Source organism: Narcine bancroftii, chromosome 5, assembly GCF_036971445.1.
Source record: "Narcine bancroftii isolate sNarBan1 chromosome 5, sNarBan1.hap1, whole genome shotgun sequence".
In the NCBI taxonomy this organism is placed as follows: Eukaryota; Metazoa; Chordata; class Chondrichthyes; order Torpediniformes; family Narcinidae; genus Narcine; species Narcine bancroftii.
In genome coordinates, this window is record NC_091473.1 from 172,435,893 (window position 1) to 172,580,071 (window position 144,179).

Genomic DNA, 144,179 nt, shown 5'->3' on the forward strand with positions numbered 1-144,179 from the left:
ACTTATAGTGGCCTATCTGACGGCACTACCTTTCGCAAGTGGCAATGAATGACATTGGAGACAGTATAATCAGGAATCAGTACCTTTTTTGTGCTTAACCACACCTTTTATAGTTCCCTCTGTGCATTTCACGCTGAGCCTTCTGGGATGTGGTAATGACGTCACTTTTCAGCCTCGGGTGCCGGGTGCCATAAAAAGCATGGGGGTCTTATTTGCGCACTTTTCCTAATTGCTGGTGCCTGACCTACAGCTGGAGGACTGGGACGTCATTGGAGGCGATGTGCTCTGGTAATGCGCTTGCTAAACTGTTGTGGCTGCACACAATTCTGCTGTTGTTCGTGTGGGGCTCCCGCTACACCACCCCCCCCCCCGAGAATCGTGGCTGCCAGACTCAGGTTCCTGCTGGTAGTTCAGCCTGGGGTGTCCTCTGGGACGTTTCAGTGGTGACGAGATCAGTCTTGTAAGGTCAGTGTGTGCCGGTTTCAGTCGTTCAATTGTGAAGATACACTCTTGGCCCCCTATGTTCAATGTAAATACCACACCTTCTCGCCTGATTACCCAAAAGAACCCCTCATATGGGTATTGAAATGCTGAGCCTTTCTGACCTTTCCTAACCATCACGAATTCTGCAGTCATTAGGTCGTGTGGCACCTGATGTTTGGAGCTCCCGATAAAAACCTTGGGATAGGGTTGTTTTGCCCTACTGCTATCTCTCACAAGACAAAAAATATTCAAGTCAGCTGTCTGATTTATGTCATTACCGAAATGTATGTCACCTGGAATGGATAGTGGAGTTCCATAGATCATCTCAGCGGTCGAAACTGGTAATCCTTCCTTTGCTTCTTTACGAATTCCCAATAGCACCCACGGTAATTTGTCCATCCAGTTTGGCCCCTGCAGTCTCGCCTTCAGTGCCGAAGTTAAATCCCTATGGAACCCTTCCACAAGTCCATTTGACTGAGGATGATAGGCAGTTGTGTGGTGTAATTTACTTCCACAGAAGTTTGAAATTGGTGTCCACAGGTGGGAAGTAAACTGTGTACCTCTATCTGAAGTGATGTGACTAGGTACACCAAATCGTGCAACCCAATTAAAAAAAGGTCCGTGCACATATCTCTGTGTCAGCTGCGTGCATAGGGATTGCTTCTGGCCAACGACTAAAATGGTGAATAACAGTAAATAAATCTCATCCCCTGACAGACCGGCAAAGGTCCAACTACATTCATGTGGACGTGCTGAAATTTTGCATCCACTGTGGAGAATCTTTCAGGTGGTACACACGTGTATCTGTGAATTTTAGCCTTTTGGCACTGAAGGCAAGTTTTGGCACACAGGGTGACATCGCTCTTTACACTGTGCCACACATAATGATTTGACACTAGTTTAACGGAAGATCTAATGGAAGGATGCAAAAGATTATGTATATCATCGAAGATCTTCCTGCACTAGCTAACCAGTAGAATAGGTCTAGGGTGTCCTGTGGAAATGTCGCAGTGTGGGACCGCTTGCCTCAGTAGAGATTTCCTCAACCTTGAGACTTATAATGGCGGTTTTGTAGGATTGTACCTTCTCATCCCGCTGCTGGTCTTCCACCAACAGTGCTGTGTCGATTCCACCTTGGACTGCGGAGATGGTTGGTCTCGATAGGGCATCTGCCACTGGATTGGAAAAAAAACGGCAACCTACCGAATGTCAGTAGTGAACTCAGAGATGAATGACAATTGACATTGCTGCCTCGCAGACCATGGGTCAGATATCATACTCATGGCCTGCACAAGGGGTTTATGATCAGTAAAGGCCGTAAACACTCGACCCTCCAGCATGTATCTGAAATGGCGCACCGCCAAATACAATGACAGTAATTCTCGGTCGAATGCACTATACCTCATCTCTGTAGGTCAAAAATGTCTGCTATAAAATGTAAGTGGCATCCATTGTCCTTTTACATGTTGTTACAACACTGCACCAATTGCATGGTCAGGTGCTTCGTGATCTGGGTGGGCAAGACTTGCCGCAGATGCCAAAGAATCCTTGGTTTTTTCAAAAAGCCATGTCCGCTTCCTCATCCCAATGCAATAAATTTGATCTTTTTCTATTTAATTGGTCAAACAGTGGGTGCATCACAGCTGCTGCTTCTCTAATGAAATGATGGTAAAAGGTAACCATTCCTACGAATCGTTGCAAATCCTTCAGAGTAAGAGGCCAGGGAAAATTGCGTATGGCAATCACTTTGTCTGCAACGGTATAGTTCCAGAACGAGAAGTCCTGTGGCTGAGAAAATCAATTGCAGCTGTACCGAATTGGCATTTTGCGGGGTTGACTGAAAGGCCAAAATCCTGTAATCTAGCGAACAGGAGACGGAGGTGTCATTTATGCGATTCCTCATCGGGGCTCGCTATGAGGATGTCATCCAAATATACGAAGGTTCCTTCTAAGTCCCTAGTGACAACGTCCATCAATCTTTGAAATGTCTGGGCTGCGTTCTTCAAACCAAACAGCATTCTGATAAATTCAAAGAGACCAAAGGGGGTTATAATAGCCGTCTTTGGAATATCCTCAGAGTGAACTGGAATCTGATAGTATCCCTTTACTAAATCTACTTTGGAAAATATAGTAGTGTTAACCAACCGTGCTGAGAAATCCTGAATATGAGGGATTGGATAGCGGTTGGGGATGGTTATATCATTCAAACACCTGTAGTCCCCACATGGCCACCAACCACCACAGCTTTTAGGCACCATGTGAAGGGGTGAAGCCCATAGACCTTTGGACCTGCATACCACTCCTAATTCCTCAATTACTGTGAATTCTGCTCTTGCAATTGTAAGGTTGCCTTTTGGAAGCCTACGAGCCCTAGCATAAACAGGTGGACCAGTTATATCAATATAATGATATACACCATGCCGGAGCTTACTTTCCTGAAAATTAGTCATCAACATTCCCGGGAACTCTTTAAATATCGAGGCGTATGCATTCTGCTGAATCGCCTGAACTCTTACCAGTTAGAAAGAATGACGCATTTTTTTAAAGGGAAAACTTTGGAAGTTAGCCATGTTTATCAGACAGCATTATGTATATCAACCAGGAGACTATGCTCTCTCAAAAATTCCACGCCTTACAGGGGAAAACCTACTGAGGTCACCAGGCATTTCGAGTAGAATACCGCTGAACCTGTATGTATCGTGACCTTCCTCATTCTCAAAGTAGGAATCGTGGTATCATTAACTGCTGAAAGCGGTGGAGTACGTGCACCTTGTGCCAACTCAAACTGTGTTGGGGGAACAATACTTTTTTTTTAAACTTTATTTAAAATTTTATGACATGAATAAAATAAAAATTACATTTAAAGAAATAATAAAAAATAAGATAATAAAAATTAGAATACTACATCATTAAACTACACAAATTAACCCCCCCCCCAATAATTATAACACAACATTGATCATCTAATTTAAAATTAGTCCAACCCTCCCCCCCAAAATAAAGAGTTAACAATGTTGTAAATAAAATAGAAAAAACCCCACTTACAAAAAAAAGGATAAAACTTAATAACAAAAAAATTACTAACAACAAAAAAAAATCAATACTAAAATAATACCCTTAAACATATATTTAAATCAAACATAATACATGTATTTAACAAATGAAATCCACTTTACAACTAAGTTCAAATATTAAAATCATATATCAACCACATATGTGATACAAAAAATCATAATTAATAATACATAAATACAGAATTTCCATTAATACCAAGTTTCCTTTATAATTCATTGAGAGAACAAAAACATCCCTTAGAAAAACAATCAGATAAACTTTTTATTCCCTTCCCCTCCCCTTATATAAAAAAAGAAAAAAAAGAAAAAAGTTCAAACTCTTATAAAATTCTCCATATTCTTCATTTATAACATCTTCAAAATTCTCTATCGAAATTAACTTAATGTTATTAAACTCTTCTCCCTCAATGTATTTGTACTTAATTTTCTTCTTTTTCTTCTTATCACCTTTCCCCTCACCTTCCTCTTCATCTAATTCAACATCCTCAATTTTTGACTTATTATCTTCTGTGACATCATCCTCTTAAAAAAGAAAGAAAAAAGAGAGAAAAAAACCCCAAAAAAAGAAAAAAAGGAGAGAAAAAAAACCTCCTAATTCCCTCTCAATTATAATCAGAAAACAAAGAGTTTAAAAAAATTATTTATTTTAAAAAAATAATTAAAAAAACCTTCACTTCTTAACCCAAAAATTAAAAAGAAAAAAAAAAGGTTGGAGGTCACAACTACCTCCTCCTGTTTAAACCGCCCAAAGGGGTAACTCCCCCAAAATATTGGGTGTGAGATAACTCACAGGTAGCTGATGACTTCTGGAAACTAGTGCCCACCCAGTTCCCTCTCCCAACTCCCATTTCATTAAACTATCATCATTATTTAAACTATTTAAACTCTTCTCAAAATAAAAGATAAAAGATTTATTTTTTTTAAATCAACGTTACCACTTCGGTCACCATTGCTTCCATTTCTTTTAAAAAACTGGATCCCACCTTACATCTCTACTCTCTTTGGAGACCTTGAAGGATGACATCGTTCCTGAAACTGCATGATTGGTAGAGACTGAGCAAAGTCCATAACCTCTTTAGGATTGTCAAAGAACTTTGGCTAATTTCCATCCTAAAAAATCTTCAGTACCGCAGAATACCTGAATGTTGCCTTGTGTCTTTTTTTCCACAACCGTTTTTCCACAGAATTAAATTCGCGTCGTTTAAACTTAATTTCTTGACTCAAATCTTGATAGAAGAAAACAGGATTATTCTGAACCATCAAAGGAGATTTATTTTGCTGGGCATTTCTAATAGCCGTACGTAAAATTGTCTCTCTGTCACAATAGTTTAAACAATGGATCAAAACAGATCTTGGATTCTGTCCTGAAAAAGATTTTCTTCTTAAAACTCTATAAGCACGTTCCAGTATTAAGCCTTCAGGGAATTTATCCTGTCCTAACACTCGTGGAATCCATTCAGTAAAAATTTTTCTTGGATCTGGTCCTTCTATGCCTCTGGCAAACCAACAATTTTCACGTTGTTCCGTCTAGATTGATTCTCCAAATAATCAACCTTTTTTGCTAAATTTTTATTTTGGATCTGCAATGTTTCAATTATTCTATTTTCATCTTGCAGTTGATCCTGTGCATCGACTAAACCTTGATCACACATTTCAAATCTTTCAATGGTTTCAAGCTTAAAAGCTCCATTAATGACTTCCGCCATCGTCTTAATCTTGGAAATAAACAGGTTCACAAAATTAGCTAAGTGACTCGATACAGAATATATCTTATCTTCAAGATCCTTAACAGACATTTCAACAGAAGTAGATTCAGGCATAATGGGGTCTTGCAGTTCCTTAGAGACCACGGGATCTTCTGTCCCTTCCCTTAATTTAGTATCTTTTCTAGCAGTTTGACTTTGTATAAAAATCCCTCTCAAAGTTCCCCCAGCAATGCCAGGAGACTGAAGATCAGGGTTATCTTTAAGCCAAATCTCTTTAATCATCTTCACTGAATCGATGTCTGGAAAAACCGTTGTAATTGAAGATGCATTTTGCAGCGCCACCACTGTAGCAGTCAAATGACAACTCTTTAACTCTCCAGCTGGTGGCGCCCCAGCTGATTCAACTGTCAAAGTCTCAGCAACAACACCCACATTGGCCACCTTGCGAAACACGCACCCGTCCAGCCCCTTGTTCTGAAAGCTGTTGAATGCGACCTTCAGAGAGCCTCACCGGCTTAAAACGAAGCTTCAATGCTGAACTCTGCACGTCCTTATCTGGATCCATTCTACGCTGAGTCCTGGCTTCTTGTAAACAAGTAGGCTCAGACAATTTCGGAAAATGTAGTTTTTTAACAGTCTGTTGATGTTTTCTTTTACCCTTTTTTTTTGCATATAAACCATTAGGCACTAATCCAACACCTTATTATTTATAAACTTTTAAAAGAACTTTAACGGGCACTTAAAGACAAAACAATAAATCAGAGTCAGGAGAGGTCTGGAAGGCACGTCTGTTCCCTACACCATCTTGCCACGCCCCAGGGGAACAATACTGAACTCAGCCCCTGTATCTATCAAATAATCCACCCCCCAAAATCACGTCATGTAAATAAAGTAGACCTTGTTCCGTGCCAACCGCTGAGGTCACAAACGGCAGTTGGCAGGTCCATTTCCCTGATGTGGTGGTGGACCTTGGTAAGTGCAAGGTCTCTTTCATCTATAGGCAAAGCGACCCCATCGGTGATGATAAAAACAGTATCCAGAACTTTTGTTTCCTTGATCAGGACGTGGTCTCTGTACTGCCACACATGCCAGTGGTCTTGGCATTTCAGGGGGCTCGGACAACTCAGGCTGCACCTGCAATCTTTTAGCCTGTGGAAGGCCATAAAGTCAGTCGGCTTCTCTTGCTACCAAATGCAGCTCTGCAAAACTCATGTGCGCCACTCCCGCCACCACATGCACTGGTAATTTCGATAAAAACAGTGCCTCGCAAAGAAAGCAATCCGTATGGCCTGCGGCTAGTGATACCAGCTCTTGCATTAACTGGGATGGACTATGGTTCCCCCAGTTCTTGCATATTCAAAATCCTTAAAGCCCGTTCATGACGAGAAAGCTCAAATGTTTCCAGCAAAAAATTCCAGAATTTAGTATACTTCTGGTCCACTGGTGGGTTATTGATGAATTAACTCACCCTTGCTGCAGTCGCAGTGTCTAATGCACTCACAACGTGCCAATATCTTGTGTCCTCAAATGTAACATTCCGAAGCACAATATGGCTGATCCAACCAGAATGGAGGCAGGCGAACTGGTACTGCATTAATTACTACCGGTGCTGCAGTCAGCAAGGCTGCGTCGACCTCCACCTTCAAAGTCGTCAGTTGCTCATTCATGTCCGACATGTGGGACTCAGTGTAGCTGAGGCCCGTCGGGGTCACCAAATTATGTAGTGGTCTATCTGACAGCACCTCCTTACGCAAGTGGCAATAAATGACACTGGAGACAGTAGAGTCAGGAATCAGTCCCTTTATTGTGCTTAACCACAGTTTTTCTAGTTCCCTCTGTGCGTTTCACGCTGAGCCTTCTGGGATGTGGTAGTGACATCACTTTCTAGCCTTGAAAAAGTGGGGCTCTTATTCGCGCGCTTTTCCTAATTGCTGGTGCCTGGTTTGTAGCTGGAGGACTGGGGCGTCGTTGGAGGCGATGCGCTCAGGTAATGCGCTTGTTAAATTGCTGTGGCTGCGCGCGATTCTGTTGTTGGCGTGGGGCTCCCGCTACACTCTCCTTATATTCTTCAAGCACCTCATCTATTCCGTGCTGTCTATACCTGTTGTAGACTTCCCTCTTCCCAATATCCTTTGAAAACCAAGGTTCACTATTTTTTTTATCCTTTCCTTTAATCCTCACAGGGACATTCCGACTCTGTTCCCTCAAAATTTCCCCTTTGAATATCCTCCATTTATCAGTTACATCCTTCCCTGAAAATAAATGACCCCAATCCACCTCCTCTAAATCCTTTCACATCTCTTTAAAATTAGCCTTGTTCCAATCAAGAATCTCAACCTTAGGCCCATTATTAACCTAAAACTAATAGTATTATGATCATTAGACCCAATGTGTTCCCCAGCACAAACCTCTGTCACCTGACCTATGTCATTCCCTAATAGTTGATCCAATACTGCCTGCTCTCTCGTCAATTCTTCTATGTATTGATTTAGAAAACTTTCCTGAACACATTTGACAAACTCCAACCTATCCAGCCCTTTTACAGTATGGGCTTCCCAGTCAATGTGTGGAAAGTTATAATCTCCTATAATCACCACCGTATCTTTATTACACATCTATGCTATCTCTTTAAAATTTGCTCCTCTAATTCCATCTGTCAATTACATCCCTATAAGTGTTTTCATGCCTTTCCCATTGCTCACTTCCACCCAAATAGCCTCACTGGATGAGCCCTCCAATCTATTCTGCCATAGCACCACTGTAATGTTTTCTCTACCAAGCAATGCATCTCCTCCATCTTTTACCTCCCTGTTCTATCACGCCTAAAACAACAGAATCCTGGAATATTTCGCTGCCAATCATGCCCCTCCTGCAACCAAGTTTCACTGATGGCTACAATATCATATTTCCATGTGTCAATCCATGCTCTAAGCTCATCCCCCTTTCTTACAATACTTGTTGCATTTGAAATATATACATTTGAGAGGATGTCCCCCACATACACCCCTTTGATTACTATCTACTTTTACCTCCCTGCCCCCCCCCACCCAAACCTTCATTAAGTTTAACATTTTGGTTCCTCTCTCCTTTCAAATCTAGGTGTTCTTCTACCCTATTCCCTGCACTATTCTGATTCCCACCCCCTGCCAAACTCGTTTAAACCCTCCCCAACAGCTCTAGCAAACTGCCCAACAGGATATTGAACCCCCACCAGTTCAAGTGCAACTTGTCTCTTTTGTACAGGACAGACCTTCCCTGGACAAGATCCCAATGATCCACAAATATGAACCCCTGACCCCTGCACCAACTCTTTAGCCACACATTCATTCCTGCTCCTACCCTCTCTAGTGTGTGGCATGGGCAGCAATCCCAAGATTACCACCCTTGAGGTCCTGCTTTTTAACTTCTTTCCTAACTCCATATATTCTTTCTTCAGGACCTCATCCCCACTTCTGTCTATGTCATTGGTCCACAGGTGGACCATGACATCTGGTTGCTCACTCTTCCCCTCCAGAGGTAACATGACAACTGGGAGCCCCGATCTTCTCCAACAAAACTCCTATCTGCTCCCCTAACCAGTGAGTTCCCAATTACAAGAGCTTTCCTCTTTCCCCCCTTCCCTTCTGATCCGAGGGGTCATCCCCTGTGCCAGAGACCTGACCACTGCGACTTGTCCCTGGTAAGTCGTTCTCCCCAACAGTATCTAAAACAGCATACTTATATTGAGGGGAATGGCCGCAGGGGTACTCTGCACTGTCTTTCTCCCTCCCTTCCCTTGTTTGCGAGAGAGATAGAATTTAAGAGCAGGGAGTTTATGCTGCAACTCCACAAGGTACTGGTGAGACCATATCTAGAGTACTGCAAGCAGTTCAGGTCTCCTTACTTGAGACTGGACACAGTGCAGAGGGGGTTTGCCATGTTGATTCCACAGATAAAGGGGTTAGCCTATGAGGAGAGATTGAGTCTTCTGGGACTGCACTCGCTGGAATTTAGAAGAATGAGGAGAATTTATAGAAACATATAAAATTCTGAAAGGCATAAATAAGATAGAGGTAGGTACATGATTTCCATTGCTGGGGGAGACAGCCTCAAGATCCAGGGTAGTAGATTTAGGACAGAGATGAGGAGGAACTGCTTTTCCCAGAGGGCGGTGAATCTGTAGAATTTGCAGTGGAGGCCACCTCAGTACATATATTTAAGACAAGGTTGGATAAATTTTTACATAGTAAAGGGAAAGGGCAAGTAGGTGGAGATAAGTTTATCATCAGATCAGCCATGATCTCATTGAATGGTGAAGGAGGCTTGATGAGCCAGACGGCCGACAACTGCTCCTATTCCTTATCTTCTTGTTCAGGAAAGACACTAACCCCTGCAGGTTAGGTATAGAAAAGCCATTCACAAAGGGCACCGCACGGCCACCCTGGGGGCCACAGCGCATTTAAGGGGGCTCATGGACTGAAATCATAAAATGATTTTTAAGTAGTCAGTAGAAGTACAGAAGAAACCAACTAAACTTGACTACTTCACAGGGACGGGGGCCCATAAACTGAGCGAGACCTAAGGGGGCCACAGCCAAAGAATGGCTGATTAGAATATAGATCCTTGAGTAAGTATGCTTTGTCTTTCAACATCACAAATGATCTGGTAATTCAGCCCAAGTTTCCTATCTGATATCATTTTCTTTCATTCTCTTCGTGCCCATAAATCTGTCAACCTCCACAGTCGTCAAAGATAAAGTGTTCAGTCCTCTGGGTGTTTCTTCTCAGTCTAAAAGAACCAGTCCTTTTTCCAGAAAAAAACACCCTCTACTTCGAGAAACTGCAACCAAAGAATCGTGTATGTTCCATTGAGATCATTCATCAGTCTTTTAAACAGCAAGCTATTTTTTTCAATCTTCCTTCATAAATTAAACCCATTATCTCAGAAATGAATGAAGCAGTTCCATGTCTTTCACTTACCCCAGCTCAGAAGAACCAAATTCAGCTCCAACAAATAAGCTCCTCTGTCATTCAGGCATCAACCCAATACAAGTTGTCCTCACCAATGGTATCCAGTGGCAGCTATGACCTGGCCATTTGCCATTCCATATCTTCAAGCCACTGAAAAACAAGCTCCACTGCAAAAAAAATAAAAACAGGAAATGATGTAGCCCCATGTAACAAAAGGACTTGGATCTAAAATGACAATAATTTCTCCTTTTATCATTGCTAACCTGCTGCATCTGCAGGTTTTTGGACTCTCACTTGAGAAGAATGTTGGACTGTTTTGATAATCCATCCCAAAAAAGAGTTCACGGATAAAGAAAATGATCCATTCATCACTCGCCATCCAGACACTCTGCTCTCTGGTTTGGAAGGCTGGAAGCTTGTTCACGAGCATCAAGTTATTACAAAGTTAAAACACAAAAGCTTTTGCTGAACATGGCTGCATGAAGATGAGACTCTCTTAACTGGCTGGGTCAAAACAAATGGAATTAAAAAGGAGTGTGGGAAACGGAAACTTGGTGAATTAAAAAAGGAGGACAAGGAATTAACTGTTCCGTAAGCTTAAAAGGAGTGTGGAAAATGGACTCAGTAAGAAAAAAGTGTGGGAAATTGAGGGCCAATGAGTTCTAAGAAGCATGGGAAAACCACTCTGCTGTTTAAACAACTATTTGGTTTAAACAAAGGACTGCATTTTTAAAAAAAAATGGTTGTCAGCGTATGTAATTTAATAATGGTAGTATTTTAATTCTGGATGTTGAGTTAATATAATAAATAGAGGCTGGGCAGGGTCGCCCAGAGCCATGGACTACATGTGGCTGCATCCCACTGGAAACCTGAGCTGCTTCACACATCATGGACCTCACAGATGCTGAAAGTGTCATCAGCTGAAGGAGCTCAAGGTTTGGATTTTGGAGCCTGAGCAACAGTTGATGGCACCAATCATGAGGCTGAGGTTCATGGAATGGGGAGAGATATAGGAGTTGAAACCCCAGGCAAGTTCCAGACTTGGCTACTAAGAAGGGCTAGAGGAGATAATAGCAATGTGAAGGAGGCAAGGCAGGGGATCATTGTCCCAAATGTAACTTTATGGCTTATGGCATCCATGCACCAAGGAATTGGGATGGAGAAGGAAAGATCTGATTGATCAATTAGACTAATTTTACAATAAGTTGTAAGGTAGGCTATAGATAAATGCAACTACATTCTGGGTGTAATAGAATGGAAGGAGAGGGAAATATTAATACAGGGAGACACATGCAGTGATTCATATGAGGAATTCAAAAGGCATAAATAGTCCCATAACAAACTGATTTTGGGAGGATTTATGAGAAATACATCTGGTCCAGCACCAAAACCTTTTCAGAAGCGTGGCCCTTAAGGGAGAGTGGTATGCATATTAATGAAATGAAACAAACCCAGAGGACTATTAGGATCAGACCGTGTTGGAGCAAATGGCTTTGTGAAAATATTTTATCCATCAATGCTTCTAGAAGGGGTGTGAACGTCTGTGCTCTGCTGAACTGGCAAGGGAAGAGGTGTATAGGTCTGGGAGGATAATGCAGGAAAGGGAGCATATTGACCTGGAGATAATAGCAGAAAAACCTGTTGAGGTCCTCACAAGCTGGAGAGGGCTGTGTTTGCTTGGAGTAAACCTGACCGTAGACTCCACAGAGGCAATGGAATTACCCGAAAAAAAGTCAGAGGGAATCTTACAGTTTCTCATGAATGACTGGGTTTTATGACTTTTGGCAAACCATGCATGTTCAGCAGATGGTATGTTAAAAATACATACGAATGACTAAAAATGATGATTGTTAAGAATCATATTTAGATTACTGTGTACAGTTCTGGTTGCTGTAATATAGGAAGGGTGAGAGTGTAGAGGGGATACACCAGGATGTTGCCTGGAATAGTGGACTGTAGTTATATGGAGAGATTGGATTGAATAGGATGATTAGTTCTCATAGGAACCAAAGGGTGACTTTATAAAAGTTTATAACATTATGAGGGACATAAGGAGAGCAAGACAGGGGAGTCTATCACTTGACAGCACAGATTTAAGGTAAGGGGAGAGAAATTTAAAGGAATTTTGAAGGTTAACTATTTCATATAGAGAGTGCTGAACATTTGGAACAAGCTACTGGAGAAGGTGTAGACAGAAACAATTACATGTCTATGTAGCATTTGGCCAAGTTCTTATCTAGGAAGTGCATAGAGAAAAATGGGGCTGTAGTGCTGTGTATAAGCCTGCCCTCTGCTGGACATCATGGCACCCAAGTCATGATGTTACCCCTCCGTAACCATGTTAGTCGATGATATTAAAGAATGAGAAAGCACTATGTCTCCAAGTCCTAATTGCGTAAGTGCATACACAACGGTGGCGATGAGGAATGAAATGTACCTTATGCATGGTCCATGCACCAACCAGGGGAAGGAAGCAAAAGGATAAAGGTAAAAGGTGACTACCTAACGAGCTCCACGAGTTCCTGCCAAAAGATCAAAGTGAAAGCGCGCCAAGATGGCGAATGGAAAGTTTGGAGAATTCAACGAAGGAGATGAAAGTTGAGCTAATTACATAGAATGGTTTAACCACTACTGCGTAGCCCATAATATTAAAGAAGCCCTGGTAAACCAAAAATGTTACTTCTTCCTCAGTATATTAGGCAGCAAAACTTTTGATCTCCTTAAAACCTTGCTGTCCCCAGAGGACCCAGGGAAAGACATACGCCAATTTATGCACAGTACTGGGGAACCTCTGAAGCCCCAGACCACCATTTATGGCAGAGATCCAATGATTCTATGAAAGGAAACAAATGCCAGGGGAGGCAGTAAGTGAATGCCTGGCAGCGTTGCATAAACTGTCCAAGCACTGTCACTTCAAACAGTTTCTGACCCAAACACTTCGAGACAGACTGGTGATGGGGTTGGCAGATCACCAGGCAAAGCAGAAATGACTGGCAATGGATGACAAAGTAACTCTCGAGATCGCTTATAGAACTGCCTGCAGCTCAGCGATGGCAGATAAAAATTTGGATGTGGGCCAACAAGACCTTCTGGTCACGAGATTTTCCTGCCAACAGTGGGAAGTACAACCATCGCCCAGAAAACCGTTTCTTCAAAAATTCCAAATGCCACCGCTGCAATAAAAAAAGGACATATTAAAGCGAGATGACCAATTAAAGAAACAGTAAAAAGCAGGTGAACTTCAAATTGTGATAAGCGCCCAGTTGAAGTCAAAGCACTGGCAGAGAGAGAGAGTGAGAGAGCAGCCCTAGCAATGAGCATAGCAACAGCTCTGAAGACAAAACAACAGCTGCAATCTTGCACATCCAAGATACACGAGAAAAGCGCAGCAATTTATGTTCAGCTGAAACTAAAGAATGAACCTCTGAAAATGGAGCTCCACACAGGCGCTGAAATGTCCCTAATGTCATTACATTTAAAGCAACACTTGCTACCACACCTTCCAGTGAAAACAACTGGAGTAATACTGAGATCTGTTATGGGAGACAAAATCAAAGTATTTGGAAAATGTTCAGTCGAGGTACAATACAAGCAACAACAACCAAAACCATCATCTCTCTACATCATAGATACCCAGGGACCAACACTTTTCAGAAGAAACTGGCTACAACACATTCCCCTAGACTGGCTGGAAATTGGTTCAATACTAAATGTAAACCATGAAGGCAACACTCAGCCAGAACTCAACCAAATCCTCAACGACCATGCTGTGGTTTTCCATCAAGGGGTTCAAGCCAAACTGCAATTAAAAGAGAATGTGGAACCAAAGTTCATCAAAGCCAGAACAGTTTCATTTGCAATGAAAGGAAAACTTGAAGGTGAATTAAATAGACTAAAAGATTAATGCATATTAAAACCAATAGAATATGGTGATTGGGCAGTGCCCATTGTACCCGTACAGAAAGCAAATGGTGAGATTCGCATTTGCATGGATAGGATTTTCCACTGAGAGTGGGAGAGATTCAAACAAGAGGGCTCGGATTGAGAGTAAAAGGGGAAAAGTTTAAGAGAAACATGAGGGGGAATTTCTTCACACAGAGGGTGGTGGGGGTATGGAATGAACATCTGGCAAAGGTGGTAGAAGCGAGATCGATGTTAATATTCAAGGAAAAATTGGATAGGTATATGGACAGGAGAGGTATGGGGGGGTATGGTCTGAATGGGACTAGGTGGGAGAAGTTGTTCAGAATGCACTAGAAGGGCCAAACTGACCTGTTCCTGCGCTTTAATTGGTTATAGAGTTAAATCAACAAGTAGCAGCATTAATTTGTGGGTGTTTGTGAGAACTTGATGTGCTCTTATATTTCCAGTAAATGTTTAAACTCTTCTAAGGTGACAAAAAGAGCTATGTAAATGCATATCTTTTTGTTTGTAATTTTTGTGTCTTTTTACTTTTAGTATTCTTTTCTCTCTATAACCTGAATCTAAAGTTTGTTTAGACATAATCTGATGTTTATATTGTTTTGATATCTGGCAAATTTAGACCTGATAGTGTACTTCATATTGATTCTACATGAATTTGTCATCAGGAACAATTAAGATTGTTTGGTTACACTGATCAACATTACATTCATGAATGAAGAATCCGAGATATGTCCTGGTGGAGAAAGTAGCACACAACTGAGACAACATATTCATAAAATGTGGGAGAGAAGATATTATTTCGCTCTGGAAACAGTGAAGTAAACTAAGGAGCGCAAATTACAACTCCCAAAGAGATATAGGAATGAATAATGTCGCTACCTGCTGCAGAAAACACTGCTAATCAACTGGAAGCAGGTCAGGAATCAGCTCCAGAACAAGAAGGCTAGTTGGTGACAAAAGCAGAGAAAGTGTTTTGCAGGCAGTCAGATTGTGCAGCATTGATGCTGATTCTGCTTATGGTTTTGTCCCATTCGACCTAAAAAATATACCATACTACCTGTGTAGATATGTTGGTCATGCTATCACATACAGGCAGCAGTCAAATCCAATGATACCATAGTCAGATAAAAGTCAATCCTTGTACTCCAGTTCAGAGTACAGACAGGTCTAATTGTACCAGTTATCTGTAACAAACGGTTTAGTTGACATTTTATACTACACAAGCAGTTATCAGTTGACTCCAATTATGTGATTAGATTACAGTCAATTTTAAATTCATCACACACTCAGTGTGGTTAGCTCCCAGCACACAAATGAATGTTGAGTCCAAATGTGTCATACAATCAAAATCAATGAGCTTCAGATGCACGGTACAGTTATCAGCTACATTGAAGCAAATCAGACAACAGTTGACTCTGAGTATTGTTACGGAGTCCTCTGTAACCAGCAGCAATAGATATGCACCACAACACAGGGTTACTTCAACAAAAGTTGTTTTTAATTATATTTGAACAAGAAAATAGAATTGAACTTTAACTTATTACTTAACCTATTTACTTAACCTACCTAACTACTTAATCCCCCCCCCTCCAACACTAAGTGCAGGTGTGTGTAATGTATATTTAAGGTTAGAAAAGTTCTTTGGTTCACAGTCCAATCTCACTGGTTGCAGGCAATTCTTGTATGTACACAGACGTTAGCATTAATAAAGTTCACCACTCTTTGGTGCTTAACAGGCAAATGATTATCACTCAGAAGGTGGTTTTCAGAGAGAGATTCCTTTTCCAGGACATCCGCAACTGATTCCTTCTCAATCAGTCTTGTTGACGAATCTTGCCCCCTTCAGGATTCTCCAGATGATCCTCTTTCTTTCAGGTCACCTTTCAGACAGCCAGTCTTCTCCTTTGACCAGGCAGCCTTCCAAAGTTTGCCAGCCTGTCCTTCTGGAACTGATTTCTGTCTCCTCTCTCTCTGTTTCACTCTCTCCCTCTCTGAGAGCAAAACTCTTCTCCCCTGCCTGCAAAGATCACATGCTCTCCTAGGCAAGCTGCTGTCGATATTTTGTTGCCTCCTGCAAAAAAGCATTCTGCAAAAGTCCTGCAAATATTCTGTGTTTTAAAATGTGTGTGTACAAGCTGCTCTATCAATTCCTCCCAAATCACCTCTAAATACTCTGTCACAGTATATTACCCAATCAAGCTACAGTTGACCTCAAGTATATCACACAATTATCTTTTGACACCAAGTATACCTTACAGATTACAGTTCACATTAAATATTTTACATCAGACTACTGTCTATGAAATTACAATACAGACTGCAGGCAAAATGACAGATATTTCACACATATGACATACAACTCCCAAAATGGGCCACATGAATTATAGGAGACATCAAATGTTCTACACACATCATGGTTGACTATTTCAAATATGCTATGCAGGCTACACTTAAACATAAAATATATCACACAATCAAATTAGAATGCAACAGATAGACTACAGTTGACACCAATTCTGAATACAAATCAAACTAACTACGGTTGCTGCAATTATTCTACACTGACAAAATATTCATCCAAGTATGTCATTTTCGAGTATACCACAAAAGTGTGTGTGTGTGTGTGTGTGTGTGTGTGTGTATAGTGTGTGTGTATATAGTGTGTGTGTGTGTGTGTGTGTGTGTGTATATAGTGTGTGTATATAGTGTGTGTGTGTGTGTGTGTGTATAGTGTGTGTGTATAGTGTGTGTGTATATAGTGTGTGTGTGTGTGTGTGTGTGTGTGCACACGCACACACTCACACATCATCAGTATAGCCAATATACTTATATCACACTGTTCATGAATTTAAATATACCTCATAATCAGACAATTCGATCACAGTCAACTCAAAATACACCACACAATCTATTACAAACTATTTCCAAGCACAGCACACTATCAGGCTGCAGTCAAGTCTGGCATATCACATAATTAAACAAATACATCATGGAGACTCGTCAATTTCAAATATAGAATGTAATCGGAAATCAGTCACACCAGCACCTCCCAGCTGCACCAGTCTCAAATATTAATCTTTTTAGAAATATGCTTTATCTTATCGAAATATTTTAAACACCTTTTAGATTTTGAATTCTTTGTTTGAAGGAGCTATCTCTGAGCTATCATCACCTTAAGTCTCAGCTTACCTCTGGTTCTTACTCCTTCAGCAATCCTGCAACCTACAGTCTCGGAACAGCAAGTAGAAAGAAGTACAGGTAATTGGGGAGGTCACAGTATTTATGTGTGTTTAATTCTTTCTTTACTGTCAGAGGAGAATGATTATTGCACTTACATCCACTGTGATGAAATGCTTTGAGAGGTTGGTCATGGCCAGAATTAACATGTACCTAAGTAAAGGTCTGGGCCCACTGCAACTTGAGTACCATCATAATCGCTCCATAACAGATGATTAGACTGCAACGCTATACACTGAATGTGGCGTACACTCCGGGTAAGCTAATGTACACAGCAGACATGTTGTCTCGAGCTGTTGACACAAGAGAGCCGGCAAACACCAAAATGGATGAAGACGTGAAGGCCTTTCTGGACATGATGACAAGTGCACTGCCCATATCAGATGGCAAAATGGAGCTCAGAAAGTCAGAGACAAATAAAGATGAAACACTGAGACAACTGAGCAAAAACACCTCAGATGGATGGCCCAACATGAAGCAGGACTGCTCACCTGACGTTTCAGAGCACTGGAACTGCAGGGCGGAACTATCAGTGGTTGAAGACATCATCTACAAAGGAAGTAAAATCTTAATTCCAAAGAGTCTGAGAAAAGAGATGCTAAAAAGGATCCATGGAGGACATCTCGGAATCGAAAAGTGTAAGAAAAGGTGATGTACTGGCCAAGAATCAACAATGATATAACAAATGAAGTGTCAAACTGTGCAATATGCCAGAAATATCAAGCAAGCAATACTACAGAACCACTAAAGCCACACCCAGCACCACACAGACCTTACCAGAAGGTAGGCGCTGACCTATTGGAATGTCAAGGGAAGGACTATCTTGTAGTCACAGACTATTACTCCCTGTATCCAGAGGTGTGTAGACTGAATACCACCACTGCAGATGCTGTAATAACAGGTATGAAAGCCATATTCTCCAGACATGGTGTGGCAAGTGAGGTCTTCACGGCCCCAGGTTTGCAATTTAAAGTTCCGACATTTTGCCAAAGAGTGGGACTTTGTGCACACCACGTCAAGTCCTCATTTTCCATTGTCCAATGATCTAGTGGAAAAAATTAGTACAGACAGTGAAAAGACTGATGATCAAGGCAAAAGACAGTGGAACGGACATCTACGAGAGCATGCTAGTATACTGCACCACACTGCTCGATTGTGGTTTTTCTCCAGCACAACTCCTTATGGGATGGAGGCCAAGATCAAATCTAACCATTCAGGAGAACCTTCTAAAAACAAAAGAGGGGGAGAAAGTGAGGAAGTTCAAAGAACAATTCAGATTCAAGGACAATCAATTAGGAGATCATCAAGACACGTGAATCCTCCTAGGAGACTCACTGAGCAAATTTAAAGACTCCTGTTTTAGAATGAAGTAGAGCGATCTTCTTCGATCTTCAAGTTTTAGTGTCTGTAAAGGTGAACACACAAAACAAGTTTTAAAAATGTTAACAATGTTGATAATAATCAAAATGTAAGTTCTTGGTGTTAAAGTTAAAATTGCAGAGTTATAAAAAGAAAACCTGTTAGTTAAAAGTAAGTTTCTTTTGTTTTGAGAAAGGGAGATGTAATGACAACTAGCAATGCCTTACTGTTTGATTAGACTTGGCTGCCACCAGGGGCTGACATTGAATCTGTAATGGAGACTTGCAGCCTCATGGTGCTGTTCATATCAAGTTTAAAGTGAAGAACCTTTTCCTTCATCCATGTGTTGTCTTAAGAACTCGCACATACAAGATGAAACATTCATTATGACCCATCGCCCTCTATTCTGTTGACAAATTTAATGTTTAGCAGATAGAAAAATTCCATCACTGTTAAACATTGAGCATGTACATCATGAACCAAACATGAATATTTAAGCATTTGAAATAAAAATTGTTGAAGTTACTAAATGTTTTGAAATGACAGGTGATTGCTTCTTTAAGTTTTGCTCCAAGATAAGTTTAGCCAGGTCCTTGTGGAGAATGTTGAAATTTCAGCCTGGAATGAAGCATTCACTTCATCAAGTTGTTCTAACTTAAGTGTATTGATATCGCTCAATACAATTCTTGTCTTTAATGTCCAGCAGAGGGCAGCATTGCCTCATACAAACGTCCCCACTGCCCCCCCCCCCACCCCAAATGCTGCAAACATTTAGAAGGGCAGACAGTATCCGTGAACAGAAAACATAGTTATTGTTTCAAGTGAAAGGCCCTTCTTTCTGAGCGTTTTCAGCATTTGGTTGTTTTATTTCACATCTCTTGCATCTGCAGCTGTTTGATTTTTATTCATTCCTTCTGATGATTACGCTGGATAATGAAGATTTTGCTTCTTGAACACTATCGGGTGTATTTACGGATTTTGGGCTGCAGATCATGAAAAGCTCCTTATATTTAAAAATTTTAATTTTTTTTAGACGGAAAGCATGGTAACAGGCCCTATCGGCCCACAAGCCTTTGCCACCCAATTACACCTACAACCCCGGAATGTTTTGAAGGGTGAGAGGAAACTGGAGCCCCTAGGGGAAACCCACACAGACACAGGAAGAATGTACAAACTCCTTACATAGAGCACGGGATCGAATCCCAGTCCTGATCACTGGCACTGTAACAGCATTGTGATAACTGCTAAGTGCCGCCCAAGAATAAAAAAAATTCTATAAGGTACTGTTTTTAGATATAAACTATTATTGTGATTTCTTGTCATATTTTAAGTCTACTTCAAGCAGACAAAGCCATGAAATGAAACATGTCATTGCAAATTTTTGCACTTAGACATCTTCCCTGCTGATCTTGGTGCAGTCAGTGACAAACATGGTGACAGGTTTCACCAGGACATTGCGACCATGGAAAAGTGGTATTAGGGCAACTGGAATCCATCAATGCTGGCTGACTATTGTTGGACACTGACACAAGAGGCATCAGATGCTGAGTACGAATGAAAATTAGTGGCAAAACAGGTTTAGGTCAGTTGAACTGACAAAATGTGACAGCATCATAATGTGGTTAAACATGCTAAATTCAATAAAAGTTAATTTAATGTTTCTCCAACTTCCTACGTGATGCAGTAAATCTGAAATTATCTTTGTGTTCAGCTTGAAGTTGTCTGTCATCATCCCTAGTTTTTTTCAGGAAGCAAAACCCTTTGACAAAAAAATTTGTTGTCCAGTGTTATATCAAATTCTTGAAAAGTTTGACTCAAGGGAAAAAATGTCGAGGTGTACTATTATTTCTGCTAGTCATGTAACCCAGACCTGCATTAATAATACTCTTCATATTAGCCAGCACCTGTATGGGAAAAGTTTCAAGTTGTTATTACCTCTCATCAAAGAGGTTAAAAAGAGATGAAGAAATGCTTAAGTGGGATGGACAGCTAAAGTGATAAGCAAATGGAAGCTCAGTGGTGCCCCTTGACTAAACTGAACACTTCACTACAATGTGACAACCCAATCTGCATTCGGTTTACCCAGTGTAGAGGAATCTGAACCATGAACATTGAATTCAATATGCTAAGTGGAAGAGGTGCAAGCGATTTGAAGTTTCACTGGGAGTGTTTGGATCCTTGGAGGGTTGGAAGTGATACAAAGGCAGATGTTGCATCTCCTGTTGGCAACACAGTAAGGTGTGGGGAGAAGGCCCATGGATTCTGAGGGAGATGGAGCATTCTAGAGAGAAAGGCAAGGAGGGGAAAGGGAGATAAATGTGGTCATGGCATCATGCTGGAGGTGTTGGAAACCAAATGGGATTGGAAGGTGAGGAGATGGAGGCCCCTGCTCTTTGTGGGAGGGGAAGGGGGTAACGGTAACACAAGAAATGCTATTGATGCTTGCAGTATTGGTTGGTTCAGTTTTACAGTTCAGTGATGAGCTGGGTTTGGGGTCGATCTTATTGGAAGGGGAGATGGAGAGAGATTTAATCAAGGGGGCATAAAATGATGAGATGTGTTAACATGGTGAGCAGATGCACCCATCTCCCTGAAAATAAAGATCAATAACCAGGAGGCATGAATTTAATGTAAGACATGGAAAAATTCAAGGGAGCTGAAGAAAATAAGTGAACGTGATCTTGAACTCTCTATGACCTCAAGAAACAGTAAAACACAATGAAAACTCAGTATTCTTAACTAAATTTATAAAAGATGTGTTGCATACAAAAGTCAATCAATCATTAATACACTTCCTCAGAACCCATCATTCCCAGAGCTCTGGTGCCATTACACAGCACTGCCCCAGTGGCTCTTGAAGGTTGGTGATGGGGGAATAACTTTTAGAAATTGTGACGTTACAGTGTTCCACCTGGTAAAGGTGATATCAGAGTAGACAGGCTAATAGGTAGCAAAGGTCCTGGCTGAGTGTGGGGGCTGATGGCAAGGATACAGAACTGACCCCTGTAAAGTCCACATCTCGCTCCCGCGATGCCTTGTGGAATGGTGTGCCAACGCCCATGCTGTTGTTGCTACCCTGCCTTGGCATCAGCAACCTCTCTTCCGATCCAACAGCTCTCCCCTAGTCAAAGTCCTAAAATCTGGATTGCTCGGGGACTGGGCCGGTCTGGATTTTTGGATTTTCCGGATTCTTGGGCAGTAACTATAAAATTCAAATTCAAGGAGAATAAACAGGTAAATTTTGATAGTTTATTAACAAAAAATATTTTATGTAAAAATATAGAGTACAATAAAAATTTCTTACATTTCTGTGTGGTTGCTTGTTGCCGCCATGCATCTGTGGCACTTATGTGTACAAGAAATTCAGATTCTCAGGGGGGCCAGAGAAGTTTTTGAGAAGTCCAGATTTTCTGGTAGTCCAGATTTATGGCATCCGAATTTTTGGACTCTCACTGTATAAACTATGTGTAAGGAGTAAAGCAACAATGAAGGGAGGGGCCATTCTTCTCCTATTTCCGGAGGAGAGAGAAGGGAGGAGGACTGGGGATGCGGATACTGTTATCTTCTGTGGTTCAGGCTCTCTCCATCTCCGGGATATGCAGACATATAGAAGGACAAAATTCTTTTCATTTCCCCGCCTGCACAGAGATCGCCAGTGCTGTCCAAATCCTTCGAGCCCCCCCCCCCCACTCTCTCTCTCTCTCTCTCTCTCTCTCTCTCTCTCTCTCTCTCTCTCTATCATTCCATTCTTTCAGATCAGACCACAGTCTCCTTACCTGTAGGAGGATATACAGTAAAGGTCCTAAAATCCGGACTGCTCAGGGATTGGGTCAGTCTGGATTTTCAGATTATCCGGACTCTTGGGCAGTACTTTTAAAATTTAAGGAGGAATAAAGAAAAGATGAACATTTGTTAGTTTATTCATTAGCAAATACAGGATGCTTCATTTATCAAAACAAGCAGTTGTAAAGAAAAAGTAAGTCAACACGACAAAAATATAAACAAAAAGTTTCACTGCAAAAAAAACATAGAATGTTTGAAGTTATGTTCAAACACAAGCATTTTAAAAGAAAAATACAGTGTACAAATGAATGTATTTGTGATAAGATGACGTGTTTTAAGTGTGGACGCTTGTTGCCGCTGGGCATCAGTGGCGCTTTCACACGCCCGCCTGCACACAAAAGCCCTTTAAATTAAAAAAGTTTGAGAGTCCGGATTCTCGGTTGATCTGGATTTCTGGCATCCGGATTTTTGACTTTTACTAAACCGCAGGGAGAGCTGTGAACATTCTGCAGACTTTGTTCTGGTATATGAGGAGAGATTGAGTTGGCTACGTCTCTATCCTTTAGAATCTGTGGTGATCCTATTGAAAGAGGGTTGACAGGGTAGATGCCCTAAGGAAGTGCCTGGAGTTTCCCACCAATCTGAGGAATCTAGAACTGGGGAAATCACAGTCTCAAGACCAGAGGTAGGCTATTTAGCTTCACTCAGAGTGGAATTCTCAGCCTTAGAAACCGTGGAGGCTCAGTAATAGGTCAATTTTAAAAATAATATTAAAGTAATCGAGGGATGTGGGTCTCGGGCAAGAGAACGGTGTTGAGGTAGAAGATCCGTCATGATCTCACTGGAGGGCAGAGAAGGCTCCAGGGGCCAAATTGCCAACTCCTACCCCAAATTCTTATGTTACTATGATGTCCCTCCATAGCTTTCAATGGAATTATCTGCAGGTGGATTCCAATGCAATCTCAGCATAGCTAACATCACAGGCAGCCTGCATGGGTTTCAACAGCACGGGTTTCAAGCTTGCCCCAGTTTTAGGAGTCCCAATCTTGTCCTTCACTGGAGTGCTAGTACCTATTTAAAATCCTTTGCCTTGACCACCAGGGGGTGCTGTTAGCTCAAACTCAAAGACTGCTCCGAGTCGTGGGAGGATTTTACCCATGATCAGTAGCACTTACTTATGATTGCCATGATCACAGAGAGGACAATCAGCGAATGAATACATCACATTGCTTTTTATTTCTAAAATCGATTTATCGTATATACGCATGTGGATGAATTTTTAGGGTAAAATTTGCAGAATCCACTATGATGTGTGCATTACTTTTAACCGTGGTAATTCCCTGTGTCATTTGGGGCTTTGAGAGCTTGGATGACTGGCTGAGGTCTATAGGGCTTTAACCCAGCCACAGCAAAGGTGCAGGAAATATAGTGGTGGAACAGATGAGGGTTGCAAATAGGGATCCTTGCTTCTCTTGTCAGGCAACTGAGGCATCGGGAGGTCAGACGGGTGAGTGGCCGGGCGTCGGGAGCTCGGATGGATGCGTGGCCAGGGCCTAGGGGAGAGTCCATGGTCAGGGCATCGGGAATGCAGATGGATGGGCAGTCAAGACTGGGTGGCGAGTCTGCAGTTGGGGCATTGTGTGCCCGGATGGGCAGGCGGCCAAGGCCTGGGCGAGAGATGGTGGCCGGGGCATTGGGAGCTCGGAAAGGTGGGCGGCCAGGGCCTGGGTGAGAGATAGTGATCGGGGGCATTGGGAGTTTGGATGGGTGGGCAGCTGGGTCATCGGGAGCTCAAATGGGCAGGTAACCAGGAGAGTCCATGTTTGGGGCATCAGGTGGTTAGATGGGAGGGCGGCCAGGGCCTGGGTAAGAGTCGGCAGTTGGGGCATCGGGAGCTCAGATGGGCAGGCAGCTGGGGCTGTGAGTCTGTGGTCAGGCAGCCTGGGCCAAAAATAGGTCGACTTTTACACGTGATGTAGGGAAATACCAGATTTTAGGGCCAATAATAGGTTGACTTTTACATGAGATCAACTATCACAGGCATGGATACGGTAAATCAATTTAATGGATGAATAAAATAGCAAACGAAAACCGGCCCTCTAAATCAATGTTGTGGTTTTGACTTGCCTTAAACCTGTAACCAGGTGCTGTGTTGGGAATGCAGTTCAAAGGAAACTGCTCCATTTACAAATGGGAAAAGCTGAAAGGCCATTTACTATTGCAGTTTTTGTTTGTGTCTAACTGAGCAAAGCTGCTGTTGTCAGAAACTCCCAAGGTCAAAAAAAGGTTTTAATTGTGTTAAATAATCTTCCCTCCCCCCCCCCCAAAAAAAGGCATTCTCTGATTTAATAGTTCAACCAACCAGTAGAATCATCATCTGAGTTGATTGTTCCACAAATAAGATATTTATTCAAACATGCACTTCAACTGGTAACAGGGGGCCAAACCGATAAATCAGTGGAAGAAAATTTCTCCTGACATTCAGTCCATTTTTTACCGTAACATTCTTAAAACTATATTGATTCATAAGTGTATTTTCTAAAATATACTGGTGTTGCTGCTATTCAATGAAACACCCTGTAAAAACAGTTTGATCTCCTCAGCTTTGTTTGCAGAGTTCCCGTTCCACTCCACATTAGCAACAATAGAAATGGGAAGTGAAGGCACAGAAGGGATGAGTAATTATATAGGATATCATTCAAAATAGAAACTGAGTAGAGGCCAGCAACTGGTGTCAGTATCCCTGACCCAAGAAGGAAACATAGAATTGGGATTTGCTTTCCTGCTTTCGATCCAACAAATTATCTTAAAAAGTGGTTGCATGTAAGACATGCCGGTCTGGATTTTTGGATTTTTGTTGTACCACAACTACCACTTGGATACTCCATGACAAAAATGGAAAATAGGCACTAACCCTCAGAGAGCAAATATGGAGGATTGAGTGCATCAAAGGATTGAAAGAAAGAGAGGGGAAACTTGGAGAAAGATATTTGGAAAAGGAATTGCAGAGAATGAGAGGTGGAGAGGGATGCCTGCTCTTCGTGGGACACAGGTTAGCCAAGAGGCACAATGATCTGGAAGATAGGTGTCTACTCTAGGCAGTAATAGAAGGGGCACATCCAGGATTGTAGCTGAATAATCTGCCAAAACACTTTGTAAGAGTTAGAACTGAAGTCGATTACTTGAATAAGGTACAGGAGAATTTCATGGAACCACCCTTTTAGTTTGGTCTCAGCATGTGGGAGTGATTGTCAAGTGATCACCCCCCACCCTCTCTCACTTTCCCTCTCTGGACATTAATGGACCCAATCATACACATGTGGTCACACTAGATGCTGCTTAGTAATTTTAATTCCCAGACCTCACTCTATTGGAGAATAAGTTATCTGGTTGCCCCTGGTTTTTCCGTCCATTCTCACAGATCTATATGGGAGAGCTCTGGGTAGAGTGTGTAGATCCCCAACCCTGGAGATAATGCAAGGGAACATAGACCAGAATCCCAAAAAAGTTTCGGCTTTGGTACCTTTCATCTCTGCCTTCTATGGCTTAATATTTAATGCAGAAAAAGCCTCAGTTGCCTGACAAGAGAAGCAAGGATCCCTATTTTCAACTCCCTCATCTGTTCCACCACTATATTTCCTGCACCTTTGCTGGTGATGGGTTAAAGCCCTATAGACCTCTAACCAACAACACCACAGAAACACTGAAGTGGTTGAAGTTGCTGCCCACTGCCTCTAAATGCTGACCCTGTCAGTTATGGTCACATCTCACGAATAAGTAAAAGAAGATGCTTCTGCTTTTTTAAATCAACCAGTTCATCCTCAGAATATTGGTGCATAAACTCTTTAGACCAGTGTGCTGGCTGGTCATCTCAATCATTACCTTAGCTCCACTGTTAACATTAGAAATAGAGTTATTTACTGATGGGAGTTCTTATACCAAAGTGTACCTCACTTAGTTCCTCGACTGTAATATCTTTAACTATCTTGCAGGGAAAAAGATGCAGGAGCTGTTCATACAAACCCTCCGAGGTGTGTGTGTGTGTGTGTGTGTGTGTGTGTGTGTGTGTGTGTGTGTGTGTGTGTGTGTGTGTGTGTGTGTGTGTGTGTGTGTGTGTGTGTGTGTGTGTGTGTGTGTGTGTGTGTGATGCTGTTTTGTCTGGTTATACTTATATATCCAGATGATAATAAATTTGAACTTAACCTATCCTCTGCCATTATAACCCTTTTACTCCTTACCTCCCTAATTAATGGATTTTTCCTGAAATTATTGCTTTATTTAGGAGGTTACATCGAAGTTAGTTATTTGAACATTAGAGTGTAATGTTATTGCAGTAACTTTCTTATTTTACATCTTAAAGTAACTTCCTGGACCTCTAACAATTATTGTTCCAGTGGATTGTTCCAGTGGATTATTGTTTCATGGATTACAATTCAAAGTTACCATATTTTCCTGCCACATTGCTGCCTTTTGCTATCTGCAGCGTCTTTCCCATTGACAGATGAGGAATTGGTATTTCATATTTCATCCAGCGAGACACAGCCACAAATAAAGCTGCATAAAGCCAGGATACAAATGTAATAATTCTTTCTCAGTCAACAGAGTTGCAGTGGGATTGCCCAGTAAGTGTGGCTTTTGTTTCCTGAAAAAGATAGGAAAGAGGTCTCCACCTCGAGAAGAAGCCACTCTATGACATACAAGTCTGAGGGAGCTGATAACATCCTATTAGTAGTTTTTGGGATGTCCATCAGCTGAAAGATAGGCTAATAAAGGGAAGCTTGACCCTTGCCTTGAGAACTCCTTGTCAGCATGCCAGAAGGAAATGACATAAGTGGCAGAATGCTGACCTACAAATATACAGGGAGTTTGCTGCATTTGAGTGAATACGGAAGGGCTGGGTTTGGAAGATGAATCGCTGAAACAATAATTGTCAGGAAGAACCTTGACAGGGTGGATCGGCTACGATATCTGGCTTTCCAAGGTAACAATGAATACTGTTAAATAAAGTGGCAATAGATCTAGTGTCTGAAGTGTCAAGACATGGTTGATTACAAATATTATGATAACAACACAGGCCTTGGTCGGGTTATTGATTGAATTGAGAACTGAACTACAGACAGTTATCCATGTAACCTGAGAACAAGCAACTTGAAAAATACTGCTCAGATTTAATGTCACTGCCAATTTATTTTTTAATATTCCTAAAAACAAATGTTGGATTCTACACTGTCAGATTTAAATATTGACGTCATGGTTATTGATGAAACTTTCTAGCCTGATGTGAATTCTTGACAGCAAGTAACCCACTAGTGACTTTGTTGATCTTTATTGCTTGTTTTACCTAAGCAAAAATACTCCCAGATTGAGTGGTTTTAAGATGTCTGAAGCAAACTTAAACATTTTTTACAGAACATATACAGTACTTACAAGGAATGAAACAATATTGTAGGCCTTAGTCGAATGATAAAATATCATGAAAGTTAAGAACACCTAAGCTATAAAATGTAACAACAATATTTTAAGTCTATTTTAACAAGATGGATTGAAGAAGAAATTGTATTTTTTTTCTATCAAATTGAGAAGGCAAATTTTGTTTAATCTCTAATACCTAAAATTTATAAAGTCAGAGTTTTACAGCAAGGAAACAGGTCTTGCATCCCATCTTGTCTGTGGCGACCATTTTGTCGACCTGAGCTAGTCCCTTTAGCCTGTAATTCACCCAACCTTTCGTAAAAATGTATCTGTTCAAATATCTTTTAAACATTTGCAGTTATACCTGCCTACCTGTATCACCACTTTTATGGAATTATGTATCAGTATTCTCCACCCCCGCCAAGTCTCTCTGTTTTGCAAGTTGTCTGAGTCAAGTTCCATTAGCCATTAACTTGACCCATTTTTCCAGTTCACCTATACCCTGTTGTAATCTCAGATAACTTTCTTCACTGTCTACAGATTTCTGTGTCATCCACAGATTTACGAACCATGTTCACAACATTGTCATTCAAGTTGTTAATATACAGATAATAAACAACAGTGAACCCAGCACCAAACACTGTGGCACTCCACTGGCCTTCGTCACAACCTTTCACGACCACCTTTTGACTCCTATCATCCTCCCAATTCTAATCTGCGCTGTTGTGCCCCAGATATATAGCAACACTCCAAGACACAATCCAAGCTCAAGTTCTTTATTTAAATAGCATTTTTTCAATTTGCATTTACCAAACCAAAGCAATTAATTGAAACTAGAACAACTATTTACAGAACAATAGATTAAAACATTATAAATAGACAACAATTGCAGTGAACAGAGCAACATTGTCGAAGGTTAGAATCATATAAAGGGTTTCAGACTTTCTTTGGCTTGGCTTCGCGGACGAAGATTTATGGAAGGGTATGTCCACGTCTGCTGCAGGCTTGTTGGTGACTGACAAGTCTGATGCGGGACAGGCAGGCACGGTTGCAGCGGTTGCAAGGGAAAATTGGTTGGTTGGGGTTGGGTGTTGGGTTTTTCCTCCTTTGTCTTTTGTCAGTGAGGTGGGCTCTGCAGTCTTCTTCAAAGGAGGTTGCTGCCCGCCGAACTGTGAGGCGCCAAAATGCACGGTTTGAGGCGAGATCAGCCCTCTGGCGGTGGTCAATGTGGCAGGCACCAAGAGATTTCTTTAGGCAGTCCTTGTCCCTCTTCTTTGGTGCAACTCTGTCACGGTGGCCAGTGGAGAACTCGCCATATAACACGATCTTGGGAAGGCGATGGTCCTCCATTCTGGAGACGTGACCTAACCAGCGCAGTTTGATCTTCAGCAGCATGGATTCGATGCTGTCGGCCTCTGCCATCTCGAGTACTTCGATGTTAGGGATGAAGTCGCTCCAATGAATGTTGAGGATGGAGCGGAGACAACGCTGGTGGAAGCGTTCTAGGAGCCGTAGGTGATGCCGGTGAGGACCCATGATTCGGAGCTGAACAGGCGTGTGGGTATGACAATGGCTCTGTACACGCTGATCTTTGTGTGTTTCTTCAGGTGGTTGTTTTTCCAGACTCTTTTGTGTAGTCTTCCAAAGGCGCTATTTGCTTTGGCGAGTCTGTTGTCTATCTCTTTGTCGATCCTTGCATCAGATGAAATGGTGCAGCCGAGGTAGGTAAACTGGTTGACCGTTTTGAGTTCAGTGTGCCCGATGGAGATGTGGGGGGACTGGTGGTCATGGTGTGGAGCTGGCTGATGGAGGACCTCAATTTTCTTCAGGCTGACTTCCAGGCCAAATATTTTGGCAGTTTCCGCAAAACAGGACATCATGCACTGGAGAGCTGGCTCTGAATGGGCAACTAAAGCGGCATCGTCTGCAAAGAGTAGTTCACGGATAAGTTGCTCTTGTGTCTTGCTGTGAGCTTGCAGCACCTCAGGTTGAAGAGAGTGCCATCCGTGCGGTACCAGATGTAAACACCATCTTCATTGTTGAGACTTTAAACGCTAACGAAAGCAGGAACGTTTTTAACCTGGATTTAAAGCAGTTGAGGGATGGGATTAGTTTAATGGTCAGGAGAATGCTGTTCCATAGTTTGGGGGCCACATTCTCGTCTCTCCTTTGTGTACGTTTAGTGCGTGGAACACCCAGGTGTCCCGCGGAAGCTGACCTGAGCTACTTGGGAGTGGAGTAGGGAGTAGGCAGATCGGAGATATAGGGAGGGCGGGGGAAAGATTGTTGATGGACTTGTATATAAATAGCAGCAGCTTGGTCGATTCTACCTTGTCCCCATCAGTTTGTATTTAAATGGACTACAGAAATATAATGTACCAATTTTGAAACATTTATTAGAAATTTGGACTAAAAGGAATTTATTAATAGGATCAAAAGGTAGTTTATCAGTTCAAACCCCAATATATCAAAATAAATTGATTCCTTTTTCATTGAATAATAGAATTTTAGAAGATTGGTGGATTAAAGGAATAAAAAGATTGCAGGATTGTTTTGAAGTTAAATTTTTATCATTTAATCATCTTAAAGAGAAATTTGGGATTTTAGAGAATTCTCTGTTTATTATCAAATTAGGGCATTAATGAAAGATAATTTTGAAAGAGAAATGAAAATTTCTAAGTTAACTAAATTTGAATTTATCGTTTCATATTTTTCAGATAAAGGTTTTATATCAGAAATGTCTGTATTATTACAAGATACAATGGTTAAAAATATTAGATACATCTAGGATGAAATTGGAGCAGGATTAAAGTTGTGAGATGAGTCAGGTGGATCGGGAAAATATGTGTTATGATGGGTTGACTAAATTAATTAATGTAAGATATCGTATGATGAATTATAATTTTTTGCATCAGTTATATTTAACCCCTGAAAAATTGAAAAAAATATGGATTTAGTCATTCAGATTTGTGTTTTAGGTGTGGATTGTGTGTTGGAACATTTCTACATTCTGTTTGGTTTTGTGATAAAGTTCATCCTTTCTGATTTAAAATTAGGAATTTCCTTCAAAATTTGTTTAAAATTCAATTTCCTTTAGATTCAAAAATGTTTTTGTTAGGTTATTTTACTCTGTTAGTGGACTTGGGGTTGGATAAGTTTCAGACAGCGTTTATTCGTTTAACATTGAGAGTTGCTCGTAAATGTATTGCTATGTCTTGGAAAGATGAAGCGGAGTTAAATGTAGTTCGATGGCATAGTGAGTTGAAGTTGTGTATCTATATGGAGAAAATAACATATAATTTACATAATTTTGATTTTTTTTGTTAAGATGTGGACTCCTTATATGAAGAATATGACTTTAGTAATATTGTAAATTACTGAATGTTTTTGTTTATTTTTAGTGCTTCCCTTGAGGGATCTGTTGTGAGAGGAGATGGGTTTGTTTTACTGTTTTATTATTAGACTACTTATTCTGTAAAAGTCTGTTTATTTTTATTGAAAAAATACTAAATAAAGTTTTTAAAAAAAGCTTGGTCGATTCTGAGCCACAAAGACAACCACTAGAGGGTGGCCAGAATTGCAGTGAATATGGCCCTTCTTCTTGGCACTTGTCAGGACACTAGCCATAGCATTCTGAACTGATTGGAGGTGGGTTAGGGAGGACTGGCTAACCCCAGTATATAGAGAGTTAGTGTAGTCCAGACGTGAGAAGATAAGGGCATGAATAACCCTTTAAAGGTCTTTGAGAGAGAGATACAGATTAATTTTAACAAATCCACTTCACTGATTGCTTAACTCTGACAATCTCATCATCCATATCTTCTGCTTCAGTATTAGTTTTTAACTTCAATTTTGGTAATTTAAAGTAACCACACAGTAATAGGCCCTTCTGGCCGAAGAGTCCCCGCCACTCAAATGCACCCGTGTGACCATTAACCTACTAATCCTATATGTCTTTGGAATGTGGGAAGAAACTGGAGAAGCCAAAAAAATCCCACGGCAAACGTGCAAACTTCTTACAGACAGCGCCAGATGTAATAGCATTGCACTAACCACTACAGGAATCGTGCCACCCAGAGTCAGAGAACCATTTTAAACCACTATTCAAAGTAGCACAACATATCTTCAAAAGTGAGTCCCGAAAAACAATTTTCTATTCTTTTGATCCCTTTTCTCTCCCATTTTCTAAAGGAAAGGATATCTATTGTGAAAGGGATTAGTTGATTTTGCGACAATATTAATTTTGGTAGTTGATAATTTGTTTTATTCCTTTCTATGTGAACTTTCTTCCAAATGTTAAGCAGATGGTGCAGTACTGGTGAATTCCTATGTTGCACCAGCTTTTCATCCCACTTATATAGTATATGTTCAGGTACCTTCTCCCCTATTTTATCTAGCTCTAATCTGGTCCAATCTGGTTTTTCCCTTGTTTGATAAAAATCTGATAGGTATCTTAATTGTGCTGCTCTATAATAATTCTTAAAGTTTGGTAGCTGTAAGCCCCCTTGTCTGTTAATTTATCTAGCGCTATCCTCAGTTTCCCCCCTTTCCATAAGAATTTCCCTATTATTTTCTTTAGCTCCTTGAAGAATTTCTCTGTAATTGGTAATGATTGGAATAGGTATTGTATCCTTGGGAAAATATTCATTTTAATGCAATTTACCCTTCCTATCAGTGTTAGTGGTAAGTCTTTCCAATGTTCTAAGTCGTCTTGTAATTTCTTCATTAATGGCTGATAATTTAGTTTGTATAGATGGCCTAGATTATTATCTAGTCTAAAACCTACGTATTGGATTGCTTGTGTTTGCCATCTAAATGGTGATTATTTCTTAAACTTTGTGAAATCTTCTTCTAAGTAATATAAGAAGTAAAGATCTTAGACTCGATTTGGATGGAGCACAAAAAAGATTTATTATGATAGCCTTAGCTGTAGCAAAAAAATGTATTATGTCAACCTGGAAATTAGAAGATAGCCTGAGAATACAGCAATGGTACATAGAAATGAATAAATGTATTCCATTGGAAAAAATAACATTTTTCTTTTTTTTTCTTTTTTCTTCTTTGGCTTGGCTTCGCGGACGAAGATTTATGGAGGGGGTAAAAAGTCCACGTCAGCTGCAGGCTCGTTTGTGGCTGACCAGTCCGATGCGGGACAGGCAGACACGATTGCAGCGGTTGCAAGGGAAAATTGGTTGGTTGGGGTTGGGTGTTGGGTTTTTCCTCCTTTGCCTTTTGTCAGTGAGGTGGGCTCTGCGGTCTTCTTCAAAGGAGGCTGCTGCCCGCCAAACTGTGAGGCGCCAAGATGCACGGTTTGAGGCGTTATCAGCCCACTGGCGGTGGTCAATGTGGCAGGCACCAAGAGATTTCTTTAGGCAGTCCTTGTACCTTTTCTTTGGTGCACCTCTGTCACGGTGGCCAGTGGAGAGCTCGCCATATAATACGATCTTGGGAAGGCGATGGTCCTCCATTCTGGAGACGTGACCCATCCAGCGCAGCTGGATCTTCAGCAGCGTGGACTCGATGCTGTCGACCTCTGCCATCTCGAGTACCTCGACGTTAGGGGTGTGAGCGCTCCAATGGATGTTGAGGATGGAGCGGAGACAACGCTGGTGGAAGCGTTCTAGGAGCCGTAGGTGGTGCCGGTAGAGGACCCATGATTCGGAGCCGAACAGGAGTGTGGGTATGACAACGGCTCTGTATACGCTTATCTTTGTGAGGTTTTTCAGTTGGTTGTTTTTCCAGACTCTTTTGTGTAGTCTTCCAAAGGCGCTATTTGCCTTGGCGAGTCTGTATAATTTAAGAAATAACATCACAGTATTCGAACAAATTTGGGAATCGTACATAGAACACAACAGAGAAGTCCTACCGTGGACCTCCACCACCTAAAATGACAGAAGGAGAAGAAGTGTGTAAAAGTAGATGATGTAAATTTCTTGTTTATTTTCATTGTGTGATGACATTGTTTAATGGGTTTAATGTATCATATATGTTGAATGTTGAGTGGGTGGGGAGGGGCGGTGAAGGAGGGAGGGAAGGGAGGGGGGAAAAGGGGAGAAAATGACATTGTGTATATTCAAGAGGGAAATGTTTGTGTGTATTTTGGTCAGTATGGTTCATAGTGTGAAAAATAAAAAAAATTTTAAAAAAAGTGAGTCCAAGGATACACAGCGTAGGAGCATGGCAAAGCAGCCAGGAAAGAAAATGAAAGTTGTGTAATGTAGCCAGGTGAAAAATTTTGTGAAATATATTTTACATATGTCCATATAATTGCAATGGCTGCAACATCACCCTTAGGTGCTTTCAGACCCTATTTCTGACTAAGAACATTTTCTGCTCCATTTCATTGTCTTCACTGCCAAGCAGGGGAAGAGTGTTCAGAGGATGCAAGTGCCTTGGGTACACCTTCACTGGCCATGAACTACGGGATGATGCAAAGACCCAGGTTACAAGCTCAATTATCATTGCTACTCAAAACATGTGATAATTGGACAACTTATAGAGATCACCCGAAGTTTAGAAACCAGGTATCGTTCCAGAACAGTACAGGCCCTTCAGCCCACAATGTAGTGGCAACCTGTGGAAACCTACACCAAGGTAATCTCATTTTTCCCTACCTCACACCCATAACCTATTTTTCTTGCTTTCAGGTACCTATCTAAGAGTTTTTGTACCAGCCTCCAGCACCACCCTCAACCATACAGTCCAGGAATCCACCACTCTCTGAATAAAAATTGTACAACTGACACCTCCCCTGAATTTGCCTCCACTCACTTTAAATTGACATCCTCTAGTATTTGGGACTGTTTCCCCAGGAAAAAAAGTGCTGCCCGTCCACCTTTCTAAGCCACTCATTAAGTCACTTTTTATCCTTTGTCACTCCAAGAGAAAACCCCAGCTCTGCCAACCTTAGTTCGTATGACATATTCTCCAATCCAGGCAACACCTTGGTAAATCTCTTCACCCTCTCCAAAGCAGCTACATCCTTCCTGTAATGACGTGCATTCTAGTCAATTCACTCTCGTCAGGGCCATCACATCTTTCCCAGAGTATTCCAGTAATGTCAAACCAATACTTCATACAGTAAATGGCTGGACTCTTATAAGCATTAGAGTGATGCCAGTTACTGTATAAAACCTTACCTGCCAATTAAATGCTGCTAACAAAAATTTTCTCCTTATTTTGAGTTTGCCCTAATAAGTTCTCAGGGCCATTCTCACCCACTGGATATTCAGCAGGAATCTCATTTATATTATTATGGGTTACATTGTATTTTATATGAAATATGAATCTCTGTCTTTAAAAGAGATAGATTGTGGGGGGTTCAGTGTAGGTCACTTCCCAAACAGATACACTTCACATCTCATTTAAAATGCAAGACCTGAAACCAGACATTTAGGCACCACTGGCTTTGCAAAAGACAATGGAATTGCTTTGGAAGAAACTTCAGAAGTTGGTTGCAAATGGAACAAAGTCCGTGCTCAAGTGCTGATAAAGATCTTTCAAAGATTGGGTTTGGAGCCTTGGGAGGGGTTCTGGTTTTTACAGAGAGAGAGAGAGAGAGAGAGAGAGAGAAGAAAGCAGGATTCTTCTCAGAGAGGGAGTGGTCAGTTCTGCCATAGCTTTTGAGGCTGCAGCATGGCAAGCTGGCAGGCTTGCCAAAAACCCAATTTTTAAGCCGGGCTGTGAGTTTTGAGATCAGCCTGTAGTCCTTGCAAGAGGAAATGGCTGGCTAGAGTGTTTCTCCTGAAATAAGGGAAACAAGAGGAACTCTGTGGTGAAATGGAAGAAGAGGTTATCGTTTGGAAAATCCATGATGCAAGTTTCTTCGGCAAGACACTGAAGTGGCTGCTTGGAGGAAATCAGTTTGTGAGTGTTCAACAAGCAACAGATCTCTCTTTGAAACCAACGAGAACCTTCCTGAGTGGTAACCATTTACCTTTAAGCACCAGAGCCTGGTGAAAATGCACAAATGTTAAATTCTGTTGTGACAGAGTATTTAGAGGTGGTTTGGGAGGAATTGTTAGAGCAGCTTGCACACACACTTTTAAAACACAGGATTTGCAGGACTTTTGCAGAATGCTTTTTGCAAAAGAGTAACAAAGTATGGACACACAGCTTGCCTGGGAGAGCATGTGATTTTTGCAGGCAGGGACAGAACAGCTTTGCTCTCAGAGAGGGAGGGAGTGAGAGAGAAAGAGTCACAGAAATCAGTTCCAGAGGGTCAAGCTGGCAAACTTTGGAAGGCTGCCTGGTCAAAGGAGAAGATTGGCTGTCTGAAAGGTGACCTGAAAGAAAGATAATCATCTGGAGAACCCTGAAGGGGGCAAGTTCCATCAACAAGACGGATTGAGAAGGAATCAGTTGCAGATGTCCCGGAAAAGGAATCTCTTTCTGAAAACCAGCAAGAACCCTCCTGAGTGGTAACCATTTGCCTGTTAAATACCAAAGCCTGGTGAACTTTGTTAATGCTAACATCTGTGCACAGTACAAGAAATGCCTGCAACCCGTGAGATTGGACTGTGATCTAAAGAACTTTCCTCATCTTAAATATACAATCACACACACCTGCGCTTAGTATTGGAGGGGGAATTAAGTGGGTTAGGTAGGTTAAGTAATAAGTTAAAGTTTAATTCTGTTTACTTGTTCAATTATAATTAAAAACTACTTTTGTTTAAGTAACCCTGTGTTGTGGTGCATATCTATTGCTGCTGGATTTTGGGGTCCTCTGGACTCCGTAACACTGTGCACAGTATATGAATTGCCTGATACAGTGAACTTGGAGAAACGAGAAGTGAATGATTGGACTATTAAAGCAAAGAACTTTCCTGAACACATACACAAGCACTTAGAATTAGAAGGGAGTTAAGATAGGTTAATAGTAATAAGTTAAAGTTTGATCCTGTTTTTAAGTTTAAAGAAAATTAAAAGCTACTTTTGTTTAAGTAACCATTTATCTTGGTGAATTTCTACTGATGCTGGGTTTTGGGGTCCTCTGGGCTCGTAACAATACCAATAGTGCTATGTTGTATGGTCCCAACAGATTTAATGTTGTTTCAATAATGAGTTCGAGTCCTTCACTCTGAATGACTGTAACTGAAGCATTTGACGAACTGGATTCACTCTCCTCGTCTCAGAACCCAACATTTTCCCTCTTGCCTCTTTCCTACCCTTTGATCGGGTCATTCCATAACTTTGCACACTCCACTTTCATTCCACAACATCCTACTTCCACAGTCATGGAAACAAAACACATATTTCAACATTTCTCTTTTGTTTTGAAAAAATTTACATTTATGCCCACGACACAAACCTTATCAGAAATTCAACTGCTGATCGTAAATTAGTGCCCACTGCTGATCGTGAATTAGTGCCCACTGCACCTTAATAGTGTGTTCAAACCTGCTTCTGAATTCCTAGTGCTCATGATAGATTGACACCTGCAACTGCTCAGACGTGGATGGCGTCCAACATCATGCAATGCATATTTGGAAACCTCATTAACTTCACGTCTATGCACGGTCTGCAAACAGCCAGACCATGCACACAGAGCTGGCCTTCACACTGCATGGGATAGCTGCTTCAGAGATACTTAAAAGTGAACCATTTGAAATGGTCCCAACCTGTGGGGTATCCAATAGACAATAGGCTATTTGACCTTTCTAGCCAGGACCTCCATTCCCTGCGATTATGGCTAATCATCCACAATCAGTGCCCCGTTCCTGCCTTCTCCTCATATCCCTCGACTCCGCTATCTTTAAGAGCTCTATCTAACTCCTTCTTGAAAGCATCCAGAAAATTGGCCTCCACTGCCTTCTGAGGCAGAGCATTCCACTGATCCGCAACTCTCTGGGTGAAAAAGTTCTTCCTCAACTCCGTTCTAAATGGCCTACCCCTTATTCTTAAACGGTGGCCTCAGGTTCAGGACTCCCCAACATCGGGAAAATGTTTCCTGCCTCTAGTGTGTCCAATCTCTTAATAATCTTGTATGTTTCAATCAGATCCCCTTTCACTGTTCTAAATTCCAAAGTGTACAAGCCATGTCACTCCAATCTTTCAACATTTGACAGTCCCACCATCCCGGGAATTAACCTCATGAACCTACGCTGCACTCCCTCAATAGCAAGAATGTCCTTCCGCTTTGCATGGGTTCCCTTTTAGACAAATGACCTCTGGCAATGTCTTTCCCTTGGATCCTACCACTGCATGCCAGCCAAAGTCTTCCACACTACTTCTTGACCTTGATTTTGATTATCCCAGCTTCACCTCTGTCTCGTGTAACCACATTCCAACTACCCCATTCCTTGATCTGATTCTCTGCTCCCCCTACAAAATATATAACCTTCTTCCCCAGTTCTCTCTCCAGCACAACACTTGTGCAGACATTCCTGTATCCACTGAACTTCCGCCTTGTGCTCAACAATGGCCCAGAAGAGAAAAAAACCTTGACCATGTGTAATGGAGGAAGGCACGTTCTATTAAATACCTTACACTGAATGACATGCACAGGAGGGGTTTGTACTACCAGGCCCTTGCATATAACATGCATGGTCCACTGCCCTTTTAATGTGCCTTTTTTGGTGAGGAAGAATTTCTGATTTATTACATTGTCATGGTCAGAAAAGTATTTTTATATTTCAAAAATTAAAGGTGCAAGAATCAATCTGGCTGCCGGCAAACACAGTGCCTCGTGTGAAGCCCAATCGCCACTATCCCATTCAAACTCTTCTTCCCCAGAGCTCTCGTCCAATGAGAGCGAGGGCTCCCCTGCACGGCAACGCCTGACGTCATGGAGACGCCAAACCCGGAAGGGGCAGCTCACCCTTGCAACCATGGTGTTGGCCTGCCTCTCGCCTCCGTGCGGAACACTCGACCCAGCCTTGGTCCCGACTGTGGCAACCGCTGATGCTGCTGCCGCCACAGCCACCCCCGCGGCCAACCAGGTACTCACCCTAGCGTCCATCGCTGATGACCGCCGGGGCCCGACCGCCGCGACCAACGACCTACCCACCGCCAATCGCGAGCAACTACAAACCCCACTACTTACCTTTCATCCACTGACGCAGCCTCAACAGCACTTCCGGGAGGTCCTCCAACCTGCTCCTCCAGCGTTGACTACGTCATCCCGTTGTGTGACGTCATCCCGTTGTGTGACGTCATCCCGTTGTGTGACGTCATCCCGTTGCGTGATGTCATCCCGTTGTGTGACGTCATCCCGTTGCGTGACATCATCACGCAAAACTCCCCTGTCAAGTGCTTCAATAACACTAAACCAGCAATGCTCTCATCCCCTCACTAAAGCAATGGAACTGATTAAAGTGCATGGACACTACCCCAATTGCTTATTTGACTCTGAGTCAACTGACAGTTTTATCCAGCCAGATCTGGCCCTCCGTTGGGGACTTGACATTATCCCCACTACCCAGAGGATCTCATTAGCGACGAGGTCGCACTCGACTGGGATAAAGGGGTATTGCATCGCCACGCTGGAAGTACAGGGCGTTACGGTCACCCACTTCAAATTATTCATCCTTCCCCAATTGTGCGCCCCAGTGTTGCTGGGATTAGACTTTCAGTGTCAGTTCCGAACGGTGTCCCTACACTTTGCGGGACCCCACCCCACCCTCTCGGTCTGCCATCGCCCCACCCCCGAAGCACCCGAGCAACCCGCCCCCGTGTCCCGGGGCCAATCCTGCGGCCTTTCCACACTCCGGATTGCCCCGCCAGCACTCTTCGCAAACCTCACCCCTGGCTGGAAGCCTGTGGCCACCAAAAGTCGGCAATATAGTTACGAAAACAGGCAATTCATTAGGAGTGAGGTGCGTAGATTGCTGGATGAGGGCATTATCGAACCCAGTTCAAGCCCCTGGAGAGCCCAAGTGGTGGTTGTCAAGAACGGGGAAAAACTTCGGATGGTGGTCGACTATAGCCAGACCATTAACCACTTCACGCTCCTGGATGCTAACCCCCTGCCACGCATCACGGATATGGTGAACCAGATCGCCCAATACCGCATATTCTCCACCATAGACCTACGTTCGGCCTACCACCAGCTCCCAATCCGCTGCGAGGACCGACCATTCACGGCCTTTGAAGCGAATGGGCGGCTATATCAATTTCTCAGGGTACCATTCGGGGTCACGAATGGTGTCGCGGTCTTCCAGGGGGAAATGGACCAGATGGTGCACCAGAACGGGCTAACCGCTACCTTCCCGTATCTGGACAATATCACCATCTGCGGCCACGACACGCAGGACCACGATGCCAACCTAGACAAATTTCTTCAAACTGCCCATTGGCTGAACCTGACTTACAATTTGGACAAGTGTGTCTTCCGGACCACACGACTCGCTATTCTAGGTTGCGTGGTGGAGAACGGGATAGTCATGCCAGATCCTGACCGCGTGCATCCCTTAATGGACTTACCCCCCCGCCCCCCCATACCCAGAAAGCACTCAAACGCTGCCTGGGCCTTTTCTCGTATTACCCCCTAATGGGTTCCACACTACGCCGACAAGGCGCGTCCTCTTATCAAGACCACCTCCTTTCTCCTCTCGACTGAAGCCAGAGTGACTTTCGACTGAATCAAATCCAACATCGCCGCTGTGACGCTGCACGCGATCGATGAGTCTGTCCCGTTTCAAGTCGAGAGCGATGCATCCGACTTCGCCCTGGCAGCCACCTTGAACCAAGCCGGTTGGCCTGTAGCCTTCTTCTCCAGTACCCTCTAGGGTCCAGAGAGTAGACACTCCTCAATCGAGAAGGAGGCCCAGGCCATAGTTGAAGCGGTGCATCGTTGGAGACATTACCTCGCTGGGAGGCGCTTTACACTGTTGACTGATCAACGCGCGGTCTCCTTCATGTTCAGCAACACCCAGCATGGTAAGATAAAAAACGACAAAATCGCCAGATGGAGAATAGAACTCTCCACCTTTAACTATGACATCCCGTACCAGCCTGGTAAGCTCAACGACCCGCCTGACGCGCTCTCCAGGGGGACGTGCGGCAGCATACAGATGGACAGACTACAGAAACTCCATGAGGCGCTCTGTCATCCAGGGGTCACTAGGTTTGCCCACTTTGTGAAGGCGCGCAACCTACCCTATATAGTCGAGGAGATCCGCTCCATTACCCGAGCCTGTTCGGTGTGCGCTGAATGCAAGCCCCACTTCTTCCATCCGGATAACTCCCACATTATCAAGGCCACCCGCCCATTCGAGCGTCTTAGCGTAGACTTTAAGGGGCCCCTACCGTCGACCAACCGTAATACCTACATCCTTACGGCCATCGACGAGTACTCCCATTTCCCGTTCGCTGTGCCCTGCCCAGACACCACTGCCACCTCAGTGATACAGGCCCATCACAGTATTTTCGCCATCTTCGGGTACCCCAATTCCATCTACAGTGATAGGGGGTCCTCATTCATGAGCGCAGAGCTGCAACAGTACCTTCTGGAGTGTGGTATCGCTTCAAGCAGGACCACGAGCTATAAGCCACGTAACGGCCAGGTCGAGAGGGAGAATGCCACCATATGGAGAGCGGTTACACTGGCTCTCCGGTCTAAAGGTCTTCCCACCTCTCACTGGCAGGAGGTTCTCACTAGTGCCTTACACTCCATCCGCTCCCTCCTATGTACTGCAACAAATGCCACCCCCCACGAAAGGATGTTCCTTTTCCCGAGGAAATCCAAATCAGGAACCACTGTACCGGCATGGCTCACTGTCCCTGGCCCCGTCCTTTTGCGACGCCACGACCGGCACTCAAAGAACGACCCCTTGGTCGACCGAGTGACTCTACTCCACGCAAACCCACATTACGCCTACATTGAGTTCCCAGACGGGCGGGAGGACACTGTTTCGGTGTAGGACCTAGCTCAGGACGCGGTAGACCCAGCAAACCCCCCAACCCAACTTTCCCCAACTCTTTATTCCCCAGGCCTCGTGCCGCAACAGAAGGACCAACAGCACACCAACGACCCGGGCCACCCTGCCGACAACACGACTGGGGAATTGAGCGACGGAGCAGTCGCACCCGACAAGCCCGCTGGCGACTCCACTCCAGCGACCCCAATCCCAGCATCATGGCGGTCACGCCGGATGGTCAGACCCCCTGACCGCTACAGTCCTTGACCTACCCCTTCCTTTCATTCTCTCCCTCGTTTTTGTTTTTTTTTCCCAGGATCAGTTCTCCAAGAAGGGGTGAATGTGATAGTACAGATCTATCACCAATGTACATAGTGTATATAGTTACTGTATCTAGACTGTGCTTACAGCGATTGGCTGAGAGCTAAGCCACACCTATTGTCTGGGCCTTAAAGGGTTGTGTCCCTAGCCAGGTCGGATCATTCCGGACTGGTCGGCCACCTGTGAAGAGCTCCTGTCTTTTGCTAATAAAAGCCTTGGTTTGGATCAACAAGTCTTTGATTCTTTCAACGAGCTCTACACCTACCAACCTTGTTCATCTGAGGTGGGAAAGAAACCAGAGCAGCTGGAGAAAACGCATGCAGGCCATGGAGAAAATGTACAAATTCCTTACAGGCAACAGCAGGTTCAAACCCAGGTCGCTCACGTTGCAATAGTGTTGTCCTAACCTAACCTTTACTAACCATGCAGCCTTAAATGAGATCCATTTTATACTCCAGTTGACACATTATACTAATCTGACAGTAGTAGCAGGAATCGGCCCTTCGACCTCTTGTGCCCACTGCAACATTCAGTAGAATCGTTGCAGCAAATATCCTCCTCAATATTCTTTCCCCAACTTAATTCACCACAAATTGAATTTTGCTGTCTTGAAAGTAGACTCTCAAGTTTAACTACGTAAAAGAATTGACTACACTTTCAGCAGAACTCACTGATTGTAAAGCATTTGGGGATGTTCCTGAAGATTGTACTAAAGCCACTATATAAACAACAATTATCTCCTTTTAAAAATGCACTTACAATTGTCCCAACTGGTAAGGCATTCTTTGTTCACCAGATATAACTGGCTCCCTATTGTATCTATTCCTGTTTTAGAGCCCTTGACAGGCCAAAGACAGACAGGGGATTACCTGGATTGAAAACATACTGATTTAAACTATTTTAAGTAGACATGTTTTAGGTAATTTTAGGAGAAATAACAGCAAGTAAAAATCAAACTCAAAATCTGGAAGTCACGATGAGCAAATTACACTCAATCGTAAACGTGCCTTATTTAAGATGTGGATCAATCAAATTGTTTTTAATTCAATGAAAATATTCCAGGGGTTAATACAACCATATGAGCTATCGACCAAAATAGAAAAACATGCTTTTCTTAACATGACAAATTATACAAATGTGAAGTCTTTGAGCACTCCCTTTGTCCAACAGTAATTGCTGGTTTTCACTGTTATACTAACTTCTCTCAAGATTTCTTTTGAGGGGAATTGAAATTATTCAAAATCTAATGTGCATGGAACATTATTTAGGTAAAAGAAATGGGAGATGTTAACAGAAGAATTTGGTAGACTCAGATGGATCTGATAGACTTTGGTCTGGAAAGTTTGCGATCTTTTATATTCCAATGATTACTAAATGTCGCACTTTGCAATAATTAACTTCTTAATGGAGTTTGTAGTCACTCAGATTTCTAATACCTACAATCCGTAATGACTTTCAGTGAATGTAACTTGGTATCTTGACCCACCCACAAACATGCTGGTGACTTGCTTTACAAGTCATGGCAGTCAACTGCAGTGAAAACTCAACTGAGAATATAGTTTTTTATTTTAACTTGAGTAAAATTTATTTCTACATAATTCAACACTATTGTCTGCAAACCTTGATGTAACCTATTAATTGCATTAAATGATCAAGTAAAGCAAGTGAAAGCATTCACATTATGTCACAAGATTATCTAATAAAAAATATCTGAGGTTAAATTTTACCTCAGTATAACTAGGCATGCTCAAAAAGTTCCCTTCAGCTAAATGATTGTTTAATATCGACTTTATAGTAGATGATTATTCTCTATCAACTTTTCTGTAACATACCTTTTATTTGTAGTTTCTGGAGACAAAAATAATTCTGACTCATGGGGATTATGGATTAAACTTTAAAAGTTCACAGACAAGCCACATGGGAGAACCTAATGCTTTATTGATGAACAGTGAACAGATCTTTTTTTTTGTTTAAAATCACAGACTTCTACTTCACTGGCTCATAAAGAATTACATTTGTAATTCACACATTTCCCTCCTTAATTTTCTATGCAATGCAATTGATGAAAGACTCAAGCAGGCCCAGGAAAGCAACTGCACTTATATCGTGCCGCTCGTGGAACAAAAATCCCCAGAATCCTTACAAACAAACGAACAAAAAAGAGTGTGGGGAAAGCGATCTTCCAGGTTGAAGAGCTGATTAGTTTGAGGTATTTCGAGGGATGCAAGAGAAATGTTCTTGAGAGCTCTTCAAGGAACAGTATGGGAAAGCAGGAACAGCAATAGACTGGGCATTATGCTCAATAGCATATCCAGAATTGCTGAAGAGTTTGACCTCTTTTGGTGAAGTAGGGTTTGAGATAAAGGAACAGCAATCCATCTTAGATGGTATTGTAGCAGGCGTAAGTGGCAATGCTTACTAAGTTAATGCGGAATGGACTTGTATTATTTGAGATTTTAGTTGGATTGTGAGTGACACCAAAAGAAGCTGCACAAAGCTTTGCTCGGAGACTCCAGAGTGAAGACCTTCTCTGACATTCACAAAAGCCTGGGGGGTCTTTCTATTGTAACCCACACATTGAATAAAAGGACCACAATACATTTGTTGCTATAGTTCAAGGTAATGGCTTCCTGAGGATGATAGAAAGTTGTAGAAACATTTGCAAAATTAGATTTAAATAATTGTACCAATTTTCTTCAACGACATCTAAACATTTATAAAACACTGTTTGTAAAATATATTTACTATTATACTTTCTAAACTAAATATATAGTTTTGATTGCATGAATCTGGCTTAGACAAATGTATCAATGATATCCCAGCCTGCTGGTGCAGAATAGCGGTTAGCGCAATGCCATGACAGCACCAGAGATTGGGACCGGAGTTCAAATCCCGTGCTGTCTGTAAGGAGTTTTACGTTCTCTCCGTGCCTGCATGGGGGCTCTGGTTTCCTCCCACCATTCAAAATCAACCAGGGGTTGTAGATTAATTGGGTGAAATGGGGGGGGGGGCACAGGCTCGTGGGCTAAAATGGCCTGTTACCGTGCTGCATGTCTAAATCTAAATTTAAAAAGCAAGGAACTGACATAACTTGTTTGCTTTTTTTCTTAGAGTTAAATTGTTAAAATAAAGTTAAATTAGTTGAGGGTTTCATAGTCAATGGGTGAGTTACTGTATTAAGCAGAAAATTGTTCTGGGTACACCTTCCCAGAATAGGTCCAGAGTGCTTGCTATTTTTCCTGTCGTCGGTGCTGGTGATGAATAATTAAGTAAAGCCCTACCTGGGCTTCCACAAACTAAATGTAATGGCTTTGGCTACTTCTTATCCAAGGGTAACACATCTTATGGTTGGCAATAAGATTCGTGGTGAGGGGGCCCTGCACCTCAATGCTTTATCTCAGAATACACAGAAATAAAGGTCTATTAGAACTAATCATGTCCTTTCCATTTGGACTGTGATTTATTATGATTAAATCCCATTGTGTAAATATTAAGAAGAGTGCCCTCATAGCACGCACCCCCCCCCACTCCCATCAATAACTGGTATAGAAGACACAACGTGATAAAGCTGTGCACAGTCAGAACTTTTCACATGCAATTTTGAAGTTAGTAGAGTGACGTTCTCTGTTACATACAGCATGGTAACAACCCACAAGTTCATGCTGCCAAATTTACACCCCATTACCCTACACCCCCCCAGTACTTTTTGAATGGTGAGAGGAAACCTGAGCCCCCAGAGAAAAGCCATGCAGGCACGAGAGAACATATAAATTCTTTACAGTGTGAGACTCTTGTGGCAGGCTGCACGAAAGGAAAACATGGGGACAATACTGTTTGGGGCAACACAGCTTTAATCCACTCACATAAATATCTAGTTGGCTGCTAGCTGCTTGCAGCAATGATCCCGGGGAGAGAGAGAGAGCACACGTTCGGGACCTCGGCTTTATACCATGGGCCCTCTGGGCCCACCTGGTGGTCGGATGTCATTAGGCTGGGTGCAGTGTTTCTAGGCCACCTGTTGGCTGAGTGAGGTACTGCAGCATATCATCACAACTCTAACCCCGGTCTGGTCCCAATCGCTGGCACTGCAAAGGCATTGCGGTAACCACTATGCCAGCAATATAGAGTGGACTGGGATTCACTCCAACCTCCTCCCTCTGGGGCCCAAAAATAACCCTGGTTTCCCTCCTAAACCCAGAACCCCTCTGAAGCCTGTTCATGAACCCTACCTGTGTTGTAAGCTAATAAAAGTGTTAGTTCTCTTTCCAGTCGAGTGTGAGATTTTATCTACGCTACAATTTTATTAGCTTACAAGCAAGGATAGAGATGTTACTCAAGCCCAGTATGCTGTTAATAGACCCCCAGTCTGCCGACGTGGCTGAGGAGTTCCAATATTGGCTAGACTGCTTCCAGGCCTACCTGAATGTGACCAGGGACATCTTCCATACAGACGAGCTCCGGAGGTCAGCGCTCATCTCAAGGATAGGGTTAAGGGGTACACAGTCGTCCAAGACTGCCCAACGTACAAGGCCACTGTCGAGGTGCTGAAGGCCAGCTAAATAAAGGCCCCGAATGAAGTCCTAGCAAGGCACCGCCCTACGCTGCCAAAGGCCCGGAGAGTCAATTGACGACTACCTGCTAGCTAAGAAGTGTAGGTATGAGGCCACTTCGGGCCATGTCTGGGAAGATGAACAGATCCGGGACACTCTGGTAGCAGGGGTCTGCTCGAGGTGCGCGAGGCAATGACTGCTTGAGACAGGAAGGAAAGACCTCACTAGCCACGTCGAGCTGGCCAAATAATTGGAACAGGCCAGTCTCAAGAACGACGACCTTGAGGCCAGTGAACTTGTGGTCTTAGGTGAGGACCTCCAAGGACCGGCTGGTCCCGATACAGTGGCCCCCGCTCTAACAGCTGCTGCTTCCCGAGCCCAGGAGTGCCTTTTCTGCGGCAAGGGACAGCCTCCCTGTTCCTGCTGCCTGGCCAAAGACTCTGCGTGTTCCAGCTGCGGGAAGAAGGGACATTTGGCCAGGGTCTGCCACATGAAGGGAGGTCCGGGGAAGTCCATGGCATGTACCGCTCCTGGATCCAATTCCAGCCCCAAGCCATCTGCCTGGACTCACCCGAGATCGCCTGCTGAGCAACCCAATGCCGACAGAAACAGTGCAAAGAGACTCAGCGGCCATCTTGCAGTGGCCTGATTTCGAATTCAGCACCATCATCGTCAGAGGAGGAAGGAGGGCAGCCATTTTGCCGCGCCACGCGGTCGGCACCATCTTACCTGCACAGGTCGACTCAGGACAGAGAGGGCCACTCAACGTAAGAACACGGCATCTCTGGCAATCTGGCATCGTTGGTCCTCAACCAGAACAGACCTCACCAGCTTGATGATGATGGTGAAGGTGAATGGACATTCGACCAAGTGCCTGGTTGGCACAGGCTCCACGGAAAGTTTTATAGACTCATGGACTGTGGAAAAAATAGAACTTAAAAATGTACCCCTCTAATTACTGAATCTTCCTAGCGTCCCGGCCCCATTCAGCAGGTGGACAGAAACATTGTATAGTTTATCTGTCATTTGAAGGGAGTTTTGTAAATTTCACATGTACAATTTAGATGAATTGTGTGCTCCGGTATTGTTGGGTCTGGACTTCCTGTGTCACCTTAAAAGCGTGGCCTTGGAGTTTTCTGGTCCCCTTCCCTTGGTAACAGTTCAGAATGGAGGGCCCTCAAAACCAGGACCCACTTGCAGGCTCTCCACGCTGAACATCCACCACCCCCACCTCTGTTCCTAAACCTGTCTGCCGACTGAAAGCCCATTGCGACCAAGAGCAGGAGGTACAGTGTGGCAGACAGGGAGTTTATAAAGATGGAGGCCCAGCACCTGCTGGAGGAGGGGATCATCTAACCCAGCACCAGCCCATGGAGAGTGCAAGAGGTGGTAGTGAAGGGGGAAAACAAGTCCAGGTTAGTGCCAAACAATTAACAGATACACACTCCTGGACGCATACCCCCTTCCTCATATTTCGGACATGGTGAACGATATCGCGCAGTATCAGGTCTATTCGGCTATCGACCTGAAAGCTGCCTATCACCAGCTGCAAATCCATTCCAAGGACCATCCATACATGGCATTTGAGGATAACGGTCAACTCTATCAGTTCCAGACGGATCCTTTCGGTATCACCATTGGGGTGTCTATTTTCCAGTGGCAGATGGACAGGATGGTGGACGTGTATGGGTTGAAGACTACCTTCCCCTACCTCAACAACATCACCATCTGTGGCCATGGAAAACTATGATGCCAATCTCCAGAGCTTTCTCTACACAGCGAGAGCCCTGAATCTCACCTACAATTCTGACAAGTGTGTATTCAGGACTACATGACTGGCTATCCTTGCCACGTGGTGGAGAATGGCGTCATTGGCCCCGACCCTGATAGGATGCTCCCCCTGTTAAAGCTACCCCTCCCCGGAACCACAAAAAGGCTTTGAGGAGATGCCTGCGGTTTTACCTCATATTATGCCCAGTGGGTCCCTCAATACGCCGTGAAGGTTCGTCCCCTCTTAAAGGCCACCACTTCTCCCCTTTTGGTGGAAGCCCAGATGGCTTTTAATTACCTCCGAAGTTACATTGTGAAAGCTGCCATGCACACGATAGATGAGAATGTACCTTTCCAAATGGAAGGTGACGGTTCGGATGTAGCCCTGGCTGCTACTTTCAATCAGGTGGGCCGGCCAGTTGCCTTTTTCTCACTGACGCTTCAAGGCCATGAGCTCCGGAACCCGTCTGTAGAAAAGGAGGCTCAGGCCAATGTAGAAGCCGTAAGGCACTACCTGGCTGGTAGAATATTTACTCTCCTCGTGGACCAGTGCTCGGTCGCATTCATGTTCAGTAACACCAAAATGGGCAAGATCAAGAATGACAAAATTGCTAGGTGGAGGATTGAACTCTCCACCTACAGATTTGACATCATCGACTGGCCAAGGGCCCTTAAAGCCCTTCCAGATGCCTTGTCCAGGGGATGCTGTGCCTCCGCACACACCGGTCAACTGTGGACCATACACAATGAGCTTTGCCATCCAGGGGTCACCCGCATGGCTCATTTTGTCAAGACCCACAATTTGCCCTACTCAATAGAAGAAGTTAGGGAAATGACCAGGTCATGCCAGGTCTGCACTGAGTGTAAGCCGCACTTTTTTCGCCCTGTGAAAATGCACCTGATTAAATCTTCCAGGCTCTTCAACCGGCTCAGTGTCAATTTTAAGGGGCCGCTCCCCTCCACGAACGGGAACACCTAATTTCTCTCACTCACCGATGAGTACTCCTGTTTCCTGTTCGCCATCCCGTGCCCAGACACGTCTGCCTTGTCCTTTATGACTCTATTTTCACCCTGTTTGGGTATCCCGGCTATATTCATAGTGACTGGGGCTCAGCCTTCATGAGTAACGAGCTGCGTCAGTACCTGTTGGTGAGGGGCATCACATCCAGCAGGACGACCAGTTACAACCCCTGGGGGAACAGGCAGGTTCAAAAAGAAAACTCCATGATCTGGAAGGCTGTCAAACTTGCCCTGAAGCAAAAAGGCCTTCCAGACTCACGCTGGCAGGATATCCTCCCCATCGCGCTCCACTCAATTCAGTAGCTACTCTGCACTACAACCAATGCTACTCCTCATGAGCTCATGTTTACATTTGACAGAAGGTCGGCAATCAGGGACCACACTCCCAGCCTGGCTCACTAGTCCTGGTCCGGTCCTTCCCAAGAAGCATGTGAGGAGAAGTGGAAAGGGTGAAATTACTCCATGCCAACCCCACATACATCTTCATGGAGAACCTGGATGGGAGGGAGGACATTGTCTCCATCAGGGACCTGGCACCTGCCGGAACAGGGGATCCGCTGCTTCAAGTGCGCCACAAGCTACCTAGCTCTTTTTCCCCACCCCTGCTCAGGGCCTCAGGGGATCCGGTTCAGGAGAAGAGTGACCCCCCCCCCCCCATCATTCAACCGGAGCCCCAGCCTACTACCCTTCCATCACAGGAGGACCAGGAGACTCAAGGAGCCCAAGGCTCCCCAGTGCTAAGGTGTTCCACCAGGATCTCCAGACTCCCCCAGACCACTTTAATCTGTAAATAGTTTTGTAAATATTTCTCTTCTGTGTCTATTACTGGCTTCTGATCCTTGTTCTTTTCATCCACAGACCCTTAATTCTGAAGGAAGGGGTGAATATAGTGAACTGGGACTCACTAGAAGTGTATTGTACTGATGACTGGTCCCACCTCCTGGCTCCTCCCCCCAGGGACCCGGATATAAACCTGGTTTTCCACCTAAACCCAGACCCCTCTGAAGCCTGTTTGTGAACCTTACCTGTGTTGTAAGCTAATTAAAGCGCTTGTTCTCCCTCCAGTCAAGTGTGAGCTTTTATCTACGCCACATCGTGCCTCCCTTTATTAAGGCTTGTATGGTCTGATGAATAATTATTGTTCTAGTTTTAATGTATACTTCTCTTATTCCCCCTTGCTTTTCTAAAAATTCTTTAACATGGCTTGGTTTTGGCTAAACATTAATAATTTACATTTCATGGTTTTAGTGCATCACAGATTTGTAGTGAATAGCAGCTAAACAATGACAATAGATTTTTTTTCCTTGCTGACAAGTGAACCAAACAAACTCCAAGATTCAACTTTGGATTTTTACTGAATGAGCCAAGTTTAGGAAGGGTGCAAATTGGGTGTTGTAGCCAGCCTGGGCTCCCTTGGGTGATGGAGGAGTATACCACTATCTACCATTTCTGCTTTGCAATAACAAATGCTTTCACCTTGAAGGAGGGCAGGAATGGATTTCTCCACACGCACAGATTAGGTAATGAAGGAAGAGCAAGCTGATGCCCCTGACGTCCATGGAAATGGCAATAAATGGCTCCCCTCTGGAAAATATACAACATTCACTGGATTTTAAGTGTTCTGACTGAAAAATTCTGACAGCAAAATCTGTGCAACTCAGTCAATTTTCATGTTTTTGATTAGTTAATTTGAATTGAACATCCCTTATATTGAATAAGAATATTCAATGATGAAATCTAGTATTTGATATTCAGTTTGATTTGATTGGGGGGAAAAAATCCATAAGTACTGACCTGGAGCAGCTACAGATTCAAGCTCCCCCTCTGAGACATGGAAAAGGAAAGGTATGTTGGCTTGTTTAAGCAATCCGATTGAAAACGTACCAGCTTCTGTTCATACACCAAAGTGCTGGAGAAACACAGCAGTGTGTCTCCAACACTTTCGTGTATTACACTCCAACCTAGATAGAATCTGCAGATTTTCAGTGAAACCTGATAACATTTTATTGAATTAATGTATTTCACTTTCAGGATCTAGGTATCATTGACAAAACTAGGCCGTCTGACGGTGCCGAACTGCCTTCTGAAACTGCTGCTGTCCTTCTGGCAAAGGCACTTCCTCAATGGTGTTGGGGTGGGAGTTCCAAGGCTTTGACTGAGTCCCTGTGGTGGAGTTCCAAGTCAGAGTGGGCGACCTGGAGGGAAACCTGCAAATGGAGGCGTTCCCTTGCCCCTGAAGCCCTTGTCATGATTGGAATTGGAGGTAACAGAATTGCAAGGTGCTGATAAAAGTAGTCTGGGCAAATAAGTGCAGTGCATTTTGTAACTATTTACAAACCAGAGGTGGACAATCCAGTGATGGTTGGGGGAAATCAGAGGCAAAGAGGGTGAGCAAATTTAACTCTTGGGAGTTACAATCTCAGAGCAACACACTAATGGCATCATGAAGAAAGCACAAAAGCCTGAAATAAGGGAAACAAGAGGAACTCTGTGGTGAACTGGAAGAAGAGGTTAGCATTTGGAAAATCCGTGATGGGGCAAGTTTCTTCAGCAAGACCCTGAAGTGGCTGCTTGGAGGAAATCAGTTTGTGTGTGTTCAACGAGCAACAAATCTCTCTTTGAAACCAACGAGAACCTTCCACCACATATTCCTCAGGAGTTTGCGGAGGTTTGGTAAGACAGCAGAAACCCTGGTGAATTTCTACAGATGTGTGACGACCAGCTGCATCATGGTCAGGTATTGGGGACACCAGTACCCCTAAGCTTAAAAAGCTCTGCAAAAAGTAGTGAACACCACCCAGGGTATCATAGGCAAAACCCTTCAACTATCAAGAACTATCTAGTGGGAATGCTGATGTCGGAGAGCAGCAGCAATCATCAAGGACCCACACTACCCAGCACACGCTCTGTTCTCACTGCTGCCATCAGGAAAGAGGTCTAGGTCCCACAAGACTCGCACCACCAGGTGCTCCCCCTCCACCATCAGACTCCTCGACAACAAACTCAATCAGGGACTCATTTAAGGACTAATTTTTTCTCTCTGCGGTGAACTTTCTTTTTTACATTTCTTTATTTGTTTAGATGTGTACGTCGAGTACAGTTTTTTTTGTACTACTAATAAGTGGTCATTTTGCCTCTTCCGCAGGAATAAGAATCTCAGGGTTGTACAGTATGTGATGTCATGTATGTACTCTGACAATAAATCTGAAATCATTGCAGCCACTGAAGTGAATGAGCATTTAGGGAAGTTGATAACATGCCAAGTAGCTGCTTTGACCTGGTTACCGTCGATTTTTAGTTTGAAAATTGCTGGCAATTCATTCATCCAGGCATGCAAAGTACATCCATCACTCCGCCGACCTGAATTTTGAAATGATGCAGAGGCCTTGGAATGCCAGGAGTGAGTCATTTGAATAAAATATTCTGGATTAGATCATGAAGAAGCAAGATGATGACAAACATGAGATTGAATAATTAAAATATGATGAGGAAAGGTGACTGCCGTAAACCTGCAACGTCCTGAAAAAGATGGATTGAAATTTTCAAACTGCGATTTATAGATTTTTGTTACAGAAGTGTATTCACCCGCGCTAGGCGAACGTTGTTAGATTGGTTAGGATCTAATTAAATGTTGGAACCAACTCAAGTGGCAGAATGATCTACTGCCACTACGTTTCTTTACCAAAAAAAAGGATAAGCGCCTATAAATTCTTTTAATATACTCAGATCATTATTATCACCAGTAGGCTGCAACACATGAATGCTGCTGTTCTCTTCAAGAAATTCTTTTAATAGCAGACGTATACGAATGAGTATTGTGAGGGAGATCCAGCACCTTTAATTTAAGGATGTGGAATAACCACTCTTTTAAGCCATCTGTCCCCGTCCTTGGAGGCACATTCCCACGAGAGGGCCTTTCGTCCCATCAATTTATTTTTAAATCCCTTTCTTAGGGATGAAAGGTTGCTCTCGAAACTCGCACAAAGCCCTCAATCACTGGATTGAGACAAATTAAATGACGTTTTCGCGGCCTTCTTTGACACATGACTATTTTCCCTTTTTAATCTCACCCTTCTTGCTGTAGAACAAGTAACCATTTCATCGTCATTAAGAATACCTGCAGGGTGAAACGACTATGGTCTGCACTTTGTTTCGAGATACTCTGGCACCTGTTGCAGCCTATTAATTGATTTTTCTTCCCTACATGCACAAGAATGGTTGCTTTCTAAGCACCAAGTCCTTCATTTTAAAAAAAAAGAACTGGGTTTGGCTTTGATTTACGCACACCTTTGTCATCTCCAAAATATAATTCCTTCCGAATATACGCCTTTTAAGATCCTGAAATGTGTGTTTGCATAGCATCATATTCCAAAGTTGTATTTATAATCACAAGAGTGGTTGGCAATTTGCAAGGAGTACCTTTCCAGGAATGGAGAAAATGAAGCAATATTTCAAATGCTCTTTGAAGAAGTGTACAAAATTCATCAAGAACAAATACTCCAGTACCCAAGGTGTCCCCACCCCTTGCATGATCTTTAGTAGACCAATTGGATGAACTAGACGTCCACCCAAATTTTGACGGCATTATTCTCAAAGGTTGGCTTCATATTGTCACAACATTCCAGTGTTAAGAATCTGCAATACTTCCTTCTTGAGATGCCAGTCATTTTGAAGAATTATTTCTGAATTATGTTCAATAATTAGAAACAATTATCAATAGTGATTTTTCAAAAAATGATTTTGTTCCTTACTATGTTGTGTCACTTACATCATAGACAGGAATAGTATAGAAGGAGGTCTATAATCTGCCCATTATTTCATTGGATTATGAACCCTAAAATAATTTTTTGTCACAAAATCTGTAATACTGCAGCTGAAAATATTTTGAAGACAATAAAGATTTATACACTCTCATGCACTACGCCTTTCACACCTCAATTGCTTGCAACTCACCTTGCTCCAATTCTGTGCTCAGGAATCAGATTTCATCATTTATTACATCTTTGATGCAATGTGCCCCTTCCTCACCCAAGTATCAGTTACATCCTTTTCGTAATGTTCATGTGTAGGTTGGGAATTAAAGTTACCATCTTGGTGGACATTTTGTTGGATGTCTTTTGGAAGTTTTCTTTTTTTCTTTCTTTGGCTTGGCTTCGCGGACGGAGACTGAACAAATCACAACAATTAAATTAAATTTAGATAAACAGGCCAATTCGTCCCAAGAGTCCATGCCACCCAATTAACCTACATTTCAAACAGTGGGAGGAAACTGGATCCCCCAGGGAAAACCCATGCAGACACGGGGAGAATGTACAAACTCCTCACAGACAGCATGGGATTTGAACACCGGTCCTGGTCACTGTCGCTGTAAAGGTGTGGCGCTAAACACTACACCTACCATGCTGCAAAAAAAAAGTTCTAGCTACACTCAGGCTAGGCATTATCTGCACAAAGAGGAATGGAGCCAACTTTATAGGCCAATAACTCTTCATCAGAAGAGTTGATCGGTTGACTGTTGCTACCCAACCTGCTGAACAGTTCCAGCATTTTCTGTTTTGATTTTGACTTCCAGCTGTGATGTGTTATTGAGCAGAAAAGCAGACACAAAACATAAAGTCTGTTCAACTGGCTTTATTCCACACAAACTTCCACAGAGCTGGCTGTGAGGCTGTAGAGGGTGATTGGCAGCCGACCGGGTGGGGCTTGGTCCATTCAGGTCGGCTGATTGACTGCCGGCCAGGTGCTTCCTCGTCCTCAAGTGCTCTTCCTGTACACAGGTCACCCCCTGCAGTAGGCTAGTGGTGTATCACCACACCGGCATCAATTCCAGTCTTTTCTTGGAGTGACAGAGGATGAGGCCTCATAGAGGTGTGTAAGATTATGAGACGCTTTTTTCCAGAGGCTAACATGAAGGGTTATAGATTTAAGGTGCATAGGACTTAAGTACAGGGAAGATATAAGAGGTAAGTGATGGGTACACAGTATCGGTAGTGGAAGCTGATACAAAAGGATCTTTTAAGAGATGATTAGATGGATACATGGAACTGAGAAAAACGGAGAGTAATGCAGTAGTAAATTCTCGGCACTTGTTAGAACAGGCTACTAAGTTTGCTCAACACTGTGAGCCCGGATTGCACTGTAGAGTTCTATGTTCTATAGTTATATGAATATGAAAAGAATGGAGGGAAATCTACATTTCTAAGCAGCAGAGTTTAAGATTCATTTTGACATCATGTTTGGCATAGAATGTGGCCCAAAGGGCCAGTCCTGTGATGTTCTGTTCAATGTGCTAAAGCAAATAAAATTAATAATGGCATTCAAAAAGACAATCCTTTCTGTCATTAAATTCTAAAAACCATGGTCTCTTTGTCCTGAGTGAGGTCCATTAGTAAAAAAAGAAAGTAAAATAATCATTGAACATCAAATGTTGGAAGAAATTAAAAGCTATTGCTTGTTGACAATTACAACTGGATAACGTGAAGGAGCATTGATTTATGGTGATTGGGAGATGCAAGTTTCTTTTTACACATAGAGAGGGGTGGGTGTATGGAATGTGCTGGCAGCAATGGTGGTGGAGGCAGACAATAGGATCTTTTAAGAGAATATTAGATGGGTTCTAATAGATAGAACTGACAAAAATGGAGAGTTATGCAGTCGGGAAATTCAAGGCAGGTGTTGGAGTAGGTGATTGGTTTTAATTTTTTTAAAATTTAGACATACACCAAGGTAAAAGGCCATTTCGGCCCATGAGTCCATGCCGCCCAATTTACACCCAATTAACCTAAACTCCCCATACATTTTGAATGGTGGGAGGAAGCCAGAGCCCCCCGGGGAAAACCCTCACAGCCACAGGGAGAACGTACAAGCTCCTTACAGACAGCACGGGATTTGAACCCCAGTCCCTATCACTGGCGCTGCAAAGACGTTGCGCTAACTGCTACTCCAACTGTGCCGCTCCTTAGGTCAGCACAACACTGTGGGCCTTAGGGCCCATAGAATTCTGTAGATTTCAATGTTAATTTGCAAGGTTTGGCTTCATAATATTAAAAGACTGCTTGCCTCGGGCTAACAAAGATGTGTTCAAGCCTTGTCTTGTGCCTTGTTATTTCTCAAAATCTTGCCTACCTTTTAAAAGAATAGACCTGAAAAAGTATTGAATTTGTTTAGCCAGGTTATGCCTTTTGGGAAAATTGAACAACTTTTTATTTGTGAGTTAATTGATGCTTCCAGAATAAATGGAGAGTGGCTCATTCGATCAATCCTTTCATTTACCTCTGAGAAGTGCAATTTTTCTGTATTTTATTTATCATTTTAAATATATTTAACAATCAATAATCATGCCAAATATAATATAATCAAGAGGACTCCTCCCCGCTATACAAGTCTTATTAAATAGAGAAAGAACGAAGAAAAAACACAAAAAAAACTTCCCATTGTCAGTGCGTACAGTAAAACATATGGAGACATGATAATACCACAGTGTTAAAATCTTTACATAGAGGTCTACTGGCTAGCCAGTAGCGATCGTAGCCCTATATTGGTTCCATTAAGGTACCTATATGCTCTAAATAAGGCTGCCAGATTTTTATATCCCCTCTTGAGATTGTATGTGACTTTTTCAAATGGGATTCAACTATTCATCTCCGAAGACCACATATCCAGGAGTAGATGGGAGTCAAACTTCCTTGTTACTCCTATGCACTTCCTGGGCACACATAAGGCAACTTTCTATAAATTTAATTTGAGAATTAGTTAGTGATCTACCAACCATGGTAAAGTTCCCAGAAGACAAAGCTCTGGATCTACTGGGAAAGATATTGGTTAGTGAGTCACAGAGGGCATACCAGAAGGGCCTCACTTTCATCCAAAGCCAGGTAGAATGTAAAAAGGAACCAACCTCTACACAACACCTAAAACACATATCTGATGTATTCAGATTTATATTGGTGTAATTTCTGTGGGGTGAGGTACAGTCGATGGAGAAAATGATAATGGATCAATCTATACCTGGCATTGACAGAGCCAACGTACTTCCCTGACAGATCTGACCAGTTGTTTGTCAATTGCTGTGTCTTAGTCCGACTCCCATCTCACCCAAGATATATGCAAACCTGGCTTCAGGCTCTTTTTATCTAAAGGGTGCAGATATCTTTTCCAGTTCTCCAAAAACAACAACACATTACGTTGATTATACCCGCAGTTGATTAAAAAGAGTAAGATTATTTCAGTAACTGGTTTATTCAGTGTTCAGAATTGTTCCATTGAAAGAGAAGTACCTCTCCCAAATTAATGTACACCCTGTTCTGAAATTATGGTGTGTGTCTTGCAGATAGTGGAAGGGAGAACATGCTTTTGAGATGATCATGTGCAATACTTAAAGGCTTCAGAGTTGCAGCTGACAAAAATATACTTATCCAAATTCCTATTTCATAAAGAAATATATGCATTTATACACACAATGAATTCTCCTTTTCATAATGCCCACATATACGGTTTCTGCAAATAGATCAGAGGTCAATCCACAGGACCATAAGAGTGGCAGAGAGGATCACTGGAGTCTCCTCCCCTCCCTCCCCAATTGACGTGATCTACCGGGATCGTTGTCTGAAGAGGGCATACAAAATCATTGAGGACCCCTTCCACCCGGCACACAGCATCTTTCAGCTGCTTCCTTCGAGAAAGAGATACAGGAGTTGACAAGGATGTGCGAGGTAAGTGGAGGACCTTCAAAAGGTGAAAGTTTGAGAGTACAGAGTTTGGATTTTACTGCACAATTAAAGGCAAGATTAGCAGGCATAAGGGAACCTGGGTTTTTGAGGGATCTTTGGGATCAGGTTCAGAAGAAGAGAGAGGTGTAGGTGTCTAGGCAACATGGAGCAAATGAAGTACTTGAGGACTATTAAAAAAGTGCAAGAAAACATCAAGAAATAAGGAAGGCAAAAAAAGACATGAGGTTGCTTTGGCAGATAATGTGAAGGAAAATCCCAAGGGTTTCCACAAGTATATTGGAGCAAAAGGGACAAAATTGGTCCCCTTGAAGACCAGAGTGGTCAGCTTTGTATGGAACCAAAAGAGATGGGGGAGATCTTAAATGTTTTTTTTTTCATCAGTATTCACTCAGGAAACAGTCACAGAGTCATGGGAAGTAAGGAAAACAGGTAATGAGGTCATGGAACGTATACAGATTAAAGAGGAGGAAGTGCTTGCTGTCTTACAGTAAATAAATCCCCAGGGCCTGACAAAAGGTTCCCTATGACCCTGAGAGAGGGCAGTGTAGAAATTGCAGGGGCTCTGGCAGAAATTTTAAAATGTCCTTAACCACAGGTGTTGTTCCGTTTTTTAAAAAAGACTCCAAAAACAATCCTGGAAATTATCGGCAGGTGATCCTGACGTTAGTAGAAAGTTAATTATTGGAAGGTGTTCTAAGAGCTCGGATATACAATTATTTGGATAGCCAGAAACTGATTAGGGATGGTCAACATGGCTTTGTGCATGATAGGCCATATTTACCCAATCTTATACAGTTTATTGAGGAGGTTACCAGGAAAGTTGATGAAGAAAAGGCTGTGGATGTTGTCTATGTGGAATTTAGTAAGGCCTTTGACAAGGTCCCGCATGGGAGGTTAGTCAGAAAGGTTCAGACACTAGGTATTCATGGTGAAGTAGTGAACTAGATTCAACAATGGCTGGATGGGAGAAGTCAGAGAGGAGTGGTGGTGATGGCTTCTCAGACTGGAGGACTGTGACTCATGGTGTGCCTCAGGGATCGGTGCTGGGACCATTATTATTTTTTATTTAGATCAGTTATCTGGATGATAATGTGGTAAATTGGATCAGCAAGTTTGCAGATGTCACCAAGATTGGAGGTGATGTAGACAGTGTAGAAGGTTTTTCAAAGCTTGCAGAGGGATCTGACCAGTTGATTAATGGGGTGAAAAATGGCAGATGGAATTTATTGCAGATAAGTGTGCATTTTGGAAGGACAAACCAAGAAAGAATGTACACAGTGAATGGTAGGGCACAGAGGTAGAACAGAGGTACCTGGGAATACAGATACATAATTCCCTGAAGGTGGCATCACAGGTGGATAGGATTGTAAAGAGACCTTTTGGCGCATTGGCCTTCATAAAGCAGTGTTGAGGATAGAAGCTGGGATGTTAAAGTAATATAGAAGACATTCGTGAAGCTAAATTTGGAGTATCGTGTCCAGTTTTGGTCACCTAACTAAAGGAAAGATATCAATAAGACAGAAAGAATGAAGGGAAGATTTATTAGAATGTTGCCCAGACTTCAGGAACTGAGTTACAGGGAAAGGTTAAACAGGTTGGGACTTTATTCCCTTGAGCACAGAAGAATGAGGGGAGATTTGATAGAGGTATTTAAAATTATGAGGGAGATAGACAGAGTAAATGTAGGTAGGCTTTGTCCACTGAGGGTAGGTGAGATGCAAACCAGAGGACATGGGTTAAGGGTGAAATGGTGAAGAGACATACACGTGGTTACATGACGTAATGTCCTTTTTAAGTTTGGAAAAAATTAGATGCAACATTAAAAATAGAAAGTATTCATAGAATACTTGGATGATTGGAAGATTTAAGAAGTTTTGATGCTCCAGTGATTCTATGTCTGGTTTCTGAAGATCGCTATTTGATCCATATTTTTAAATGCTTTTCTATAATCTAGCCTTGATTAGAGGGAGGTGTTAGATTAGATTTAGTTTTAGTTTTTTTTTCCCCCAGATTAACTTGTTTAATATGGGTTGAATTATGTTTGTCATAGATCATATCATTAAATTAGACAAAATGCATACTTTGCTTAGGCCAAGCGATTGTCTAATGCAGTTTACTTGATTTCTATCCAGAATTATTCTTAAGAAATATTGTTACATAAACAAATATGGATAGGTTTTTCAAATTACATTTATATTAATTTGTGATATGTTTATAATATGACCTTATGGCAGCCCTTCGCAACTCCCCCACAGGGCCTCACAAAATGAAAGACGAACGCGACGATCCAGCAGGCTGCACGAGGCCTGCAGCGCTGCCCTCCAATTGGCCACAACCAAAAGAGCTTAACTGGCCTATCAGGGAAAGCGGATCACAAGCACACCAATCGGTGCTGAGAGGGTTTTGACCACGCCCCTCAGCTTGAGAATAAAAGCAGGGCTGTGAGCCCAATAAAGCTCAGTGTTAACTCCACTCAACTGGGATTCGTGTCGTTCTTTCTGGGAACAGCGTGTTCTCTCTGAGCTAACCTCTGCATACAGCTATAACCTCTCCTGCACTATAGGCTCTGCTGCGCCATAGCTTGTAGCAGCCAGCTGCAACCTGTTATTTGTTATATTAGTGGACTTTGTATGTAAGATTTATATGTTAAACTCAACAAAAATATTTTAAAAAGAGAATGCAAGGGGAAAAGTTTAGGGGGAACATGAGAGGGGGAACTTCTTCACACAGAGTGGTGGGCGTGTGGAATGAGTTGCCAGCTGAGGTGGTGAATGCGGGCTCGATTTTAACATTTCTGAAGAATTTGGACGGGTACATGGATGGGACTACGTGCAGGTCAGTGGGACTAGACAACAAAAAATGGTTCAGCACAGACTAGAAGGCCAAAGTAGCCTGCTTCTGTACTGTAGAGCTCTATGGTTCTAGGAGCCTGCAGCACCAGGCTGAGGAATAACTTCTTCCCACATGCAGTGAGAACGCTGAATGACCAGAGGAACTGCTCGCACTAAACAGCCCAGACTCTCACATCCATGAAACAATATTTATGCATTTATTTGTATCTATGAATACTCGTCCTGCATATGTATTGTTTGTCTGAATGTGTGATATGTCTGGTTGTGTTTGCATGCTTTACATAGAGGTCTGGAGAATGCAGTTTCATTGGGTTGTACTTGTGCAATCAAATGACAATAAATTTGACTTGACATATTAGATAAAATGCATTGTCTGAATTGACTATCCCTGTAATTGATGATCTAGTCACAAGATCCACAAACAGGATCTTGCATCTAGAAATGGGAATCTCAGGAAAGAGTAGCCCATAAACCAGATGGCTGGTTTATTAGAAAGCAGGAGGATACATGTTAGTTTGGCCTTTACATGCCAACAATTGATTCTTTCATATTTCTCATCTTTTAGCACAAGAACCCACAAGCCAGTGCTAAACCCTTTCAATGCCCCTTCTTTTAGATGAATAAAAAGATAAAAAGGTAATGGAATCAATATGCCTCCACCTCAATTGTTCTTACCCCAATCCTGGTAAAGGCTCAGGCATCTGCTTACTGCAGAAACTGAATATTCCAAGGTAAATGGAGCTTGAAAATTGACATCATGAATTTCCCTCCCCCGGGAATAAACGCAGCAATGATTTCCATGATGAAAAAGGTGTGGAGAAAGACGTGGTTCTATTTATGTTCTATCCTCTTGTGCCTCTCAGTCGTTCCAAAAACGCTTTTGCATAAAGTTTAATTTTCTTGTGATATTGACAAATGTAGCATCAACTTTGCCCACATCAAGTCCCTATGATACACAGTGACCCAGTGAATATATTTTTCATGACATTGGTTGAGATAAGAATATTAGTAAGGACACATTTTGTTCTTGGAAAAGAGTGATAGAATCTTTAACATGAGCAGATGACAGGGGCATAATTTGAAGTGGCATCCACCAGACAGCAGCTGCACATTGTGTGACCGACGTCGACTATGCACACAATTCTATCAACACAACTGAGTTATGCGCAGAGAGCATTTGGATCCATAACTTTGCATTTCAGTTGCAACAATTCTAACGGAACTGAGTATTTGTAACAATGTGCAAAACCAATGGGCTAGTTGAATAATACTGTTATATATTGCAATTAATAAACACATTTACATATTTATATGGGGAGAGAGCATTCAAATTGCAAAAGAACAAAATCATAGTGGCTTCTTTCCTTGCCACTGCTCTAAAAGGTGTGGTGTGATGGAATTACATTAAAGGAATTTTGTGAAGCATTCTGAAGTTAGATGCAGCTATTCAAAACCTAAGCCCACTCAGTGGCAGAGGGGGAGAGTCCTGAAGAACGCAGGAATACTTCAAGAGGAGCTAAGAGTTCAATAAATACTTGAAAGGAAAATGGTGTCAAAGGTTAAATAAAAAATACATGGTGTCACGTTTGAATGGAGAGAGGAATTTAACAAGTCACTGGCTTCTTTGTCTTAATAATGACCCTGAAAAAGACATAATGTGCAATGTCAACTAGAAATGTTTTGCAATCTACCAGGAAGAATTATGTGTAAAAGTAAATCAGTTTATAAAACGACCTAATTGCTTCAATGTACTACTAATGTAGAAAAACATTGTTCTCAAAGCTCAGGTGGGGAGATTGTGCAGAGATCTTTGCAAGTATTTAGTTGAATTTTCTTCTGATTGGTTGGTTGGCAGAAATCCACTTCCCAAGTCCTCGTTTAGCTTGGAGTGAAAATCCAGTTCATGACTTCAGTGACATTGGACTGGATAGTTATTCAGAGTTTTAAAATCTATGGCATTTAAAGTGACGACTACATGTCGGACAGGAGGAAATGGAAAAACATATGGAAAGATTCATATATCAAAAGCAAGTGTCTGTTTATGTCTTCCCAGAGTGTGCCAATCACTTAAACTATGAATTAGGAATGGAAGTGTTATGAGCAACTTGAAATGATGCACGAATCCTCACTCAATTTGCTTCACCAATGGCAGACACTGGAGCAACAACCGCAGAAGTCTGTGATTAAGATATTAAATGGAATATCTATGGATATTGATGGCTTCTGGTGAAAGGCTACCAGTAATGCAGAAAATGACTTGAACCTCACACTTTCATTCAGTTTCCATGATCTAAACCACCCATTCTCAAAGGGGGCCCCGACCGCAATGAGGTAAAAGCTTTGTTTTCTTTTCACGTAGCATAAATTTTTTTTTTTAGTTTTCCCCCCCCCCCCAAAAAAAGACATGCATTAGTCAGTAGGAGAGAAGTGCAGGAAAAAAACCCCCCAAAATTTGACTGTTTCCACGGGGAAGGGGTTCCATAAAATTTGAACAAAATTCTGGAGGGGTGGGGGGCATAGCCAAAAAAAAAGACTGACCAAAATATTCTGGTGCAGGTGAAGTTTTTCGAGCTGTGATATGCGGAAGTAAGAGAGGGTGACTTGGAGACTGCACTGACATGCAGAAATCAAATAGATCCTGTATTTTTTTTACTCCCACTTGAAGGGTCGCTTTCATATTCAACATCATTTTGTAATTTGAGAATGGAAGAATTCCAACTAGGAAACTATATATTCACTCAAAAAAGTGTGGCGCTGTTGATTAGTAATGAAAGTTCAATTAGACCAACAAGTACTGAGCATTAGTTTATGCTTGCTGCTTAACATTTGCCCAAAATTCTAATCAGGATTATAATATTTCCTTTTAACATTTAAGTGGATAACCTTTCATTTACCATCCTTCAAAGATGCACAATATTCTACAGGACCAAACTCCAAAGGAAGCAAATGCCAATACCAGGCAGTGGTGATATTCACGCAACGGACTATTAAGTGCATTAATTACTGTGCCTTCTTGTAGAAAAGTTGCTCTTTCTGGGTGGATTTTGCGGTTAATGTCTGAGCAGCTGCCTCAAATAAGAGCCTGCTGTTGTCTACGACACAGTTCCCCAAGTCCAGTTGCATTCCTGTCTCCCAGCAGGTTAAGCAGGCCACCAAGTAAAGAGCATTAATTTTTCTCAACGTCACAAATATTTTGCAGAAACCGAAAACATTTCAAATATCTGATATTAAGATGGAAGTGGAAATGTAAACAAACAAAAATGCAACATTTATTTTAGAAAGGATGGACATACAAGAGAAAACACGAATCGTTCAGGGCTGGAAACAGTGTTCGGCGTTAATTTTCTTGACGCGATTAAAAACCTGTTCAAAGTATTAATTTGCTACAGCAAGGGGAAGTTCTCATCAATTTCCTTCACTTAACTGTCAATTAGACAGCTCCAATGATAGCAATAACACTATTTCTGCATTTAAATGCACAAAGGTATTCTCTCGGAGTTTTCTCTGTTAAAATTAAGAAAACTAAAAGGCTTACTATGGCACTCACACAATTACAGCCCACAGCACTGCAGCTGGAAGCTGTTTTTTTTAAATAAAAACATTCATTTTGTTATGGCATAAATGCATCTACTAGTTAATCAATCAAAAGGTTCCCATCACCTTCCTGTGTCTAAAAATAAAAATACTGTACATCAAAATTATTCCCACAAAATCGAGAGGCAGGACATCATAAATGTGGAATGAGAATGGATGTTAGTTCATGGGCTGGGGAAGACCACAGCCATACCCATGTCGCTGATGTAACCTTTTCCAGCGGGACGAGGAGGGTGGGGATTTGTTCCGGCATGGACTAGTAGGGCCAAACTGGCCTGTTCTGTGCTGTATATGGCTATATGAGCTAGATGTATTTGCATCCACACCGAGGTTATACAAATAAATACGGCTTCTGTTGTATTGACCAGTATGTAGTAATATTGTTGAAGTGGGCTTCTGCATGAGAGATTCAATCACAATGTAATAGTTTGAATTTTCTATTTCTGAAATGCACTTTAATCCCGACTCAGTGGACTATTCTGGCAAGAGAATGAATAGCCACCCTTCACATTTCAATCCCACGGATACAACCAAATTGTAAACTGAAATGTTCCTAAACGTCATTGAGGTAAAGGTCTCTCAATTTATGCTGCAATTATAGGTTTAATTTTATATTCCTTGAGTTATCAACATTTCCAATAATTATACTTACTTCCCCACAGTTAACAATCTTATTTTCTTGCATTGCAGTAAAGAATGTGTGAAAATTCACAAATTATAATCAGCAAACATTTTCAACACACAAACACTGACATTAGTTGGACGGACAATGCAATTGCTTATATTCATGAATTTATTTAAAAATAATAACCTTTTCTGCCTGAAACAGGCCTCCATCCTATTCTATTCTCTGATATGGTCCACACATTCTGGCCAATTGCCTGTTCAAGGTTTATATTTTATAAGTACAAGATGCATCAAACTGGGAATTATTCCTGGAAGATTGAAAGCTGCTGAATCTTGGTCAGGAATGAACTTATAAATTTCCATTTGACTCTGTTAATTAATAGAGGAAAGGAGAGCTTATAAATGGCTGCAATTCTCTCAATTTGAGAATTTAAAATAAACTAACAATTACTCATGTTGAGCCAAACAACTTTTTAAAATATTCATGTCCTATATCAGGTGTGCCCCAACTATTTTGATGTGAGCCACATAGAGACAAATATAAGGAATTACAAGCCAAACAATCCTAAGCCCACTGTTTTCAACCAGAAAACCCCTGTGCCATCAAAAATTCATTTTCTATCAAAATAAATATGATACTTCTGAATAGTTCAACTATTGACGTTCGTTGTTTATTGACGTGCTCAAATATTAAGGTAGGCATTTCTATATCTGCTGCTTTTTAATTTATTTTAAATGAATACAATAAAACCCTTTAAAACTAATTCAAAAAGCAGTGCAAATTAAAAATCTGGGTGCAAAAGAAGAACAGGAGAAAAGATCAAGAAAGGGACAAACAAGGCCATCTCCTACATTCCTCCACAACTCTCAGTGAATACAGTACATGGCCCAAGTGTTCTCTTAATGATTATGAGATAGGCTATTAAAGTTAACTGATTCCTTTCAAATCAAGCACGCCTTGCTTTCTGTGAAAAAGTATTAATTTTCCCCACTGTGTCTGAAACTTTCAGCACTCCCTTGCTTAAATTTCAGTTACACCATGTTTAATCAACCGAGGTAAATCTATGAGTAACATTACAATGGTCAGTCTCTTTTTCTTCTTTGGCTTGGCTTCGCGGACGAAGATTTAAGGAGGGGGTAAAAGTCCACGTCAGCTGCAGGCTCGTTTGTGGCTGACAAGTCCGATGCGGGACAGGCAGACACGGTTGCAGCGGCTGCAGGGGAAAATTGATTGGTTGGGGTTGGGTTTTTCCTCCTTTGCCTTTTGTCAGTGAGGTGGGCTCTGCGGTCTTCTTCAAAGGAGGTTGCTGCCCGCCAAACTGTGAGGCGCCAAGATGCACGGTTTGAGGCGATATCAGCCCACTGGTGGTGGTCACTGTGGCAGGCACCAAGAGATTTCTTTAGGCAGTCCTTGTACCTTTTCTTTGGTGCACCTCTGTCACGGTGGCCAGTGGAGAGCTCGCCATATAACACGATCTTGGGAAGGCGATGGTCCTCCATTCTGGAGACGTGACCCATCCAGCACAGCTGGATCTTCAGCAGCGTGGACTCGATGCTGTCGACCTCTGCCATCTCGAGTACTTCGACGTTAGGGATGAAAGCGCTCCAATGGATGTTGAGGATGGAGCGGAGACAACGCTGGTGGAAGCGTTCTAGGAGCCGTAGGTGATGCCGGTAGAGGACCCATGATTCGGAGCCGAACAGGAGTGTGGGTATGACAACGGTCAGTCTAGTAGTTGCTCAAAATAGCAGCCTCATCTAGTGTTGAAACTAACAAGTGCAATATACAGGGCAATTTACTTTTAGAGATGAGGTTTTTACAGGCCATATTTATTTTTATTGCCACTTAAAAATGGGCAATGGGCCTCAGTTGACTCGAGGGCCGTAGTTTGACTACCTGTCAAAGTTAAATGACAATTTAAGTATTTTTTTCTGTTTTAAAAAAACATTTGCGAAGGCCGGGATAGAGAGGGTCTTGCTTTTTAGTTGTTGGCTGTGAGCATTATTGCCATTTATCATCCAATGAACTGAGAGGCTTGTAACACAATTTCAGCGGCAACTAAGAAGTAGCAATGATGGCTAATCTAGATTCATGAATGGATAATCGAACCATAGAACACTACAGCAGGGAAACAGGCCCTTCAGCCCATCTAGTCTGTGTCACATCCTAGTCTGCCCAAGCCCTTGTGACCTACACCCTGACCACAGCCTTCTACACTCCCATCCATGTAGCTATCCAAATGTTTCTTAAATGTCAAAATCGTGTCCACATTCACCACTTCCACTGGTAGCTCATTCCATGCTCCTATAACTCTCTGCATGAAGAAGTCCCCCTAAACATCTCACTTTTCACCCTTAACCCATGCCCTCTAGTTCTCACCTAATCTCAGTGGAAAAAGCCTGCTTGCATTTATTCAAGATCGGATTTATTATTTTGTAATAAAGGCAGTGCAATAGTACACAAAATTTGTTTTCATCTGCCATAAGGTAGACAGATTTGCCATTGGCAGAAATTGCCTGGTGAGGCCTCTTACAGTCAGAGAAAGAGAAGCAAAAGAGAGCCCCTTCAGAATACCCGTATGTCTGTGGATTCGCTTACACTGCTTCTGCAGTCCCACAGAGTCCAGGCCAAACTATCAACAGCCCGACCTCCAGATCCGAACCTTCAACATGATCAGGAACCCTTCAGTACTCTTCAGAATCTCAGTTCCGATATATCTGGTACCCCTTCAGCTAGTCTTGTGCTTGTCTCTGGCAGTCAGCAGCCCAATGTGAATCCCTCCAGCAGCCACAGCCTGCTTGAGTTCCTCACCTTGAGTCACCAACAGCCCGCTGTCTGTGCGTTTCTTCAACCACAGAACCCCTCACTGGTCCACTGCCATGGTCACTGTCCCGTGGCTCATCTCTGGCTGCTACTGATTATAGGCGCCACCATCTTGCGTGCAGAGCCCGCAGTCACAGAATCTTTAAATTAAACCACCATCGGCTCCATTTACAGGCCACTTAAAGTCTGTATGGAGTGGACAGCAGTCAGACTGGGTGGTTGTCACCGCTGTGACACCGCTCCCCACTCTCCAAGTGGGCACACCACCTATCCCCCTCATAATTTTATGTCTCTATCAAATCTATCAGATCTATCAAATCTCCCCTCATTTTTCTACACTCCAGGCAATAAAGTCCTAACCTGTTTAACCTTTCCCTGTAACGCAGTTTCTCAAATCCCAGCATCATTCTTGTAAATATTCTCTGCCCACTTTAAATCTTATTGATATCTTTCCTGTCGTTTGGTGACCAAAACTGCACCAAATTTGGTCTTATACAACTTTACCACAGCATCCCAACTTCTAGACTCAATACTTTGGTTTATGAAGGCCAATATGACAAAACTCTCTGTACATCCCTATCTAACTGTAACAATGGCAAATCTGTCTACCTTATGGCAGATGAAAGGAAGAATGTGTCTGCACAGTATTCTCAGAGCCCTCCATTCTATTTCACCCCTCAGTGCCCTACCATTTACCATGTACTCTATATATTACTTTGGTTAGTCCTGCCAAAGTGCAACATCTCACATTTGTCCATATTAAATTCCATCTGCCAGTTTTGCAGCTTACCAGATAAGGGTGCCAAACCACAGAAGAGAATTAGATGGGTATCTGACAGCAATCAAATGGATTTCTAACAATCAAATGGACACATGGCTTCTCTGGATTTTGTTAACCCCCCCCCCCCCCCTGTTGTCTCTTCCTGTTTCCTTTCACACAAACATGATACATTCTACCTAATCCTTTATTACATCAAAATAACATCTTTTGTTGGTCTGGATTCCTCCCCATCATTTGAAATGTGAGACTTTCTGATATATCCTGTGTTCTGCTTTTTCTGATTTTTTTCCTTGAAGAAGGGCTTGGGCCTGAAAGATCACCATAAATCTTTGGCTCCTATAGATGTTGAAAAGACCAGCTGAGTTCCTCCAGCATTTTGGTGTTTTTAACTAGAAACACAGTGTCTGCAGCCTTTCATATTTCACTATTATCTATATTACTTTCTCAGTGCAGATTTCTTTATATTACCATTAATAGGGGGTCATGAGTTCATCTTTGACTCAGTAATCCAAGCCTGTGGATAGTTAGTCAAGTATTATTCCACTTCAAATCTGAAGGAAGGAAAACAGTTATATTACCTGCTTCTCCAGGAGGGCGACAAATCCAGAAACTACCAATGGATTTCTGCAAAGGGAAAGAAAATTAGGGATTATTACGGGCAAAGAGAGAGAGCAAACATTGACATGAATTGTATGAAGGGGAGGTTTGGTCTCCCTTTTCTCTATTTCCAACGAATAAGTAAATCGTGTATAATGATGAAACTAGACCACTGAATGAAACAAGCATTCTCAATCCCATATGTGTCAAGTAAGCAAATAGTGGAACTAAATGCAGGTTCTGTACCCAAAGACTAGATCATAATTAGTTTTAAAATCTATTTTTAAAAAAGTCTGTAGTCACGAGATTTGGAACCAAACAATCATAAATAATATTAATTTAACTCACACTGGTCGCGTAGGACAAGGATACAAACCTGCCAGAGTTTTTCTCCACTGGTTTACACGCCCATGACTCTTTGAACACAGTAACACCTCCCAGAATGCTATCATTTACAATTGCAAGAAAATAGAGTGCGAGGCAGATCCATTGAATGACATTTATTTCGCCTTCGAGACGTTTACAGATTACAGAGCTTCTTGCATGGTGGGGGTGGGGGGGGAACGACTGGGATTGGGTGGGCAATGACCCGGGCGCCCTGCTCGATATCGTCGCGTTGACGGACCATTTTGACCCTTGAATGCTACCTGGCCCGCTGCGTTCCTCCAGCAAGCTCATTGGCTGCTCGGGATCGTTCCTTCTCTTTTATTGGACAAGCGCTTTTGTTACTTTGCCGTGACGCAATGGTGATCAGAAATAACTTTTACCCCCTCGACACTCTTTTAGAATGTCGTCCTCCTGCAGTTTAAACAACCCAAGCCATTAATATACCACCCCCCAGTATATTCAGAGTAAAATAAACCTTATAAACAAGTACCTGCTCTCCCCGATAGGGTTTCCGAAAGTAACTTTCTGTGTCTGATTGATTACGTAAAGGATTAGATGGTAACATTCTGAGACAATTGTTACATGAAATTCTACCAACATTTAAACTATTTCCTTAACGCGCTTCCTGGGGTTTACATGGATTTTCAAATGAATCCTTAGGAGGGCACTGTACACTAATCTTCTGCTGACTGTCAAAGTGACTTGATTATCTTGTCCACGCACTCCTGCTTCCACTTTATTATGTTATGCTTTGTATATTTAATATAGCTATTCTAAAATGTCTTTGCATTCCTATCTAGATATCTCCAAAATCCCGGAGCTAATAAGATTGCAATGTTTAGCAATCAATAAGATCTGATCGGAGTTGTACCAATTCGTGCAATTAAGGAAGAGTGGGTTGGAGTACCTGCAAATGTAAATTTGGAAGCAAATCCTTGAGCGAGCTCTGATCTGACCCCCGAGTGGCCTCAGGCTTGGCTCTCGCGATTGAGCTGGCCACAGGGTGGACTGTATCTTAATTGCTGTCGGCGGCCAACGTTAACTGGTGTGGAGATGCCCAAATGCTTTGCTAGGAAGAGAATCGGCTTTGGCCACGGGAAGTTCAATGCTTTAAACCGCAGTCCATTCCTAAAAGAGTCAAGCTGCAAAACTGACAGATGGAATTTAATATGGACAAGCATCTTTCAGTTGCTCCCGTCAGGGAACAGATCCAGGAGTATCAGAGCAGCCTGCATCACCGAGCTGAGGAAGCTTCTTCCCACGGGCAGTGAGAATGCTGAGTGACCAAAGGAACTGCTCCCACTGACCGTCACATTGACTAACCGATATTTATTTATTTATGTCAATTAAATTCTTACGCTGCATGTGTCTTTGTCTTTATGTATGTCTGCATGTTTGGCACCGAGGACAATTAGATGACGACAAACTGGACGACTTGCTGGTGGATTTGAGAGTTTTTATCGAAGTGCCTGGGATCGTGAATCCAGACGGGATTAACCTGTGCAGCACAGCAAGGCCAACGTTTGGATACTTCCCTTGAAATAGAAGCTCTGCAACTAATCCTATTACACATTTTGTTAAAGCTCCCCATCGTCTCCTTCTTTTCCAGTCAGATTACGCATCATCCACTCACCCCTTGTTCCTCTGCAATCTCCATCAACGTGTTGCACTATTTTACCAACGCGTGTTTGATGCCCGAATCAGTGAATCGATGTCAATTGCAATCTATTATCTGAGCTGAGCATGAGTTGAATCAGATTAAATGGTTTCCATGAACGAGGTCGTCGCTTCCAAGTATGAGTTTCACATCTCTGAAGTTTAAGAGAGGCGGGGGGTGGGGGGAGTTCTTTTACTGCACTGGTCAATCGAAAAAACTGAGACCAAATTGGGCCCAAGAACACAAAACCCGTCACTGACAGACTTAACCAGCAAACGACGTCGTTCGTTGGCAGCTGCGATGAAAGGGGTGAAACTCCTGCTCTCCGTCATTAGCGAGGACGAGCTTGTATGGACAGGAACGAAAAGCAGAGCTGGATAGCTCGTTAGTAATAAATTCTATATTAGATGTAATTATGTATTCATGTCCCCCCCCACCCCGGCTGGTGGAAATATTTAATACATGTTGTTGTCAGTGTGAAGTCCACCCCCCCCCCCCCCCCACAATTATTGATGAGTGCTGGTATCAGTGCAAACAATGTTGGTTTTACTTTTAACTGACTGGGCTATTACTGTGAATGGTCATTGAGGATCAGACAGGGAGAAACGTTGGTCCAAATAACCTCACCCATTCCAAATCACATGTTAATCACTCGGAAGTGATCGGATGCTACCAATTGTCCGGGATCTCAGATTTGACAAACGGACCAAGACAGAAAGGGGAAGTGGGGGGGGGGGGGGGTGAAACTAGAGGTTTGTCCGCCACACTGCGGAGTTCTAAAGGCTTGTTATGCCATTTTTATTTCCACTTTATCAAGTTTAGGCCATTAAACATTTGTCCTTTTAATGGAGTCCGTTTGACTGCCAAAGGTCTCATTTGGTGGGGTGGGGGGAAGAGACGAGGTATTTTGTTGTCTGATGAACTTGAATGGGATAATTGGTTCAAAAACAGCCGAATTCTTTGGGTGTTTGAACTGCCGCCCAGCCATCCGAACTCTTTCCCTATTCAAGGGAGTTCGTGCTCTGCGGCGACCACCATCTTCCAGATTGGCCGGTCATGACAGCTCCCCGACCAGTTTGCCGGGCGCTGAATGAGGGATCAGCCCATTCATTCGAACAAATATTTGAAAGACTAGGATCAGTTGGTGATAGAAATATAGAGAGGTGATTTATTAATCCAGACTCAAGAGAGGGTGGGGGGGGGGGGGGGGGGGATTTAGAAGCCTATAAAAAAATCTAACAAGTGGAAACGGTCGAATCCCATAGTCAGAGGGCGGCGCGCTGGGGCGGACAAAGTGCCTCGTCCCTTTTTTAAAAAAAGAAAATCACAGCATGAGGAAATCTAAACTCCCATCGATAGCACCGTCCTTTGTGGCAAACAACTGTAAAATGCATATGATCCGCAGACAATCCATGCTTCTCTTTTAAAATGGATAAAGCTGACCGTGTCAATGGCAACAAGCGTGTGCGGTACATGGAGAGGGAGAAACGCGTTCATACCCAGAGCTTGTCTCACCAAACTAATTAAAGACCCCAAAAAGTTTACAAAAATCACGGTGATTGATCACATCCAATCTGGGGGTGCGGGACCCTCTTAGAAAGAGTTCATTGGCTCAACTTAATTCCGCTTATTTTATTTCAAAAAAACTGGAAACGAGTTAGAATTCTGCGCGACCTTCGCCGTCAAACCCCTCGAACTCCCCTCCCCACCCACCCCCGGAATGAAAGGTGAGTGTGTGCAATCGAAAGGTATCTTGTGGATCTGCTGCGTTTCCCTCACGAACACGCCCAAATAGATGAGATAGATATATAGAACCTGGGTGGGGGAAGATCCAGGTCTCATTGTGGCGAACGCCTGCGATCCTGTGCAATCTCGAAGCCAGCCTCCCAATTCAATTTGGAAACGTGTGACATGCATACAGATGATGGATAATCTGGAACAGCAACAACAACTAAAAGAAAGAGTGCGGGATAGCAATTCTCGACTGGGATTTACAAATTGACGACAGTTTTACTTTGACGGCACCGTGCCTGAGTTCACAAGGGTTGGCTTGTCTCTGAATACCTTGGACTGTTTCTGGCTGGGACTCCAAAGCAACACGAAAAGAATCGCAGCCCACCGGACCAAAAAAAATACCCCTCAGCATGAACCGAAAAACGAGGCGTTGGCTCTTTCATATATTCCTCTGCGTGGGAATCGTGTACCTTAAAATAGGGTAAGTCGTTCTCAGTGTTTATAATAACAATGTCTGCTATGGGGTTGGGATGGTTAACTGTGGAACACTTGCTCGCCCACTCGCTGGCTGGTGGGTGGGTGAGTGGGGGACTATTCTGTGGGAAAGGAATGAAAAGCATATTTCTGCAAATCTAATTATAAATTAAGAGCCCAGACGGAGCAGTGCAAGTGGATAAGGCACCTGTGCAGCCGCATTCCCGTCGGAAGCTGGGGAACAAAATGATCAGAGGGCTTTTATTACAGAATAGTCAATGCGGATCAAAGGACCGGACCACAGAATCCACGCTGGCCTCAATCTTTATTTGATGTTATGGTTTATAAAGCCTTTTCTTTGTAGAATGGATCAGTCTCGAACACAATAAAGTTGCGTCGGCCACTTCAGCTGCTCTGCCAAGTGTATATAAAATGCGTTCGGGGCCGTAAGACGATCCGGAAAGCCTGCTGCTTGTGTCGATATTCTTGCTCTCAGTGATCCGGGTGCTTCCAAACCCATCGGCATAACTTGGCAATGGAGATTCGGTAACACAATGGGACGCTAGATAAACTCGGTCATTCTGCGCAGGTGAGAAGCTCCTGTCGCCCAGAACGGCCCCAAACCCCTTTGTTCGCGGGGTTGACCGAGACATTTCGAGGGCCACCGCCTGCCTAAAATGGGAGGGCACAAGAAAAGGTGAAAGGAGAATGGACTGGATGAACCAAGTTTCCGAACCTGCTCCCGATCATTCAATCGGCTAGAATTGTTACACATTCAATGGGTTCTTCCCACTGCATTTGTAGCCTGTCGCCTCTTAATGCGCGATTATTTTGAACCACGGTGCATGCTTGGTAGACAGCGAGCTCCAGGCTTGCCTTTAATGTAATGTTATCGTGTTTAAAGACGTACAGGTGCATTTTTCGTGACCAGATTCTATAATCCCCTGTAATTGCGTTTGTTCGCCTTTTGAGTTCACAGCGCGGACATTGTTACCATTACTGTACTGCAGTGATTCGAGGCTCCTTGTTCAGGTCGTGTCCCTTCAATTTCAAGGTGTCCTGGGAAGTCAACAGCCGAGCTGTTGAAAACGACAGAGAGATGTTCTACCTGGACACCCATAGGGGGGCAAAGTGCCTGAATCCAGGAAAAGAAACAATTCTTGACCAATGGCAAAGTGCTAACTTACTGGGGGAAATGCTTAAAAAAAGGACCCCGTTGTATTTGTGGGGTGGGATACGGGTTTCAAGTTATCTCATCCAATGTGTCCTTCTATTTCGCCACAGCGGATTCTCATCGGTGGTGGCACTGGGAGCGAACATCATCTGCAGCAAGATCCCAGGGCTGGCACCCCGTCAGCGGGCTATCTGTCAGAGTCGTCCCGATGCCATCATCGTCATCGGAGAAGGGGCTCAAATGGGCATCAACGAGTGTCAATTCCAGTTCCGCTACGGTCGCTGGAACTGCTCAGCGCTCGGAGAAAGAACCGTCTTTGGCAAGGAGCTCAGAGTGGGTACGTTAGAGATGCTATCAGTTCCAATCTGTCACCAATTGTTACAAGAAACCACTGTCATGGCAATACCAGATATGCGGGCAAGGCTCAGCGAGTTCCAACCTCTGGACAATTTGAAAACAAGTGAGAAAAACTCTAAAATCGAGGAGGAGGACGAGACTGTAAAGCACATTCCGATTTCTGAGTAAAACATAATCTCCCTTTCTTAGTACAAATTCGAACAAAGCCTATTGTCACTGCAATCTCCAATCTAACGTTAATATTGTGATTTGGAAAGTTCTTTTGTAGAAATCAGTGCTTCGTGTCATCTGGGATTTCTGTGAACCTAAACAACCACATTTGCCCCTTCCTTCCCCAGGTGGACATCTTTCCGATTGTAGTTAAGTTGCGTTGATGGTTGAAGTTCTCCTCTTCTCCGGTCATTTCTAACCAAGTTCATTCATGCAGCAGCTCTGCTTCTCCCACCCTTGGCAGTGCCTCACTGGAACCGACTTGTTTCTTGGTTACAGCACACACACGTTATTAGTCATTTTGGTTGGAGCAGTTTATTAAGGACCATTGTCAAACTTCAGAGTTCTCCAGTCACTCCTTTGAAACACCTGCTGAGTATTGACTTTTTGGGGGTATAACTCAAATTTGACTTCACATTCAAGGTGTGACATTTACGACTGTCCTTAACCCATTAATCTGAGAGAGTTGTCATCCATCAGGAAGCATCAGCATTTGCATGGCTTAGGATTGTAACAAGGCCAAATCAAGGCGGTAGTTGTAAATCACATGCTCTATTTCCAAATATCTATTTTATCTTTCCATGGTTTGTGCTTCTGTACAAATGTTTCTAATCTCATTGGCAGACTCACACGGCACAGTAGCAAACTGTACCATTTTGCACACAGTTAGTTCCTGTTAGAAATGGAATTCATTCAGAATGTAGAAAAGGGAGTGGCTCGGCCAATACACAGCAGAGAAACATTTTCCAGTAATTCAAAGTGTGGGTCACTATGGAATTCTAACTGCAGCAATCATTGCTCTAGGAAAAACAAATTTCTTCCCCCCCCCCCCCCCGCCCCCCAGCTCCCTCCTTAACCCGAAAATGTGACTATGATATTCCTCCTGGAGTTCACGCCGTTTGAATTTTATTCCGATGTTAAAACACAACCGCAGAAATTTCACAATTGTTGACAAGAAATGATGCATAGTTTTGAGAAGTTGAATGAGTACAGTCTAATGCTTTCAATCAAACCTAGGCATGTATGTGCAACTCATTTAAGGTGCTAAGAATATTAGGGTACATCGAAATGATCAGGAGATCAGGAAAGGGTCCTTTACAAAGTGAAGCCACATTAAATGGAAGTGGACACTTCTATCAGAGGTAGTCTATACAATTTGTCTCTTGATCCTGAACCTGACGATATGTTAGGACAAGTTCAGGACAAAAGTCAATTAAAAAAAACGCAACATTGTGTGAGTTTCTTGAAACCACTGGCTGCGGGCATAAAGTTGTTTAATTCCTTTATTCGATTAATGCAAAATTGCATTGCATTATTGCAAGACTCATGTCAGTTTGCATTTGGCAGACATCAAGTGATCTTTGGGATTTTAATTTTATGCATTTACCGGATTTTAATTTGATAGAATTATGGGATGTAACATCTGACAGGTAATATGTTCTTGAGTAAAGTTTGGGACAAAAAAATCATGGTGTTATCTGAATGCAAAACATACAATTCTATTATTATTACTGGTGTATCGGCAAATTAATAATTGTGCTTCAATGTCTTGATTGCAGGAAGCAGAGAAGCAGCCTTCACTTATGCTATCATTGCTGCTGGAGTAGCTCATGCTATCACTGCGGCATGCACCCAGGGAAACCTGAGTGACTGTGGCTGTGATAAGGAAAAGCAGGGTCACTACAATCAGGAAGAAGGCTGGAAATGGGGAGGCTGTTCTGCAGACATCAGATATGGAATAGGATTCTCCAAAGTCTTTGTAGATGCAAGAGAAATCAAACAAAATGCCAGGACACTTATGAACCTGCACAACAATGAGGCAGGGCGAAAGGTAAGAGTTATAGATGCTCACCTTAAATGGAAACTTGTACCATGGATAGATTCTGTTTACTCTGTTTTTAATTGTTGAAGTTGAGCAATATTCGGTCATAAAATGAAGGTATCTCCCAAATATCGTCAATGAAATAATAATGAAATGTGCATAGAATTACGATGTTGTGGCCATTGCAGAGACTTGGCTGACACAAGGACAGGGTTGGCTGATGCAAGTACCAGGGTTTAGATGTTTTAAAAGGGATAAGATAGGTGAGGGGGTAAAGGATGGGGGGGGGGGGAATAGAAATACTGAGCAGGAATAGTATCTCAGCTGCAGAAAGGGAGGACATTGTGGGTGGGGGGAAGGATTGTCTACTGAGTGGGTGGGTCAGAAACAGGAAGGGAGCGATCACTGCAGTGGGGGTAGTCTACAGGCCCTCAAATAACCCTTGGACTCCAAGGAGCAAATAAGTAGGTAGATTTTGGAATGGTGCAGAAATAGCAGGGTTGTTGTTGTGGGGGGGACTTCAATATCCCAAATATTGACTGGTGCCATCTTACTGCACAAGGAATAGATGGGGCAGAATTAGTCAGCTGCATCCAAGAAGTATGTGAACAAGCCAACTAAACGAAAGACTACTCTGGACCTAGTACTGGGTAATGAACCTGATCAGGTGACAGATGTCTCAATCGGGGAGCATATTAGTGAGAGTGACTACAACTTCCTGACCTTCAGTATTGTTATGGACAAGGATAGGTATAGTCCAAATGGTTAAGTGTTTAATTGGGGAAGAGCTAATTATGATGGGATTAGGCATGAACTGGGGAGAGTAAATTGGGAAAAGATGTTCTCAGAGCAAAGCCCCAAAATAATGTAGAGGATGTTTAGGGACCACTTGTATGTGGTTTTGGATAGGTTTGTTCCCCTGAGACAGGGAAATGATGGTCAGAAAAGGGAACCGTGGTCAACAAAAAAAGGTGATACAGTTAGTTAAGAGGGAAGAGTGAAGTACACAGAAAGATGAGGAAGCAAAACACAGGAAGGGCTCGTGAGAATTATATGGTAACCAGGAAGAAACTTAAGAAGGGACTTAGGAGATCTAGAAGTGGGGGCATGAGAGGGCCTTGGCAAGTAGGATTAAGGAAAATCTTAAGGCATTCTATGCATATGTAAAGAGCAGAAGGTTGATGAGAGTGAGGCTGGGGCTGCTTAATGATAAAGGCGGCAATGGTTGCCTAGAGTCAGACATGGTAGGGGGAGGACCTAAATGAATATTTTGCTTCACTGTTCACCAGAGAAAGAGACTTTGGTCAATGCGAAGTCAGCAGAGAACAAGCTTATGTGCGGGAGTATGTCGAGGTTATGAAGAAGGAAGTGCTGGATACTTTTAGATTGATGTCCCTGTACCGGATGAGATATACCCCAGGTTACTGCAGGAAGCAAGGGAAGAGGTCGGCGATGATCTTTGCATCCTTCTTGGCCACAGGGCTGGTGTTGGTGGATTGGAGAATGTCAAATAGGGTCCCCTTGTTTAAAAAAGGTAATGGGGAGAATCCTGGGAATTATGGACCGGTGAGTCTTACGTCAGTGGTGGGCAAACTATTGGAGAGGATTCTTAAAGACAGGCTTACGAACATTTAGAGAAATATAGTCATCTCAAGGATAGTCAGCATGGCTTTGTGAGTCAAATTGAGTTTTTCTGAGGAAATAACAAAAGAAATTGATGAAAATAGGGAGGTAGATGAGGTGCATGTGAATTTTAGTAAGGTATTTGACTAGGCTCCCCATGGTAGATTCATTCAGAACATCATGGCATGGGATCTATGAAACTTTGGCTGTGTGGATTCAGAATTGGTTTTCCTGCAGAAAACAGAAGGTAGTAGTGGATGAACCATATGCTGCCTGGCATTCAGTGACTAGTGGGGTTTCACCAGGATCTGTTCTGGGATCCCTGGTCCATGTGATTTTTAAAAAAAAATGACTTGGAAGAAGATGTACAGGAATATGTCAATAAGTTTTCAGATGACGTTAAGTTTAGAGGTGTTGTGGATAATGTCAAAGGATGTCAGAGGTTACAACAGGCTATAGACAGGATGCAGATTTAGGCGGAGATGGAATTCAAAGTGTGAAGTGATCCATTTTGGAAGGCCAAACGAAGGCAGAGTACGTGGTTAGTAGCAGGTTTCTTAATAGTGTGGAAGACCTTAGGATCAAGCCCATAGCTCTCTCTAGGTTGCCGTGCATCTTGATAGAGTAGTTAAAAAGGCTTATGATATGCTGGCCTTCATTTATTGGGGTATCGAGTTCAAGAATCTTGAGGTAATTTTGCAGCTCTATAAAACTCTATATTCCACACTTGGAATATTGTGTTCAGCTCTTCAGTTCTAGTCACCCCATTACAGGAAGGATGTGGAAGCTATAGAGAGGATGCAGGGGAAATTGACTAGAATGATGATGGCATTGGAGAATGTGGCTTATGAGGCAAGATTAAGAGAGATTGAGCTTTTCTCTTTGGAGCAAAGAAAGATGAAAGCTGATAATAGGGGTCTGCAAAATTCTTAGAAGCATAGATAGGGTGGACAGCTGGCAGTTATTTCTCAGGCAAAAGTAGCAAATAACAGTGGACAAGGAGAGGGGAGGAAGGTTCAGGGGAGATGTTAGGGCAAAGGATTTTACACAAAAGTAGTGGCCACTTGGAATACGTTGCCAGGGTGGTGGGGTAGAGGCTGGTACAGCAGGGACTTGTAAAGAAGCACGTGAATAAAAGAAAAATAGAGGGGTATGGGTGTAAGGTAGGGAAGGTTTAGTTTGTTGAGTAGGTTAATATTGGTTGGGACAACATTGTGGGCTGAAGGGCCTGTCCTCTGCTGTAATGTTGTAGGTTCTATGCTCACTGTTCCATTTGGTAAACGCTTTTTACTAAAATTATGCACATAGAGCTATTTTCAAAGGCTTTTTACTATAATCTGGAATTCTGGAACACATCTGTTCCTTTGGTTTCAAGGAAATGCATTGCAATAATTAATTACAATGAATCATACAGAGTAGAGACAATGTTAAAAGTGATTTATTGCTGAATGCATAGCAGATAGCCTGAAGTTGCAAGGATATCTTCAGGCATTCAGTATTATATATAACACACACACACACACACACACACACACACAAACATTTTTTAGTTGTAACCTAACGATAAAAGTCATTTTAAGGTGTAGTTAGTATATCTAAATAAGAGGAATTTTAATTGTTTCATTCCAACTTACCAAAAAACAATGATGACTCAGTTGGACATTTCACATTCTCATTGCATTTTAAGAGCTGAACTAAGAGAGTTTCTTATCTTTAAAACTCTGCAATTTCTTCTCCATAATTAGATCTGGGTAGGATGGATGGATATGGAGTGCCAGTGCGGCTTCAGACACTGTTTATAAGTTAGCATCATTTCTCAAGATGGTATCAGGCTGGCTACCAAACTAAGAATGTTCCGTGATGCAATGTGACAAAGTTGCTTTGATTCATTTTCACTGGCACCAGTTGATTTTGTATTTGTTGTGCTGCATCAGGACTGAGAAATGAGTAAATATCAACAGTAACACTCAAATTGATGGTTTAGATTTTTAAAAATTAAACTTAGACATGGTCTTGTAGACTTTTACATTCAATGCTTTGAAAAAAGCTCTTCCTCCTTAAATAAAATGCTGATTTCTGAAATAATATTTTGAACCAAAATATATTTTTGACCAAGTAGTTTGGATGTTAGATATGTCTACCTGGGAGTGAAAAATCCACAGAAACTTCTATATTGATGGATATATTGCCATCAAAAAGAATAATGACCAATCCTTTTGCAATGCTTCTCTTTTTATGACAATTATATTAATTCCAGTTAAACAATAATGAAATGGAATATGAATGTGTTAAGTGTACAATAATCACACAAAAAAATTCTAAATGAGATCACAGGAGCAGAAATAGACTGTTCATCCCATTGAGTTTGCCCCATCATTTTTAATCATGAACTGATCCATTTACCCCCTCACCCCACTGCCCAGCCTTCTCCCCATAACCTTTGATGCCCCGGCTAATCAAGAATCGATCAATCTCTGCTTTGAATATATCTAATAACCTGGCTAACCCAACTGTCTGTGGCAACAAATTCCATTGATTTACCACCCTCTGGCTGAAGAAATTCCTCTGTGGCTCTGTTCTAAGCTGGCTCCCTTCAATCTTGAAGTTGTGCCCTCCTGTTCCAGATTCTCCCACCTTGGGAAGCAGCTTTCCTTCATCTAGTCTATCCATGCCTTTCAACATTCAATATGTTTCAATGAGTCTCCCCTCATTCTCCTAAATTCCAACAAACGCAGGCCAAGAGCTGTCAAATGCTCCTCAACCTAATCATTTCATTCACGGAATCATCTTTGTGAATCTCCTCTGAACCCTCTCCACAATCAGTACATCTTTTCTTAAGTGAGGAGCCTAACAGCTCACAATACTCCAGGAGAGGTCTCACGAGTGCCTTATAAAGCCTCAGTGTGACATTCCAGCTCTTATATTTTATTCCTCTTGAAATGAAGGCCAGCATTGCATTTGCCTTCTTCGCCACTGACTCAACCTGTAAGTTTACCTTCAGGCTGTCCTGCATGAGGACTCCCAGGTCCTTTCGCATCTGGGCATTTTCAATTTTCTCCCCATTTAAAAAATAGTCACTCCGTTTATTTTTTTCTAACGTATTGTTAACATGCGAAAATTGACGCTAATTACTTTGGAAACTGCGAACAATAAGTGTTCAGAGGAAAAATGTTTATTGATCATTCCAAATTTTCATCCATTACAACCATGTCTTCTAACTGAATGTATCATGAGCTATTATTTCAAAAATGATCTTAAAATAATTAAAATCAAATTGTGAATGGTTTCACCTTTCTCTGACCGTAAAATTTGGTTCCACAACCTCAATGCAACATCATGCTCCATAGTGACAAAACACAATAGCACATTGACAAACATTTTTGTCTTTGAGGAAGTGAGATACTATGTATGCAGAAAGCCTTAAAGACAGCCCTGCATGGCAATGGTTCAAGTTCAACTTTATTATCATCTGACAAAACAGCGTTTCTGCAGACCAATGTGCATACACAATACTCAGTACATAATAATAACCTAGAGACATAAAGATAAAATTGAAAGTAAATATATATACATAAATATTGTGGGATGATTTGCTTAGTTACAAGATACTGTTCATCAATCTTATAGCCTGAGGGAAGAAGCAATTTCCCAGCCTGGCAGTCCTGATTTTGATGCTCCTGCACCTCCCTCTTGATGGTGTCTGGTCAAAGATATGGTGTGCTGCATGGAAAGGGTCCTCTATAATTCCTTGAGCTCTATGTATGCAATGCTCCTGGTGTGGTGATATGACCACTAGGCTACTGCAGGGGGCGATCTCTGTACCTGCAGAAGGACCACCTGGGAGCTGACTCCCACCTTGCCAGCTGTCAATCAGCCGACCCTAATATAAGCCTAAGCTGGCCCCTCCTAGGCCAATCACTCGGGAGCCACCACAGCTGAACCTGGTGTGTGCAGACTTTTAGTGGAATAAAGCCTGTAGTACAGCGTTTTGTGTCTGCTTGCTGCTGCCACAGCGTGTCACACCTGGTAAATGTCATCAAGAGTGGAAAGGGAGATCACCGTGATCTCAGCCAATATTGACTTCCCATCCAATGATGCAGCTACCATGCCACACAATTATGCAGCCAGTCAGGACACTCTCAATTGAGCTCCTGTAAAATATTGTCAAGAGGAAGAACAGTAGTTTGCCCTCCTCAACCTCCTTAGGAAGTTGAGGCACTGTTGTGCCTTCCTGACTAATGAAGAGATGTTGTGAGCCCAGGATAGGTCACCTTTTATATGCTCACCAAGGAACTTTGTGCTCTCCACTCTCTCTATGGCGTGTAATGAGAATGGTCGAACTTTGCCCTCCTGAAGTCCACAATCATCTCCTTTGTCTTGTCCACGTTGAGACTCAGTTTGTTGTTTTACAAGCCTTCCAACCACTTTCATGTTGAACTTAAAGGCAAAACTTTATTCAGAAAGTTATTGAAACCCTGGGGACAGTTGAGTGAATTGATACTGGATGGAGAGAAACATTATGAAGTTCGCTCCTACTATTTAAATTTTAGTAGGTCACTGTCACAGATGAATGTAGACAGGAAAGCTATGGGTTGCGTGGTGGGAGCTGATTACTTTGTAAAGCAAAAAGAACTTAGAAGAAATTAAAGTGTCTAAGTCCTTCATGACATTAATTTGTATTTATATTCAAATGAATAGAGATGAACTAGGTAAAAAGAAAGATGTAACCTGGAAATTATATTAAACTTAACAACACAGCAATAAAGCAATTGGAATGCTGAAAATTCAAACTCAGGCGAGATGGACTCTCTGGTTGTCACGCTGCATAGACCTATGTTTGGGCTGCACTATGAGTCCTGCTTTCAGTTAGAATCATCAAAATGCAATGGAATAATTTTAACCCAGATGTTGACTCCTTCAAAGACTGACGTGGGTGTGACCGGCAGAACCGACTTTCTTTGGACACCCTTCATCCTTAAGAAAGTGATTGTTATCTACTGAGGAAAACTGGGACACATATTTTATGCTAGAGCATGAACACTTAACACTGTAGGAGCCACATCACACTTGAGAGTGGTTCATGCGTTGAGAGAGACATTGTATCCATACGCGGCCCAGTAGCCTGATGTGAGTTAAGAAATGTGCTGTAAACTTACAAGCCTTTCTAGCGTTTATTAAGAACTCCGATGGTACAACCCAGACACAACATGGCGGCAGCGGTGGGATTGATCGGAACCCTCACCGTATAGAAAAAAAATTGAAATAAACACAGAGAGAAGGAAACAAAGAAAAAGCCCCATGATCTGATCACAAGGGCTGGTGAAGAACATGGCCCCAGTAGCAGCAGTAACATTGCACCCCATAATGGGCAGGGAAGCCAACAACATCAAAAAGTTCATGCAGAAGTGCAACCTGGCATTCAAAAGTTTCCTCAAGGGAGCTACACCAGAGGAAAAGGTTAGTTACATCCTTCTTTGGATGAGGGAGCGAGGACCAGATCTGTTTAATAGCTGGGAGCTGGCTGAAGGGGAGGAGAATAACTCAGAAAGGATACTTGAAAAATGTTCTGCTCATCTGGAACCGAAATCCAACCATGGAATAAAGCGATATGAGTTCCAAGGATTAAACCAAGAGCCTGATGAGTCAGTAGATAATGTCCTCACAAGGCTAAAGAACATTGCATCAAAATGCAAGTTCAAAGAAATAGAGGAGAGAACAGTAGACCAACTAATCTGGGGACTTGCTCATCCTAAGTGCAAAAAGCTCTCATAGGAAAAAACAGCTTGGAACTAGCAGATGCTGTAGATGCAGCTAGGGCCTTTGAGGTCACTAGGAGGCAAATGCAATCCCTCTCCGTGCAGGCCAACATGCAACACAGAGATAGAAGGGTCGATGGCATAAAGAGCATGCAGAGAAAGCCGCAGATGTCTGAGAACTGCAGGAGGTGCGGCAGAATACACCCCTTCGATGACCGCATGAATTGCCCCGCATATGGTTTGAAGTCCAGGACCTTTGGGGAAAATCAATTATTGGGAAAAGATGTGTAGGTCTGGCACGAAAAGAGAGAGAAAACAAGAATACAGAAGGAAAGTACTCCACGTCGAGGGAAGCAACAGTAGTGACTCTGACACACTGACGCTCAATATCAAAACAATATCCACCATGAGACATCCAAGAAAGGGAAGAGAGAAAAAAATGAATTACACAACATGATCCAAGTGAAAAGAAACATCAGAAACAAACTGACAGCATTCAACTTGAAAATAAAGTTGGGCACTGGATCACAAGGCAACGTCCTCCCGCTTAGATTGTACTGTCAGATGTTCCCTGAGAACGTGGTAAACGGTTCCCAGAGGAAGGCGCATTAGAAGCCGTAAATGTCACGCTCACAGCCTATGGTGGCCCCATGATTAAACAACTAGGAAAAGTCCAAATAAAAGGCAGACATAAAGGAAAGAGCATCATATGCACATTCTTCGCGATTGATGCTGACGGACCAGCAATCCTGAATGGTTGTCAGGAATTACAGCTAATCTCTGTAAACAATGAGATCAGGAAGAAGGAAATGTCAAAGAGGATCAATAGCGACACCCCGCTCGATCACAAACAAGGCCGGGCTCATGGACATGTACCCTGAATGCTTTGATGACACAGTTGGGTGCTTTGGAAATTTTGAATACCATGTAACCATAGACCCAGAATGCAAACCAATAATCCATGGTCCACAGAAGGTGCCAATAGAGCTGAAACAAAGGCCAGAGCAGGATCTCGAAGAAATGGAAGAAAAGAGAATGATAGCGAAAGTGGTCGAGCCAACCGACTGGGTGAATTCCATGGTAAAAAAGGAAAAACCGAATAGCCATCTGAGGATATGTCTGGACCACAAAAAGTTAAACCAAGCAGTCAAAAGAGGTCACTATCCAACACCAATGCTGGAAGACATCACTACTGAACTAGTGGGATCCAAAGTCTTTAGCAAACTAGATGCAAAGAATGGATATTGGAATGTGAAGATGGATGAAGAATTGACACTGCTCACAATGTTCAATACCCCATTCCGCTGGTACAAGTTCCTGTGACTACCTTTTGGCCTAAAGGTGAGCCACGACGTCTTCCAGCAAAAGATCGATGAGACCTACAGGGGATGCAAGGGCACAGTCAGCATTGCAGATGACATCCAGGTCTTTGGTGGAGAGGCAAAAATCCTTGACCTTCATCTACACGAAGCTATGGAGGGAACAAGAGGGGTCAGCATCAAACCCAATGCAGACAAGTGCAACATTAAGGAGGAGGAGTGCCAGTTCTTCAGAATGGTGGACACACCTGAAGGGGTCAGGCCAGGCCCAGAGGAGGTAACAGCCATTGGTGAAATGGACCACCCAAAGGACATAAAGGAACTAAGAAGCTTCCTCGGCCTGGTCCAATATATGAGTTCCTTCACCCCACACGTCAGACCACACACCCAACCTCAAAGAGTTGCTGAAAGAGGATGTGGAGCTTCAGTGGTCACCAACATAACAACGAAATTTCGACAAGGTAAAGGAAGTGGTCTGCAGAGAAGTAGAACTGAGCTACCTTGAAAGAAAAAAAAATACCACATTACAAGTAGATGCTTCCATCAGAGGCCTTGGGGCAGGATTGGTGCAGGAAGGAAAACCAACAGCCTTTGCCTCATAGGCCCTGACAACAGTAGAGACCTAATATGCCAATATTGAAAGGGAGCTGTTGGCAGTCATATATGGATGTGAAAAGTTCCACAAATTCCTCTATGGGAGACAGTTTGTGGAGAGTGATCATTGCCCGCTGGAACACATCCTGAAAAAGAATCTCAGCAAGGCACCAGCCAGACAACAGAGGCTACTCCTCCAGCTCCAATGTTGCAACATTGTTACAACATTCCAATGTTGAAGTATAGGCCAGGGAAGGAGATGGTGCTCGCCGATGCCTTGTCGCATCTTTTCCCAAACAAAAAATACGCAATGAAAGACATGGAGATCAAGGTACATTACCTCATCAGGGTAACCAGTAACAAACTAAACCTGATCAAAGAAGAAACCGCAAAGGACGAAGAGCTACAGCTGCTCTTCCAACAGGTGATACAGGAATAACCAGAAAGGGTAAAACAGGTACATCAGTATTGGTCTGTCAGGGATGTCAGGGGTACTGCTGGCAAGGTCTCGGCTGATAATACCAGAGACAATGAAAAAAAAAAATTCTCCAGAAAATACACCAAGGCCACATGGGAATGGAGAAATGTAAACTCAGAGCAAAGTCAACAGTTTACTAGAAAGGCATGTACAAGGACATTGAAAACATGGTGGCTACGTGTCCAGCATGCCTGAAATACAGAAATACACAACAAAAGGAAGAGATGATTTCCGCTGAAATACCCACCAGGCCATGGCACTCTGTGGGAGCAGACCTATTCACAGAAAACAGGAGTAGTATGACATTGTGTCCTGCTACTACTCCAAATTCCCCTTCATCAGGAAAGTGAAGGACCTGAGAGCACCAACCATTATGACTGCAGTACGAGAGCTCTTCACAGAACAGGGGAGACCCGAACAAGTGATATGTGACAATGGGACCCAATTCACATCGCGTGAATTCAGAGAAATAGCTGCAGAATATGGGTTTACCAATACTACATCATCACCATATTACCCAAGGGCTATGGATTCATTGAAAAACATGTACAGACAATTAAATACACTCTCACTAAGTGTTGAGAGACAATGGAAGACCCTTACCTTGCTCTTCTGTGATTCCGGACCCTTGAGAGCCAACATGAAGTCCCCAACAGAGCTTCTGAATGGCAGAAAGTACAAGGCAACCATGCCAAACAGAATCTGTCCACCAGACGACCAGGAGAAAATAAGGAGAAAGTTGACTAACATACAAGAGGGGAGTCATCAACATTACAACAAACGTGTACAAACATTACCAGAACTCTTCACAGGGCAGCACGTGCATGTTCAAGAGCCAGTGATAAAAACCTGGAGTCCAGCAAAGATTGTTAGAAAAGTTGAAGCACCAAAGTCGTACGTCATTGAGACAGAATCTGGCAGGAGCTGAGACGAATCAGGACCCACATTCACCCAACGCCAGATCTGACCCAAAAAGCACCAGAAGTATCAGCAGTTTCTGTAATTCCAACAACTTGTGAGGGGACGTGAGGCGAAACCCCGACCAACAACAGCGCAATGACTACACAGCGAGCAGCAGGAGAACCGCAGAACCAAACAGTCGCTAAAAGGTCTAGGAGGTGGAGAAGCAACATTCTACCACCAGCGCGATTCCGCTGAAAAGAATATAGAACCACAAACATGTAAATAGAAGAGTTAATTTGAAATTGCAGATAAAGAAGCAGTAACAATTTATTTTAAGAAACCTAAAGTTGTAATACATTTTAAAAATGTTAATAATTTTTTTTAAAAAGGAGGGATGTTATATACGGAGGAAACCTGGGACCACTTTATGCTAGAGCATGAACCCTAACAGTGTAAGAGCCATAGCACACTTGAGAGTGGTGCATGCACGGTGAGAGACATTATATCTATACGTGACCCAGTCACCTGATGTGAGTAAAGAAATGTGCTGTAAACTTACAAGCCTTTCTAGTGCTTATTAAGACCTTCGATGGTACAACCACAACAGTATTCCTGTAATGCTGCTACGTAAGGAGAAAAGATTAGAAAAAACACTAAACCCTGCCTTAAAAGAAAATTAAAGAGAGCGAACTTCTTAAATTGTGTTTCATTCTGCTACAAGGATGAGCTCACAGCATTCTTTCAAAATAAATTCAGACTGCGGGCTTTGGGACATGGGTATAATGTAGGTTCCATATGTAAAAGGTTAGAAAACTTGTACACAAATAAACAATGGTTGATACATAGATGATAATGGAACAAAAATATTTGAAACATTCAAAACACTTAGATGTTGTGATTTAGACAATAGAGCATTCCAAAGGGGGAAAAAAATAATGAAATAAATGATCTCATTATGTTTAATGACATTGTGTGAAAGTCGGAAAGTTACTTCCTCTGTAATTTTGCTTATTACAGAGCAACTTTAATTATAATAAAATATGTAAATCACTATTCATTTAAAAAGTTGTCACAGAGACTAGAAGGATGATGAAAATGAAAAATCGTAATATGCTCCTTTGATGGGAAAGTCCTTTCCTCTGTGTATCTGTACTCTGATATATTGTGTACTAGTTTCTGAAGTCCTTAGCTATTGTTAGTACGAGTTATGAAATGTAATAAATTAATGTCATCGTCCTAAAGCCCTTTCTCATCCAATTATAAAAATTAGGATTTGAAGACAACGATGAGTGTTTTGATTTTCCTGTACTTCAGCTGCATGGTTTTAACTTTTCTTCCTTTATCCTCTCACGTATCCCACACTCTTTGTGTACATTTTCCCTGACTTTATAAATCTTGAACCTACATTATACCATGTACTAAACCATACATTGATGACTGAAGATTATGTGCTTTTGGACATCAGAATCAGAATTTATTGTCATGAACATGTCACGAAATTCATTGTTTTGCAGCAGCGTCACGTTGCAAACATTTATATAAACCACCTTACAAAATATAAATACTGCAAGAAAAAGACACATAGTAAACCAGTGTCTGTGGATCATTGTTCGTTCAGGAATCTGATGGCAGTGGGGAAGAAGCTGACCTTGTACCACTGAGTGGTCATCTTGAAACTTCTGTACCTTTTTCCCAAAGGTAGCAGAGTGAAGAGGGCATGGCCTGGGTGGTGGGGGGGGGGGTCTTTGAGGATCGAGGCTACTTTCTTGCGGCACTTGTGGATGCCTCTGATGGAGTGAAAACAGGTGCCCATGATGTTGCAGGCCAAATTAACTACTCTCTGGAGTTTTTTTTCCTGCCCTGACCATTGGCACCTCCATTCCAGACAGTGATGCAACCAGACATATTACCAATACAGGCAAGAATCTGGGCCTGGCCCTTGTGCTCTTTTATCGTTTATATGTTTATATGTGTTTCCACAGCGAGTACCCCTTCAGGACTCATTTACCAAGACTGGCAGGACTTTATGATGCATTAATATAAGAACATAAGAAATAGAAGCAGGAGTCGGCCATCCAGCCCATCAAACCTGCTCTGCCATTCAATTAGATCATGACTGATCTGATAATAGACTCATCTCCACCAACCAGCCTTTTCCCCCTAACCCTTAATTCTCTTACTATGTAAAAACCTATCCAACCTTGTCTTAAATATATGTACTGAAGTCTCCTCCACTGCTTGAATGGGCAGTGAATTCCACAGATTCACCAGCTTCTGGGAAAAGCAGTTCCTTCTCATCTCTGTCCTAAATCTACTACCCTGAATCCTGAGGCTACGTCCCCTAGTTCTGGTCTCTCCTTCCAATGGAAACAATTTACCTCCATCTAATTTATCTGTGCCTTTCAAAATTTTATGTTTCTATATGATCCCCCCTCATTTTTCTAAATTCCAGCAAGTACAATGTAATGAACCTGGTGAACCTCCTCTACCCAGCCAGTACATCCTTCCTCAAGTAAGGATATCTGAACTGGACGCAGCACTCCAGGTGTGGTCTCACCAGTACTTTGTACAGTTGCAGTATAACCTCCCTGCTCCTAAATTCAATCATTTGCCTTCAAGATAGCCTGCTGCACCTCCACACCAACCTTTTGTGATTCATGCACAAGCACTCCAACATGTTGCAATTGCTTGCCATTTAAATAATATTCTGATCTTCCATTCTTCCTTCCAAAGTGAATAACCTCACATTTGCCCACACTGCTCTCCCTCTGCCAGATCCTTGCCTACTCACTTAACCTATCTATATCTCTCCGCAGACTCCCCATATTTGCTACGTAATTCACTTTTCCACTCAATTTAATGTCATCAGCAACTTTAGATGGATCACACTCTGTCCCCCCCCCCCACCTCACCTCCAGATCATTTATGTGCATCATGAACAATTGTGGGTCCAGCACCAACCCTTGTGGCACCCACCACCACTGATTACAAACCAGAAAACACCCTGCACCCCAACTCTTTGCTTTTTATTGGATAACCAACCATCAGCCCCAATTCCACACATCATCATCTTCTGTATATATTTTATACTGCACCTTATCGAACACCTTTTGGAAATCCAGGTAAACAGCTCTACCTCTCTCATTATATTCTCTAAGAACTCTAGTTAATTTGTCAAACTGGACCTGCCTTTGCCAAATCTATGCTGCATCTGCCCGATGGATCCATTTCCTTCCAGATGTCTCGCCATTTCTTCTTTAAACATATCTTCGAGCATTTTCCCAACTAATAAATGGTCTTTTGTACCCTACCTTTTTTGAATGGTGGTGTGACATTCACCATCACCCAATCCACTGGAACCTACCCAGAGTCCAGATAATTTTGAGAAATTATCACCAAAGCCTGACTATAATTTCTGGCATTTCTTTCAGTCCCCTGGGATGCATTACACCAGGACCAGGGGATTTATCTATCTTTAGGCCCTCAAGTTTTCTGAATCCATCCTCTTTAGTGACATCTATTACATCCTGGTCCTCACCTCCCATCTCATCCATAATATCTGCCATGTTTGACATGTCCTCCACCGTGAAGACCAACACAAAATATATATGAAGTTTGGTTAGTATTTTTGATTTCTGCTGGATTTGATTACTAATGAGCTGCTATGGTACTTTTTAATTTAGTGGCAGCCTCTGGGCAATCTGCTCTCTGTGTTCTTTGCTGATGTTAAGATAGATATTGCTAATTACATTAGTAGGGAGAGTAAACTGTATTAAGATGACTATATTTCCGCAGATACAATATCTTTTTCAAATTTTACCAATATTGCTTCCGTAAAAATTTTTTCAAGCATTAAATAAACATATAAGAAAATTTCTTTGGAAAGGTAAAGTATCAAGAGCATCTATTGTGATGAGCCCGGAGGACCCCAAAACGCAGCAGCAATAGAAATTCACCAAGACAATAGGTTACTAAAACAAAAGTTACTCTTTATTTTCTTTAAACATGAAAACAGGATCAAATTTTAACTTATTACTATTAACTTAACTTAACCTAACTTAACCCCCTTCTAAGCGCATGTGTATGTAATGGGTGTGTAAGTTAAGAAAAGTTTTTTGATTCACCGTCTAATCTCACTCTTCCAAGTTCATTGGTATCAAGGCAATTCTTATACTGTGCACAGAATTTAACATTTATGAACCTTCGGCAGGCTTTGGTGTTTGAAAGATAAATGGTTACCACTCAGGAAGGTTCTTGTCAGTTTTCAGAGAGATTTGTTGTTCGTTGGACACAAACTGATCCCTCCGATCAGCCATGTCAGTGTCTTGCTGAAGAAACTTGCCCCATCAGGGTTTTCTAGATGATAACCTCTTCCTTTCAAGTCACCACCGAGTTCCTTTTCTGTTTCCCTTATCTCAGGCGAAACATTATACAGCCAGCCATCTCCTCTTGTATGGACCACAAGAGCTTGGAACAAGCTGAACTCAGAAGTCACAACCCACTTTCAAAATGGGGTTTCAAACAAGCTTCCAAAAGCCACTGCAGAAAACCAGCACACACTCTCTCTCTCTCTCTCTCTCTCTGTCACACTTAGAGGAAAACCTGCTTGCAAAACCACATGACCTTCCTAAAACAGCAAACTCCACCAAAATAGTTTGCTGACTCCCAAAATCAACTCATGAGAGATCATCTCAGTTTCCTGAGATGGGCCCTTACATTTGCACCTTGTTGTGAAAATCTTCAGCACAGGAGTCTATTGTCTTTGCAGGTTTGTAGGCATAAAAATGAGAACTGTTTTAAAGTGTTTGTATCTGTTTGTGACCTATCTAAAACCCCACAATCTATCTTCCAAAAACATATCTACACATAATATAACATAATCTGTTACACCATAGAAAGATTAACATGGAAATACAAATTGGGAGGTTTGCAACTTCCTAACTTCAAGAATTATTATCAAGTGGCACAATTAAGATTTCTTAATTGAGGGATCAAGAAAACTGTCATGGGTCAAAGTAGAGATGGATAAAATAGGAGAGAAATTAGCAGAGGAATTTATATACAAATGGGACTCGAAGTTAATAACTGGTGTGAAAGAAGCATCTTTGCTTAAACATATGATTACTATCTGGAATAAAATAAATAATGAAATGGAATGAAAGGAAGAATATCACATAAAACGCCTTTGATTCAAAATATACTTTTACTAAAGTTAATCAATTTTTAAATATTTGGTCTCAATAGTATTAAAAATGTAGAAGATTATTATGAACAAGGTCAATTGATGCCATTTCAACAATTAAGAGATTAATATGGAATAACTCAGAATACACTTTTCTGTTATCTCCAATTGAGAGGATACCTGAGGGAAAAATTAACGCCAAAAATTAAGTCTGTAGTGGGTTGGAAGTTCTTCTCAGGAGAGGTTAGACTCAGAAATTTATTGCTGCAATGTATCTTTTATTACAAGCAGGAACTATTTAAAAGGGAATACATAAATCTAGATGAATTGGGAGTTAGATTTAAATATTATAATTGATGACAAAAGATGGGCAGATCTTTGTCAAGATTGAATGACCAATATTATAAATGTTAAATATAGTTTAGCTCAATACAATTACTTGCATCAATTATATTTAACGCCATAAAAATTGAACAAAATGAAATTAGATTTATCAGATAAATGTTTTAGATGAGGTGAAGAAATAGGAACTTTTTTTTGCATTCTACTTGGTCAGGTTCTAAAATCAGAACTTTCTGGGTAGATTTACGAAAGTTTCCAGAACAGATTACTGGTATTGTCTTTCTGCAAAATCCAGATTTATTTTTTTTAACCGGGGAACATAAAAGGAACAAGACTTAAGTTAAAATGATAATTTTATCAAGTGATATTTATTAAAATAGCATTAGCGGTGCCAAGGAAGTGTGACACAGAGACTTGGAAATCAGATGCACATTAAGGTATAGAAAGATGTAGCATGAAAATGCAAAGTTGCATACCTTTGGAGGAAATGAAATATAATTTAAGAAATAAATATTCTATTTTCTTACACATTTGCCACCTATATTTCCAAAATTTAGGGTTAAATATCTAAATATGCAAGACCTGAAATAATCTTCTTCTCAAAAGTTGCTATGTAAATGCTGTAAGATCCCAATGTGTGAGCTGATCCTTTGTGTAATCTAGAATAATATTATTTTTCTCTTTTTCATTCTTCTCTTTTTATTTTTTTTCCATATAGCTATATATTATATCTATTTCTATTATTAGTGGGCTGAAAAATGGCAGATGGAATTTAATGCTGATAAGTGTGAGGTGCTTCATTTTGGTAAGAAGAATCAGAACAGGACATACGTGGTAAATGGGAGAGCATTGAGGAATACAGAAGAGCAGAAAGATTTAGGAGTAACGGTACATCGTTCCCTGAAGGTAGAAACTCACGTGAATAGGGTGGTGAAGAAGGCTTTTAGTATGCTAGCCTTTATCAATCATTGCATGGAATATAGGAGTTGAGAGGTGATGTTGAGATTGTATAAGACGTTGGTGCGGCCTAATTTGGAGTTCTGTGTGCAGTTCTGGTCGCCTAATTATAGGAAGGATATAAACAGAGTGGAGAGAGTGCAGAGAAGGTTTACCAGAATGTTACCTGGGTTTAAGCATCTAGAGTATAGGGAGAGATTGGACAGATTAGGTCTTTATTCTTTGGAGCGTAGAAGGTTGAGAGGGGATTTGATAGAAGTATTTAAGATTATGAAAGGGATAGACAGAGTGGATGTGGATAGACTATTTCCGTTAAGAGGAGGAAAAATTAAAACAAGAGGACATGAGTTAAGAATTAAGGGGCAGAGGTTTAGAGGTAACATGAGGGGGAACTTCTTTACTCAGAGAGTGGTAGCCATGTGGAATAAGCTTCCGGGAGAAATAGTGGCGGCGGAGTCAATTGTATTATTTAAGAAAAGATTGGACAGGTATATGGATGAGAAGAAGATGGAGGGTTATGGGCATTGTGCAGGGAGGTGGGACTAGTGAGAGGTGTTTGGTTTGGTGCGGACTAGAAGGGCCTAATGGCCTGTTTCCGTGCTGTAATTGTTATGTTATGTTATATATGTTATTATGTTTTTTGGTGGAAGGGGGTATATGTGGGAGGGGATGGAGGGTGGGGGGGGGGTATGTAAAAGTATACAATTACATGGATGGAAAACTTTAAATATAATCTTCAAAAACAGATAAATATTGAATGGAGGAAGGAGATCTGTTTGTCAGATCTTTAGGATTTGGAGGCAATAATTGTAAGGATTTTGGGACATAGATTTGTGCCTTTGAGGTACCAATGGATTTGAAAGTGATGGAATGTTCTTTGAATGATGTGGAATTTATCAAACAGCTGTAAAATTACACTGATCTGAAGCTTTTTATGGGATTTAAAAAAAATTGTTGCCCTTCAGCTAGCAAGAGGTAACAAGACAGGAGAGAAGATTAGTTCAGCCGAGACACGGCTTCAGTGAGTTTAATGAACTAGGAGATCCTTTTTATATTCAGATAACCTTTTCAGAATGGACTTACTTTTACAGATATGTCAAATAAAGTGTAGATTGTTAAGGGTTCAAATCATTGTGTTCCTCTTTAAAGTTTTGGTAATAATCGGCCATGTTGATTCCTGATGCTCGTGTTTGAAATTTGAGAAACATGGGTCAATAATTTTCACTAACCTGTTAACCACCCAACTTCCAATTTTTCACAATATCCAACATTATTAAAAATATTGCCACCCCTTTCTCCCCAAAATACACAGGGACTATGTATTCCAATATATCATTCTATCATAATTTCCCTTTCCTGTTTATAATTCTTAAACCTACACTCTATCAGATTAATTTCATTTAGCTTCTACAATTACACCTTCTGCATTTCTTTAATTGCATTTCTCACTTTCTATAACACTAGGACTGTTTCATTGCATTGTTTAACAAAATATAGATATTCAGTGACTCTGGCCAGAGGGACATTGTCCATTCATGTCTTCTTAACTGTAACCTTTGATATTGCTCCTTCATTGTTCAATTTGCCTTTTTACCTAACCTATCTAACTGTTACAAATGTTAGCACATCAATGACCTGGTGGGGTTGAACCTGTTGCTATCTAAGGATTTTGTACATTCTCCCTGCATCTGAAAAATGGAGGTTGGTAAGTTGATTGGTCGTCATTGGGTGGTTCGGGCTCTATCTCTCAATTTAAAAAAAGTCACCTCTAACTACCACTTCCTTCTTACCTCAGTTTGCAAACTTGGTCATAGCTATCCCAATCTTTCCTTTCATTGCTTTGCTGTCAGTTACAAGCCTGAACTGATGTGTTGATGCCCAACGTCCTCTCTGATTATTTCCATCTCCAGAAGATGCTTCCATGCTCACCATATTTATTCCGCCCACCATTCACAATGTCCTTTATCCCTCAGAGTTTCAGTCTTAATTATTAATTATTGTGCTTCCATCGCCTCATTCCTCCCAATCTCTTGATCACAACCATTTTTTAATATTTTGTTTAAAATTTAAAATCACATAACATAACATTAGTTACTACATATTAATACAGACATAATGTGATTAGTCATTTATACATAACCCCCACCCCCAAAACCACCCCACTAATACCCTTGCTCCTCCCTTCCCCACCTACAAAGAAAGAAAAAGGAGATCATCATCTACTACAATCACATTTAAACTTTTTGGCTGCAGGAACGGTGGCACCTATCGGAGAGGACCGAGAGGTTAAATTCTAACACCAATAGTTTTCAAATAAGGGCTCCAAACTTTAGCAAAGAAAACATATTTATCTCTTAACTTATATGTAATCTTTCCTAAAGGAATACAGGCTTTCGTTTCATAATGCCATCTTTTCAAACCTAAAACTGAGTCAGATATCCATGTAATAGCTGAACACTTTTTAGAAACAGCCAGAGACAAATTCAAAAATTCAATTCGGTACATGGTCAATCTCAATCTTAAAGCTATTGACTTAATATCTCCTAATAAAAACAACACTAGATCAAAAGGTAAATTTACTTTTAATATCTGTTCCAAAAACGATTTAATTTTCAACCAAAAACTTTTAACCTTAGGACAGGTTCATGTTGAATGAAAAAAAGTACCTACTTCTTGGTCACATCTAAAACATAAATCTGAAGAACTAAGTTGAATTTTTTTCAATTTATACGGAGTCAAATACAATTGATGTAAGAAATTATACTGCACTAATCTATAACGTACATTTATTACTTTAGTCATACTGTCTTTACACAAATTTCTCCAAACATTTTCATCAATCTTTCTATCTAAATCTGATTCCCATTTCATTCTTGATTTATGAACATCTGGTTTAGGCATTTTATTTTGTAACAACTTATACATTTCAGAAATAATTTTTTTTTGAATCATCTTTATTAAGTAATAATTCTAAAGAAGATCGACTAAGTAAAGTTGAAGATTGTTTTGAAGCAGGGAAATTTTTGTCTTTTAATCGTATGAAATACAAATTTCAAATCCCTTCAAATACCTTTTTTTGTTAGTATCAGGTTAAAAACTTTTTATTAGAAAAATTGGGTCATGATTTAAAATTACTTAGACAATCTTGACCACAACCTGTTGAGCTTTCCATTCTTTTAATTTCAGTCCGGTGTATGCCTCTCCCTTTCTCTCAAGACTGGTAGACATGCTCAATTATACTTTCACCTCATGCCATAGTGATTCTGACTGAACTTTGGTCATCCCTTCAAACATCACCTTCTTCGGCTCCCCACTGATGAAGTGCCTGGGTGTTGATTTTCTACTCCAAAAGATTAATAACGACATGTTGCTGAAACATTACTCTTGTTTTAGTTGTATCTATGGATTTTTACCAATTCATAGGAATTAAAAATATATTGAGGCCCTTGAATTATTGTGTTGATGGGCTGCACCTGGAAGAGACAGAGGAGATGAGGGATGCATTCATCTTTATCATACTTACCTTTCTCACTATTGATGTAGGTAAGTTTCATTTTGTGCACAGCTGTATATACATAATGGATGGGTATTGTTTTGTCTAAATGGGAGCAAGTTTGGGATTAAATTCCTGTCTCAGATGACAAGCAAACAAAGAATTTTGCTGCATACTTGGTCTAATGGCGGGGAGGTGGGGGCGGTTTTGGGGGCTGACTTCTTGTGCCTTCTGGCTCTAAGGAGGCTTTCTGGTTGTCTTATAAAGGACAAGATATGATTAGAATAAGTCAGCATGACTATTAAAAAAATCCATATTGATATTTTAATACTGTCTTATTTGACACCGACTAAACTCTTGCATCAGGAAGATTTGCCATGACATTGTTAACTCTGAGCAAGGGGATGAGTCCCTGTTGACTACAATAACAAGTATTGCCTTATTAAGGATTTTAGAACACATAAAGAGAATATTGGCAATGCTTCTGGAAATGGATCCTGTTGTTAATCATTTTGTAAATCATGAATTCGTATCAATGGGCAATTAAAATTTTACTTCCTAAATACTTTTGGGTGTATTTTATGGATTTTGGACTGATGATTGTGAAAATCACCTTAAACCTTTCCTATCGTGTACTTTTTTAAAAAAAGATTTCACCTATTTTGTGATTTCCTGTCATTCTTGAAGTATATCCCCACAAAGCAAGCCATTTTGCTTGGTCCAAGTGCACCTGGGCAAGCACAGTGCAGGTGCTATGCAAATATTGTCTTAGGTCTGGGCACGCTTAGTCAGGATGGATGCAGACAGGCTATAAAAGCAGCTCACATGTACAGATGCTGTGCATTACGTTGATTATAGATTGAATGCATGTTGAAGCACATGTTTTTCAGGCAATAGCATAGAGAGTGTACTTAACAATAGCATTTATTGTCTTCAGGAAAATTTAAAATGGCAGAAAAGCCTCATCAATGCCACAACAGCTGTATTACATTCTGTTACATTTGTGGCAAGAATGTACTTATGCTAAATTTAATAAAAGTTAGTTTAACTTGCTATGTGATACAGCAAATCGGAAATTATCTTTGTGTTCAGCTTGAAGTTGTCTATCATAGACCCCAATTTTTTTTCAGGAAGCAAACCTTTGGTGTCGAGTGAAATTATCAATAAGATGCTTTACATCCTGACAATATTTTTATACAAGCAGTATAAAATAGCTTGCTAAGGAAATTGTTCCAGGTTATATACAAGTAGAACAATGTTACAACATTTTGGTTGGTATGATGTGATAAAGTTTCAAGAGTACTGGAGGTGGTGAAAGAGCTTTGCGAAAATTAGGAGTCAAAAGGAAGGTGTGTGTAAAGGAAGAAGCATTTAGGGAATATTGGCAAGATAACAGCCTTTTTGACATTGGGGTAGTAATACTGGGCTCTTGGGGCTTTGAGTAGTGAGTTAGAAGTATGTGGAATGAGGCATAAATAGAAGTGGAGGTTTGGAACTCCAAGGTCCACTTTCAAAAACTGCCATAATTGGACAAGAACTGAAATTGGAATTTAATAGAAAAGAATTTGCTCTGGTGGGAAAAATATGGCTTCAAGATATTCAAGGCCATGATCCAGAAACTAACCACAGCAGCAGCTATTTCTGTTGACACAAAATGTCCCAAGGCACCCTTCCCAGGAATGCTTTGATCTAAAAAGCGACAGCAGGCCAATGAAGAGAACATTAAGCAGATACTCAAGAACTTTTCAAAGAGATGGGTTCTAAGAATGAAAGAAGCAGAGAGGCAAAAATAAATTACAAAGCTGAGTCATTGGAAATATCTTTGTCAGGAATGAAGCACCCCAATAAAATTGGGGATATTTATGGGATCAATAATAGAAGTAGAGGTTCTCAGAGGGTTTACTGAGAATGAAAGGAGGCAAAGAATCCTGTCATTAATATAGTTTTTCCATGTTGCCAAAGAAACAGTAGCAAGAGAATAAGGAAAGGGGAGAGATTATACTACTTTAGCGAAGAATTATGCAAAGAAAGATAATAGGGTGGCAAGATGATTATGAAGCAAATTCTAATCATAGACAATGAGAAAGATTGCAGATTCAAGCAGGAAGTGGAAAAAAGAGGTAGGAAGCAGCTGATTAGGGTAAAATGACAAGATGAGCAACGTGATAACTAGGAAGTTAGAAAATATACTGTTGCTTCGTGAAACCGAATGAGAAGAAACTAAATGAATGTTAGTGTTCATTAATTATTTGATCCTCCCCCTGATAAATGAGCAGCAAAAATCAGGGGCAAATAAAAGATGGTGAAAATCAAGCCTTAATAAATGTAGGGGACCTTGTATTCAATAATGGGGAAAGCACATGGTAAAGGAACATGGGAAAACGATGGTAAGCACTTCTAATTTCAAGCAAAACAAGGTTATTAGCATAGTTAAAACCAAACAAGCAAGTTAGGTAAACCTGTAGAGAATGATGAAACCACAGAAAACAACAGTGAAATCACAGCAAATGTTGTTACATTTGCTGTAAATTAAAGGTGCAATAAAATTGCCATAAAGATGCAATGAGTAATAACGCTGTAGCAGACAAATTTACTTAAGATATTTTTAAATAACTTTAAGCCTGGTTAAAATCCAGTAAATAATGAGGTCGCTATCCAATCCACAATTTCCCTTTTTTCAAAATCTTGATTCGAGGGAGGGGGTCGATTAAATTTAGTTTTTTGGTATTTTTTTTCTTTTTATCAATTTTTATTTGGATTAATTTGGCAAATATGGCCTTCAACATGGTTATTATAGATTAATTCAATAACTTGTTTCTCATGTAGATTAAGGAACTGGCGAATGTAGTTCCATCGTTTTGTATGAATATGAGATGACTTGTTATGCGTTTTCCTTAAAATATTGTATATAAGTTTATATGTGAAACTCAATAAAAGTATTTAAAAGAGAAAATGCAGAAAATAATAGTTGCACAGATGATTTGGAGTGAGTTATGGGAAATGCAGACTTAATATGAAAGGTGAAATAAATTATAATAGATTGCAATAAAGTTCACTAAATAACAGTAAAATGTTAAAAAGAACAATGTAGATATATATGACTGCTGTCAAGAGATTATAGAGCAAAAAAACACATTGCCCAAGGAACTCATTGGGCAGGCAACGTCGGTGGAGGGAAATGAATGATGGACATTTCGGGTCGAGTCCCTGCTTCAGGTCTAAGGGAAGGAAGACAGGCAGCATTATAGAGGAGAGGGGAGGGGTGTCAGTGCGTGATAGGTGGACCAAGGAGGGATTACAGACACATGGAGGAGCAAATGGAGTTGAGTTGGAAGGAAGTGATACGTGAAAGCGGAGAAAGAGAGAAGAATAAAAGGCAGGTGGAGTCAGGATGAGGAGTTGAGGGAGGTATTGAAAATAGAGATGCCTGCTGAAGGAAGGAGTTTTGTGTAAGCATTAAGGGAGGGATGGTATTAGATAGGAACAGTGAGGGGGGGTGATAGACAGGTTGAAAAAGTGGGGAAGGGGAAAGAATGATGGATCATGGTGGACGAGAAAGGAAAGCAATTAACTTGAAATTCTGGAATTCAATCTTCATGTTGTAGACTGCCAGGGAGAATAAAAGGTGCCGCTCTTCATAATTTGCACTAGGCCTCATCCTAATGAGGATAGAGACTGACCACAGGCAGAGTGTAGCAGGACTGGGGATGTATAAAAATGACAAGGAATCAGGAGTTCCAGCTGGCGCACAAGGACAGAGGTACTTGATGAAACAGTCTTCAGGGCCGTGCTTGGTCTCACTGATATCGAGAGCACTGAGTGCAATAGATGAAGTTGCACTAACTGCATGTGGAATTGCCTCACCTGGAAGGGCTGCTTAGGTCCCCAGAGATGCAGGGACATGAGATAAACCTTCTACAATTGCAGCAGGAAGTGCCAGGGGCAGTGGAAAGGTGGTGGTGGGGGGAAGGGAAGAGTAAAATGGGGAATGGCTAACAGAGTAGTCTCTGCAAAAACCAGAAAGGGGTGGGGGGTGGGGAGATGCGGCTGGTGGGGGACCATGATGAAATTGGTCAGTATGGAGGAATGATATGCTGGATATGAAGGCTGGTGGGGTCAAGAGAAGGACAAAGTGACTTTATCCCTCACCCCTGCTCTGTCTGGGTTGGGGGCAGGGTTAGAGCATATGTTTGGGAAATGATGGAGATGCATGTGAGAATGTTCTCAGTAAGAGCAGGGGGAGAGCCACAGGAGGAGAAGGACATTTCAAAAAGACTTACTTCAAAAACAGATGTGGTGGAAACATAGGAGCTAAGATAAAGGGATGAGAGCCAGATTGGGGAAGTGTGGTCCAGGTAGATGTGGGGTTACAATAAATGCCAGTAGATAGTTTGTCTCTTGAGATGGAGATACAGACAGCCAGAAAATGGAGGAAGGTGCCTGAAATGGTTCGTGAATTTGAGGGCAGGGTAGGACCTGGTGGTAAAGTTGATGTAATTGAAATGAAAATAAAAGGGCATCGCTATCGCTGCGATACGGCACCCCTCCGTAGGGTTCTACTGCCCGGTTCAACTACCGATGACTCCGCACAGGCTTCAAAAGGCCTGCAAAAGGAGACAATGGTGGTTTATTTTAAAATGCTGTGACTGTAGGGTCCAGACCCCAAGATAACGATGCCTTCATTCGGCAGCAGCCTCGAGGAGTTGCAGATTCCAGGGGAGCAGAGGACTGGTGCAGGGCACCAGAAAACAGGGAGGACCCCCCCCCCCCCCCCCAACATTTGATAAGCAGAGATTACCACCCTACAGGTTGGTGACCATGGCATCAGAGCAGTGTGGTGCTCTGTGGCTGAATAAAACACAGGTGGGTGACTCGAGGCTGCAGACTGTGGGAGACTGGCTGAAGGGACACCAGATATCGGAAACGGGATGCGCAAGGGTGCTGAAGGCTTCCTGATCGTGTCAAGGGTCCGCATCTGGAGCTTGGGTTGCTGATGGTTTGGACGAGACTCAGTGCGGCCGCAGAGGCTGTGGAAGCGCTGGAGGCGAATCCACAGACACTCAGTGACTCTGGGGGATCTCTCCTTTGCTTCTCTTTCTCCGACAGTAAGAGGTGCCCAGCAGTTTCTGCTGACGGCAAACCTGTCTGCTTTACGGCAGACTAAAGTAAATTCTGTGTAATATTTCTCCTGTTTTATTGCATGACAATAAAAGGAATCTAGAGTTCTGCCTGCATTTGGAGGCAGCACCAATGAAGTTGTCATCTAAACAACGAAAAGGCAGCCTAGCGGGGGCCCGTGTGAGTGTTCCTGGCTGCACATTTAATTTTTAGAATGTAAGAGGAATCAGAAGAAAAGACGAGGGTAAGGACAGATTTCCCAAGGCGGAAGAGAATGTTAGAGGATCCATGTTCCAGAAAGAAATGAATGGCTCTAAAGGGTTCCTGTTGAGCAATGGATGTGTGCAGGCTTTGACTTTGTAGTAACGATAAGGAAATGTGAAGCAGGGAATTGGAAGTTCTTAAAATAGTACCGAGCACACCAGGTAATACATTGCCATTAGTAATAACAAATGTGAACATGGTCTGACAAAAGGGAAATGATTTTTAACGACAAGAATTTTTTGAAGATGCAGCTGGCTGGATCTACGGTGTATTTGCACATATCACATTTGATAAGGTGCCACGTAAAAATTTACTGCGCAAGCTAAAAATTCATGGGGTTGAAAGGAATAGTTTAACACTGAGAGAGGATTAGTTAACAGGCAAAGCAAAGAGTAGAGTCTTTTTCAAGTTCAGACACTGTAACTAGTGGGGATGTAACCCTGCAAAAGTTAGTGGACACAGCCCAGGACATCGAGAACATCTACGGGGAACACTGCCAGGAGCCAGGTGCGATCATCACCCACCCAACTGCATCACCCAGCTTATGCTCCGATCCTGCTGCTAACCTTCAGGAAAGAGGTCGAGGTGCCACAAAGACTCACACCACCAGGTTCAGGAACAGCTACTCCCCCTCTATCAGACTCCTCATCTACAGGCTGAATTGGGGACTCATTTTCACTTTACTGATTTTTTTTCTCTCTCTGCATTGTACAGTTTGTTTACATTTCTTCGTTTACATGTGTGCGTTGAGTACATTTTTTTTTGCATTGCTAATAAGTGGTAATCTGCCTCATCCACAGGAAAAAGAATCTCAGGTGTTGCATGCAACGTTTCCTCTAATCTTTAGTGGTCAGTGTGTGCAGAAGTATGCGCACACTGAATGCTTGTGCAAATGTAAACCTGAATTTGTTTCGTGAGGAGACATAGCGAAGTGCAAATGTGGTATTTGAAAAGCCGACCAACAAGTTAACAGAAACAGTTAGTGGAGAGATTATTTTCAATAAGTAAAATTATTAATTACTGCATTATTTTAGGGAATGAACCTTTTGTGCGCATATTAATTTCCTTTGTGCACTGGTTGGAAAACGTGTGTGCCCAGCTTAGAAGGAATAGTGATTGTATGTGATGTCATGAATGTACTCTGTCAATAAATCTGAATATCTCAGCAGCTCTGCCTCAGCCATTGACAAGCTACACTAACAGTTGAGCTAAATTGTCCAAATGTAAGACGTTCAACTTTGGTGATGGTGCATAGGGCGATGAGAATTAAAATTGTGTGCAAAATGCAAAAGCCTAATATTCCAATTGCACAGTCTATGGCAAAATAAATTGTCAGGCCGTTATAAAAGGTGTTACCTGGATTCAAGCACAGCAGTGGCCACGTCAGCTTTACTTATGTAAATGGAGAACCATTTCCAGAATGAAATGCAGGTTCAATATCAACATTGATAATACAAATCAATTTTCAAACATACTAGCAAGATATTGGACATATCTTGGAAATGCCCGTTGGTTTTCATTCACAGACTAACTAGATTTTACTAATGTTGTTTGCTCTATGCTCCATTATTTAAAGTCACATTCAACATTCATTCCCAATTTGCCTCTTGGCCACTCTGGAGGCTCCCTGCTGCCAACCAATGCTTTATTCCCATATCTGCATGCAGAGAAGAGTGGTCATGGCCATTTTCCTGGTGCTTCCAGTCTTATTGTTCAGAGTTTGAAGATAATAGAAGAACCATAGGTAAATGGGCACGGGGACTACACGAAAGAAGGTGTGGAATGGCTTGTCGCTGAACACCTAACCGAATTGGATGCCCATATCTAGAATTTTCTGCGCAGGCTACGCTTTCACAAGACATTTCACCCTTGACACCCACAGCTTTCAGTGCCCTCGAATGCAGGTTCATGCAAGAGCTGGGATCACTCTGACAGGCAAACTCAAGGTCACTGCCACATTCAGGAGTCTCGCTGACAACTGCCATTAGTCCATTACACATTTCAGTAATTGCTGTTTACTAAGCTTCAAGGGAGGTCTCTGATATGCACAGAGAGAAGACTTCAAACCCTTTTCCGTTGGCCCAGAGTCTGAGCCGATGGAACCCATTCATGCTTTGAGCTTCAATGAATCCATTTATTCAATGTGCAGCTTGTGTCTGGCAGTCAGAGAGACCCTCACAGTCAATTCACATAACCTGGCTACTTCACTCTTAGGTTGCTACAGCTATCACCTTTAAAAAGTCCAACTGATCATGTGTGGATGGATTTTGTGGATTTCTGATGGAAACCCTTTCCTGAAATGGCATCTCTGGGAGATCAAGATATTGCACTGAGAGACAATGAAAACGGCTCCAACCCAAGAAGCTTTGTGAATAATGCTGTTGGCGTCAAAATTTGTCAGCCATGTGACTGGGGATTGGCTACGGCATTTGCCCAGCTAATTTCCTGCTTTGTGGCTATCCCTTTCCTATTCCAAAATCCAGCTCCCCAACGTGCACAAGGCCTTGCCTGAGGATGTACACCAATGGGGAGAATCAGGGGAAGACAGGAGGAGCAGGTTGAGGAAGAAGTTGACGTTCACCACTCGGATAAAGCCTGCTCACAAGAGGGTTCTTAAATCTAGAAATGCAATGGGATTTCTGGAAGAGCTGGGAAAAGATTTCCCTGAGGGCAGAAGCATGACACTTAATTCATTTAATAGATTACAACTTCTGCACATTACTGTCATTCATTTTTAAGCACTTAACTAGTCTACCACAACATTTCATGAATGTGCTAAAGTCAAAAGAATTGAAACAGAGCATTTTGGAAATACTCAGATTATTGGGGCATTACGATGGAGAGAGGAACAGCTTATGTTTTGGAAAAGGACTTTGTCAATCATGGTTCCTGATTTACAGCTTCTGCAATAATTGGCCAAAAAATAAAGAGTCTACCTTCAACTGCACACTTCCTGAGAAGGTGCCCTAACTACCTTACACGTGCATCAGGAATACAGATTGAAACCAACCAAGTCATCAACAAGTATAATTGATTATTGAATTGTTCATGGTCTGACTTGTCCACCTTGGGTCACTGTGAAGGTTGTTGTGATATTTGCATTCAATTACACCCAACTGAAAAAATATCTCCTGCCAATTATATGACTAGTATCTTCATAGCAAACGACTTCCTCCATTAACCAACTTTCCAGGTGGGGATTGGAATTTCCACTAAAGGACTTGGAGGTCAACTATCCTAATCACACCCAATCCTTTTGGCTCTGTTAATATCAAAAGTGCAAATTAGTCAATGGGTTTTGATATAATATAATGTCCTTTAAGACACAAGACATATGAGCAGAAATAGGCTATTTGGCCCATTGAATCAATCCCACCATTCAATTATGAACCCACAGCCCTATTCTCCCCATAATCTTTGATACCCTGGCTAATCAAGAACATATCAATCTCCATTTTAAGTACACCCAGAAGTGGCCCCCACAACTGCCTATGGCAACAAATTCCACAGATTCGCCACATTCTGGCTAAAAATTCCACCGCTCCTGTGCTCTGTGGTTGTCCTCAATCCTGAAGTTGTGCCCTCTTGTCCCAGACTCTCTCACCTTGAGAAACATCTACTCTGTCCATGCCTTTCAATATTAAAAATGTTTCAATGTGATCCTCCCTGATTCTCCTAAATTCCAATGAGTTCAGGTCAAGAGCCGTCAAATGTTCCTCATATGGTACCCCTTTAATTCCTGGAATCATCCTTGTGAACCTCCTCTGAACCCTCTCTAATGTTAGCACATCCTTTCTTAAATGAAGAGCCCAAAACCACTCACAGTAGTGAGGTCTCACTCGTGCCTTATAAAGCCTCATCATCACATCCCTGCTCTTATATTCTATTCCTCTTGAAATAAATGGCAGCATTGCATTTGCCTTCTTCACCACCGACTCTACGTGCAAGTTTACCTTCAGGCTGTCTTGTACGAGGACTCCCAGGTCCCTTTGATCTGGGAATTTTCAATTATCTCCCCATTTAGAAAATAGTCAGCCTATTTATTTCTTTATCAAAGTGCATGACCAGACACTTTCCGACATTGTGTTTCATTTATCACTTCTGCCCATTCTCCTAATCTAACTCCTTCTTATAAAGATCTCATCTGGATTTAATGCAATACCGAGTAACCATGGCCAATTACTGATCATTTTGCCTTATAAATTCCTCAACACTGACTGCATGGTATCACGATAGAGGCAAGTTGATAAAACAATATTGTTCTTCCATCTGCATTTACAGAAAAGGGCTTACATCCAATATATGAATTCATATATATACATACACACAGATAGTTGTGCTAAAAGACAATCTGCAAAGAGAGAGAAAATATGTGGTTAACATGTCTGTCCAATGGGTGCTTTTCTGTCATGCATCAACCACCATGACTTGAGCGTCTGACATTTCACATCAGAGTCCAGTGATTTCTGATGGAGAATGAAAGATAATTATTGCATCTTGGAAACCAATGACATTAAAACATTGTAGAGGGTCACCCCAATGTAGTTTGTGAAAGTATATTAAGATACATTAAGGTAAATATCATCGATTGCAATATTCTATTCATGAATAGCATTGGTAAAGGGAGGTGAATTATTTGACTCCAATCCAGTGAAAGAAATTGCTATCGTGTGTCTTTATCCTGAGGACAGTTTAGGAGCCTTTTTACAAGATAACATGTTTGAAACTTTTCAAACATTAGAAACCATCCATGGGAGAAGAAAAAGCTGCACCAGAAGATGTTGGTAGGATGATGCATTTCCATCTGATGCAATGATCTTAATCCAAGGGAGACCAACAATGATGGCTGGTGACATGACAGCGAGAGAGCTGTCCAAACTCCCTACTCAAGGAGAGAAGATCTTGCATTTCCCTTCGGCCCATGATGGGCCGGCATCCAGCAGAATTTGCCTGGTTTCCAGACTTCCTCAAAGGGCAGGCATCCAGAGATACCACATGTAGTATTCTGGGAATCTTAACTGAAATGCCTCACTGAATCCCTGGAGAAGTCCCATAGCATCTTTGCACAAACAACACATCTCTTAAAGGAACCTTTTCTCGGTGCTTGTCCAGGTCCTTCTGCACTCCCATTCCCCCCACCCCCCTCCCCAAAATATTCTCTCTCTTCTTCACAGCATCACATCATCCATTCATTAAGTGGTTGTAAACACAATGGTGCTGGTTGTACCATTCCATGTCTCTTTAAGAGCTGGTTGTGAGGTTGCATTATAATCCTAAGTGTTAAAGCCTGACAGAACTCTTAACAGATCAATAGAAAGTGACACAGCACAAGGGATCCCTGTAGTACTATTTTGTGAATCTCGCAATTGACGATGTTTACCTTAATGTACTTTCACAAACAACATTAGGGTGACCCACAACACTGTTTGAATGTCATTGAAAAGATAGCATTTCTATCCCAAGTTATCTATTACAGTTGTAGAGGGAATTGGTATGCCGACATATGGAATAGTAAAGGCACATGAACTTTTAATCTAAGACATATCTACTTATTTTAGGTTCAGGGCAGTGAAAGCTCACTGGGTAGAATAAGAAGGTTGTCCTTGAGTAGGATGAATGTATTTGGTTCAAAGGAATGTGAGATAATATTCAAGATTCTGAAGGGAACTAGTAAGGTAATTGATGAGAGGATGTTTGCCTTGTTTGGATTCAGAAATGGGGTGGGGGGAGGGGGCATATGGGACCACTTAATCTTAAGATGATGAGGAATTTCTGCATTGTTACACTTTACTGATTCTACATTGGATGCAGAAAAAGGTTGCAGTTTAATTCCAATAAAGTTATAGTGAATTTGGATAAATAGTAAATTGAACACAACATCAAAGGAAATAGGTCTTAAAACAACTGTGGTCACTTTCCCTTCCACTAATTTAACTTTTGGGCCAAATGGCTTGTTTCTATGCTATCAGGTTCTATGAATGTTAACCTGGGAGCTTGTCAGTTCTGGAATAATTAAAAGGGAAGGGGAATGGAGGAACAGATGAACGGCTAAAAAACATAATCACAGTAGGGAATTAGAAAAAGTGGAAAGACAGCAGAATGTTGTAATTTATATCTGGAGCCCAATTACTAAATACAAACAGAAAATTGAATTTTAGGCCCCTGCACTTTGTTGAAGAAATATGCATCTCAGACACGTATTGTACCCACATTGAAGTTGAGCTTTCCATAATCCATGCCCCAACCACCCAGTATTGCAAAACATGGTTAAGGTTTGTACCTTACCATTGCAAAAGACTTCTGGCTAATTAAAACCAGATTCAAAAGAGTCACTTCCTACTTCACCACCCAAATGTTATCTTCACTTAGCATTTATTCTGAGAAATTTAATGATTCATTTCATCCTGAATGGAACAAATGCATCAAGTTAAAATGCTACAAACGGCACTAAAATTGCTCACTGATTGCCCAAGAAACTTTCTATCACATCTATTTGTAAACGTTAATGTTGAATTCTGATCATAACTTGGCATTTTTGGATACTTCATTTGAAATGTTAGATGACTTGATATAGTTTACTGTAACCTATTGATCTATACAACTTGTATATTATCAGCACCTAGCCAGGTTCTTATGTAATAGGTATATTTAAGGTTCTTATAAATTGATGCATGTATAAAAAATGGCTGACATTTTGTTGTGTTCCCTTCATTCCAGATCCTTGGAGAAAACATGAAGCTGGAATGCAAATGCCATGGGGTGTCTGGATCTTGTACCACCAAAACATGTTGGACAATGCTTCCCAAGTTCAGAGAACTGGGCTACATCCTGAAAGAGAAGTATAACGAAGCAGTTCAAGTTGAACCAGTAAGGACACACCGAAACAAGCGGCCAGTCTTCTTAAAGATTAAAAAGCCACTTTCATACCGTAAACCTATGGTTACAGACTTGGTGTATATCGAGAAATCTCCTAACTATTGCGAAGAAGATCCAATCACCGGGAGTGTTGGCACACAAGGGAGAATGTGTAACAAGACATCCTCGCAAAATAACAGTTGCGACTTAATGTGCTGTGGACGAGGATACAATACTCATCAGTATTCCAGAGTTTGGCAGTGCAATTGCAAATTCCACTGGTGCTGCTATGTTAAGTGCAACACCTGCAGTGAAAGAACAGAAGTTTATACGTGTAAATGAAATTGAATCTGTTCTAGGGAGGAGAGTCATACCTCCAAAGGAAATACTCCTACGTTTGCACATCATCTCAAGCTAGTGGCTGTGAGTTTGCAAATATTGTTTTGCTCTCTTATAGAATGCAAAACGCTTGGGATCCCTGTTTAATAACATTGCCACATTCACTAGCCCATCTGGATTACAAAGAAATAAAGCACCTATTACCATCTTCATAAATATTATCAGACAGAATTTAAATACTTATCAGTTTATTTCAATTAGTCCACTGATAATGAATCCAGTAATCTAATGAAATGAATCCAGATCTGCAAAGAAAGTGGGAAAAAGTTAGTGAACTCTACAGTAGTTTGGCTTCAACGCAAAACTTTTAATTTGGACAATAAATAGGACAGAGTTGACAATGCCCCTGTGAGAATGTCTGCTGAGAGTGTGGATTATGCAGATTTAGGTTTCTGCATCTGTGAAAAGTTTCTGCTTGTCCTGCCTGTCTGGACCTCACAGGATTGGCTACAGAAAGTATCACTGTTTTCAGTTTCCCACAGACACTGACTTGTCAGCTTTTTCTTTTCCGTCACATTTTTTCACAGCCGTTAGGGATACCATGGTGGACTGAGGGTGGGGTGGGGGTAGGGTGACTTGGACAGAATGACCGACTACACCATTAAATAGTAATTACAATATTTAACAATATATTTAGAGAAAAGAAAACTAATATTAATTTATTTAAAAAGATCTCTACTTAACTTGGGACACTACTACAAAGAGGTTTACTATCTTTGTGAAATAATTTCTTTAGAAACAGCAAGAATTGGATTTGTTTGGCTGTATATATTAGATTTTGCTCAGATATTTCTAATAGTTGTAATTGCAGGATCATTCTTCGCTCTGCATCATTGGTTTTTACTGACAGAAGCAGGCATCTTTTGTAAATCTTCTACCGTTTGGCTGCTAGTTGTCTGGAACATCAAACTGGATGTGATCATTTTCAACTCCTATATATAAAAAATACTTGATTATTTTCCACTTCGATATGTCAACTGATTATAAACCATTTGAACAAATGCAAATTTGATACTCCAGACAAACCCCATCATATGGTAAAAAGAACCATAGGTTAAGAGAATATATTTTGTAAAAGACTATTTTTATATGAATATTTTATTTATACTGTTTCTACTTGTATAACTCTATAACCAGTACTTTTCTTAAAACATGCATAAAAGCTGTGATTGTTTGTAATAGATCTGAGAGAATTTAACAGCATTAAGACTGATTCGTTTATGGATAGGACCGCAGTTTTGTCTGGAGAAATTCAGATTCAAGTGAGATGCATCAAAATGCACAAACGAACTTTCTTAGATTAGCTCATTCGGGATGTGTGTGTACAAACTGACTCATTATCGCACTTCAAACTGCAGAATATGCAAAACAAGAACAGGGTATGTAGCATCAATTTTGTTAGTTGGCTTGAATTCATGATTGGTATTAACTGGATACTCATTTATCCCTTTTGGAAAAAAAAATTGAAATTGCTTCCTGCATGCGTCAGTCATTAAAATGTGGGGTTATGATTAGCAAATGTGCTGTGTGTGCGCTTTGAGATAAAGCTCCATATTGTGGAAGTGTCAGATTGATTTTGTCATTAGCCTGCTTCAGACTGTGACTGTACAAACTAGAACTATATACACTGTCTGATTCACACAAATAACAGACGAGCGGTTATCTATAACAACAATGAAAAGTGGTCTATTTCTTTCATGAAGAATGTTCAAGATGGTTTCATTCCCAAGAATGTATTCAGATTTTCACATCACAGGTAAATCATGTATATTCTCTCAAGGGTACCACTGATAATTAGTTATTTAAAATAAAATTATATTCGATCAGAAATACATAAAAACCACTATACATTCTGCTGATAAGAAACAGAACACAATTCGATCAGATTTTGTAAAATGATCACTTTTCTTAAACAATCCACATGGCATCCACTTAAAATGTGCATGCATTCTTTGATGCCCAGTTTTAAAATTGTTTCTTAACAAGCTTATTTTTGGTGTACATTACAATTGAACATTTAATTTTTGATTGCTGTCTCTCGATGAAAAGTGGAAATTCAAAATTTAATAAAATTTAAAATTAATAATTTAAAAAAATGTCAAGAAATAAATGTCAAATGTATAATCCTGTTGACCAAAGGATAGAAAATGCACACTGCAGTCTGATAATTCTATCCCGGTTTTGATCGCAATATTCTGGTCTGCCTGATCGAAGTCCTTGCATGGACCTCCATGCGGATCAAAAACTCAAGTGAAGCTCATTATGCCATTTCCCAATCTTAACTTACAATGGTATTTTGTTCTGAATGAAATTGTAGTACTGCTGTAGTAACTATTTTATATAATTTCAATTCTGCAGCATTTAAAGTTTTTTTTAAAACCCTTTTTGCACGGCAGTTAAAGCGATCCAATTTCCAAAATATTTCCAGACATAAAATAGCTGGATCTGAGAAAGTAGAAAGGAAAGTGATTGATTTTTGCAAATTTTACTTCCCTTTCTTTTCTGATCTCATATATGCATGAGTTTTTTAAATCTTTACTTTCATGGAAAAAAAACGTTATTTGAAAGCTTATTCTCCAAGTCAGTTTGTGTTCCCAAATAAGACGTACAAGGATGTCATGGCATGAAATCCAAATCTCACTTTAGACAAAGCATAAAATACTGTCAGTTCTACAATTATAAAAACTCTTAAAGTGTACGCCATTTAAAGAGGAGTCCATTGGAATTCCTAACAAGGAAAAATGTGATGATAACTGGCAGATTCGAATCCCACTGTCTGTATGGAGTCTTTATGTTCTCCCTGTGTCTGCATGGGTTTTCTTCAGGGGGGCGGGTTTCATCCCACTGTTTAAAAACGTGCTGGGGGTGTAGGTTAATTGGGGGTAAAATTGGGCGGCATGGCCTGTTACCATGCTGTATGTCTAAATAAAATAAATAAATTAATTGCTATTATTGTATTAGTTCAAGCGAATCAACCAAGGGTATACGACAAAAAAACTGATACATTATCCATAATAATATTGTAATGTCTGATGATTTAATGACAGGAGGAAGGAAGGCTTTGCTAACAGTTTATGGTAATAATCACACAGCTGAAACTGTCATTCTGATGACTTGCTTGGACAGGAGGAGTGGTAACAACTTCGTGATAGATTGTTTTTGCATCAGACTGCCACAGTGACATCTGTTTTATTCAAAGCTCTACCACAAGTTGCCACAACAACGCCAAACTGCTTTAGAGAATGCTGTATAGTTGCTGAGATAATCTTGACTACCCATTACTGAAATGTTAACTATGCAAAACTAAATAACATTGGTAACCCTTTGACTGAAAGTCAAAAGTAATGTAATGAATAATATTGGGGGAGGATAAAAAAACCAGTTTATACAGCCGATGGTAGTAATTTCTCTATGAAATGCACATCCAAAGGATTTCTGAAACCACTCAATTCACAATTATCATCCTGAAATACTAAAACCCCTAACCGTATAGATCAGTGAGCGACAAAAAGCAGAGTAAAACACACACAGAAATGCTGGAGGAACTCAGCTGGTATTTCTACATCTATCAGAGGTAAGATATTACTACTAACATTTCAGGCCTGAGCCCTTCTTCAAGGAATAAGCAATGAATAGAAAGGCGTCAGAATAAAGACTAAAGACTGGCTGGGGGGTGGAGTCCAGACAATGAAAGATGTTAATTTGGATATGATAAGAGGAGAGGTCAGAATTAATTTTGGAGATGGAGGGAAAAGGGAAGAGAGGGAGAGACAGAGCCGGGGGGAAAGGCAACAGGGGGAAGAAGAAGGGGGATGGAGGGTTAATGAAAACTGGAGAAGTCGATGTTAATGCCATCTGGTTGGTGGGTGCCCAAAAAGCAGAGGTTCTGCGTTTGAAGGCCTTAACCAGAACATCTCATATTTACACATTTCTGTCACAACTTTGAAATAATATATTACAACATGCTTTTAGTCCTCAAATTTTTCGCTCCAATTATTTCTGAAGGAGGCTTTAGCATTTCAATAGAAATGTTACAGGCTGTATTCTCAACATTTTCAGTTACACTTGTTAAACAAACTATTGGAAATGGGTGAATGAACAACCCAAACTAGTTTTCTGATGCCATTTTCCTATATTCCACACTGGGAAGCAAAAATATTAGAAATATAATTTTGCTGCTTCAAAAGCCCACCATGTTTCGAAATCAAAAGGCAACTCATTCTGCAAAGAGAGCTTTTTGGTCAATTGTAAGCACTTTGAATTTTTTTATTGGACAGAACGTGAGCAATGCATTTTATTTAGGTATTTCTCCTCTTAATTATCTACTCCAAAACGGACCTTTTAATCAATTATTTTTTCATGGGTACCAAAAACTATTCGCAGTGAACACATTGTTATCGCTTTATTGATCCATTGGAGGAATATTTATCTGAGGAAACTAGTGTATCCAATCCTGTCTCCTCTTCTCCAGAGAAGATCATCTTGAGCTGTGGAATATATAGTTGCTGAGATAATCTTCAGAAAGAAACTAAACATAAATTATGCCCAAGAATCCAGCTTCCTCGTTAAGCATCTTGTAGCATTAGTAATACTCTGAATAATAAACTTTGAAACACCGTACTATAACAATTGGATCAAACCTATTTTAAGCAGAAATAATGAGCAGACAAGAATTTTATTTATAATGTGATGTTAGTCACTGAAAACAAAATACCATGCAAGTTTTGTGGTTTCACATTTTACCAGATCACTTAAATATGCATCATTTAAATCCACTGCTCCAATTAGTATCAAATTAATCCTATCATTAACTTAACAAATGAGCAGTACATTTGCTTTACATTAATTGAAATTGAAACTATGAAAATTACAATTTAAAAAAAAGGTTATTGGAAATTTACTGTGTGTGTATAGATAAAGAATGGGATGTAATTTTGAGGAAAGCATCTGAAAAGTAACTGTCATTCATTCCAGTGATTAGTAAATAAAGCCACCCATTCACTCTTTGACATGCCCTGTATAATATATTTGCAGAGTTATTTTTAAAAAACAATGGCATGCTATCCAGAAAAAAAGGTTAACTTCAAATTTGTGTATCTAATGGGTGCACTCAATTTTACAAATGCCACAACATTTGACTTATTTCTGCAGTGTTTTAACAATTTTCATTAATTTTCAAGCCGGATTCAAATTGCTGCTAAGTAGGGGGTAAGCAGATAGTGAGAAGCTGCAGAGATCTTATCCCCAGTATCTGAGGTATAGATTCTGGTAGTTTATTCCCAAATATTCCAGATCATTTTCTGGGAGGAAAAATGATAGGCCTTCTCTTACAAGCAAGCAAGTACAAAATACTCTCTCCAGATATTAATTACGTTCATTTACGCTCACTTTTTCAATATCTGTCGCTACGTTTCCACAAATGCTATCACTGATGTTTCACCGTACAAGTATTTGCAATACATGGTTCCCTCATTTGCAAGAATAATCTGATGTCAGTGAGTTAATCATAGCTAAGGAACACATGGTTCTCTCATTAATGTCCAGTGTCAGCAGTTTGTTGGTCCAAATCTGACTCTGTGGCTTTGAGCTGATTGGGTACTACATTTCTGAAGGTCTTCTCTTCTCTTCTCTCTCTTTGGCTTGGCTTCGCGGACGAAGATTTACGGAGGGGTAATGTCCACATCAGCTGCAGGCTCGTTTGTGGCTGACAAGTCCGATGCGGGACAGGTAGACACGGTTGCAGCGGTTGCAGGGGAAAATTAGTGGGTTGGGGTTGGGTGTTGGGTTTATCCTCCTTTGTCTTTTGTCAGTGAGGTGGGCTCTGCGGTCTTCTTCAAAGGAGGTTGCTGCCCGCCAAACTGTGAGGCGCCAAGATGCACGGTTTGAGGCGATGTCAGCCCACTGGCGGTGGTCAATGTGGCAGGCACCAAGAGATTTCTTGAGGCAGTCCTTGTACCTCTTCTTTGGTGCACCTCTGTCACGGTGGCCAGTGGAGAGCTCGCCATATAACACGATCTTGGGAAGGCGATGGTCCTCCATTCTGGAGATGTGGATGTTGGATCTTCAGCAGCGTGGATTCGATGCTGTCGGCCTCTGCCATCTCGAGTACTTCGATGTTAGGGATGAAGTGGCTCCAATGAATGTTGAGGATGGAGCGGAGACAACGCTGGTGGAAGCGTTCTAGGAGCCGTAGGTGATGCCGGTAGAGGACCCATGATTCGGAGCCGAACAGGAGTGTGGGTATGACAATGGCTCTGTATACAGCCAGCTATTAAACCCATGCTCCTTCCATTCCCTCAAATGGATTTGAAAGATCTGATAAAGACTGTTCTGAAGAATAACAGTGATTCTCAAGTATTTATCCTTCAGTTAACGCCACTCAAAGCTACATTGTCTGGCTATTATTATCAACTGTTCCATAATGAAGATCTTCTTGGCTTTATATGATGAGTTTTATTGTACGAGTATTTTAATTACCATTGTTTCAAGGAAATCAATAACAATGCACTGAAAAGTAAGATCCTGAATTGTGGGTAGGCAGATTTCAGTATTATAGGACAGGGTCTGGTCAAGGGAGATGAGGAACACCTATTTGCAGGTAAGGCCCCATGCGACAAGTCAAAGTCATCCAAAAGTGAAATAATGATGGTTCAAGGTCAATGTGGTGCTGTGAAGGCTTAAAAATAAAGATAAGGAATCTTGGATGTCAAGGAATATTGGGGATTGGAGAAGAATGCAGAGAACTAAAACTGAGGGGAGGTGCATAAAAAGAATGGGAGTAGGGTGATATTTTTTTTAAAAATTAATACGATAAAGAGGGGGCATGAAATATTACTGGCAGACAAGATTTAGGGTTTCCCAAAGCGATAGGCATATGAAAGGGCAAGAGGATAACCAGTAACAAAATAAGCCCATTAGAGACCAAAGGGCAAACTGTTCACAGAGGACTTCATCCAACAAAGGAAGCAGCAATAAGCCAGGGCAGCGAGTCCAATAACAGTGGTGCAGAAATGATTGGAAAACAGTCTCAGAGATAGGTTCAATCTACAATGAGAAAGACAGGGATTAACCAAAGAAAGTCAGTATGGCTTTCTAGCGGGGAGATCCTTACCTGTGCAATTCGAATGAATCTTTCAAATAGTTAATGAAGTGTACTGAAGGGAGAGGTGTCGAAGTGCAGTCCACAAGGATGTCAGTAAGCTGTGGATGAGGTTGGCTTGGTGTCAGGAGGCGGGCATATTGGTGGAGGGTTGATTTTGTAATTGGAAGTCTGTAACCAGTTGTGTAAATCATGGATTGGCGTAGAGACACATTGTTTGCTATACACATGAATGATTTGGATGTGAATGTAAGAGGTATGATTAGCAAGTTTGCAGATGCAATTTAAAGAATCATGAGGCTATTGAAGAGGGTAGACAAGATGGCTGAATGGTAAAATGGGAATAGCAATGGCAGATGGCAATTAATCCTGATAAGTGTGAAGGAATACATATTGGAAGGATTGCTATATATATAATGACAGGTGGGATACAAAGAAATATTGAGGAACAGAGGGACCTCAGTATACAAGTCCAAAGATCCCTGAAAGTGGCAGCATCAGTAGATAAGTGTTTTTTTTTTTAAGAAGGCTCATGGGATGCTTGTCTTTATTAGCCAGGACGTGGAACATAAGAGGTTATGGCGCCCCTGTATAAAAAAAATTGTTCGACCAAGGCTAAAATACTGTGCGCAGCTGTTGATACAAGAAAGACGTGATTCACTAGGATGAGGCCTTGGACGGAGTGTTAAGACTGAACAAGCTGGGTTTGTTTTCCCTGAGGCAGAGAAGATTGAGTGGATGCCTGTATGAGAGATACAAGATTGCTATTTTTTAAAAAAAAGCTTTTTTCCGCATTGCGGAGATTTCTAAATCCAGGTCACATAGGTTTAAGACAAGAGATGATCTAAGAAAGATATTGTTTCCCACCCCACTCAGAGGGTGTTTGGAATCTGGAATAAACTGCCTGAGATGAAGACTTTCACAATATTTCAGGAACATCTTGATTCACCAGGATATAAAAGGCCAAGTACTAGAAATTGGTCCACTGGGTTTATAGACTCCATGCATCCCTACAGAAATCCCTCCAATCCCTCCAGAGGTTGCAGTCTCCATTTTAAACCCTTTAGGAATGTAAAGTTATTTGGTCAGAATTTCTACAGAATTTCTCACAATTATTAGCCGTAATTTGGCAAAAAATCTGTGGAAAGCTGAAAATGGTAGCGGGGAATTGGAGAAACTCCTCAGGGTGCCTTGTCAAAGATGCCCTAACTAATTAGGGCAGAAGCACGAAGGGAAGTTCCCTCATTATATAAAGTAGCTCATGCTTTTAGATAGTTTTCTCACAACATCTTGAGTTAAGCTGGTAACAGAATTGTTCCAATTTAATCGATTTTCAAATCCTACAGCAAGTCATGGGCACATGAATGTTCATTACAGTGGGTGACGGATATAGTGAAGGTGACTGTAAAAAAACATAATTTGTAGGGAGTGAAGCCAAATGCCATTTTAAAATTAATTAGCTATATTATCTTTTAAAATGATCCCTTCTTTCATTCTCATCATCTGCATTCCTTCTGTTCTCATTGATAGCTTCTTCGGATGAGTTAACAATCATTAATACAAGACAAAGTCCCGCAGGACTAGATAGGAGCTAATGTGGTATATTTGTTGAAGAAAGGAAATAGAGGGTGAGTTATTGGTATGTGAGCCTCTCTCTCATCAGTGATAAGGGAATAATTGGAGAGTACACTTAGGGATACAATTTTGAAACATTTGGCTTGCTTAGGGATAGTCAGCAAGGTTTGGTGAAGAGAAGGTCCTATTTTATAAATTTGATTTAGTTTTTTTGAGGAACTGACAAAGGAGGTTGATGATGGCATGGGCATTTGACAAGGCCTCTCGTGGTAGGATGATCCAGCAGGTACAGATGCATGGAATCCGTGGCAAGTTCTTAGCTCGATACAGGATTGGCCAGCGGCCACTCAAGTAGATGGCAGGATACCGAACAGTGTGGAAAAACAGAAGGACTTTGGGGTCCAAATCCACAGATCTCTTAAGGTTGCCACACAGATTGTAGGACAGTTAAGAAGACGCATGGTATGCTGGGCTTCATTAATAGGGGAACTGAGTTCAGGAGTCATGAGCTAACGCTGCAGCTCTATAAATCTCTGGTGAGACCGCACTGAGAATATTGTGTTTGGTTCTGGTCACCTCATTATTGGAAAGATATGGAGAGGGTGCAGAGGAGATTTACCAGGATGTTGCATGGATTGAAAAATATGTCTTAGGGGGCAAGATTAGCAGAACTAGGGCTTTTCTCCTTGCAGCGAAGAAGGATGAGAGGTAACCTAATAGAGGTCTACAAGATTATGGGAAGCTGCAACCGTGTCTGCCTGTCCCGCATCGGACTTGTCAGCCACAAATGAGCCTGCAGCTGACGTGGACATTACCCCTCCATTAGTCTTCGTCCGCCAAGCGAAAGAAGAAAGAAGAAGAGATAAGGTAGGCAATCAGCACCTTTTTCCCTGTCCAGGGTTAGCAAATGCCAGAGGACTTGTGTACAATATGAAGGGAGAAAAGGTTAGGGGAGACATCAGGGGTAAAGCTTTCACACAGAGAGTTGTGGTTGCCTGGAATGTATTGCCAGGGGTGATCGTGGAGTCTGGAGCAATAGGGGTATTTAAGAGACAAGCACGTGGATGAAAGAAAAATAGAAGATTATGAGGTAGGGAGGGTATAGTTTTGTTTTGGATGCGTATATGAAGGCAGCACAACATTGTGGGCTGAAGGGTCTATTCTATGTTCTAGATAGGGTGGTAATGAAGGCTATCCTTGCCTTCATGGGCGGGACATTGAGTACATAAAGGAGGTCATGTTATAGCTAATATAAAATTTTGGGTTGGGCTATACTTGGATACTGTGTGCAGGTCTTGGGGGTGATGGGGTGGGGGGGGGTAAGAGAAGAGTTTAATGGAGACATGCAGGGCAATTATTTTTTAATCAGAGAGTGGTGCTGGAAAGAGATACAGGAGTAGGTTTCTGTGAGGGGTTCTGGACAAAGTGGCGACACTGTGTCTGCCTTACTGTCGACAAAAGTTAAAGAATTCCATGTTTGTTACATTCTAAATGTAGCATTACATGACAATAATGGAACCTTTACCTTTAGTATCAGAGCCACCACCAGGCTGAGGAACGGCTTCTTCCCACAGGCAGTGAGAATGCTGAACGACCAAAGGAACTGCTCACACTAAACCATCCGAGACTCTCATATACATGAAACAATATTTATTTATATAGATGAAATACTTGTCCTGCATATGTATTATTTGTCTGTATGTGCGTCATGTCCGGTTGTATGTCTGATACTTTTTTGCACCAAGGACCAGAGAATGCTGTTTTGTCGGTTTGTACTTGTACAATCAGATGACAGTAAACTTGACTTGAGCTACAATAGTAGCATTTCAAAACCTTCTAGATAGTCTCAAGGGGGAAATAGTGGAGGGATTGTCCACTGAGTCATTGTGGGTGGATGTCAGGAACAGGAAGAGGGCAATAAGCCCACTGGGTGCACATTATAGACCTCCCAATGGTAACAGAGGCCATCATTCCAGAAAGATGCAAAAAAATACATTTATGATGATGGGTGATTTTTAACTTTCCTGATGTTGATAGGCACCATTTTAGAACAAAGGGTTTGATGGAGTGAATTTTGTTAGGTGTGTTCAGTAAGGTTTTCTGACACAAAGTCCAACCAGAGGAGAGGCCAAACACGACCTTGTCTTGGGAAATGAACAAGGTCAGGTGCTAGATCTCTCAGTGGGCAGACATTTCAGAGAAAGGGGGTACAAGAGGGGGGAATTCTCCACACAGAGAGTGGTGGTGGTGTGGAATGAGCTTCCAGCTAAAGTGGTGAATGTGGGCTCAATTTTAATATGTAAGAGGAATTTGGACAAGTACATGTATTGGAGAGGTATAGAGGGTGATGGACTAGGTGCAGTTCAGTGGGACTAGGCAAAAAAATGGTTGGGCACAGATTAGAAGGGCTGAAGAGGTCTGTTTTTGTGTTGTAATGTTCTATGGTTCTAAAGTGATCACAACTCCCTCTCCTTAACCATAGTGCTGGAAAAAGACAGGAATAGACAATTAGGAAAATATTTAATTAGGACAGGAAAATATGATGCTCTTAGGAAAGAGCTTGGGAGCATAAATTGGGAGCAGATGTACTTGGGGAAAATGTGTGGCAGAAATGTAGCAAATGTTACATTCGCGTTGTGCTCTGCCCAAGTATATTCCATTGAGGTAGGGAAAGGATGATAAGGTGAAAAGACCATGGCATACAAGGGACGTAGAAAATCTAGTTAAGAAGTTAATGAGAGGTTTAAGAAGATAGGAATTGACAGAGCTCTAGAGAATTACAAGATTGTCAGGAAAGAGGTTAAGAAAGGATGTAGGATAGCTAGAAGAAGCCATGAGAAGGCCTTGGCAAACAGGATTAAGGAAAACCTCAAGGTATTCTTCAAACATGTGATGAATCATAAGAGGGTAGCAGCAATCAGGGGTGATAGTGGAAACATGTTACAGGAGTTGCAGGAGGTAGCAGAGCCCCTTGATGAATACTTTCTTTCAATCAGTATTCATCAGAGAAAAGGAAGTTGGCAATTATGAAGGTAAAGCAGACTGAAATGTTTGAGCATATTGACGTTCCAAAAGAGGATATATTGGGGCTTCTGAAAAGCATGATGTTGGATAAGTTGTCAGGACCAGATGAGGTCTCTCCAAGGCTACTGTGGGAAGTGAAGGAGGAGATTGTTGAGCCATGGGCGATGATCCTCGCATCATCACCTGGGACAGGAAAAGTACCAGAGGATTGGAGGGCTGCAAATGTTGTTCCCCCATTCAAGAGTCTTACTGCAGTGATCGGCAAGCTGTTGAGAACATCCTGAGAGACAATATTTACAAACTTTTAGAGAGGCAATGATCTGATTAGGGATAGTCAGCAAGGCATCGTCAGGGTAAGTGCACGTCTTACAAGCATAATAGAATTCTCTGAGGATGTAACTAAGTACATTGATAAAGGTAGAGAAGTGGATATAGTGTATATGGATTTCAGAAAGGCATGTGATAAGGTTCCCCACGTAAGGCTTATTCAGAAAGTAAGGATGCAAGGAATCCAATGAGGTCTTGCTTTGTGGTTGTCATTGGTTTGTATTCCTCATGGAGGTTGGTGACCAGTGGTTAGGTGTTCTCCTCTTTGAGAGTTTTATAAATGACCTGGATAAGGAGGTGGAAAGGTGGGTAAGAAAGTTTGCGGATGAAACAAAACTGGGTGGTGTTGTGGATAGTCTGAAGAGTTGCCCAAGGTTACAGAGGGACATTGATAAGATGCAAAACTGGGCTGAGAAATGGCAGAAGGCGTTTAACTCTGAAATGTGTGAAAGGGCTCATCTCGGTGGGTCAAGGCTGAGGGTAGAAGACAATTTTAATGGGAGGGCACTGAGCACTGTGGCAGGACTGAGATATTTGGGGTCTGTGTCCACAGGACATTCAGAGCTGCTGCACAGTGTTGTTAAGAAGGTGTATGTTGTGTTGGCTTTCATTAAGCGTGGAGTCGAATTCAAGAGCTGTGAGGTAATGATGGACCCCACTTGGAATATGGTGTTCAGTTCTGGTCATCTCACTACAGGAAGGATGTGGATGCAGAGGAGATTTACGAGGGTGCTGCCTGGATTGTAGAGCATGTCTTATGAGGATAGATTGAGTCACCCCTCATCCTCCTTGAAGCAACAGAGGATGAGGGTTGACCTGATAATCACTTACAAGATGATGAGTGGCATTGACCATGTGGACGTCCAGAGGGTTTTATCCTCAGGACTGAAATGGCTAACACGAGGGGTCATAGATTTAAGCTGCTTTAAGAGGTCAGTTTTTGACACGGAAAGTGGTTGGTGCAGGTACAATAGGATATTTTAAGAGATGATGAAATGGATACATTGACCTTAGAAAAACGGAGAGTAATGCAGTAGTAAATCCTAGGCACTTGTTAGAACAGGTGATTAGGTGCACAACACTGAGCCAAAGGGCCCAGACTGCACTGTAGAGTTCTATGTTCTATAGCTATACAAATATGAAAAGAATGGAGGGAAATCTACATTTGTAAGCAGCGGAGTTTAAGTTTCATTTGGACATCATGCTTGGCATAGAATGTGGGCTGAAGGGCCAGTCCTGTGATGTATTGTTCAGTGTGCTAAAGCAAACAAAATTAATAACACCATTCAAAAAGACAATCCTTTCCGTGCAGTGAATTGGGATTTACTGGTACTGTGTTGTGCTGATGGGTGGCTCCATCTCCCGGCTCTGCTCACATATAACCTTGGTTTCCCGCCTAAACCCAGAACCCTTCTGAAGACGACTGTGAAACCCCACCCATAGTTAAAAGCTAATAAAAGCGTTTGTTCTCCCTCCAGTCGTGAGAGCTTTTATTTGCGCTACAACTTTATTAGCTTATTCCCTAACGAGAGAAGCACCTCTCAAGCCAGGTACGCTGCTGATAGACGCTCTGTCCCCCGACGCAGCTGAGGAGTTCACGTACTGGCTAGACTGCTTCCAGGCCCACCTGAACGTGTGACCAGAGACATCTTCCACACCGATGAACTCAGGAGGTCTGCACTCGTTTCGAGGCTAGGAACGAAAGGGCATGCAGTCATCAGGGACTGCACTACATATGATGCTGCCATCAAGGCATTGAAGGATCGGTATCTGGAGTTGCAAAACGAGGTCCTGAAGAGGCACCAACTCACTCTACATTGCCAATGGCCAGGAGAGACCATCGATGGCTACCTGCTAGATCTGTGGACACTTGGCAAGAAGTGCAAGTACGAAGTGTCTACGGGCCGAGTTCATGAGGAAGAACAGATCCGGGACACTCTAGCTGTGGGGGTCCACTCAAGGTACATGAGGCATCGACTGCTCAAGTCGGGTAAGAAGGACCTGGCTAGTCACGTTGAACTAGGCAAATCATTGGAACAGGCCAAGCTCGAGAATGACGACCTCGAAGCCAGCGAGCTCGCTCACCCAGGTGACCCCTTCCAAGGACTGGCTGCTCCCGCTATCCCAGCCCTAATGGGTGCCACTTCCCATGCCAGGGAGTGCTCTGTCTGAGGCAAGAGCCAGCATCCCCGATCTCATTGCCTGGCTAAAGACTTAGTGTGTTCCAGTGTGGCAAGAAAAGTAATTGGGCAAGGGTTTGCCGCACGAGGGGAAACCCGGGGAAGTCTGCAGCCTGCACTGCTCCTGGATCTGATTCCAGCCCAAAGCTGTCTGCCCCGAATTCACCTGAGCCCACTTGCTGTGCTACACGCTGACAGAGCCATCTTGCCACGACCAGAATTAAAACTCTGCACCGTCATCATCAGAGGAGGGAGGAGGGCAGCCATCTTTCCGGACCATGAGGTCGACGCTATCTTACCCATGCAGGGTAAGATAGGACGGTGGGGTCTACTCAAATGAGGAGTCTACGGGGACCTAGCCTCGATGGTCCTAGATCAGGACAGAGTTCACCAGCTCAGCAACTCTGTGAAGGTAAAATATTATTCCACTAAATGTCTAATTGACACAGACTCTACTGAAAACTTCATAGACTCACGCACTGTGCAAGAGTACAATCTAAAGATGTATCTTTCCAATTATCGCATATTCCTTGCCTCTCATTCACATTCTATGCGCGTTCAACAACATTGTATCATACATCTGTCGTTCGAAGGTAGATTCTTGATGAACTGTGTGCTCTGGTGTTGTTGGGTCTGGACTTCCTGTGTCACCTTAAAAGCGTGACCTTGGAGTATTCTGGTCCCCTCCCCCTGTAATGGTTCAGAATGGAGGGCCCCTAAAATCAGAACCCACATGCAGCCTCCCCACACTGAATATCGACCCTCCACCTCTCTTCCTGAATCTGTCCTTGGACTGCAAACCTATTGCTACCAAAAGCATAAAGTCTGAGACACAACGTCTACTTGAGGAAGGTATCATCAAACCTAGCACCAGCCCGTGGAGAGTGCAAGTGGTAGTGGTAAAAGGGGAAAACCAGTCCAGACTAGTAATTGACTGTAGCCAAACCATTAACCAGTACACACTCCTGGATGCATAACCCCTCCCTTGAATTTTGGATGACATGGTGAATGATATTGTGTAGTATCGGGTCTATTTGACCATCGAGCTGAAAGCTGCCTATCACCAGCTGCCAATCCATTCCGAAGACCATCCATATATGGCATTTGAGGCTTATGATCATCTCTATCAATTCTGGAGGGTCCCTTTCGCTATCACTAATGGGGTTTCTATCTTCCAGAGGCAGATGGATAGAATGGTGGATGAGTATGGGTTGAAGGCAACCTTCCCCTACCTCGATAATGTCACCAACTGTGGCTACACCTTGGAAGACCACGACGCCAACCTCCAGAGTTTTCTCCACACGGCGAAAGCCTTGAACCTCACTTATCACTCTGACAAGTGCATATTCAGGACTAAACGTCTGGTTATCTTTGGCTACGTGGTGGGGAATGGCATCAATGCCCCCAATCCCGATAGGATGCGCCCTCTGTTAGAGCTCGCCATCCCCATGACCACAAAGGCTTTGAGGAGATGTCTGGGGTTTTTCTCATATTACATCCAGTGGATCCCTCAATTCGCGGATAAGGTTCTCCCTCTCTTAAAGCTACTAATTTCCCCTCTCGGCTGAAGCCCAAATGGCTTTTAACTACCTCCGGAATCACAATGCAAAAGCCACCATACACACAGTGGACGAGAATGTACATTTCCAAGTGGAAAGCGACACTTTGGACATAGCCCTGGCTGCTACCCTCAACCAGCTGGGCTGGCGGATTGCACATTTTTCTCAGATATTACAAGGCCACAAACTCTGGAACCTGTCAGTGGAAAAGGAGGCTCAGGTCATTTTAAAAGCCATGAGGCATTGGAGACACTACCTGGCTGGTAGGAAATTTATGCTCCACACTGACCAGCACTTGGTTGCATTCATGTTTTAATAATGTCAAGAGGGGAAAAATCAAAAATGATAAGGTTACTAGGTAGAGGATTGAACTCTCCACCTACAATTATGTAATTGCCTATCAGCCAGGAGCCCTTAATGACTCTCCAGGTGTCTTATCCAGAGGAAGATGTGCCTTTGCACACACCGGCCAACTGTGGTCCCATCATAATGAGCTCTGCCATCCAGGGGTCACCCGCATGGCTCATTTTGTCAAGGTGTGCAATCTGCCCTACTCCATGGAAGACATCAGGGAAATGACCAGGTCTTGCCAGGTCTGCGCAGAGTGTAAGCCTCACTTCTACCGCCTTGCAAAGATGCACCTGATCAAGTCATCCAGGCCCTTCAAATGGCTCAGTGTCGATTTTAAGGGACCTCTCCCCTCCACGAATGGGAACATTTTCTTCCTCTCTATCACTGATAAGTACTTCTGCTTCCCATCCACCATTCCACGTCCAGACATATCCACTTCATCAGTTATAAAGGCCCGAGATTCCATTTTTGCTGTGTTCGGGTATCCCAGCTATATTCATAGTGACTGGGTCTCAGCTTTCATGAGTGACAAGCTGCATAGGTACCTGCTGGTGAGGGGAATCACGTCCACTATTAGCTACAACCCCCAGGGGAACGGGCAGGTTAAAAAGGAGACTGTCAGGGTCTGAAAGGCTGTCAAACTGGCCCTGAAGCCAAAAGGCCTTCCAGACTCATGCTGGCAGGATGTCCTCTCCCGGCACTCCATTCTATCCAGTCACTTCTATGTATCACGACCAATGCTACTCCTTATGAGCTTCTATTCACCTTCGAAAGAATGTCGGCATCAGGAACTACACACCCAACCTGGCTCACCACTCCTGGTCCAGCCCTTCTCAGAAAGTACGTGAGGAGAAGCAAGACCAAGCCCCGGTGGAAAGCGTGAAACTGCTCCACACCAATCCCACGTATGCCTATCTGGAGTACCCGGATGGCAGAGAGGACACCGTCTCAATCAGGGACCTGGCACCCGCTGGAATAGAGAGTCCGTTGCCTCAAGTGCCCTGCAAGCCACGGAGCTCATTCTTGCCACCCCCAGTCAGGGCCTAGGGGGATCTGGTTCAGGAGGAAAGTGCATCCCCCTCCACCACTAAGCCAGAGACCCAGCCTGCCTCTCCTCCCTCACAAGGGGACCAGGAGACCCAAGGAGTCCAAGGCCCCCTGGTGCTAATGCACTTCACCAGGATCCCCAGACCACCGGACTGCTTAAATCTGTAAATTAGTAAATAAATATATTTTTCAACTTGTTTCTCAACCCATATTCTCTGTCTTCATTCACAGACCCTAAACTCTGCAGGAAGGGGTGAATGTAGTGTACTGGGATTCACTGGTACTGTGTTGTACTGATGGCTGGCCCCACCTCCCAGCTCTGCTCACATATAATCCTGGTTTCCTGTCTAAACCCAGAACCCTTCTGATGACTACTGTAAAACCCCACCCGTAGTTATAAGCTAATAAAAGTGTTTGTTCTCCCTCCAGTCGTGAGAGCTTTTATTCACACTATATTCTGTCATTAAATTCTAAAAACCATGGTCTGTTCGTCCTGAGTGAGGTCCATTATGTACCATGGTAAAGAAAATAAGATTTTAATTGAAAATTAACTATTGGAAGAAATGAAAGGTGATTGCTTGCTGACAATCACAAAAAAAGAAAATTATTCTTAGGGAACAACTAGGGCGGCAGAAATTTGCCTTTGAGTGCAATTCAAAACAATAAAAAAGCATTGGCTACATTTTGTACTTCCCTCTAACATTTGTATTCACACCAAACTAACACTGATCTTCCCATGGACGTTGGTCAGTCCTCATAAATGTAAGAGGAAGTGACCTGCAAAATCTGACTCAAGGCAAACCTGCATAGAAACATAGAAAAATAGGTGCAGGGGTAGGCCATTTGGCCCTTTGCCTTGTTTCCCTCCACAGGGTACAGTTTATGCATTTGGGGTTTCCATTGGAAAGTCTGCAGTCCCAGAATTAGGGGCAGGGAGAAAAAATATATACTTTATCAAAACAACTGAGCGCTGCTTAATCAATTACGTGATGACTAAAAAAAATAAACAAAAGATGAATAAGTAGCTGGAAAATGCAGAGAAAAAGGAAGACCTGCTCAGATACTGCTAACGAGAGAAGCAGGCTTGAATGATCAATCAGATGGATTTATAATTAACTGTTACATTTGTTTTAATGAAATCCAAAGGTTGTCACTAGTACTTAATGTTAAAATAATTAAATGCCACTTCTGCCATTAATTAGAAAATAGGTTTGTGAATTGATTTTCGATAGAAATGTACATAACTGCAGTCGCATCATTCTGGATCAGTTGCAGGTCTGGGGATCTCTCATGAATCCAGACAGAGCATGGAACAATTAACATTGTCCCATAAATCTTGCTCCTGGTGCTTGTAGATTGTGGAGTCCATGTTCTAAAGCAGCTCTGAATGAGCGGCAGGTCATTTAAGGCCAAGATGAAGGGAAATTTCTTTGTCCAGAGTGTGTTAAATCTTTGAATTCTTTCCCTGCAGAGGACTGCTTACGCTTAGTCACTGAATCCATTCAATCAGAGCTGTATAGATTTCCAGATATTGAGAGAGTCAAGGGACGTGGGCTAAGTGCAGAAACAATGGTGTTAAAGTGGAAGATTATCCACAATCTTGATGACTGGAGGAACAAGCTTGAAGGGTCAATTGGCTTACTCCTGCTCCCATTTCTTCTATTCTTATTGTGAATAAGAGCAGAAAATAGACCTACAACAGACAATAGGAAACAAAATATCAATCTGATAAGATTTCAGAATGCAAAAATACCCCTTGAAAATGACTGACAGTGAAGAAAGAGCTTCATTTATATAGAGCCTTTCACAACCCCAACATGTCCCAAATTACTTCATAGCCAATTAAATTCTCAAGAAATATAATTATTCATCTAATGCAGGAGGCGCAGCTGTCAATCCGTGCACCCTAAAGTCCCACATGTAGCAAAACGATGACCAGATAACTCAATTTTAAATGTTAGCCTAAGCAATAAGGAGCTGTCGTCGTAACATTACTGCAGACGTTTTATTTCGAACCAAGAGGATAGGCCGTCTTTGTTTAAAGCGGAACCTGCAAATTGAATCTTTTCCGTCAGTGTGACATTCCCTCTACTGCATCAATGGATCAGACTGGGTGACGTGTTCAAGTCTCTGGTCAGAGAAGCAACCCGCAACATTCGGACTCTGTAATAATCAAAATACTTTTTTTCATAACAGATAAATTTTACTTCATTAATGTCTTAGCAGAGGAGAGTTAATTGAATGTTTTTAGTTTGGTTTTAAGAATAATAGATAGAAAACTATGGGCTGGCAAAGTGCAGGTGGAATTTTTACCCTCAGGGCTTTTTTCTTTAAAACTTGAATGAACCAAACCTGGTTTTTAGACTCTTGCTGGATGGCCTAAAGCAGTGAATTTCTTGATGGAGTTGTATTTACAAACATAAATTTTATTGCATATTTCTAATCACACCTGTGCACACCTGGAATGAGACCGTACAGGAGATTTATGGCAAACACTCGTGAACTTGTTTGTTGGAAATCTGCCATAATCCAGTGTCTGTTACTGCACAGTTCAGTGTCAAGTCAATCAATTCAGTTTACAACAGAACTATTCGACAATTCTCAACTGGTCTCTGATATAATACATCAAGCTACAGTATCAAGGACATAATTTCCTCAATGCGCTCTGTGCAATCATTACACCTTTCCTGTTTTTATGAAAAAATATATTTGTATTATAAATGCAGAAATATGGCAGTTTATCCATCTTAAGGAGAACAGCTGCAAATCATAGTCTCCTACAACTGAACCTAATCAAACTCATATTCTACATTATAAAAATGTTTGCTCTCACAATTCCAATCCCAAAAGGTATGTAAAAACACAAAGCTGGAGAAACTCAGCAGGTCCACTTTATATAGCAGAGATAAAGATGCAGAACCAATGTTTCAGATTTGAGCGCTTCATCAAGGAATGTGGGCAGGCGCCCAAACAAAATGGTGGGGTGGGGAGGGGCAGAAGGAGGGCTTGATGAAGGGCTCAAGCTTGAAATGTTGGTGATGTATCTTTAGCTTTGCTATCTAAAGGACACTGTTCAGCCTGCTGAGTTTCTCCGGCCATGTGTTTTCACTTCAACCAGGCTTTTGTGCTTCACTTCCAAAAGTAGTTTGCTGAAGCATCCCTATCTTGTGTCTTTACTTGCTTTGTCCCATACTCTCAAAAGTTGGTACTAATGCATCGTCCAGCACTCAGTTTTACAAGTGCCTCCAAAACCTGCTCCCCTGCCCCACTGATGGGAACAATTCCAAATAGGAGCACCAGAACCTTCAAGGCCTTCACCTAGGTGGTCAGCATTTTGAATTGGAAGTATATCATCAATGCAGTTCGGAAAGCCAACTCACCATCACATTCCCAAAAGTCAATAAGGATCCTGGCCATGACAGTGATGTCAATAACTCAGATGAATAAACCCAAAAATGCAGCATCTCCATTAATCTTTCAGGCCCACCTCTTTCAGACCAAAACTACAGTCCTTCTGTGATTGATCCATTAACACTCTATTCCATTCACTCAGAGGTAAACATTGGTAATGACCATAATCACTGTGAGCTTTGTATCAAAGGGTTTACTTTTGACATCAGTCTCAACCCTCTTTTGATTATCTGGAGGAGCAAATATTTCCTGTCTCATCTACACTAGCAGTTCATCAACTTTACACTAGCAGTTCATCAACTCTACACTAGCAGTTCATCAACTTTACACGATGTAAAAGTGAAGCTCTGGCAATAATCCTAAGCAAGTTTCAGAAATGGGAAGGAATTATCTCAAGTACTGTGGATTTAATGTTCCATGGCAACGTTTGATGAAAATATTCTTGGTGTAGTTTGCTTAGATTCAAGGTTCCTTTGTTGTCATGTAAGAATACAGAAACTGTAATATTGCATGAAAGTTCCTTTGGCCTGTCATAAGGCAGACAGAGTTGCTATTAGAGTCACCCAGCACCACTTACATTGAAGAGAAAGAGCAGCAAAAGATCGTCCCTTCCGAGTGCTGCCTCAGCTTCTGCACACAGAACCCTGTACAATCCATCAGCAACCCAAGCTCCAACTGAATCAGGAAGCCTTCAACACCCCAGGCCCTTCTTACCCTCAGCAATCTCACAAATCCTAGTTCCGTGAGTCCCTTGATTGCAAGTCGCTGACTGCCTGTAGCCTGTGTCGGTCCTTCAATGCTGGTTCTCTGCCATGGCCGTCATCCTGCTGGGTTTGCTTCTCCTTCTCAATGCTGTGTGGGGGGGGGTCTTCTACCCCCCCCCCCCAGAGTCAGAGACATAAGGCATGGAACCATTCCCTTCAGCCCAACATTCCCATGCTGATCAATATGTCCCACCTGCCTGCATTCGGCCCATATCCCCATTAAACCCATCCTACTCATGCGTCTGTCCAATTTTTCTTAAACATTTAAACCACCTCCTCCGGCACAGAATAGGGGAGTTACTAACCAGAGACATACGTTTAAGATGAGGGGGGAGAGATTTATCAGGAACACAGAGAATGGTGAGTGCATGGAATGGGCTACCAGAGGAGGTCATTGAGGGACTATGGCAACACAAGAAAAATTGGAGAGGTACAAAGAAAAGATAAATTTTGAGTGATATAGGCCAAATGAAGGCAGGTAGGAAGCATGTAGGAGGGACATTTTGGTCAACATAGGCAAATTAAGCTGAAGGGCCCATTTTTATGGTGTACAAGTCTCCAAATCTGATTTGGAACTCTTTTTGAAATATTCTACATTATAAAAATGTTTCAAGATACAAGCAGATATATCATTATAAAAATTAAATATCCAAACTAAAGTTCAATATTGTTTCCAAAATTAGAAGATTGTTCATCAAGCATATTATATTGATATTTTTTTTACAATTTAATGCTAACATGACTAGTCATGCGTAAAGAATATTTTAAGTTTAATAAAAAATATCAGTTTAAACCAAGTAATTAATGAAACATAGCCCTAGTTTTTGAAAAGTTATTAGCTCTTGCTGGTTTAACTACCCCCTCCATAAATCTTCGTCCGCGAAGCCAAGCCAAAGAGAGTCACAAGGCTGTACGCAATGGGGGAGATCTTAAACATTTTTTTGCATCAGTATTTATTCAGGAAACTGGCATAGAGAATAAGGAAGAGAAACAAACAGAAGAATCATGGAATGTACAGATTACACAGGAGGAGGTGCTTGCTGCCTGACAGGAATAAAGTATACAAATAAAGTATATGATATTCCCTCAGACCTTGAGGAAGACTAGTGTAGAAATTTCAGGGGCCCTGGCTGATTATATTCAAAATATCTTTGGCCATGGAGGAGAGGTGGGTGCCAGAGGATTGGAGGGTAACTCATGTTGTTCCGTTGTTTAAAAAGGGTTCCAAAATTAACCAGGTAATTATAGGCCATTGAGCCTGGTGGGTAAATTGTTGGAGGGAGTTCTGAGAGAGAGGATATATAGGCATTTAGACAGTCATGGGCTGATTAAGGAGAGTCTTGTGGTTTTCTTCAAAGGAGGTTGCTGCCCGCCGAACTGTGAGGCGCCAAGATGCACGGTTTGAGGCGATATCAGCCCACTGGCGGTGGTCAATGTGGCAGGCACAAAGAGATTTCTTTAGGCAGTCCTTGTACCTCTTCTTTGGTGCACCTCTGTCACGGTGGCCAGTGGAGAGCTCGCCATATAACACGATCTTGGGAAGGCGATGGTCCTCCATTCTGGAGACGTGACCCACCCAGCGCATCTGGATCTTCAGCAGCATGGACTCGATGCTGTTGGCCTCTGCCATCTCGAGTACTTCAATGTTAGGGATGAAGTCGCTCCAATGAATGTTGAGGATGGAGCGGAGACAACGCTGGTGGAAGCGTTCTAGGAGCCGTAGGTGATGCCGGTAGAGGACCCATGATTCGGAGCCGAACAGGAGTGTGGGTATGACAACGGCTCTGTATCTTTGTATGACAACAGACGCTTATCTTTGTGAGGTTTTTCAGTTGGTTGTTTTTCCAGACTCTTTTGTGTAGTCTTCCAAAGGCTGACTTCCAGGCCAAACATTTTGGCAGTTTCCGCAAAACAGGACGTCAAGCGCTAAAGAGCTGGCTCTGAATGGGCAACTAAAGCGGCATCGTCTGCAAAGAGTAGTTCACGGACAAGTTTCTCTTGGCCCTCAGACAGCTCCAAGAAAAGTGCAGAGAACAAAACAAAGGACTCTACATCACCTTTGTTGACCTCACCAAAGCCTTCGATACCGTGAGCAGGAAAGGGCTTTGGCAAATACTAGAGCGCATCGGATGCCCCCCAAAGTTCCTCAACATGGTTATCCAACTGCACGAAAACCAACAAGGTCGGGTCAGATACAGCAATGAGCTCTCTGAACCCTTCTCCATTAACAATGGCGTGAAGCAAAGCTGTGTTCTCGCACCAACCCTCTTTTCAATCTTCTTCAGCATGATGCTGAACCAAGCCATGAAAGACCTCAACAATGAAGACACTGTTTACATCCGGTACCGCACGGATGGCAGTCTCTTCAATCTGAGGCGCCTGCAAGCTCACACCAAGACACAAGAGAAACTTGTCCGTGAACTACTCTTTGCAGATGATGCTGCTTTAGTTGCCCATTCAGAGCCAGCTCTTCAGCGCTTGACGTCCTATTTTGCGGAAACTGCCAAAATGTTTGGCCTGGAAGTCAGCCTGAAGAAAACGGAGGTCCTCCATCAGCCAGCTCCCCACCATGACTACCAGTCCCCCCACATCTCCATCGGGCACACTGAACTCAAAACGGTCAACCAGTTTACCTACCTCGGCTGCACCATTTCATCTGATGCAAGGATCGACAAAGAGATAGACAACAGACTCGCCAAAGCAAATAGCGCCTTTGGAAGACTACACAAAAGAGTCTGGAAAAACAACCACCTGAAGAAACACACAAAGATCAGCGTGTACAGAGCCATTGTCATACCCACACTCCTGTTCAGCTCCGAAAGAAATCTCTTTGTGCCTGCCACATTGACCACCGCCAGTGGGCTGATCTCGCCTCAAACCGTGCATCTTGGCGCCTCACAGTTCGGCGGGCAGCAACCTCCTTTGAAGAAGACCGCAGAGCCCACCTCACTGACAAAAGACAAAGGAGGAAAAACCCAACACCCAACCCCAACCAACCAATTTTCCCCTGCAACCGCTGCAACCGTTTCTGCCTGTCCCGCATCGGACTTGTCAGCCACAAACGAGCCTGCAGCTGACGTGGACATTTACCCCCTCTATAAATCTTCGTCCGCGAAGCCAAGCCAAAGAAGGAAAAGAAGGAGAGTCAGCATGGCATTGTACAGGGTAGGCTGTATTTAACAAATTTGTGGAGTTTTTTAAGGAGGTTACCAGGAAGGTAGATGAGGGAAGGGCTGTGGATGTTGTCTACATGGGCTTTAGTAAAGGCTTTGACAAGATCCCACATGGGTGGTTAGTTCAGAAGGTTCAGACCCTGGGTATTCAAGGAGAGTTTGTAAACTGGGTGTGTGGGAGAGGACAGAGGGTGGTAGTGGATGGTTGCTTTTCAGATTGGAAGCCTGTGACTAGTGGTGTGCCTCAGGTATCTGTGTTGGGACCATTGTTGTTTGTTGTCTGTATCATTGATCTGGATGATAATGTGGTGAATTGGATCAGGAAGTTAGCTGATAACAGAGAGATAGGAGGCATTGTTGGCAGTAAGGAAGATTTTCAAAGCTTGCAGAGGGATCTGGACCAACTAGAAGGATGGGTCAAAAAATGGCAGATGGAGTTTAATGCAAACAAGTGTGAGGTGATGCATTTTGGAAGGACAAACCAAGATAGGAGCCATACAGTCAATGATAGGTCACAGAGGAGCAGAGAGATTTTGGAATACAAATACATATTCCCTGAAGGTGGTGTTGCATGTGGACAGGGTTGTAGGATACCTTAGCTTTTATAAATCAAAGTATTGAGTATAGGAGTTGGGATGTTATGTTCAAGTTGTTTAAGACATTGGTGAGGTTAAATTTGGAATATTGTGTGCAGTTTTGGGTGCCAAACTACAGGAAAGATATCAGTAAGATTGAAAGAGTGCAGAGAAGATTTATTAGGATGTTGCTGGGTCTTCAGGAGTTGAGTTACAGGGAAAGATTAAACAGGTTAGGATTTTATTCCTTGGAGAGAAGAAGAATGAGGGGAGATTTGATAGTTTTCAAGATTATGAGAGGTATATACAGAGAGGATGTGAACAGGCTCTTTCCTCTTAGATTGGGGGAGATAAATATGAGAGGCCATAGTTTTAAGCTGAAGGTTCAGAGAGTAATGGGAGCATGGAACAAGCTGCCAGCTGATGTGACGAATATGGGCCCGATTTTGTGTTTTAAGAATAAATTGGATAAATACATGGATGGGAGAGGCCTGGAGGGTTATGGAATGGGAGGAGGTCAGTGGCGCTAGGGTGATGATGGTTGGCACAAACTAGAGGGACCTAATGGCTTCTTTTCTGTGCTGTAGCATTCTATGGTTCTATGGGATAGGGAGAGCCAGTGTTGGATACTTAAGGAAGGGATAAATTAAAAGCTCATGCATACAAAGTTGTCAAGAGTTGTGGGAAACTGAAGAACTTAAAAAATAAACCAGCAAAGAACTACTAAGCAAACGATAAAGAAAGGGTTGGATGTTTTTAAAGTGAACTGGCTCAGAATATAAAAAGACCAAGATTTTGGTAAATATGCAAAGCAGAAAGGACTAGCTAAAGTGAACAGAAGAGCCTTCAAAGATGCGAAGGGGGTATTAATAATGGTTATGCAGAAATAACCAAGGTTTTGAATAGTGATTTTGTGGAAGGCACGGTAACATGACAAAGAGTGATGTTAATGATAAGATGAGTGGTAAAGACTTCGATACAATTGCTATGACCAAACAAGTGGGCCTAAAGGTAGAAAAGTCCCTTGGCCGCAGGGTTTTGAAATAGGAAGAACCATCATCTCACAGCCTTTTCCTGCCAGAGATTCCTTAATTTTTGTATCCATATCTCTTTTTGGGCATCACTCAATGATTACACTACTGTGGAGTTAGAAATTTATGAGGTAACAAAGCTCTCCGGAGAAATTGACTCTCATTTCAGGTCGTCTAGGCAGTTTCAAGAAATCCTTCAGAACTTCCCTTTGTAATTACTTTGAGGCATATGATATCGACATATTTAAATCATTATTTTCCAGGGTATAATTTGCATGAGCAATCCTACATGTATGGTGTGATCCAGTTTTGTAAATGGGCCAAAAGTGATCTGGTTGCTTGGAGGCACTTTATTTTCACCAGATATGAACTTGTCCTCCTACTTATCCTCCCCATGCAGTATCCCTCACACAAAACCGGCTTCTCCATAACCAAAGAGTGCTCCAGTGTCCTCTCGCATTCCAAAGACATATGGGGTTACTAGGTTACTTGATCACATCAGTTCATTTGGGTGGCACGGGCTCGTGGGCTGGAGGAGCCTGTGACAATGCTGTATGTCTACGTGAAAAAAATGTTTAAAACTGCTGCATTAACTTAAAACAGGAAATGCATGCAGGATACTGGAAATTTGGAGTAAGACCAGAAAATGCTAGAATTACAGGTTGAATACCCCTTGTCCGAAATGCATGGGTCCAGAAGTGTTTCCGATTTTGGATTTTGGAATAATGTGTTGAGGGTAACTAATCAGAGCAGTAACATCAGCAAGGATCCCTGTATCATCCTGTTAAACAACAACAACAAACAATGGCAGGCTTTCAGTCTCCACCTATGAAGCTGTGCTTTGATCAAAAGGTGACAGAACACTGTATGATATTTTTTTTTCCCAATGCAGTGATGTTGCTGGTCATGTAACGCTCAAACATAGCATTTTAGGTGGAGATGAATGTCAGATTTCACATGAAAATAATGCTTTGTTACTCAACCTTGATTCAGAACCATTTTGGCTATTTCACCATCGGCCATTTTCAACGTTATCCTTGTACCACAGAGCAGAGAATAAGTGATGCAGATTGGTCTGGCGGTGACGATAGCAGACAGACGCCAGCAGAGCTATAGAGCCCCACATGGGCACGCGAGGCCAGGGGCGGGATTTTCCACTTGTGGTGTCGTGCCAGTGCTCAAAAGGTTTCGGATTTTGGAGCATTTTGGATTTTCGGATAAGGGGTACATGACCTGTACTAGAAATGGTCAGTAGGCAAAGGAAACAGAGTTTCAACTCAGGTTAATGAACTTTCATTGAAATTGGGAAAAACAGAAATTAAACAAGTTTTAAGTCACAGAAGAGATTTTTTACAATTTTTTAACAATGCAGCATGGCAGAGGTCCATCCAGTTCACGAAACCTATGCTGCTCAGACACAGGGGAGAACATACAAATTCCTTACAGAAAACACCAAATTCAAACCCAGGTTGCTGGCACTGTAATAGAGTTCTGCTAACTTTACCCTGTCTGTGTAATACTCTCAGGCAACTTCCAGAGAGCAAACCAGTACCTACGGTCCTCAAGTGTCAGTGTCTCATTTCGACCACCATATCAATTAACCAACCAACCCCATATGTTTTGGAGGGGGTGGGGGAAGGAAACCAGATCACCTGGAGAAAAACCCATGCAAGTCACGAGGAGAATGTACAAATAACGGCATGGTTAGCACTTTCCAGACAGTACCCATGACCCAAGTTCGAATCCAGTGCTATCCATAAAGAGTTTGCATGTTCTCCTCCTGCCTGTATGGGCTTCCCTCCACTGTTTTGGTTTCCTCCCAACCGTCAAAAAATGTACAAAGTTTGTAGGTTAATTGTATTTGGGCAGTGGAGGCTCGTGGGCCGGAAGTGTCTGTTGCAGTGCTGTATGTCTAAATTTAAAAATGTAAATACACACATAGGAAAGTTAAAGAAGTGATGTCATTATTAACACAAGGTGGAAATATTAGGGTACAAGGAAATAGAGTACACCATGCCCTTTGTGTATGACTGTACATACTTGTGTAATCATCGATATTGTGTAACAGTTGATGCCCTGTCTTTTTTGGCCCAGAAATCTGGTGCTTTTGTACGACCTGTGTAAAAGTCAACCCACCCTTTTTAAGCCCCGACTGCCCACCCATCTGAGCTCCTGACACCCAGACCACCCATCCATCCAAGCTGCAGACACCTTAGACCACCCGCCCACCAGAGCACCTGATGCCTCGACTGGAGACCTTTGCCCTGACCACCCTCCCACTTGAGCTCCCCACATCCCAGTCGCCAGCCCATTGGAGCTCGCCACGCCCCAGCTGCCTGTCCATCTGAGCTCCTGACCATGGATCCTCACCCTGGCCTCTCACCCATCCTAGTCCCAACCACTGATCCTTGCCCTGGCCACCCGCCCATCCGTGCTCCCGACTCCCCGACCACCTGTCCATCCAAGCTCCTGACCATGGATCCTCGCCCAGGCCGCCTACCCATCCAAGCTCGTGACTCCCCAACCACGGTTTTACCACCCGGTCTTGGTCATCTGAGTTCCCGATGCCTTTAACAACGCAGTTACTTACGAAGGCCAAAAGTTTGACCCGTGTAAAAATCGACCCTCCCCACTCCTTTTTAGCCCAAAAGTGGTCCAAAAAAATTGATGATTACATGAATATATACAGTAATTATTTTTAGTGGTTATTAGTCACCATGTGAGAGGTTAATTAAGATTTAACATTAGTTTAGTAAGTGGAGGTCAAATTAAATATTTTTACTGAAAAGAATACAGATCTTATCAACTTATTGTGAGGTAGAATTTGGTAGAAGTAAAATGGATTAGCAGAATAGCTTGTTGCTACAAAATGATTCATATACAGTGAGAAGGTTTTGACACCAATTTTCCCCCCTGCAGGTGGGTGTGAGTAGAAGGCTTGGCCAGATCATTTTCCACATTGCACCCTCAGGCAGGTTTTCCAGGAAAATCATTTTAATACTCTGTACCTGGAACGGGTGTTGCCTTATGATGTAAGGCCTGGTCAGGCTAGGCTTGCATCTTTCAGAGAGCATTCATGTCAACTATTGTATCTACTTTTATATTAATCCTACCTCAATTGATTTTATTTTCCCACTTGACCTGCAACACCACAGATCTTCACTCTTGATGCAATTTACAGTGGCAACAACTTAGGGACATTTTTGGGACTTGGGATAAAACTTCACACAAACGTTTCCATCTCAAATAAGTCAGACAATGGTACCATGCTGTGGAATCAGAAAATAGAGCGTCATCCAAAAGTGTTCCTTTGTTAAGTTGTGGCAGGGACAATGACACACGCTTCAAAATATATTTTTAAAATTCAGATCTTTGTGTCATTCAATGAGGAGGCAGATTGACTGGTATCATTTCACCAATAGTCAGAAGTAGTCAGCGTTCTCTGCAGAAAAGAATTGTGCTCGAGATTTGCCAAGATGCTTCCTTCTTCAATCCTGTGGCTTCCTCAAGGCATTTATACTGCTTTGAAGTACGGCTGATGAATACAATAACTGTTTCTCCTGTACAGGTGCTATCTAACCTGCAGAATCTTTCCAGCATTTTTGTGCATCAGGATTTAGATGACTTGTTTTTGAAGATTAGAAGCATCACAGGGGCTGAATGGTCCCTTTGTTTCCACGTAATTTCACGAAGAAGTGGATTGTGCGGTGTCAGGAGCATTGCAAGTTCCATCGTGGATGAAGAATATAAATGTGCACTTGGGTGTGTCATCAACATGATACTTTGATACCTGACAAACACAAAGGAATATCAGCAGGAGTAAATCCTACTGGCACACAATGAAAAGGTAACTGAAAGCTTAATTAGCTGTTATCAGATAGCAAGTTACAACATATGTGGAGCCATGTTCCTTTCATAAGAAATTGCGTGCATACATTTCTTCTGGTATTTGAGCTGTGAAAATGATATTCATAACACATTCAGTCCCAAGGGATAAACTCATTTACTAGCTTACCTAGAGGAAAGTCTTTTGCAATTTTATTTCTCTGTTGAATGGGTTTCGAAGACAGTCTTTCATTCAGTTAATCAATAAAGTCTGCAGATGCTTGGGTCGAGCGCAATACGCAGACATGCTGGTGAAACTCAGCAGGTGGCGTAGGAAGTAAAGGAAGACCGACATTTCAGGCCTGGGCCCTACGTTCTGGCGGATGCTGTGTGACCTGCTGAGTTTCTCCAGCACTCTTTCGCGTCAGTCGGAAAGTGGCCAAAAATGTCCGAACATGTGCAATGGGCCGAAAGTGGAAACATTTGCTCAACATGCCATTTTCGGGATAGAACTGAAGCAAACCTGCCCTCCAGGTCACTAAGATTATTTTAAGAAAAGATATCTTGCAAAATAGAAACTTCACTACTTGCATTCTTCATTTGGGTGATTCCTCCAACTGTCGTGTACTTTGAAAGGATTCAGGATGAAAAATAAATTGCTGCAAATTCAGATATAATATGTTAAATAAGATCCAAGTGCCAAACCATTTTTTAAAAGTTAGGTTTTTGACTTTAATTGGTTTATTTGTGTTCATGTGGATTGAACTGGCAAAACGATTGGAAGAGTTCAACAGAATTAATGTAGATACACTTATCTCCACCCACCCCTTTCACCCAATCCAGTTTATCTTTCCCACATACAAACCACGTGCAAATAAACTCTTTCTCTCCCCTCCCCTTTCCTCTTTCGCTCCCCTTTCTGTCTCTCCCTCGCATTTCTCCCTCCATCCCTTTCTCCATCCAGCCCTGTACCTCCTTTTTCCCTCTCCCCTTCCTTTCTCTCATCTTTCCCGCTCTCCCCCTCCCTTTCTCTCCTCCCATGAAGGGTAAAGCAGGGGTAAGATTTCTGAAGTGTGTTGAAGGAGACCTTTCTTGATCACTCTGCTTCTAACCAAAGGGATCACTGGGTTTGATTATGGGAAATGATCCAGGCCCCAGTGATCAGTGGGTTAGGCTTTAGAGTGGTTGACAATCTTGATGTCATAGACTTTGAAATATAGATACAGGTTAAGAAAAATACAGTTGATAACAGGCTAATTGAATGAGAAAAGAACAGAGTTGCCTGGGTAAATTGGAATCAAAATTAGCTGAACAATGGAGATGGGGGATCAGCCGTAAAGGAGTCGAATTGGGAAATTAAAATCATAATGAACACGTGCACACACAGACACACGAAGAAAGAGCACATGACAGATGCCAGTGGTTAACTCAAGTGAGAACTATTCTGTAAAGGGAAATAAGAGGGGATGGGAGAAAAGTGGCAGCAAAAATGAAATAGGATACAGTATTCTATTGGCATATGAATCAGGAAAAGGATTGTAAGAGGAGATGTGAGGCTGATCAAAAAGAAAATCAGCTCAGAGCATGGATGGGTATTCAATTAGTATTTTATAATAATATCTTAAATAAATCAAGGAAGAAAATGCTGCTGTAATTTCTATGGAGGAAGAGGATTTAAAATTGATAAAGAAGATGCATTGAAACAAACAGTTGAGCTTAAAGCGGATAATTTGTTTGGTCCAGATGGCATACATCCTAAATTACTGGTGGAATTTAGAAAGGACATTGCAAATGATCTGCAGATACTGGGATTTGTTGCCAAATAACTGGAACACTACAAAATTACATCCTTATCCAAAAAGGTATTGGAATAAACTTTGTTGCTGCAGACCAATCAGATAGACATTGGCTGACTAACCAAGAATGAATTTGGTAGTCAATTGGATTGATCTGAAAAAGCAAGGATGATTTGTTAAAGGCAAACTCTATCTAACTTGATCATTTGTTTTAAATGAAGTAACAGAGGAGGGATAACAAAGAAAATTCTTCTGACGTGGTAGCTCTTGACTTGGAAAAAAATCAGTTTGATCGAGGGCCGTGTTAAACGCTGGTCATCAAGATCGAAGACTATAGCAGAACAGATGAAAAAAATGGCTAATTACCAGGATTTAGAGAGGACCGGAGAGCAGTGTGCAGTGGATTTCCCTAGGGGCTTTTCTTGATTTATGTTAATGACTTGGGCTTGGATGTAAATGGCACAATTTTCAAATCTGCAGATGACATAGAACTTGGGGAGAATGATATTCAGAGTGGTATTTGACATTCCAAAGCTTGCATTAGAAAGCAAAATGGCACCAATGTGTGAGTGCATGGTGGGTGGGTGGGGGGGGGGGGTGATGTTGAGTATTCTGGAATTTAAAGCATTAAGGGATAAGTTGAACTAAGTTTCATGATTTAGTGGGAAATTGAAGGACTAATTAAATGAAAGGTACTTATGTTATTTGGTGGTTGGGTGGGACATTTTGGTTGGCATGGAAAATTTGGGCCAAAGGGCCTGTTTCCATGATGCTTGACTCTAAGCACTGGACCTTGATCTAAAAATCAGAGCAAGAGAGGATTTAGGAACTGTTTCAACGTGGAAAGGTGGTGAAAGTTTGGAGTTCTTTTTCATGGAGTGCCAATTGACGCTTTGTCGATTGTTAATTTTACATTTGGTTAGGGAAAATAAACTGTGAATCAGAGTCAAGAATTGAAGACAATCTAGCAGACAGTGGCACTAAGCACATGTTAAATTCTGTGATGTGAAACAGTATTTCATTCGATCCCAGCCACATTGATCTGATAACTGAGTGAAAACCCCAGGCCAAAGCATTTTCCAGAGACATTTCCCTGGAGTCTGAGGACCTGGTAGATAGAAAGACTGCCCGCTCTGTTTCTGTCTGGTTGTTCGCCATGTGGACTGGCAGAAAGGGAGGGGGTGCCCTAACCTTGACTTTTAACAGATATTTAACTTTGCATTCATGAGTGCACAAGTTTGAAAGCTTTAGCAACAAAATAAAAAAAAGACTTACTGTCACCTCTGATTTGTAGTGTCATTGGAGCTTTTACTCTAAGTATTTGGATTGAGATCATATTATCTTTTGTCACAATCCAGAAACTGGGTTAGCTAATAGTCGGCATCAATTGTGGATTTTCTATTAGAACATTTTTTTGAATTCTGAGCCAAGGCACATTGCCAGGAAAGGTAGGGCATGACAGATAAAGCGCCTCACTTGTTCCTAACAACACAGTATCTGTCTTTGCAAAACTGAAGGGTATTAAGGAACTTTTGTTTAATGCTTTCAGATTTGGGTAAAAAGAAATATGAGAGCCATTTCCACAGTAATTCACATACCCTTTGATTGTATTCCTTGAAATTTAGTCCAAGTTTAATCCATTTAGTCTAGACCTAGCTTGGTGTTGTGGTTAGAAATTTAAGCTCCAAGTCATAGTCCTTTTTTATCAAGAGTAAGACCTAAAGATATAAGAAAATCCACAGAAGTGTGGTATTGGTAATTTGGCCTTGTTGCCATGGGGTTTAATTTGACTCTCTCCTTCTCTGTTTTGCTACTCATTTTGTACATGTCAAACATGAAATATGACAACAACTTGACTCTTAGATGCTCAATTATTATTCTTGCCATAAAGGA

At 41.9% G+C, this 144,179-nt stretch overlaps 1 protein-coding gene and 1 long non-coding RNA gene across 5 annotated transcripts; one reads left to right on the forward strand and one right to left on the reverse strand.

Moving 5' to 3' along the window:
• Positions 1-3,743: 3,743 nt before the first annotated feature.
• On the reverse strand, positions 3,744-70,072 carry LOC138764202 (uncharacterized). 3 transcript variants are annotated; one of them, XR_011358064.1, is made up of 6 exons: positions 69,828-70,072; positions 69,433-69,478; positions 54,401-54,613; positions 22,509-22,602; positions 10,222-10,379; positions 3,744-5,272 (listed from the first exon to the last, which is right to left on the reverse strand). It is a non-coding gene; the product is annotated as an uncharacterized lncRNA (long non-coding RNA). The 3 variants fall into 3 exon arrangements; XR_011358063.1 differs by lacking the exons at positions 3,744-5,272; positions 10,222-10,379 and adding exons at positions 21,216-21,934; positions 22,037-22,193; XR_011358065.1 differs by lacking the exons at positions 3,744-5,272; positions 10,222-10,379 and adding an exon at positions 21,216-21,934.
• A 3,251-nt stretch (positions 70,073-73,323) lies between these two features.
• On the forward strand, positions 73,324-112,593 carry wnt7aa (wingless-type MMTV integration site family, member 7Aa). Of its 2 annotated transcripts, XM_069939791.1 has the most exons (4): positions 73,324-73,710; positions 74,988-75,214; positions 77,004-77,275; positions 110,013-112,593. In XM_069939791.1, exons 1-4 carry the CDS (start codon positions 73,640-73,642, stop codon positions 110,490-110,492), a joined length of 1,050 nt encoding a protein of 349 aa, XP_069795892.1. In that variant the 5' UTR covers positions 73,324-73,639; the 3' UTR covers positions 110,493-112,593. The 2 variants fall into 2 exon arrangements, with proteins under 2 accessions (XP_069795892.1, XP_069795891.1); XM_069939790.1 differs by lacking the exon at positions 73,324-73,710 and having other exon boundaries at positions 74,878-75,214.
• Positions 112,594-144,179: the final 31,586 nt, after the last annotated feature.

Excerpts from the sequence above, each read along its gene's own strand:
- wnt7aa (XM_069939790.1), top strand. The coding sequence starts at position 74,899 with ATGCTTAAAAAAAGGACCCCGTTGTATTTGTGGGGTGGGATACGGGTT. Across the intron at positions 75,215-77,003 it reads TGGCAAGGAGCTCAGAGTGG|GAAGCAGAGAAGCAGCCTTC; the intron begins GTACGTTAGAGA and ends TCTTGATTGCAG. Across the intron at positions 77,276-110,012 it reads ACAATGAGGCAGGGCGAAAG|ATCCTTGGAGAAAACATGAA; the intron begins GTAAGAGTTATA and ends CCTTCATTCCAG.